Source organism: Micropterus salmoides, unplaced genomic scaffold, assembly GCF_014851395.1.
Source record: "Micropterus salmoides isolate LMB-PRFRI ecotype aquatic unplaced genomic scaffold, ASM1485139v1 Ms_hic_scaffold_1, whole genome shotgun sequence".
NCBI classification, from domain to species: Eukaryota; Metazoa; Chordata; class Actinopteri; order Centrarchiformes; family Centrarchidae; genus Micropterus; species Micropterus salmoides.
The window spans coordinates 3,298,533-3,442,711 of NW_024040040.1; the positions used below are offsets into that span (position 1 = coordinate 3,298,533).

Sequence of the window (144,179 nt, forward strand, 5' to 3'; positions counted from 1 at the left end):
GTCGTCATCCTAAAAATGTTTTTTCTTTAAACAAATCCCTTTTGTGTGGTTCTCGGCTAACGTAGCTTAAGCTAGCTTGAACTGCTTTTTCTGAGTAATATTTATCTAAATCTTCTTGTTTTAGACAAAAACAAAATAAATTGGTATAGAAACACCAACGTGAAAAGGATTTAGCGCCCTCTGGTGGTCGAATCAAAACCGTGACAATTTTCAGTTTTTCACTTTTACATTTCTACAAAGTAAAACTTTTGTCATCAGAATAATTTAAGAGTGGATTTAATCACATAATAAATAACTGAACCCTGCTGACTGCGCGACACGCCAGCTGTAAAAACCACTTTAAACCATGGCGAACAGCGAGAGAGAGATTGGACTGTGGATGCGTCAGAGACAAAACAGTGTAACAGGTGAATAATCAGAGCTGGAGCGCCGTTTGTCACTGAAACGAGAAGACAACGCTGGCGGCACACACACACACAGAGGCTGGAATTACCTGTAAACATACCAGAGAGACAGTAAACGCATCGCAAAACACACCACATGGACAGTGAATGCATCACGCACTTTAAGTGCTTAACTAAGTTTCCAGTGGTGAAGAGAGGCTGGACCACGAGGGTAACAACCCAAAAAACTGGACTGAACTGGACCGACACGCTGACCCTGGGTGACCCCCCCCCCCCACACACACACGCACGCCCTCCTGCTGCTGACCTTTGACCTTTAATTCACACACACACACACGTGACTCATTCCTCCACACACTCACTAATGAATGTTGTTTAAGTGATCTACCCGTGTGTGTGTGTGTTAATTATTCTGGGTCTAACCTTGTCAGCCACTAATTGGCGCGCAGACACACACACACACAGCTGATGGTGGTGTGTGTGTGTGTGCAGACAGCGTGTTACCACAGTGCCCCCTGCTGGTCTCAGTCAGTTTATCATGTTTCTTGACTTGAATGTAAATGTAGCAGAAACTGTAAAGGTACAAATCAACTCCAGTTTTCTCCTTTTACGTATTTTATTTAAAATAATCTTATTATCTTCATTTTAAGACATCGATTATTAGAACAACAACAAAATCAACTAATCATCAGTTGCAGTCTTGTACAAAATGGGTAAAAAGAGGCTCCTGAATCTAACAGTTGAGGTTGTGGATTCGACTGAAGCCCACAACAAGGATGCTGACTGTTTTGAAGCTGATGTTTAAAGGAAAGAGGTAAAAGCACCAAGAAAGACTGTTTCTCTGTCTGCTCCAGTGCCTCAGGCTGGTCGAGGGCCGCTTGGCAGCTCTGAGGTTCTGGGTTCATTTCTCACTTGATGCTCTCCGTTTAAAAAGCTGATGTTGAAACCAAACATTCACGAGCTCTTTTAACACAGCTGAAGAAATAAAAAGACAAGCGTTTAGTCGAAGGCCTCTGTCCAACACACACAGTTAAAATCTGCATGGAGCAGCACTGAAAGGACTCCAGCACGTTTTATTATATAAAGTACATATGATTTAACATTTAAGTAAAAGAGAGGTACAAATAGTCTAAAAGATACAAAACATTCACGCATCATCATGAATAAGCACTCGTCTTAAAGCTGTACACAACACACACAGAGCACAAAACCACTTTTCACTCGTGCAGAGGACTAAAATAAATGTGTGCCTGCAGAACCTGCTGCCCTCAATACAGGTAGAGCAAAATAAACTCCACCAGAGGTAGTGAACCCTGGTGATCTCATGAAGTTTGAGGTCCATCCCCCAGAGGAAAGAGTGAAAAGCTAACAACATAATGTTAAACTCGGTGGCTCAGGGTGCTGACTGACTCCACAGGTGTTCTGAGGCTGTGGGTTCGATCCTCGCTCAAACCTTTAGAGTCATTTTGGAGTCAGATGTCAAAGGAAGAAGTGAAAAGCTGTAAGAAAGAAAGAGTCAGTGTCTCAGATCAAACAGCTCAGAGTGTTAGAAGGCTGCTCTGAGGTTGTGGGTTCGATCCTCATGTGAGTATTTTGAAAGCTGATGTTTAAAGGAAAGAATTAAAAGTGTGAAGAAAGATTGTTCATCTGTCTGGTCCAGTGGCTCAAACTGGTAGAGAACTGTTTGGTAGTTTTGGTGGTTGTGGGTTCAATCCTTATGAAGCTCAGTGACTTTTGAAGACCAGCCCCCAGAAGAACGACTGAGAAACCAACATGACGTTAGCGTCAGTGTCTCAGATCAAACAGCTCGCAGTGTTAGAAGGCTGCTCAGAAGCTCTGAGGTTGTGGGTTCGATCCTTAAATAACTTTATGAATTTTGAGGTCCGACCCTGAAAGGAAAGACTGAAGAGCTGACAACATGTTAGTGTCAGAGTCTCTGGCCCCGTGGCTCAGAGTGTTAGAAACCTCTACAGGTGTTAGAGGATGTGGGTTCGATCCTCACTCCTTTCAGAGACTTTTGAAGTTGGTGGTCCAAAGGAAGAAGTGAAAAGCTGTAAGAAAGAAAGAGTCAGTGTCTCAGATCAAACAGCTCAGAGTGTTAGAAGGCTGCTCAGAAGCTTTTGAAGTCCAACAGCCAAAGTGAGAAGATAAAAGCGCCCGGAGAAAAGGTTCAGATGTGAAGGGGACTCGGTGGCGGCGTGGGGTTCGATGGCGACCGCGAGGCGCAGGCGGCGCAGCGGTGGTTCGAATCCCGCGTGCGGCCGGGTACCCGGAGCCGGTCCCGCGGCGTCGGGTTCGGGAGGGGGCCGTGTCCCCTCCCGGTGTTCTGGAGAGGTAGAAGCTGGGGGTTATGGAGCGGGAAACAGGAAGTGGCTGAAGTTTTCCTGAAAGGTGGAAGATGACCGACAGCACAAGGTCTTTATTGGTCCAGAACAGGTGCTGCTGGGACTCGTGGTGTCAGCTGTCCTCCAGGTGCAGCAGCTGGAAGCGAGTCTTCAGGGCGTGTCCCCAACAGCCTGGAAGAGACAGAAGAAGAAATGAGTCCACAGGTTTGTGACAAGTGAACAGTTTGAAAATCCATCAGTGAGTGAAGCTGCAGACAAGAAACAATAATCCATTCAACAAACAGAGTGTTTCCATGGAGATGATGATGTGAAGCAGCGGTGGAAGAAGGACTCTGAACATTTCCCTAAGCAAAAGCAGCAGCGGCACAGTGTAAAAGTACTGTGTTCGAGTCCCAGTAACAGTATAAAGCATCCTTTATATAGCGCTGGCTATCTGAAGCTAACATGATCCATCAACATGTGATAGTTACTGTGTGTTTGTGTTAATAATGTGCAGAGTGAGTAAAAAGTGCAGCATTTGGCCTGAAATGTAGTGGAGTCCAGGTCTAATGAGGTCCAGGTCAGATGTAATGTCAGTAATATCAGTGTGAGCAGTGGATCAGTAGAATCTGAAGCTGATACAGTAGCAAGTGTATTTAGTGTTAGTTCATTTAGTGTGAGCATGTGAAGAAGAAGAAGAAGAAGAAGAAGAAGAATGTGCTGACCTGGTCTGAGGGAAAGGCTGCTGCGGGACTGTAGAAGGAAATCTGTAGAGTGAGGACATGAAATATATTCAGATGGGACATGACGAGGTGTCAAATATCTATAAATATATACGTGATGAAATCCATTCAGAGATATTTAATATTCACAATATTACTCCTCCTATCAAAGACTTGCATCGGCTTCACATCATGTTATATAATGACACATTATCCAGCGTTACATCATGTGCTGAGAGGTTCCTCACTTGGACAGCAGGTTCCTGAGGAGCTCCAGAACTCGGGCCTCCAGGAAACCTTTCTTCTGTGTGACGGGGTCGTAGGTGAACTTCTGCTTCTTCAGGTGCTGACAAGGGGAGAGAGGAGGAGGATGAAGAGCCCCGGTGTTTACTTTTCTGTTGTTGTGTTTGTTTGCTCACCTGCCGTTTGGCTTCTAGCTCAGCTGTGATTCTGGCTGAGCTGTGTGTCCCGGACGCTGCGTCTCAGGATGGCGGAGACGGCCGGTCAGACTGAGAGTCTCCGCACAGGAGGAGCAGGACAGATCCAGCCTGTGCTGCACAGTCCTGCTGCCCCCTGCTGGGCGTCAGAGGCAGCACAGCAGGTTCCACGCTGGAGGGAACATGGATTCAAAAATACATCAATATAAACATCTGAACAAACAATAATGATATTTATTTACAACTTCTTCTGATTATTAAAGTTGTTTCAGTAATACGGGTTCTGATTGGTCAAGGAAGCGTTAAGATAAACAGATTAGAAACAAACCTCCAAGTTAGGTTGTTAACGTGACCTTTACCCCCCAGCAGAACTGAAGGAACCAGGATGAAGCGTGATGTCTGCTGAGGAGTTGGGATTAAAAATAAAAACCCGACGCTTCAAAAGGTTCTTCTGTAAACCTGCAGTCCAACTCAGTCCATCGAGTTCTTTGAGCGGACGATGATTCTGCCGGGACGCCAACGTGTGGCGGTTCAGGTTCAGGCTGAAATGTTTTGTAAAACCTGCTGAGTCTCACTCTTCTTTCTTGCTTCCTGTAGATCATCATAAAGCTCAGCTTGGGAACAACTGACCGTTTAACATTTACATAGATACAGATTCCCATCAGGGACAGAACACGTTCACTCCTGTGTGGAGAGAAAGAAGCAGCTCGTGCAAACACTGAAGAGACAGTTAAAAAACTACTACTATCTACTACTACACTGTGGTGGTACTACTACTTCTACACTGTGGTGGTACTTCTTCTACTACACTGTGCTGGTACTTCTTCTACACTGTGGTGGTACTACTACTACTACACTGTGGTGGTACTACTACTACTACACTGTGGTGGTACTACTACTTCTACACTGTGGTGGTACTTCTACTACACTGTGGTGGTACTACTACTACACTGTGGTGGTACTTCTACTACACTGTGCTGGTACTTCTACACTGTGGTATTGATACTACTCTGTGGTGGTGGTACTACTACTCTGTGGTGGTGGTACTACTACTACTACACTGTGGTGGTACTACTACTACTCTGTGGTGGTGGTACTACTACTACTACTCTGTGGTGGTGGTACTACTACTACTACTCTGTGGTGGTGGTACTACTACTACTACTACACTGTGGTGGTACTACTACTACTACACTGTGGTGGTACTACTACTACTACACTGTGGTGGTACTACTACTACTACACTGTGGTGGTACTACTACTACTACACTGGTGGTGGTACTACTACTACTCTGTGGTGGTGGTACTACTACTACTACTCTGTGGTGGTGGTACTACTACTACTACACTGTGGTGGTACTACTACTACTACTACACTGTGGTGGTACTACTACTACTACACTGTGGTGGTGGTACTACTACACTGTGGTGGTGGTACTACTACACTGTGGTGGTGGTACTACTACACTGTGGTGGTGGTACTACTACTACTACTACACTGTGGTGGTACTACTACTACTACTCTGTGGTGGTACTACTACTACTCTGTGGTGGTGGTACTACTACTACTACACTGTGGTGGTACTACTACACTGTGGTGGTACTACTACTACTACTCTGTGGTGGTACTACTACTACTCTGTGGTGGTGGTACTACTACACTGTGGTGGTACTACTACACTGTGGTGGTACTACTACTACTACTACTACTCTGTGGTGGTACTACTACTACTACACTGTGGTGGTGGTACTACTACTACTACACTGTGGTGGTGGTACTACTACTACTACACTGTGATGGTACTACTACTACTACTACACTGTGATGGTACTACTACTACTACTACACTGTGATGGTACTACTACTACTACTACACTGTGATGGTACTACTACTACTACACTGTGATGGTACTACTACTACTACTACACTGTGGTGGTGGTACTACTACTACTACACTGTGGTGGTGGTACTACTACTACTACACTGTGGTGGTGGTACTACTACTACTACACTGTGGTGGTGGTACTACTACACTGTGGTGGTGGTACTACTACTACTACACTGTGGTGGTACTACTACTACTACACTGTGGTGGTACTACTACTACTACTACACTGTGATGGTACTACTACTACTACTACACTGTGATGGTACTACTACTACTACTACACTGTGGTGGTGGTACTACTACTACTACACTGTGGTGGTGGTACTACTACTACTACACTGTGGTGGTGGTACTACTACTACTACACTGTGGTGGTGGTACTACTACTACTACTACTTCTACTACACTGTGCTGGTACTTCTACTACACTGTGCTGGTACTTCTACTACACTGTGCTGGTACTACTACATTGTGGTGGTACTTCTACTACACTGTGCTGGTACTTCTACTACACTGTGCTGGTACTTCTACTACACTGTGCTGGTACTTCTACTACACTGTGCTGGTACTACTACATTGTGGTGGTACTTCTACTACACTGTGGTGGTACTTCTACTACACTGTGGTGGTACTTCTACTACACTGTGCTGGTACTTCTACTACACTGTGCTGGTACTTCTACACTTGACTCAAAATGTTCCAGGGTCTCAGACCAGATCTGGTCTCTGGTCGTGGTGAATCAGGGACAAATGGGCCCAGAACTGCAGTCTGAGCACCTGTAAAATAAATAAGTAAATAAAATTCACACACAGTAAACAGAGTCACCGTGTTCGCTGCTTCACTAAACAAACCACGGGAACAACAACAAGTGTTTATTTAAAGCAGGACGAACGTAACTTCATAAATTAGACGACACATCGATAATTTGATGGAGCCGACAGAAGCAGCACACGAACTCTCTGGGTGAAGCTTCTGTCGGCTGCTGCTGAGTAACTGATCTAATAACAGAGCAGCGTCCCAGCCAGAAGCCAAGAGATTCCATTAACAGAAGATCAATGACGCACTCTTGTCATCCTGTGAAGACTAAAACCTGGTCTCAACCTGCCCCCTTTATACGTGGGGTCCAGCATTTTGGTACCCACAAATCCCAGTTTATGACCTCTCCGCAGGTCGGGCCACCAAACAGAAAACATTTGCATTGGTATGAAAAATACACATCTGAAGAACTTCTACACTTTTTTTCATGAGTTAAATTTAGATTATCCAGTTTTAAAAGTTCTGAAATACGCGCGCAGCAGCAAATTAACCCTTTCATGCAGTTATTTTAACTCCGCTTCAGGACAAGGTCACGTTTCTGTTTTATAAAGTAGCTCGTACTCATCATGCAACAGTAACGTCTGAATCTGTTCTACTTTTCCAAAGGTGTTATAATAAAACAGACATTTAAACAAACACATGATGCAGAAGAATAAGTATTATACTCCGTACTGTACAGATAATGTCATACTGGGGTGTTGATGCGGTTGTGATTGCGTTTCCACATACATGTAACTACAGTTATAAATACCACAGTCTCTCCTCTTAAATGTGTGTTTTATTGTTAGTTTTCAACAATTGAGCTTAAATACATGCAGAATTTTGTGAAAAGTGTAAATGGATTTCAGTAATAAAACGGACGCCTGCACTCTGAGAAAGAACCAAAACACCAGAATACTCATCAAAAACCTTTAATTGCCAAGCTGGACATGAAATAGAAAAATGTGTAGCTCTGTAACGTTACATTATTATTTTCACAGAAATGTCTTCGACCATGAAGCTGCTGTTCTCTGCTGCTCCAGCCTCAGGTGACCTTCAATTAAAGACAGTTTGATATGTTCTCCGGTGTTTGTTTGTGGGACAAAATGAGAAAGTGTATCTTTAATTATTTTTACATCAAGGTAACCGGAGGCCCGCAGCTCGTCACGGTGGATTCACCGATCGCGTCTGACCCATTTTAACGTCTTCATCAGATCATCCCGTCCCCGCTGGGCAACGTTTTCAACACATCAATTATTTTCCACTAGGATCAGATTGTCCAGAAACTGTTAAAGTGCTTCATGTGTCTGTTTTCAGTAGTTTAGCACCAGATTAAACTAAAACCCAAAAATATTCAGTAACATCGTCTGCCGAAAATTAACTCGCTGGCCAAAATGAAGCTGTGAACATGTGAGGCAGGATTACCAGATATTAAACATTCCTGAATGTACAGCATGAAGCGGGGGGACGAGGACGGACAAAAAGACAACAGGCGGACGAACCCTGAAAACAAAGTGCAGACAGTCCCAAGAAAAACAGACACCCACAGTGAACCTGCTGAGTCGGACAGACGCCTGCAGACAACAGCAGCTTTCCGGTGTCCAACCCCGACGTCCCGCAGTCCCTTTGTGATGGACATAAATGCTCTTTAATGAACCGCGCCGGTGTTTCTGCGCGTTTTGAGCTCATTAACTTTACAAATCATCAGCGTTTCCTTCCATGAAAACCAACCCGGGAGTCCTGAAATCTGCTGCCCATTAAAGTTTAATGGACTTCGGGTTAAAGTTGTTAATGTGTGGCGGTGCAGTTGGCTCGTTCGAGGACGGAGGTCAGAAAGCCAAACAAAAAGGAGGACAAAGTGACTTTTATCTTTTCTAGCATTTAAAAAGTTGGGGGACCCAAAAGAGACGTGTTGAAACGGTCAGGATCGAGATAGTCGGAGTTTTAGTCCCTCAGGGATCTCACTCGGGTCCCCTTTTGTTTCAGTAGTTTTCACAATTTCAAGACCAGGTCCTCCCCGAACACAGAGTAAGACCAACCATGAGTTTTAAAAAGGTCTCTGTTGGGCAGCAAGTTTCAAGTCTCTCAGATTTGCTTCAAACTGAAACGTGTCTCCGAATTCTCGAAAGCTGCGGGCATCAAACGTCCGGTCAGATTCACCGTGTTGAAAACATATTTATGCCCGATGCTCGTTTATATTTCGACAGTTCCTCACAGTAAGTAAACAGACTTGTAGTTAATGAGCTAAAACGCGTTTAAACCGCCTGCACAGACGTTTACAATAGTGTCTATAAGTTAGTTCCCGCAGCCGATCTCCTCCTTGTAGCGGGTCGTGAGCGTGTTGGCCTTGCAGGTCAGTTTGGACAGGACGGCGTGGAGTCCTTTCAGGTGGAAATGAAACTGTTTCTCCAGGTCGTCCTCCTCTGCCGCCGCCGCCTCGACCACGACCGCCTTCTCCTTCCGCCGCTCCTCGCCCTGCAGGACGCCCCACTCGATGTCGTTGCGGATGGACTTGAGGAGCACGTACGAGCTGTACATGTCGCCGACCTGCTGCAAGTAGGCGCCGCCGTTGGTGCCGTTAGCGCCGCTCACCGCCTTCAAGTCCTCTGCGTCGTCCAGCGGGACGTCCCGCAGCAGGCTGGGCACCATCACCGTCTGGTCCATGTTGTTGACGGCGCCGATGAAGCGGTTCATGGCGTTGAAGAGCGAGTTCTTCTGCTTGTAGGATTCAGAAATCTGCATCATGCTGACAAACCTGAAGTGAAGCCCCTTTTCTCCGCCTGCCACAGTCCAGGGCCAAACTTAGCCCGCTAATGCTCTTTAGAGGATTACTATGAGGCTACAGCCAGATCCAGGTCTTAACCAGCTCCCAAAGCTGGACCAGGTTACGCAGGTACACTCACCACGTCTGCCAGTGTTAAAGAGACCGCAGGTTTACCCCGAGTGTCCCCGCTGAGGATGGAGGGCGTCTCCCGCTGCAGGACGCCGGCCGACTGTTTCACCCCTGAGGTCAGATAACGGGCGAGAACCTGAAACACAACCACAGAAGAAGACAGAGAGGGTGCTGGGTGATTTTAAATACAGAGCAGAAGACAGTGAAGCAAACAGGAAGTGCAGCTTTCTATCCGCCAACACAGAGTCCAGATCCCCCATCAGAGTCCTGACGTATCAACGACCCATTAAAAAAAACAAAAATCAGGAAGTCCCTTTCTGCTAGCATCAGCTGGCTAAATGCAGCTAACGCCACGAGCTAACGCTGCGTCACCGGGACAGAAACATTTAGTTAAGTGTTAAAAGAGGCGACAGTGATTCATTCTTCCATAGGAATGAACGACATCTGCCGCGACATCCATTATCGGACACGTGCACGTCTCCTTCCACCTGCGTGCAGCCTGAAAACCGGAGACGTGTTCAGCGTTTTCTGCGGAAGTAATGTTGGCTAAATGTAAACGTGCCGGTTTATAAGCTTGGCACACGTGTTCACACTCTCGGTGACTCCTGTCCGGTCTGTGCGCGGACAGGTAGGTTAAAAAAAACAAACGGAGAAGTTTGTCGAGGAAAAAAAAAAACCTAAACTAGAAAACAAAGAATCCAGACCGCGTCCGATAATGGAACTCGTCTTGTATCAACGCACTTACAATTTAACGGGATCAGAAAACGGGAGGCCGCCGGTAGCTGCGAGCCTCCGCATCTGTTCAGACGTTACCGACGAGGGTCAGCTTGTCAAACTCTCCCGGTTTACCGGGAATTAAACGACAGAACAGCTAAGTTACCGGACAGCCCCCTGCCCTCGTAGACGGCTTTTCCGGGTACCGTTACCTCCCCTGGGGCATCAGATTAACCGGAAATACCTCCGCGGTGCAGCCGCCCGGTGATCTTACCGTGTGGCGGCTCGTTCCTCGGCGGTGTCGGCGTATGAGTCGCTGCTTTCGGCCCGGTAATCTGTCCGGGATGGAGCTCCGGACGGTCAGCGGCGCTCGCTTCGTAGCATCAGCGGAGGAGGAGCAGCAGGGCGGGAGGGGCGGAGATTATCAGGAAGGGCCGCACACAGCCAATCACAGGCGGGCAAGGCCGGGTGACGTCAGGGTGGAACGTTGGAAAAATGTAAACACAAGAGTCTGACGTAAATATTAATTAGCATATTTATTAAAACGTTATTTTCATATCAACAGTAGATTAATAATTTATTTACTTATTTATGGATACTTTATTTTCTTTTATATTTTAATTCATACATTTGTTTTCATATCAACAACAAATTAACTTTTGTATTTATTTATTTATACGCTGTTATTTTCCTCTTTTTCTGAAACGCCATCTCCTGTTATTGTTTGTATTTTGTGTCAAGTGAAATTAATGGTCGTATTTTATACAATCTTTAGTTATTATTCAGTTTTCTGTGTATTTTCTGGCTGTCATTAGTTTTGTAATAAAGTAATTTCATCTTCTAAGATTCAATAAATAAAGGTCACATTTGCTGAGGATAATAAAACAGATGTTTTACTATAAAGTTTAACTAAAGATATGTCTGCGGGGAAATACGTTTTATTAATAGTAGTTGTAGCATTTAATTATTAGATTTCAATGACCCTCTGTCCTCAACAAGTCAACAAATCTAAGTGACTTTTGTAAACAAGACAGAATAAAACATTTTTTTATTTTACAATTGTTTATACATGATACTTACAAACATAAAATATCATTGTTAACACGTGTTTTTTTATTGTTTCAAGTGTTTTTATACTCAAAATTAGAATCAGAAGTTCCAACTTGTCATAATAACCCCTAAGAAAATAAATAGACAGTTGAACGCTGCATGTTCTTTGAGATGTTTCTGTCTTTGTGTTTATTTCCTGTTTTATTTCTCAGCACATGATGTTTCACAGTTTGAACTCACAGCTTCACTCCAAACAGATCGATTTTCTGAAGACGGCTGATTGACTGATGTTTTATTAAAGTGTCTCGTCACTGTGAGCTGCTGCTGCCACGGTACAAAACACTGACAAATATAAATAAAATACTGTTCGTAGTAACAGCCAGCTGAGTCCCATACACATTTATTTAGGAGTGTCTGCCAGATAAACCCAAAATAAACTACAGCACAGTGAACAATCTCACCTCGAGGTGCTTTACTTCAATCACATGACTTTGAACCATTAAACATTTCCATTGCAACTGAAGACATAAACATAATCCCATCAACAAAATAAAAAAAAAAATACAGGAAACTTTTACATTTATTTCATATTATTATTATTATTATTTAATGGTGTCATTTGTCTTGATGTGAACCTCGACAGATTTTCACAATCGGCTTCATGAAAGTGTGAAAGACAAAAAACTTTCAGGGATTCAGGTTTTTTCACAGACACAGAGAAAAAAACTATAATAAATACAAGACGAATGTCAACCGGTTCATTCAAGATGTGACTGCGTTTCCAGGTTCCCATGGTAACGTGCTTCACGGTCCCTTTTCTGTAAAAGAAAGAAAAAGAGACAAGAAAAGAGACAAGAAAAGAGAAAACGGAGGTGACGAACCGGAGAAAGGAGAAAAGTGTGTGTGTGTGTTTTTGTTTTACCATGTTCGACCAGGACTCACTATACTTGTGGGGTCCGATCAGCTTTGTGGGGGCCAAAATCCTGGACCCCACAAGTTTAAAGGGCAGTTTGAGGGTTAAGACTTGGTTTGAAGGTTCAGATTAGAACTAGGGTAAGGGTTAGGCATGTAGTTATGAAGATTAAGGTTAGGGTACAGGTCAATGAGATGTCCCCACGGAGATAGTAAGGCAAACATTTTATTTGTAATGCATTTAATATTTAAACAAATCCCAAAGTGCTACAGGTTAAAAATAAAAACACATCAGACAGCACAGAAAGAAAAAGAAAACGCTCTCCTAAAAAGTTTTAAGGCTGCGTTTAACAGCATCCACAGTCTGCGGCGCCCTCAGGTGGCCAGACTGAAAGCCTGATCTCCCATTGGGTGAGGATGTTACCTGTCACACCATCTCGTACTGGTTGGCGTTGATGAAGCGAGACAAACAGCAGGCCAGAGACATCCCTATCAACTGAGACAGAGACAGACTTCATTCATCATCTTATTTTTCATTTCATTTTTAAATCTGTTTTAACGTATAAAAATCATGATGCACTCTGATTCAAAGCTGCCTCTGAACATGTCAGAATATAAAACATGAAATTCCTTGTTTCTTTTTCCTTTAATAAAATCAACATCTTACACAAAGTACTCTATTACAAACAGCACAAATATGATTAATATCTAAAAGTATTAAAATGGAGTACAAATACACAGAGTATCATGTTTGATCTGTTAGTCAACTCACACCAAACCTAATGCAGTTTTGGAGACGTTTAGGACAAACTGTCAGCTTTGTCTGAACTCTGCTGTATGTTTTCATCTTCTTTGACCAAAATGTTCCTGAAACAGGAACCTGAGGAACTTAACGTCCCTTTCTTGTCTGTCCTGTTTGTGTTTCCACCACATGAAGATCAGGAATATCAGACCACTGACAGATTTCTCTCCCTTTATCCTTGAAACACCTGACTCAGTTAGAAAGAGAGCAGACGGGGATGAAAACAAAAATGCGACTTTATTTCCTAACTGAATACAAAATACAGATATCGTGCACGGCTGAATGCTGAGACCTGCTGTAGTTCATATTCAGTATATTGTTGTTGAGAGGCGTGAAGAGGTGAGTTCAAGGTCAATGCCACAAAATAATAGCCTTTAAAGTTATTTAAATATTAAAGATTGTAAAAGATTAAAGACAGGAAAATATTTTTCCAACACAAAGTGCAACTGTAAAGTTCAGTCTCATATTCACACATTTCATTCTGGACCACGACTGGTCATAGATCCTGCAGGTAAAGTACGTCCAGCTGTAACGCTGTGATTTAATTAACCTCTTATTTCTTCTTCTTCTCTCTCTCTGTATCAGGCCCGTTATGGGTAATGAGGGTGTTCGCCATGATAAGGAGCAGCGCTGTCGGGGCTAATGAGGTGTGTTAGCTGAAGGAAACCACACACACATTTTCCATCCTCACCTCTTGGTCTGAAATCAAAACTGCTTCTTTGGAAAATAATGGAAATTCTGTCTAAATCTAACTTTCTCAAAATGGGTCTTTTATTTATTGTGTTTTTCGTTGTTGTAAAATTACTATTATTAGAAAAAAATAATTTTCAGGCCTGTCTGACTGCTGCCCCCTGAAGGACAAAACCAGAAACTGCAGCTACTGCACAGTTTCAAACATTTTTTTGAGGGACTTTATTTAAGTATTTTCTTCTCACGCTACTTTGTATTTCTACTCCACTACATATCAAAGGGATTTTTTCCTTTACTACATGACAGCCTATAAGTTACCTGTTACTCTACAAATTAAGATTTTTACACACAAAACATTTGTTATAAATTAAAGTACCCAACAATTTATACAAGTACAGCTGAAATGATTACTTGATTAATCGGTTGATGAAGGAAAATTAATGGGCAACTACTCTGATTGTTGAAATCACTTTTATCAGTAAAAAATACTGCTCTAAATTCAGTGCTGTTCAGGTTTCATCTTTACGCAGTGGTACAACTATAATACACTGTGGTATTCTGAAGTATTTACTCTGTAGTTCATTCAGACTTTGTGTTGTACCTGAGAGAAGGCGATGCCAAAAGTAACTCCAGCGATGATTCCCATGTTGCTCTCTATGAAGGACGTCACCAACTCGTAACAACCCTGCAGACACATGTCATTCGGTTTTTCTTTCCTTATTTGTGCATTTATTAATTAATCAGTTTAACTTGTGCATTTATTGTCTTGTGGCATTGATTTATCTGCTCTTCATTGTGTGAGCACAGAGGCACAGTCTGCAATGACTTGAATCTTAGAAGCAACTTTATTATGAAATATAATCACTACTGAATATTAAATTGAAATTTACAGAAGGTAAAACTGTGCAAACACTTTCAAAAATGTTTTAAAGCTCACAAATTCAGACACCAAGGATCGATTAGACTTGTCCTATCAATTTATGGTCTTCCAGTCACATGATCCGAGAAAGAAAAGTGAATTTGTGTGTGTTTCCGACCTGTTTGTGGACTTTGTTTGCAGCCAGAGTGGCGTTCTTCAGGTCTGCTATGCTGCAGTCAGAGAAAGTAACGCAGCAACTGGAAGGAATCCCACTGACCGGAAAATACACACTGCTGAACCAGCTGGTGTAGTTATAAACTCCACAGCAGTGTAACTACAAACATAGAGAGAAAAAAGATCATCTGAAGGTGTTCATTTAACATTTAGAGATAATATTCTGTCTTTTATTGCATTTGAACGAAGGTGTGCTCATACTGGGTGTTTTGTAGCATCACACACATAAACCACTGTATCATCAGCATATAACCGGATCTCTACAAAAGGACCTCCCCAAGATCATTAATATAAAGAAACATAAAGAGAAGTGGTGCCCAGTGGACTGTTGGCTATATTTCTTTATTTGATTTATGGTTTAGATTTTATATAATAATAATAAACCTTTCAAAACAAAGGTACAAACTACTTTACAAAACACTCAACAATATGAGCTAACCACAACTACTTCATAAGGTGATAATGTGTAAAAGGTGGCATTTACATATTGTTTTTCTGCCCCCAAATGGGAAAAAAAAGAACAATTCAAGTTCCACGTACTTTTAGTTGCCTAAACAAAGCAGAACCTTATAAAACACTCATATGAAGAAGTTATATATACGTTTTGTAACACATGGGTTGTTTTTAAAGTCTCTAACTGTGTAACTTATTTTACTAAGTAAAAGGTGTGATAATCTATGAAAAAATTAACCGAACAATGTAGAGGACTAAGAATAGAACCCTGAGGAACCCCACGAGTAATTGCTGACTCCAAAGAGATGATCATATTGCTCTGTGTCCGCTGGAAGTAGGCAGCTGTTTGCTAACATGTTGGCATCAACTACTTTCCCATGTGATAATATGTCAGATGCTGTGTTTTCAGCTTGTTTCAACTTTAAGTTTAAAAGTTAAGTAAATACGTTATTATGTCAAGGGAGAGAGGTGAAGAGACACTGACTCTACGTTGAACACCGTCCACAGCCAGACTCCTGTCATCTCGCCCATCGTATTTCATCACTGCGTCGCTGTACGAAGTGAAGAATGTCCCTTTAATCTAAACACACACACAGTACGTCGTCAGTGTGAACAGCATTATCATTTAATTTTGTGTTTCATCTGAAATATGCATTTTTGTGTTTTTGACCTCATGCCGAAAGACGAATCCAGAGATTCCAGCGATAAGTTCAGTCATGAAGACCACAGACAGGAACACAGCGTACTGAGGAGAGGTCAGCGGTCACAGGTCAGGTTAAAGAAATCATAGTGAGGTCATACAGCAGTTATTTGTATGTCAGAGGTACTTTATACTTCTAATCCACTACGTCTCAGAGGGAAATATTGTACTTTTTACTTCCCTACATTAATCTGACAGCTTTATTTATTTTTTTTTTTTTACATAAAACACACTAGTTTATAAAATATGATGTTTTGTTATAAATGAAACTCCCCAACTGTTTATCCAAGTACAGCTGAGACAATTGGTCAATGAATCAATCAGTCAAACCAATGGTTGAAGTGAACTGTGATGTTTGTAACGTTGAATGTTGTGAAGGTGTCTCTTTGGGTAACTGTGACGGCAGAATCTTTCCAAACCAAACAATCAGTGGATTGATGGAGGAAATATTCAGCAGATTGATCCAGAATGAAAATAATCACAAGCTGCAGTCTGAAACTAAAACAGTTCAGAATGAGCTCCAGCTCAACAACTACAACATTTTACTGCTTTAGTATTTTAAGTACATGTTCCTAATTATACTTTCACTGATGTAACATTTTCAATGCAGTACTTTTACTTGTGACAGATTATTTTCACAGTGTAATATTAGTACTTTTAGCAGTAAAGGATCTGAATACTTCCTCCACCGCTGCTGTTAATCTTAAGAAGAACATAACAGAGACAGACCAGTTTTAACATCCAGGGGCGCCCCCTGCAGGTGGCGAAGCAGCCGAACAGTCCAAACAGCACGATGGCGACTCCGGTGCCGGTGAGGACGTACGGAGCGTTGGAGGGGCCACTGGAGATCAACAACATGTAGGGGCCCAACATGAACTTCCACCATAACCCCACTGACAGCAGGACGACACCTGTCACCTGAGGAGGGGGGGAGGGGCTCTAGTCAGACTGTCAACCAATGAGGAAGCACTTGTCCTTCACCTTTACTTTTGTCTTTGAGATTACGGATAAACAGATATTTATAGTATACATTAAATCGCTTATACTACATACAGTATGAAAAGTACATTTACTAAAGATTTGCACTACTACTCGCACTTTACTTGAGTTTCCTCATTTTATTCGACTCCACTACATTAATTCGAAAGCTTCAGTTACTTAACAAAAAAATATTTTATATACATAATTTATAATCAGTGTGAAAGATGAATCCACCCCACAGTAAATGTAGCAAGTAGGTAAAATGAGGTACAATTTTAAAATACTACATGTTTGAGTTGTATGTATTTGCACAAGTTAAACGTAAACAAAGGACATAAAACTCACAACAATCAGGGTATCAAACAATCATTCACTGCTTTCACACAGACTGCAGACGCTGGCAGGGACACGTACAGTATCTAGTACAAGTACCTCAAACTTAAGTAAATGTACTTAGTCTGAGTTTAACTCCTGGCAGGAGCTGCACAGTCAAACAGAATGCATGAGTAATGTTTGGATGAATATGAATATTATCGAATGACAGTAATAAAATCAGCAGCAGATGGGCTGAATGAGTGTGTGTGTGTGTGTGTGTGTGTGTGTGTGTGTGTGTGTGTGTGTGTGTGTGTGTGTTCGTGTGTGCGTGTGTGTGTGTGTGTTGAGCAGTGACTCAGCATCACATGACTCCGTAACGAGCTCTGGCAGTAAAGTGACAAAGTGACAAACAGACGGGAAGAAGAGCCGAGTCAGAGCAACGTCCTCACAACACTCCACATGTAATTTAATACACACAGTACTGTATGTACAGCTGCAAGTGTAGTTGTAGTAGAAGAAGTACCCAGAGTACAGGTTGTCTCGTTACTTAGAGTGGATGTAAATTTATGTTAATCCACAGGTATCCGTACAGTAGAAAATACCTTCATTAAAGACTATTACCCGTGAAACAAACCGAGGCCCCATCCACACTACTTCATTTTAGTTTAAAAACGAATATGATCTCCGTCCACAGCTGCGTTTTAGCTGTGTAACACACTTTTTGGTATTTCCTGTAAACTCTGTCTAGAAGGACATTTTGGGAGATGACTGTGACTTTCCTTTATTTAGGAAATGCAGATTAATTAATGGCTGAGTTTTGTCTTTATCTGGACTCTGTGTCCAGTTGATGTGGTTTATGAGGACGTCTGTTCAGGTTTGGTACATCAAACCATCTGAGGGATGAAAGAGGAGAAAAGAGGAGGATGCTGGAGGGAGATAAATGAAGGAGGCGTTTGATTTTGACTCCTGGTCGCACCTGCTGCGCCTGTATGAGCAAACAGACGGCGTGAGGCTGTGATGTTGAAACGCTCGACGTCTGCCAGCGTTCAGGAGCAGATAAGAGCGCCCACAGTCGGCTGGAGTCACGTTTCTTTGGTTTGATTTAGGATAAAAGACGTTTGTGTTTGTGCAGCAGATGACAGATTGGGCCTGTGAGGCTCAAACATTAGATCAGGATTCACTTCAACAACAAATACACTCAAAATAAATAAAGCCTTCATAATCCACTTTGTTGCAGCAACAACAGAAAAGATATTTAACTTAAACAGTCTGAGATCCTCAGAGACATTCAAGGGGAGAATACTGATTTTATGTACATCAAATGTAAATTACAAGTTGCTTTTATTATCAAAAGTTAGAAACAATTCCTAAAAAAGCTTATAAAAAAGTGAAATCGATGAATCAAACCGAAGGCATTTTGATACGGTGAAAATATAATTCAAAACTGAAACTAGAATAATTAAATATAGAAACTAAAGAAAGTACGGATAACAGTTTGAGATAATTTCAAGTAAATTATAAAGGATTTAAGCAAAAAACATAAAACCTAACAGGTCCGACTGCCAAAACAAACAGCTCTGAAACATATCAGCTGTTGCCAAACGAACACAGAGACAGATTTTAATCCGTCTGCAGCTGAAAGAAACGGAGGCATGAAAACACAAACAGACACGAGACGGACTTCAGTACTTTAGTCCGTCTGTTCTGTGTCAAGAAAAGCAGTTTTCTGTGCCACAAAGGCAACAACCAGGACCAGAAAAAATCTGGGTCTCGAGAATTGCTAGAAAACTAACCAGGGATAGACAGCAACCATGAACAGGCAAGATCCAGAACTATGCAACAACCAGGGACAGAAAACAGACAAGAACCGGGACGAGAATACGACCAGGGCTAGAAAAGACGGCAACAAGGACTTGACAGCCATCAGGACTAGGAACGTGTCCAGAAAGCAACCAGGGCTGTTCAAAAACTAGAGCTAAAACAAAATCAGGGCAAGTAAACCAGGACTCAGGACTATGTTACATTGAGGACTAGGCCAAAACCTGGGCTAGACAATAATCAGGACTGGGTAATAAGCAGAAAACAGGTTAATATAAGGACTAGGCAACAACCTGGTCTAGGTAACTGCAAAGGCTTCGCAACAATCAGAGCTGGACAACTAATCAGGACCAGAAAATGACTTAACAACCGAGGCAACAACTGAGACTGAGCAACGGCAAGATCCAGAACCAGCCCCAGTTCTGCAACAACCAGGAACAATGTGCATCAGCTGTGACCAGACTTGTTATTACTGACAGAATCTGCTCTCCATCGGAGTCGGACAGACTGGCAGCTCCTCTTGTTGTATTTTCAGATCTTCATTATCGTCTGCGTGTCACAGCTCCGGCCTCCTCCTCATTCCTCACGGTCCAGATAATTACTGAACCTCCTCCTCTGGCCTCCAGCTGACCTCTGACCCCAGCATGCAGACACATTGTATCCTGTCCTGATGTCTCACGCTGTGTACTTTGATTAAAAACTAAAGCTTTCCCTCTTTGTTGCAGAAGAAAACTTTGGATCTCCAGAATATCAACTTCAAATGTGTTGAAAAATGTCAGTTTGTACAAATCCAATGTCACATTTTTACATAAATTAAATTAAAAAAGAACATTTTAGGAGCCGAAAGATGTTTTAAAAATGGTCTTAACCTCTAAAACAAGGATGAAAATCACTACAGTTCCAAATAAAAACAGAATTTACCATCAGAAAATACAAATTGCTGATTAGAAAATGTGTTATAAACAGCGACTCGTGTGATTAAAATGTATTTTCTCACCCAGAAGATCAAAGAGTAGAGCAGCAGCAGCGTCTTCAGACAGAAGATCACCGGTTTAGTTTCCATCCTCCTGGGAGCCATAATCCAACTGACACTGGAGGACCAACACCAGGACTCTCTCTCTCTCTCTCTCTCTCTCCCCTTTATCTCCGGGTCTCTCTCTCCCTCAGTCAAATCCAGCACAATTCAGTAAATCTTGTTGGCATGAAATGAAACATCTGTTACAAAGTCGGTGAACAAAGGAAACCAAAGATTTCACAGAAAGGAATAATAGTGGCACAGAAATTGGCCAAATATTGCAGGAAAATTGTGTAAATATTGCACAAAAAAGGCACAGAAATATCACAAAAGTAGAACAATCATGCTCATATTTGGTGCCGACAATCAGCAGCAACCTGCAGACTCAGCTCTCCACCACTTTTGCAGGGCTCGCCTTTAAATGCTGACAAATGTTGTTCCATCAAGACTTACCAGCCAGTTCAGCAGTAGGTACCAATTTATTTAGAATATCGAGAGAAACCCTTAAATATCACGCCTGTTATCCCCCATGAAAGGTCTGAATGTAAGTGACCCTGAGACATTTCAACTGTTTGAATGAGACGTGCAGGACGTCGTGTGGTTGGTGGTTTGGAGGTGACGGTCACAAACATGTGACCCTCATTCTTCACACTCTGACCACACAATTAACAAGGAGGTGATCCTCAGGGAGCCCGACCTGCGGTGACACCTCCCTGTGAAGGTCCATCAGCCATGACTCGGCTGCACAGAGCTACAAATCGATCCATGAGCTCAGGTCTTTTTACCCGCTCAACGTTTTAATGTGTCCTCAGCTGTAATCTGTGTTTGAGCTAATGTTAGCGTGCTAAACCAGGATGGTGAACATTAGCATGTTAGCTCAATGTTTTGCTGTGCTGCCTCACAAAGCTGCTAGCATGACTGTCTCTAATTGCTAGCAATGCTACAGTGACATCGTGTTTACATAATTAGTAGCTTTTGATTGGACAGTGCTTCCGCTACTTAAAGGTAACCAGGAAAGACTTTCCTGTAGTAACAACTAGCTGACAGCAGGAAGAACTTTGATGGATTTACAAACAGCTGCGTTTGAGTTTTTGAGGGTGTTTCTCAGGCAGAAAAAAGACCAGATGAAGATGCTTTTAAAAAGTATATTTAATTCATACAGAGCTTTGAGTTCTATGTACCATAACAGTGAAATCATCATAATTTATCATGTAAATCTAACGCACATCAGATTTCATTGTGATGTGTTTATAAACGAGGGTCACCAGACGTCCCTGGTTTCAGTGGCCCGTCCCCGCCTGGAGCTGTGCCCGCAAATGTCCCCGTTTTTAACTGTGCGTTAATAAAGACTGTATACGGTGTTAGCAGACCTGAAATCAGATTTTACATGGTCAGAAAGACTGGACAGCAGAGCATAGTTCAGGTGTGCTGAAAAGTGATTGCCGGCCGAGGGAGCGCGCTCAGTCTCTTTATAGCTGCAGCTGCTTTTATCTGGATCAAACAGACATAATGAGCAAATTAACATCACTTTATGTCCGTGGTCACAATTGTGTGTTAGTGTAACCAGATCTGACATTTATATGATTATAGTCAATAGAAGCCTGTTGTTGCAGATGGATTACGTGTTTGGCAGGCGTGTGTCTAATATGCTTGTTTATATTTGGAAAACAGACTGTAGCCTATAATTAACATGACTTACTGCTGAGTTATATAAAAAATAAAAACATGATCTCTTTTGCAATCATTCTTATGACTCTACATTATATAACTTGCTGTGTACCAACCAATCCAGCCCTTTTTACCTGTTGAAATACCTTTAAATGGCCAAAACAACACATAACATGCAGTATTCTGCTTGCCAGAAAGTGACTGCAGCCTCTACTCATTGACTGAAAGGTAGATTCTGCCTCAAAATTACTTGATTTCATTCAGAAGAACAAAATTGCCCCCCTTTTTTATTTCTATAATGTTATATATTTTAATCACATACTGACCACCAAACCAAAAATGTCCCTGATTTTCATTTCAGAAATCTGGTCACCTTAATATAAACTGAAGTTCAGAGCAAACAATTATTACAGATCTGATGATTAACGCTCGCAGAAATGAGCCAAAACAATGAAATATGATTCTTGTAACAATTTTTTTTACAGTGTAAGATTTAAATCATGTGCTGTATGGAAAATCATCTGCTGCTTATTAGCTTCAGTTAGCATGAAACAGCTAACTGCATGCTTTTTATTCAAGTGTTATTAGGCTAACATCGCTTTACCAACAATGCATCATTAACTGCCACTGAAGGTCCTGATCCGGCAGGGAGGAATCACTTAGTGAAATGTTGGTGTAGAAAATGTCTCGTTATGTTTCTGCAGTTTTAAAATATTCTCCTGTGACCATCAGCGGTAGTTTTCTCTCTCTCACTGGTTGGATGTCCTAGACTTGTACAGACCAGGGGGTGAAGGTGCCAGGTTCTGCAGGAGGACACTGCAACAGAAAAACAGTCGGCACGATGAAATTTATTGAAGGCGATACAGTATTTTGTTTCCATGGTTTGGCCTCTTGGTTCCAGTAAATACAGTCTTATATCAGACAACAGTTTTCTTCCATCTTCATGTCATCAGTTTGTGTTTTGTTGCTTTCCTTTATCAACATGATAATTGTTGTACCGACGTACCAACGTTTCAATTTCAAATACATTTCGCTATGCATTTTTCAAGGTCCATTAATCACTGAGGTGTTAATGTCAAAGGACCAAGGTTTGATTTTTCATTAGTTTTTATTTAGTTTTGACTTTTTGTTTTCAATTTCAGTTTAGTTTTAATTAAATTATTAATTTTTAACGTGAAATTGCTAGTTTAGTTTTTATTTTCTGAAAATGCTGAAAATTTTAGTTTTAATTTTTATTAGTTTTAGTCTTTGTCGCTGCAGGATGCCGAGCTCAGTTCAGTTTAGTTTTTATTTTCTAAAAAAGTTCAGTTCAGTTTAGTTTTTTCACAAAACATTAAAATAAAAGTACAACCAGAAATATTTGTGAAAAGGGACACCATTATTCAGCTATCTGAAGCTTGTACATAGGGGCCCAAACACTAAGCAAATATATATTTGAAGTACTAACACATTGTCTAAATAAATACTACGAATAAATTAAGCACATGCTACATCGACGGTATCATTTCTAACAGACATACAGAAAAGAGCAAACTACCCTAATGCTGCTAAATTCATTACATGAGTCTCTCGCTCCGTCATTCTTGGTTAAATAGGTGAAATACAATAAATGGAGGTGAGGGACAGCTTAAAAACTGGAAGATAGTGTAGGCCCGCCTTGGAGCCACAAACAACAGGTCCCAGCACCCTGAAGGCAAGTATGGCTGGAAAGCAGTTATATCAAAAATCTAAACCTTTATTATTTATATATATATTATATTACGTTTTTATTTTTATTTCAGTTAACGACAATGTTTCTTCACATCTAGTTTTTGTTACCTCGTTCGTCTTCGTTAACAATGATAACCTCTGATAAAAAATCTGGAGTTCTCGAGCTTTCGACCATCTGAATCTAAATGAAAAGAGGGTTTAGTTCTGTGGATGTGTGTTCTTGCCCGTGCACGATCCTGAGCAGCGTCTCTAAACTCAATGAAAACTAAAACCAACACAAACACAAACAGATTTTTGAACACGCTTTAGTACCAGTTTGGTGAATCGGTCGCTGCAAGCGTTGCGGATCCTCTCTGCGGAGGCGGGGCTGTCCAGCCTGAAGGGGCCGCTGATGCCCGACTCTGCCCGGGCCGCGGCGATGGCATCTTTGATGGCGTAGAAAACAGATGCCGCCAGGAAGAGAGGAGGCTCGCCCACAGCCTGCAGAGAACAAAGTAAACATTCTCTGTAGCAATCCAAGCTATCGTGCTTAAAATGTTCCAGCAGCGGCTGGAAGGAGTTACCTTGGAGGCGAAGATGGCCTTGTCATGTGGTGCGTCGCGGAGCAGCGAGACCGTTAGCTGGTTGGGAATATCACCGAAGGCTGGGATCTTATAAGAACCAGGACCCCGAGTGAGGAGGACGCCCCGTGGTGAATAATGAAGCTCCTCCAGGGTGAAGAGACCCAGACCCTGCATGAACGCCCCCTCCACCTGAAGACAGATAGAGAGGACATTCAGACCTGAGGGGGGCGCCGCAGGAGCAGGCCTGTGTTAAATGACGACCTTCATTTGGATGAGTCGACCAAAGGTTGCTGATGGATTGACCTACCTGTCCGATGTCGATGGCTGGGTTGAGGCTGTGACCGACGTCCATCACTATGGTGGTACTCAGGTTCTACAGCACAAGCATAATAAAAATATATAAAACAGAACAACTAAACTAAAATGACACCTTCAGAATCAGACAAGCTTTTTCATGGACTGCACAACAGATTCGGTAAACATTTAACATTTTGTTCAAACATTACTGAGGATTTAACCTCGCTGCTGTAGCTGCTAGCAGTTCATGTTTGCTTTGTACCCGCTGATGTACAGACAACAATCTCTGGATTAATACAAGAAATGATCACACAGAATGGGTTTGTTGCTTTTTAAAAATGGTTTTCTATTGGCAGTCAGCATTTTCAAAGGAGTGCTCTGAGCATGAAGTTGGAAAAAATTTAACTCTGAGCAGAACAACACCCAACGTCTTTTGCAATCTAATGAATGGAGAAACGGGCCTCAGTCGTGGTGCTTATATTTCCAGTTGCTTGGACTGTTTGGAGACAAACTGTCCCCGACTCATCCTAAAATACGCCTTGAACCGAGCCTCATTAAGACGAAGCCCCTGGACCAGCTGGTGGTGCTACCAGCGGTGTCTCCCCCCGCGTGTTTCACCCTCATTGCCCATTTTATTAAGCCGATGTTTTTAGCAACAAAAGACACAGACTTTCTGCTAATATGACAATGTCAAGGGCGTCACTTTGTGTTGAAAAGCAGTGGGGACGTAAGTGCTCAGACTAGGGGCGTGATGATACAATTGGATCACGAGACGTGACGATGCACGAGAACAAGACGAGAAGATTTTTAACACTATTTGAATAGGCAATGGTGAAATTATTGGATATGGGTTCCTTCCCCAGAAAATTTGAGCATTAAAGATTTAATTTCCTGCATTCTGGAGACGTTTTCTGCCCCAATGCGTGGTGGAAATGTCTTTTTCTATGTAAAAGGAAACAAACAGCTTTGGTGGTGACATATTTATAACAGAATATAATGCAGAAACCAGCTGCTTGTTTATTTTAGCTAGAGATTTTTTTTAGACCTTTGTTCATCAAATCTTTATCAAAGCATTTTCATTTGTTAGTTAATATTTCTTGGTGCTATTTTTCAGAACATTTTTAACAAATGCTTCCAAAATGTGGTGGGGACGTGTCCCCAGCGTCCCCAGTGAAAAAGGATGACAGTTATTACTTAGCAGCAAAGAACACAGATCACTGGTGCTATAATCTTTGATTAGGCTGACAGCTGATTTGGTGGTTGGCTGGCAACTAAAAAAAATGTTTTTAAATTGACCCTTCGCTAAGCCACGCCCCCCTAAGTTACTGCTGCTAGGTCCGACAAACTGAAGGACCTTTATCACGCCGCTGCCCCTGTCTGTTACTGCACTCCCCGGAGAAACATTGTCTGATTTCGGGAAAAAAGCGATCTCAGAAAGAAGCAGACAGTTTTACAGTTGCAAAGTGCATTTGCTTTTATTCAGGCTGTCAAACAGACTGAAACTGACTCAAACAGACTGAAACTGACTCAAACAGACTGAAACTGACCTAAACTCACTCAAACGGACTCAAACGGACTCAATCGGACTCAAACGGACTCAAACAGACTCAAACGGACTCAAACCTCTCTGGGTAGCGATTGTAACTATTACAAGATGTCTCTGGAACAGCGTTTGACCAGATCTTAGAAAAATACAGCCAAAAAAAGCTAGAAAATGACTCTTTTTGCATTAGAGTGAATGGTGTGCAGCCATGAAAGTGTCGGACCTCAGTTAGAGAGTCATATACTGCTCTGTGATTGGCCAGCTGTGTATTCGCTTAGCGAAGTGTCAATTCAACCAAAAGGGCATCTCGCGTTTTTAAACCTGTGAAGCGCTTTCTGTCTTTTCTTATAAATGCTTGTCTTTGTCCATGAACTTCAGGTTTCTGTGTATTCAGGTATGAGTGAGAATGATGTAAGTGTCTCGATCAGGTTCAAACCAGCAACAGAGGAAGATCTAAAGTTTCTCAAAAGCAGACATTGAAAGGTCTGCAGTGGTACCAGTTACCTACCTAAGATGGTCAGCATGGAAGTGTTTAACAAAGATGTGACATTACTTTAAGCTGTTATTATTACTAAGTGCAGAGTAAACAACATGGGGCCTAATATTGATCCTTGGGGGACTCTTCTATCAACAGATTGGGGGCTTCATCTGAAATCAACAGCAACAGTTTCTCTTTCTCTAAAACAACATTTCATTCTCCATTCTCTGTTTTAGTTTCCTTTCTGGCTGAACTTTACTTCCTAAAGAACACACCTTGTGAGCTCCAGTCAGACAGTCGATCTCCACCTCTGAACAGGCAACTCCGTAGGTGAAGTAGTTGAACGCTCGGCCCGAGTTTGTGTCAAAGTCATAACCGAGATCTGGAGTCCTGACAAGAAACAGGAAACAGTGAATTTTACTTATTAACAGATTTACTGAACCAGCGACTCAGTCTGTGAACTCACTTGTAAAAGCCGTTCGCACTGAGGTTGACTCTGTCGAAATACGCTGCTTTCACCTGAAACACAGAACATTCACAGCTGGAAAGTCAAGAAAAACATAAAATGTTTAAAAGTCATAATTTTGCCAAAGTAAATGAAAATCATTGCTGAGTCTCGAAACTGACATTAAGGCACTCACAACCATGAAATACTACGTTATAAGTAAAGTCATTTCAACTTTGTCATTATTTAAGCATACTTATGGAAAACAAAGTCAAAACACATAAATAAATGAGTCGTAACTTAGTAAGTGAAGCATAGTGAAACTGATTTATCTACTTTGTATCTGTTTGAAAAAACTACCGGAACAAAATATTCTTAATGCTTTTGCTCACCCAGTCCTCCCATGATCCTTTGGGGTTCTTGGTCTTGTACGGTTCCAGGCGTTTCACGAGGATCTGGCAGGCGTTCTGTATGGCGGCTCCATTGAGGTCTGAGGAGGCGGAGGCGGCGGTGGGACTGGTGTTGGGGACTGTGTTGGTACTGGTCTCTGAGATGTGGATCTTTGAACAGGGGATACCCAGAACCCTGCTGGCAACCTGGACTCACAGACACAGTTTGTTAACACTTAGTTAGCTTAAGTGCAACATCCGGGACCCCCAAGGGCCCATGTGAGGCTCTTTACGTTTTATGCCTTGAGCTTGTATGGAAGTTCAGGTCTTGTGGATATTTATTTTGTGTTTAAATATTTCGTCAGTCAAATCCAAACAATGATCACGGCCAATCAGCAGCCACCACAGCTCAACATTAAAGTCAATGCTCAAGTGTCTGAAGCTGCAGTTCTTCCAAGAGCCACTAGACGGTGCTATTTATTCTGAAGTGAACTGAAACCAACAACTACATGAAAGAAATGTAATCAACCAAAGAAAGATGAAAATTATTAAGCCTACGGTCTGAGATGTGAAGCCAACGCGAAAGTCCCATAAACCTGCATTTTACTGAACGGCCAGCAGGGGGCGACTCTTCTGGTTTCAAAAAGAAGTCCGGCTCCATTAGAAAGAAAATGTTTCTACTTCTCAGCTGATTTATTCCCTCAGTAAACACTTTCCTGATGCGTTTATGCTCTCAGTCGCTAGTTTCAAGTCTTCATTTTGTAAATTATGGTCCCATTTAGATGAAAATAGACCAGGAAGCAGGGTGGGATTTAGGAGGCTTTAGGGTGGGATTATCTGTGATTGACCATGTTACCATGGCGACCTGTCAATCAGGCTAGAGTGACTCGCACCCTCTGCGCTCGTTGAAAAAGCTTACTAGGAGTCGGCTGTTCACTTTCTCTGGTGAGCACGTTTAGGTTTAAGACAATATTATCAGCCCTGTCAAAGTTAACATGAGTTACAGATGCACCTAGCTAAGCAAGCTTGCTAGCTCCGCATGGGGCCATTAGCTCCACTGTCTCGTCCAAATATGGTCACGTCCGATGCCACTGGTTGCAAAAACTCAACATGGCGGCGCCCTATCTGCCAAACTCGAGGCTTAAAAACGCAGTCCACAAACCAACGGGTAACGTCACCATGACTACGTCCACTTCTTTTATACAGTATATGGCTCAGGTACCTGGACCATCTTGGTGTGGAGTCCCTGTCCCATCTCTGTCCCACCATGGGTCAACAGCACCGAGCCGTCTGTGTAGATATGAACCAGAGCTCCAGCCTGCAAACACAGAGACCTGGACTAACACAAACCCATGACGTCACACAAACCTGAAATGTTACTTAAACCTTTCAGCTGTCAGAACAGACCTGGTTGAGGAAGGTGGCAGTGAAGCTGATGCCAAACTTGGTGGGGATGATGGCAAGGCCTCGTTTGGTCCAGCGGTTCTGTCTGACGGTACAAAAAGAAAACATAGAGTTGATTTCAGTTTGACTGGTTTGTTTTTGCAGAACTCAGCAGGCTCAAAAAACGTCTTTTGGACAATTTTTACTTGCTGACAAGTTAAACGACAGATATTTTTTACCTGTCATTGAGCTAAACATGGTCTCAGAAACTTGGACTGTGTTTACCTTTTGTAGAGCTCAGTCACAGCTGAGAACTGTCAGAGCTTGTTTTGACCGTATTTATTATTTATTACTGTCGTAGAGCTCAGCCGACGTTAAGAAAAGCCATTTGTCAGATTAATACTTCCCTCAGATCGATTGTTTTACCATTTTTACTTGATGTAAAACTCAGAAACTTTGGTCTGGCTGATTTTACCTGCTGTGTAGCTCGACAGTGACAAAGAAGTTTGACAGTTTTTTTCATAAACCAAGATTTTGGAAACTTTAGTCGGACAGTTTTTACCTTTATAGCACTGACAGATGCTTCCTTTTAACGTGTTGTAATGCTCAACAGTGTCCAGCTGTTTTTACCTGTTGTAGAGCTCGATGGCGGCTCGGCGTTCCCGGTATCCAGATCGTGACAAGCACTCGTCCCAGCAGCGGTCCACGGTGAACTGCTCCAGGATCTGATTGAAGGGCGTCGACTCACCTTCCACATACAGGTTCAACCGCCGCACCTGAAGGAGAAGGAGTCACTGATTGGACACTGCCCATCCACTGGAATTCAGCTGTTTATCTCATCATCTCTGACTTCCACCTACGTACCTCCTCAGCTGGTCGGCCCAGACTCTGAGCCACGTCGGTGATCCAGCTCTCAGCGATCATCATGCCTTGCGGCCCTCCGAAGCCCCTGAAGGCCGTGTTGGACGGCAGGTTTGTGCGGCACAGGTAACCACGTCCGCGCACGTTCGCCACGCTGTACGTGTTCTCCATGTGGAACAGAGCGCGTTCCAGGACCTCGACGAAAGCACACAGGTGAGAACATCAGCACATCATCAGCAAAGTGGCGTAGCGCTCGGTTGTTCGTGATGGTACTCACTGACAGAGAGAGGTCCTTGGAGTTTCCAGTGTTACTGTAGTACGACACGTCCAGAGCCACGACCTTTCCGCTGTTTAGGAAACCCACCTGGAGCAGGACAAGACGAAGAAATGATTGGACAAAACATGGAAGACTCAAGAGTGAAGCTACACCAAACTAGGCCGACAGAGGTTTCAAAAAAGTAGCTTTTGGCTACTATTAAGTATAATTCACGCTGAATGTTTCAGAATGCTGCAGCTAGAATCTTAAACTAGACAATATGATCATATCACACCAATTTTGGCTTCCCTCCATCCTTCCTATCCATGTCAGAAATAGACTTTAAGGTGACTTGCAATACTATTAATGGGCTCGGTGCTTCAAACCTGTCTGACCTCATTAAACCTTATATCCCATCTTGTGCTCTCCACGTTCAGGCTACAGGCCTCCCATCTGTCTTCAGAGCTAAAAAGAAGTCAGCTGGCTGCAGGGCCTTTTGACACTTTGACCTTTTCTACTGTCTTTGTTGAGTATATTTGTTGTGTGTCCTGAACTTGGAAAGCATTTTGGTCAACAAGGATTGTTTTTAAATGTGCAATATAAATAAATTTGAACTTGGACTTTGAACTTCTAAGGACAGAGGGTGTTGTATACTGTACATATCGTAAAGCCCCTTGGGGCAAATTTGTGCAACTAGGCTATATGAATAAAACTGACTTTATTTCTCCATATAAAATCAACTATACACAGCTACCCAGAACAATAAACAACAAAAAGTCTACTGCTGTTACTCCAGTTACTGCTGCAGGTGACTTATGCTACTTCTCCAGCAGAGGGCGGCCTCCCACCTTGTATTTTCCATAGAAGGGGTGTCTTCCTCCAGTGATCAGCATGTCCTCGTCTCGGTCCAACATACACCTCACAGGCCTCTTCAACCTGACACAAGCAGGCAGAAATTAAATTTCAAAATAAGAGAATCTAACTAAAGAAGAGTGTTAGACCTACTTGTTTGCTGCTACAGCGACCACAGTGGACAATAAGGTGGTCCGGCTCTCCTTCCCTCCAAAGCCTCCACCCATCCTCTTCACCCGGACCACCACCCTGTTAGCAGGGACGCCCAACGCCTTCGCCACCAGAGACTGACACACACCGAGATACTTTTTCAAACATTCGTATTTTTAAAGAAAACAAGAGTTTTTAGATGGCGAGTATTGTTACCTTTGATTGGGAGTATTGTTACTTGTGTTTGGGAGAATTGTTACTTGTGTTTTGGAGGATTGTTACTTGTGTTTGGGAGGATTGTTACTTGTGTTTGGGAGGATTGTTACTTGTGTTGTTACTTGTGTTTTGGAGTATTGTTACTTGTGTTTTGGAGTATTGTTACTTGTGTTTTGGAGTATTGTTACTTGTGTTTTGAAAGATTGTTACTTGTGTTTTGGAGCATTGTTACTTGTGTTGTTACTTGTGTTTTGGAGTATTGTTACTTGTGTTTTGGAGTATTGTTACTTGTGTTTGGGAGTATTGTTACTTGTGTTTGGGAGAATTGTTACCTGTGTTTTGGAGTATTGTTACTTGTGTTTGGGAGTATTGTTACTTGTGTTTGGGAGAATTGTTACTTGTGTTTTGGAGGATTGTTACTTGTGTTGTTACTTGTGTTTTGGAGTATTGTTACTTGTGTTGTTACTTGTGTTTTGGAGTATTGTTACTTGTGTTTTGGAGTATTGTTACTTGTGTTTTGGAGTATTGTTACTTGTGTTTGGGAGAATTGTTACTTGTGTTTTGGAGGATTGTTACTTGTGTTTTGGAGGATTGTTACTTGTGTTTGGGAGTATTGTTACTTGTGTTTTGGAGTATTTCTACCTGTGTTTTGGAGGATTGTTACTTGTGTTTTGGAGGATTGTTACTTGTGTTTTGGAGCATTGTTACTTGTGTTTTGGAGGATTGTTACTTGTGTTTTGGAGGATTGTTACTTGTGTTTTGGAGGTTTGTTACTTGTGTTTTGGAGCATTGTTACTTGTGTTTTGGAGCATTGTTACTTGTGTTTTGGAGGATTGTTACTTGTGTTTTGGAGCATTTCTACCTGTGTTTTGGAGTATTGTTACTTGTGTTTTGGAGTATTGTTACTTGTGTTTGGGAGCATTGTTACTTGTGTTTGGGAGCATTGTTACTTGTGTTTGGGAGCATTGTTACTTGTGTTTGGGAGCATTGTTACTTGTGTTTTGGAGCATTGTTACTTGTGTTTTGGAGCATTGTTACTTGTGTTTTGGAGTATTTCTACCTGTGTTTTGGAGTATTGTTACTTGTGTTTTGGAGGATTGTTACTTGTGTTTTGGAGCATTGTTACTTGTGTTTTGGAGTATTGTTACTTGTGTTTTGGAGCATTGTTACTTGTGTTTTGGAGTATTTCTACCTGTGTTTTGGAGCATTGTTACTTGTGTTTTGGAGCATTGTTACTTGTGTTTTGGAGCATTGTTACTTGTGTTTTGGAGCATTGTTACTTGTGTTTTGGAGCATTGTTACTTGTGTTTTGGAGTATTTCTACCTGTGTTTTGGAGTATTGTTACTTGTGTTTTGGAGGATTGTTACTTGTGTTTTGGAGCATTGTTACTTGTGTTTTGGAGTATTTCTACCTGTGTTTTGGAGTATTTCTACCTGTGTTTTGGAGCATTGTTACTTGTGTTTTGGAGCATTGTTACTTGTGTTTTGGAGCATTGTTACTTGTGTTTGGGAGGATTGTTACTTGTGTTTTGGAGTATTTCTACCTGTGTTTTGGAGTATTTCTACCTGTGTTTTGGAGCATTGTTACTTGTGTTTGGGAGCATTGTTACTTGTGTTTTGGAGGATTGTTACTTGTGTTTTGGAGGATTGTTACTTGTGTTTTGGAGTATTGTTACTTGTGTTTTGGAGTATTGTTACTTGTGTTTTGGAGTATTGTTACTTGTGTTTGGGAGAATTGTTACTTGTGTTTTGGAGTATTGTTACTTGTGTTTGGGAGTATTGTTACTTGTGTTTTGGAGTATTTCTACCTGTGTTTTGGAGTATTGTTACTTGTGTTTTGGAGGATTGTTACTTGTGTTTTGGAGCATTGTTACTTGTGTTTTGGAGGATTGTTACTTGTGTTTTGGAGGATTGTTACTTGTGTTTTGGAGGATTGTTACTTGTGTTTTGGAGGTTTGTTACTTGTGTTTTGGAGCATTGTTACTTGTGTTTTGGAGCATTGTTACTTGTGTTTTGGAGCATTTCTACCTGTGTTTTGGAGTATTGTTACTTGTGTTTGGGAGCATTGTTACTTGTGTTTGGGAGGATTGTTACTTGTGTTTGGGAGCATTGTTACTTGTGTTTGGGAGCATTGTTACTTGTGTTTGGGAGCATTGTTACTTGTGTTTTGGAGTATTGTTACTTGTGTTTTGGAGGATTGTTACTTGTGTTTTGGAGCATTGTTACTTGTGTTTTGGAGTATTGTTACTTGTGTTTTGGAGCATTGTTACTTGTGTTTTGGAGTATTTCTACCTGTGTTTTGGAGTATTTCTACCTGTTTTGGAGCATTGTTACTTGTGTTTTGGAGCATTGTTACTTGTGTTTTGGAGCATTGTTACTTGTGTTTTGGAGCATTGTTACTTGTGTTTTGGAGTATTTCTACCTGTGTTTTGGAGTATTTCTACCTGTGTTTTGGAGCATTGTTACTTGTGTTTTGGAGCATTGTTACTTGTGTTTTGGAGCATTGTTACTTGTGTTTGGGAGGATTGTTACTTGTGTTTTGGAGCATTGTTACTTGTGTTTTGGAGTATTGTTACCTGTGTTTTGGAGGATTGTTACTTGTGTTTTGGAGGATTGTTACTTGTGTTTGGGAGCATTGTTACTTGTGTTTTGGAGGATTGTTACTTGTGTTTGGGAGCATTGTTACTTGTGTTTTGGAGCATTGTTACTTGTGTTTTGGAGTATTTCTACCTGTGTTTTGGAGTATTTCTACCTGTGTTTTGGAGCATTGTTACTTGTGTTTTGGAGCATTGTTACTTGTGTTTTGGAGCATTGTTACTTGTGTTTGGGAGGATTGTTACTTGTGTTTGGGAGGATTGTTACTTGTGTTTTGGAGCATTGTTACTTGTGTTTTGGAGTATTGTTACCTGTGTTTTGGAGGATTGTTACTTGTGTTTTGGAGGATTGTTACTTGTGTTTGGGAGCATTGTTACTTGTGTTTTGGAGGATTGTTACTTGTGTTTGGGAGCATTGTTACTTGTGTTTTGGAGGATTGTTACTTGTGTTTTGGAGCATTGTTACTTGTGTTTTGGAGCATTGTTACTTGTGTTTTGGAGTATTTCTACCTGTGTTTTGGAGTATTTCTACCTGTGTTTTGGAGTATTTCTACCTGTGTTTTGGAGGATTGTTACTTGTGTTTTGGAGCATTGTTACTTGTGTTTTGGAGCATTGTTACTTGTGTTTTGGAGTATTTCTACCTGTGTTTTGGAGTATTTCTACCTGTGTTTTGGAGTATTTCTACCTGTGTTTTGGAGTATTTCTACCTGTGTTTTGGAGTATTTCTACCTGTGTTTTGGAGGATTGTTACTTGTGTTTGGGAGCATTGTTACTTGTGTTTTGGAGGATTGTTACTTGTGTTTTGGAGCATTGTTACTTGTGTTTTGGAGCATTGTTACTTGTGTTTTGGAGGATTGTTACTTGTGTTTTGGAGCATTGTTACTTGTGTTTTGGAGCATTGTTACTTGTGTTTTGGAGCATTGTTACTTGTGTTTTGGAGCATTGTTACTTGTGTTTTGGAGCATTGTTACTTGTGTTTTGGAGCATTGTTACTTGTGTTTTGGAGTATTTCTACCTGTGTTTTGGAGTATTTCTACCTGTGTTTTGGAGTATTGTTACTTGTGTTTGGGAGCATTGTTACTTGTGTTTTGGAGCATTGTTACTTGTGTTTTGGAGCATTGTTACTTGTGTTTTGGAGCATTGTTACTTGTGTTTTGGAGCATTGTTACTTGTGTTTTGGAGTATTTCTACCTGTGTTTTGGAGTATTTCTACCTGTGTTTTGGAGTATTGTTACTTGTGTTTTGGAGTATTGTTATTTGTGTTTTGGAGCATTGTTACTTGTGTTTTGGAGTATTGTTACTTGTGTTTTGGAGCATTGTTACTTGTGTTTTGGAGTATTTCTACCTGTGTTTTGGAGTATTGTTACTTGTTTTGGAGGATTGTTACTTGTGTTTTGGAGGCAGACTGAGTAGAAACGAAGAGCTCCATCTCTCCATCTTCTCCTCGGGGAACAGCCAGAGTGACGTTTGTCTCCAGGTAAAAATGTTCCTGACCTCCCATGTGCATCTCACCTGTCAGATAATCAATTAATAATTGATCAATAATCAATACCTGATCATCTGGAATCAGGAGGAAGTCAAATAGACTGTCCTACCCTCCAGGATGTGGTGGGCCTGTTGAAACCCCGCCTCCAGGTTTCCATTCTGGATGGTTCTGATTGGCTGATAGAAGGACTGGGCAGCGATGGCTTCCTGTCAATCAAGCCAACAACAGATTTATTTCCAGATGAGAAAGCAGTAAACATACTCACTGCAAGTATTTTATGTTAGCATGTCTTCTTATGCTCAAACATCGACACAGGTGTTGTTCACAGAAGTCCAGGTGCTGCTGGTCTCACCTGGATGGTGACAATCGGCTGCAGCTCTTCATACTCGATCCTGACAGCTTTGACGGCTCTCTGAGCGTGAAGCTGAGTGTCGGCCACCACGGCGCCGATGATGTGACCCACACAGGTCACCTGCAGAGAGGAGGGAAACATCATCAACCCGGTCGTGAACCTGGCAGAGTCACCTGATTGGCCGAACAAACTCACCTGGCGGTCGGCGAGGACGGTCTCGTCGTATTCGATAGGTCCGGTGGAGTTACTACCGGGGATGTCATCAGCAAACACACAGCAGACCACGCCAGGCATACTCTCTGCTGCTGAGGTATCTATAGAGCTGTGACACACACACTGCGTCAGACAGGACAGGTGTGTGTGTGTGTGTGTGTGTGTGTGTGTGTGTGTGTGTGACACAGGTGTGAGTCTTACCGGATGTAAGCGTGTGCTTTGCTGCTGGTGACGAGCGCCAGGTACAGCTCGTTCTCGTACAGCGGCACGTCGTCGCAGTAAACTGCCTCGCCTGTCGCCTGCTGCAGAGCCGACAGGTGCATCATGGGACGACCCACTGTGTCGTCCTGGCTCCGCCCCTCCGGCACCGCCTGGAGGAGACATTTGACGTTAACACCAAAACTGGCAGTCTAACCTGGTTTACTACAAAAAATGTAAAAGTTTAAATTGTTAATTTGAAAAGAAAAATATTTTACTTAAAAAATTATTTTTTAATGTTTTGTTAATAATTACAAATTTTTTAACAATCCAGGGAACACAAAGTAGTCCTCAAAAATATTCAACATGACACTTGGGCTCCATAAGAAGAAGCTTTTCAGCAACATTTAGACCTTTACTTTAGGAAATAAAATGGACAGAAAGTGTTAGATAAACTGTAAACAGTTAACTGAATAAAGAAAATCAATAATACAAATCAGATGTTAAATGTTAAATAAATTATATTTTTTTAAAATCCAAACATTTTTCTTTTACAATTCTGTTGAACAATAACAACATCTCATCGCTCCAAACATCTTGTATAATTTCCAAAAAGTAAGGTGGACTTTATGTTGAGTATTTCATATCTGAAGAACCCTCCAGTAATGTTTTGGCCTTTTTGTTACAGTTAGTAGTTTTAATGTTTTCAACAGTGCAGTTGTGGGTGGCGTGTTGCACCTGGTAGATCTGAACACTGGACGGAGTCACTGGATGATAAATCTCTGCAGCGCTCAGACAGTCTGACGCGACCTCCTCCACATTCACACCCTGAAAAATAAAACATCAAAACGTTCAATACAGTAACGGTAAAAATGCCAGACAAACAAGAGAATTAAATATTATACAGTACAGTACTTGGCTCAACCCGTTCTCACACTCAAGTCGTCACATGTGGATGCACGGTTTGTAACGCCCTGTGGGAAGCCCTGTAGATGTTGATGAACACTAAAGGTAGGTGTAGGATATTTAACAGAAAAGTCAGAGTAAGGAGGTGGCTGGGGTGGATGGAGGGCCAGAAATCGGTCTTTCACCTGGAGACCAGTGTGTTCATTTCCCGTGTGAATCAAAAAGTCAACAGTGAATGTTTTTATTTAAGTTACAGTACGCAGATTACGTGAGTTAAGCAAGTAATGTAACCTTATGTAAGGAAGTAGTTATTTTAACCTAAACCACGATCTTTTCCTAAACCTAATCAAGTACTTTTCATGAATCCGTGTATGGTTCGTTATTTCGTTTCAAAACCGAATCAGACAAAAAAAAAAAAGTTGTTTTTTGTTTTTTCTGTTTAAAACCAAAACGGGAAAAATGTTGATTTTGATATTTAATGAGTCTGATTTGGGTAGCTTTGTGTGTTCCACTTGATAAACCTGCAGCAGATACACTTGGCTGATGGCGGTGCCTGATTAAATGTAATTAAGATGAACTTCAACATCAACATAGTCAGAAAAACAGGACAGTACCGGAGGCTGCAGCTGTGTAATATTGTCTGGCGCTTGATAACGATATTCGGGTATTTTCTTAGATGCTCAGGTAACCAGCTGCTTCAGATCAGCCCAAAACAAAATGCTTCCTTGATGCTGACGTACTTAAGCTAGAAATTGGAGAATTTTGAGGCTCTGCAATATAGTGCTCACATCTACAGTCATATTCGCCACAGTTGAGATGTGATGCGACCTGAAAATAAATAGCCTGATATTAAATTAAATATAAAAAATATGTAGCCTAATGTTGACTTTTTGTTTCACAGGATAAACAAACACAAGTCTAAAAGTTGCTGATCCTCCTTTCACCCCAACCATGTCTTTTCTGTTAAATAGCCATATAGCCTACCTGCCTTTACTGCCATAAACTGATTCTACAGGGCCACTGCGTTGACCCATGACGCTATAGGGAGCCCCGGTTACGAACGATAGGCCTTGACCATGGGTCCATCTGTGATGAGTGAGAACGGGTTGTAGGCATGGTGCAAACTAGGGGGGCGCCAGGAGGAGCTTAGTTCACCTTAATAAGACCTCAGTTATATTATTTTAATTTTTTATTATTATTATTGTAATAATTAAAAGACAAGTTTTCGGTTATGGGTTTAAAACAGAAAAACAAAACAGATGTCTGTTTTTCTGTTTACCGTTTTTCCGATTTGGTTTTGAAACGAAATAATGAAAGAACGAACCGTACACGGATTTTCATGCCTAAAGCTGGGCTTACACTGTACGATTCATCGGGCGTCGTTTGCCGTGCAGCGTACAGGGGGTAGCCAGGAGCGATCAACTGCTCCCGAACGGCCGTCGGACGGTCGGATCAATTTCTGACATAGTCAGAAATTTTGGTCGACCGTCGTCAGGCTCTCGCACAGTTGAAGCAGAACCACAGTGGATTCCCCACGATCAGTGCCTTTTGTTCCTCACAGCGCCTGCATTAAGTGGTGAACGGCGTCAAGTTAATAATCTGTACAGTAAAACGTAGCTAGTTTACCTCCAATTCCGTCTGCAAAATTAACATGCCATGCTGTCCACATCCTCCCAGCCCCCTGGTCGATAAACAGCTCTCTTTTTCAAGCAGCACACAGCTGATCAAGGCAGCATCCTGTTAGAATTATTGCTAACAAACAAACTTCTACATTCAAAGAAATCTTTAATTAATATTGTCAACAGTCAGAACACTGACAGGCTGTTATACACGTACAGTGTGAGCACCCACATCGTGAGCCTTGGCTTTACGTCGCAGACGACTTACTCGCACTGTGTGAGCTGGAATAAAACAACAAGATTTCTAAAGTCGTGCCGTGTCTGCCCTGCTTTAACCTAAACAAATAGTTTTGCATATTTACTTGACACATCGAACAACAACACTAAAGGAGCACCCAGGTCGTTAACAAGCCAAGGGGTCTTGACAAAGCTTCCGTTTGTGAGTTGGGAGGCTCAGAAATGTTAAAATTAGTTTGTGACCTGCTCTCTGAGCTTCTGCAGCACCGTCAGGTAGAACTTGTAGAAGAGGCTGAGGGTCAAAGTTCGACGGTATGTCACCATGCCGCCTGGCGCAGAGGGGTCCAGGGTCATCTCCTCAGCCAATGAGGAGCAAGCCTCCTGCAGAAGCTCCTCCCCCCACCGCCTGGATGACATCAGAGAGTTACATCATTCCTTCCTTTATTCTCATTTTGAAGTCGTTGCATTTGTTACCTTCCCAGCAGTCTGTTCGCCGTCTTCTTCGCCAGCACCGTGGTTGCTGCCATGCCACCGTAGCTCATCCTCAAGTCCTCGACGACGTCAGTCCCAGGAATGAAGGTGACGCTCATCGCAGCGGTGACGATGCTGATGTCATCCTCCCGGCGAGGAGACTGTTTGAAGGCGGAGACGAACTGAGTCTGAAGAGAAAAGACATAAAACCACCAGCGTCTGAATACAGCTCTGTGACACTGATTTCTAGGTGACAGACAATGTTTGCTAGGACACGAATAGAGAGCTCAAGCCCCTCGCTTCTTCTTCTGCCCCGCGGGACCAGACACTTGTTCACGAGTTGTACCCTGAATTACACGCGATGTCAAGAAAGTTTGTCGTAAAGAGGTAAAGTAACATTTAGTTGTGTGTGAAAACCGTTCGATGAACTACATCTCTCATCTCGCACCATATATGTCACCAACATAATGCAGTAAGTCTGTTGTTTCCCACCTGCTGGGAAAGTGAAGCCGGTTAGCGCTGAGTTAGCTAACATCTCCCCTTCAGACTGAGCTGAGCAGGAAACTTCAATTTAATGTTAACTCAGTGACGTTAGCTTCAGTAAAGATAGCTTCAGTAATGTTAGTTTCATTGACCTTAGCTTCTGTAACGTTAGCTTCGGTGACATTTGCTTCAGTAACATTAGCTCCAGTGATGCTAGCTTCAGTAATGTTAGTTTCATTTACATTAGCTTCTGTGACGTTAGATTCAGTGATGATTGCTTCAGTTATTTTTGCTTCAGTAACATTAGCTTTAGTGATGTTAGCTTCAGTAAAGATAGCTACAGAAACGTTAGCTACAGAAACGTTAGCTTCAGTGACATTAGCTTCAGTGACGTTAGCTCAGTGACGTTAGCTCAGTGATGTTAGCTTCAGTGACGTTAGCTTCAGTAACGTTAGCTTCGGTGACATTAGCTCCAGTGATGCTAGCTTCAGTAAAGATAGCTTCAGTAACGTTAGTTTCATTTACGTTAGCTTCAGTGATGTTAGCTTCAGTTATGTTTGCTTCAGTAACATTAGCTTTAGTGATGTTAGCTTCAGTAAAGATAGCTACAGAAACGTTAGCTTCAGTAATGTTAGTTTAATTGACATTAGCTTTAGTAATGTTAGTTTCATTTACGTTAGCTTCAGTGATGTTAGCTTCAGTTATGTTTGCTTCAGTAACATTAGCTTTAGTAATGTTAGCTTCTTTGACATTAGCTTCAGTGATGTTTGCTTCAGTTATGTTTGCTTCAGTAAAGATAGCTTCAGTAACGTTAGCTTAAGTAATGTTAGTTTCATTTATGTTAGCTTCTGTGACGTTAGCTTCAGTGACGTTAGCTTCAGTGATGTTTGCTTCAGTTATGTTTGCTTCAGTAACATTAGCTTTAGTGATGTTAGCTTCAGTAATGTTAGTTTAATTGACGTTAGCCTCAGTAACCTTAGCTTCTGTGACGTTAGCTTCAGTAACGTTAGCTTCAGTAAAGATAGCTTCAGTAATGTTAGTTTCATTGACCTTAGCCTCAGTAACGTTAGCTTCTGTGACGTTAGCTTCAGTAACATTAGCTTCAGTGACGTTAGCTTTAGTGATGTTTGCTTCAGTTATGTTTGCTTCAGTAACATTAGCTTTAGTGATGTTAGCTTCTGTAAAGATAGCTACAGAAACGTTAGCTTCAGTAATGTTAGTTTAATTGACGTTAGCTTTAGTGACATCAGCTTCAGTCATTGAGAGAAACAGCTATGATGTCACATACGCCACTTGTGGGTTTGTGGTCTTTGTAACTACGTATTTTAAGTCTTACACTGTTTTACAACAAACTGCGACTTTTCTTGACTTAAATTATATTTTAAACTGACAAACATTAGGTGTGTAAGTCAGGACATGTTTCCAACAGTATCAAAACATTTGTTGTCTCTCGCCGTTGACTATTGACATATTTTTCTAAAATAAGGTCCCATGGCTGTCCACCGGAAGGGGAGGGGCTTATTCTCTCTATAGAGGTTTGTAGGTAACCAGTAGTAGTTGCTACGTGACAGACAGTAGTGATGCTGGATCTACCTTCTTGCTGTATGGGATCTCTATGGACAGCAGGATCTCCTGCGGTCGCAGAATCGTCTTCCTGTAACCTGTGAAGAAACTGTCGTCCATCCGAACCACACGGCTGCCATCTGTCAGACAGACAGACGGGGTGAAAGGTCAAAGGTCAGCATTACGCATTAGAGTTCATATTTAAGCCCCTTTTGTGTTTGCAAACCTACAGCATCAGAAAACATTACTGACTCGCTGTATTAAAGCACCTGTGACGCATTAGATCTTGTGTTGACTCTGGATGGCGCTGATTTCCACGTGTGTGATGTTAAATGTAATGTTGCTTTTAAGTGCAGTAGAAACAAATGAAAACAAATGAAAACAGAGGTAAGTAAAGTGGAAAGTATGAACTTGTAGGGTGACCATGAACACAGCTCTAACGTATTAACTTTTAACTAGTGCTGGGCAACGATTAAATTTTTTAATCGCGATTAATCTCATGATTTTCTAGCAAAATTGAATAATAAATTCTAAAGTAGTGTATTGCGCACTTTTTACTTTAAACAAATCTTGTGCTTTTTCCCAGCAGTATTTCTTTTACACAGCAGCAATAAAATATTTCTTGTAAATCTTAACTTAAACATTAATGAAATCAAATCAAATATTAAACCAAAGCTGACCCGTGAAACTGTTGTGCTCGTGCTCGCCTCACGCACACGCTCGCCTGCTGCCGAAGTTGTCTTGAACTTTTTGTACGCGATGCGCAGCACGAATTGTTGGAAGAGAGACTGATACTCGCCGTTTGTGAGTTTCCAGAATCTAAATAGTTATCAGGACATCAACAGGAGGGAATTCACATGACAGAGCCGCAAAACTAGATGACGGCCTGTCAGGTAAAACTATGGAGCCTATAATATGAAGTTAAGCTAAATAGGCTACAGCTGTGTAGCGCACAGAAGCCGTTGCCATGGTTACTGTCCATAGAGCGCCTGCCGTTCACTCGCGGAGCGCCGTCTCCCTGTCTGTTCACCTTATTTGCAGGCCGATCAACAACCTCTCCTGTGACCCATGGTTTGACTGTAGGCCTGTGTATTCAGAGCCAGTGAGCGACGGAATTTCAAAATAATTATTTTATAAAAACTGCGTTAACATTCATTAATTAATGTTAACATTAATTAATGAATGTTAATGTGATAAGAATGCATTAACGTGCCCAGCCCTACTTTTAACCTCTTAACAGGTTTTTGTTCCTCTTACACAAGCTGTTACATAAACTCACATAACAAGTTTTTACAGTCAGTTTGGACATATGCAAGAATGTGGATCAAAGGTCGCTTGAACTTCTATGTATGTAAGTATGGCGCAACACCAAGACAATGTATTTACACAGTACAGTATAATGATTTTACATTAAGCATCCAGAAAAATGAGTTTAGTACTATATATGGCACCTTTCAAAATAAACTTCACACAGTGAAGTTATATTAAATAAATAAAAATAATTAAACTAATTAATTAAAGGGATTTAAAGGACTAAACTGATCTACTGTTAATCACACTGTCCTTACATTACGTACGTGTGACCATGGATGTTCATGTGTTCAGTAGTTTTTCTATTAGTGAACTCTGATCTCAACAAAAACACTGGTGGAACAGATTCCTGGAAAATCACAAGAATGAATAACATCTGTGTGTGTGTTTCATGTTCTTATGTCCAGGTGAGGACTTTCACCTGAATACACACTAACAGATGGGAAATATTGAGGTTCACACGGGTTGAGATGCTGTTTGAGGGTTAAGACTTGGTTTTACTGTACTATGTTACAGTTAGGTTAAGGTGTTATGGTGAAGGTGAGGGTAAGGGGCTAGGGACTGTGAATGAGTCCCCACAGAGATAGTGGATAGTGTTACCCTTGTCCATCAGTGTGAGTTTGCAGCCCGCTGCCATAAAAACAGGGTTGAGGTCTGATATGGGGCTGGCTGTCATGACGTTCCCACCAACAGCCTGAAAACACAAAAACACGACATGGTGTCATTAAATAACATGTTGAGATGAGATGTTTCTAATGGACTGAAATATTCTTTAATGTGATTTGCAAACTTGCAAACATTTTACTGGCACAAAATGTCAAAAATCAGCAGCTTTCTAATCAGCCAAATCTGAAATTGTGTGTTTGCTGCTCAACGCTGTTACCTACTGGTTCTGTTTAGCTCCTGGAAAACACTATTCCAGGTTCCTTGAACTAAGCACTTGCTCTGTGCCTTTGTTGGGAAGTCTTAAACTTTCAGAAGTTTACAAATTTACCCAAGTCGTAAAGTAAAAGACTGAAGTTCAAGTCACTTTGCCTGGTCTACCCACAACTTTGGGTATTTCCTGTAAAAGATTCAATCTCCCCTGCAATCTCCCCTGCACCCTGAACTACCCACGGTGCGCTATGCACTTCGTTTGACTCATTCAAAATCACGCTGAGTGCAACATTTTCACTGTAAATATGATTAATACATTTCACAGTAATGAGTGGGGCCGAAACTGCCTTGCTCACCGCTACGTTGCGTATCTGCAGTCCAGCAAACCAGCGCAACTGTTCCAGCACGGCGAGGAAGACTTCGGCCTGATGAGGAGGAAGAGTCTTCACCGCCTTCTTGAGCACCGCCCCCATGTGGCTGAGCGTGCACGCTGCACCAAACACTACACCTAAACACAAATGTTATTGTTTAGTATTTATTATATTGATTATGTCTTTTAGCCATGCTAGCATAGTGTCTTTTAGCCATGCTAGCATAGTGTCTTTTAGCCATGCTAACATTGTGTCTTTTAGCCATGCTAACATTGTGTCTTTTAGCCATGCTAGCATAGTGTCTTTTAGCCATGCTAACATACGGTATTTTAGCCATGCTAGCATAGTGTCTTTTAGCCATGCTAGCATACAGCCTTTTAGCCATGCTAGCATACAGCCTTTTAGCCATGCTAGCATACAGCCTTTTAGCCATGCTAGCGTACAGTCTTTTAGCCATGCTAGCATAGTGTCTTTTAGCCGTGCTAGCATACAGCCTTTTAGCCATGCTAGCGTACAGTCTTTTAGCCATGCTAGCGTACAGTCTTTTAGCCATGCTAGCGTACAGTCTTTTAGCCATGCTAGCCCAGTTTCGGCCAGTCAGTAAGCTTTGAAACTGCAGTTTATATGTCTGGTTTGTTTTAGTATCAGTATCATTACTCACCATCCTGAGTGCGTGTCACTCTGTTCAGTTCGGGGATGAAGGCTGGAGCCAAGATGACCGGGTACACCATGTTCTTAAACTTCACCTCGATACCTAAAAACACAGACCGTGAGTGAGTCAACAAGTTTCTGACTGATTCGATTAATTAATTAAATAATGTATTTGAGAGACAGACGGACCCACTTCAGTGTTTCCCACCACCACTCGGGCGTCTGGATGTTCCCATTTCAGACGCAGAAAATCGTCCAGACTGTCAGGCTGAAGCCACACCGCTCTGTCACCACGGAAACACAGCGAGCCCGGCCCTTGACCTTTGGTGAGAGACTAGATGGAAGGAAGGAAAGATAAAAAGAGGATTCAGAAGGTTTTTGACCATTTTACTAAGCATATTTGTTTACAGTACGCTCACGTCTAAAACAACACACTATATTCTTCTGTACGCTGATGATGTCCTTCCTTTTATGTAAGAGCTGAACTGGTTGACTTTATCTTCTGTTCTTTATAATCTGCTGTACTGCCACCCGATAACGCTGTGTTTTAGTGTGTGTGTTGTTTACCATGAGTTCAGGAGGGAAGATGACCTCCTGTGTGGGATCAAGGGGCTCAAAGTCTGCTGCATTAAACAGGGACTTTGCTTCCTGCAGATAGACATTCAGTTTACAGTCAGAAACACTGAACATGCTGGTCTCAAAACTGTTTGTACAGTAGTTAGTTACACATACATCACTGTGTTCCTCTGAGCTTTTCTCAGCTCCGTTCCCATTGGCCATGCAGCAGCCGTTCTCCCGCCCTCTGCCACCACAGCATCCCCCCTCCTGGAAAATTTCAACACACAGTGTTACTGTCTGGATAACGAGGAAGTCCGGCCTTCTACAAGCAACATCCTGATTGATGGACCAAGTGTTTTCTTTCTTCCCTGAACTATGGAAGTAAAGACAGAACATGAATATTAGCAGCAACTGAACACCTATTGTGAAATCTAATCACTGCATCATTTACTTTGAAAACTACATTTATTAATCTTTGACATTTCCAGAAAGTAATTTCAAGCAGTTGCATAAAGTAAATTTTAAGTTTGACAAATTCATACAGGAGATTCTTGTCACATATATTCAAACTGTAACGGTTTTTTTTTTTAATGCATCTCTTAAAATGAAATGTATATTTCAGAGTTCAAACCACGTAAACCACGGACTGATGGTTTTCAAAGTAAAATATTTCAGTGCTATTTAAATTTCAACATTAAGTAATTCAATTTCATAATATTATTTACCACATTAAAATTTTCTTTGCTTCCATAACCTTGGGAATCCATATTCAGAGGCTGGCTGATGTCGACAGTTACAGGGACAATCCACTTTTATTTGGGGATCTTTTCAACTGAACTGAAGAGACTATTTCAAAAAAATTATTTTAATTAGATTTCTTTGTTTTTCTTTGTACCAGTTAGTAATTTAGTGTGCATGCTGTTTGGGCCAGAACGTTTATTAGCAGAAGGTGTTCCATTTCAAACCAAACTCCAATCAGAAATTATCTAAATTAAACTGTTTGTAGAATTCAGACACATTACTGCCCAAATGCTGGAGAGAAATCTGACTACTTGATGGTGGATTTATTCACAGTGACCAGGTCACTGCAGAGCAGGTAAAGATGTGAGATTTTCTGTGTGCATGGAAACGTTTACAGTGTGTCTGTCTCACCACAGTGAAAGTCTTGTATCCCTCCAGTATGGGCCTGTATCCGGTGCAACGACACAGATTTCCTGAAAAAATATTATTTTCTTAGTGTTGTCAATGTGTTTCCAACATATTTAATACGTTTTTCTTTATGTACTTTTAGGGCACTTTTTGTGTCATTTTTGTCCCTGTTCACTAAACTGAAAGTCAACTACAAATGCTGTAATTCCATATCCAAAGTATGCTAATCAGTCTCTGGCAGTACCGTGGAAGGCCTCCTCCACGTCGGCCATTTTGGGTGTGGGGTTGTTTCTCAGCAGAGCGTACATGGACATGACGATCCCCGGAGTACAGAAACCACACTGAGAGCCGTGAGCCTTTGCTATTCGCTCCTGAAGATGAAAACACATTTATAACAATTCACGTCTGTATTTAACATGTTCACACACATTAAAATAACACCAAGAACCTGACAAGCCTTTCACATCCCAGGGCGTCACATTTGGACGCTTGGTCAAGACCCTTGGCGTCGCATTTAATCGCCTGGGTACCCTTTAGCGTCGGTTTGTAAAAGACGGTCAAGCTAGCAAGAATAAATACGTCCAGTCAGACTTTCATAATAAAACTAGTGGTAACATCGTGAAACATTGCAGTTTGATTAGGTTTAGGAAAAGATTACAGTTCGGGTTAAAATTAGTACGTTACTTGACTTAAATTACTTAAGTTACGTAACATCAATAAAAGGAATCAAAGTTGACTTTTTGTAGGACATGGGAAACAAAACACCAGTCTCCTGGGTGAAAGTCTGTTTTTTGCCCCAGCCATCCACCTCCTTACTGTGACTTTACTGTTAGTGGCACTTTAGGGCTTCCCCCAGTGCGTTGAAGTGCTTAAAGGACGCCATGTGCGTTGGTACAACACATTCTCACTCCCAACTTGTCACATATGGAGGTTTGGTCAACACCTCTTGGTGTTGCTTTGCAACATTTAGAACTTCGCGCTCAAGTAAGCGACAACAAATAAGCCACCTCCGGTTAGACTTTCAAAATAAAAGTACTCCTTAACATTGCGAAACATCGCCATTTTGAAACGGCACGTTGTTAACGTTGTGCACAGACAACTACTTTGTAAGATGATAATCTCTCAGGTGATTTTAATTTCATTTATTTGTTTATTTGACAGGAGGACAGTGCTCCTTAATTAACACTAAAGTCACTGTAAATGAGCCAGAGTTAGCTCAACAGGCTAATTTGCATCTGTTGTCCCTGGCCAGTTATTAAAAGGGCAACCTAAAATTAAATAACATGACATAATAGCAATATCCATCCATCCATCGTCAACCGCTTATCCTGCGTACCAGGAGCCAATCACAGCTGCCATCGGGCCAAAGACGCCCTGGACAGGTCGCCCGTGTTATAGATACAGAGTTGTAGTCAAATATTTACAACACTTATCAATAAGTAACAAACATCGTATTAGACAAAGCATAAGGAGAAAGAAGCTTGTTGGAGAGTTAGTTAATAGTGAATCCAGAACTTTACGCCAAATGTTCTGAGAGTTTACTGTGTTTCACCTGGACAGGATGTAGTTTTCTCGCCACGCTGCCGATGCCTTCCACAGTCGTCACGGCGACAAGGTGCAGGGAGCAGACGGGGGCGAGACAGGCGTTGACGGCGTAGTGACTGGACGGGGTAATTAAAGACTGTTAATCTGTTTACCAGCTGTGGAATCAGTTCGTCATCACAAAGTGCTTCAGAGAGCACGAGACTGCAGCTGAAACACACAACATCCATCCAGCAAGTGTCTTAGCGCGGAGTCACAAACGCACGTGGTTTAAGGATACAGCAGCTGCTGAGTGTGTGGTTGGTATCTGGACAGCATGACGGTACAGGCTCCACAGCCGCCCTCAGCGCAGCCCAGCTTAGTTCCTGTTAAACCCACTGAACACACAAACACAGTGAATTCACTCAGTCATTGACAGCGACGCATGATCTCTTCACCGTCCGCTCAGAAACACTCTCTGACCTCCAGACCGTTAAAGACTAAACTGGCTGTTACGACAGACACTATGTCCTCATTTAAAACAACACTGAGCTGGTGTCATCGTCTCCAGAGGACACCTGGAAGACATTGTCCTCTCCTCACCTAGGAATCAATATCATCTCTTAGTGCCAGCCAATCAGGGAGCAGGAATTTCTGTTTCTGTGCTCAGTGTAGTCCTTGAGGAGGCTTTATGGTAATTAATGCCCTAAATTTGCTCTGAGCCTGAGCTGCTGTCAGAAGCGCCCTGCACTGCTGAGGCTGCCATTTCCACGTCTCACTACCTTCAGACGAACTAACAGATAAAGTCCACGTAGCGGCTCTTCTTCTTTTGTTTTGTCACATGTGTGTTTGCTTGTGTTTCTGTTTTTTAACCCTAATCCGAATCAGATTCCCCCGGCGGAAAAATAAAGATTGAATTCAATTGAATTGAGAGGTCCTGCAAATGTTTTGTAAATATCTTACAGATGTTCAGTTGGTCCTTTAAAAGGTCCGCGGGTCTATGAGAAAGTGCCAGAGGTTTTAAGGAGGCTCAAATAGTTATTGGAGCCCCAGCGGCCCTCCTCAAAAAGCCGCATCTCTAACCTCCTCAAGGACTCGCAGGACAAGAACTGCAACAGAAAACACCTGCCCCTAAAGAAGGGAAAGCCAGCATGCCAAGAGTCTGACATCAAAATAAAGTTAGATGTCTTTACAGCTGTTTACCGTTTCCACAATCTTTATTTTGAGCTGTTATCTCAGAGACGGTCACTGACCTCACAGTTGGCTGTTTTATGTGAACGTTGATCAACCAAACTCAATAATAAACATCAGCTGTAGCTTTTGGTTTGTATCCACCGCTGACCAGAAACTGAGAGCTGGTGTTACTTCTAAAAGAAATAACTTGTCCCTGTACTAATCACTTTTTTATTTAACGTGAACCTGTTTGGCTTTAGTGAGGAAATCTGACTACCAGTCAGTGCCGAAGTGAAAGTCTTGTGGCGTTAATGTGAAGTTGTGAAACGGGAAATGTGGTGGATGTCACAACCAAAATACTAAAGTGATGACTAAATCTCATAAAGTACAAGACAGAAGTTCTGCACATGACACAATATCCCTCTCTATATTTTTATGTGTGTGGGTGTGTCAGCCTACGTTTCCTCCTCAGATACACCAGCAGGGTCATCTCAGGATCTGCGTTTCTCTCAACAATCTGCAGCACAGAAAATAGTAAATATTTTATTAATAACAAGATCCAAGAGAAGTTAATTAGATTATCGCATACTGGAAGCTGGAATAAATCCTGCAGGTGTGAGTGTCCTCAGCGACAGCTACCTTTAATTAATTCATCGTTGTGCGAGTCATAAGTTGGTCTGAAGTCTTTTCTATGAGGCTCCAATTCAGTAACAAAAGAAAAAGACGCCTTGTTTATTTAATCCAGAGACAGAATGAGAGGAAATTATCATCTCTACGTGGACACCTGGACCTAAGGACAGTTTATTTAATCCAGGTTTAAAGTTAATCCTCAACAGAACCTGGCCTGCTAAAGGAACAATACAAGATGATTAATTATATTAAATCTTTACAAACTCACCAAAAAAACATGGACTATATATGAAACTGATCAGATCAGCCGACAGACAAACAAAGAAATGGAAGTTAAACTCAGCCTTTAAATTTACGTTGCTTTGACTAATTCTTACTATAATGTGTGTACTAAAAATAATAAGTTTGTAAAAACATTTTTATGTCAAGACAACGTAACATTTTTGTGTCCAGCATAACACAGCAACACATGTTGTAATTATGTGTTTTTGTTACGTTAAATGAACACAAATCTTTAATTTTATTGAACAGAAAGTAACTACTTGTCATATGAACACAAAAAAATTTAGTACAAATTTTTACAACTATTTTTTCTGTTAATTCAACTTTCAAAATATATTTGCACAAGTTAATTGGCCTTAAACTAATTAGGCTATATCTTTAAATATTTTAGTAAGACTAACTCCAAAATGAAAAATTGTTGACTTAACACAAAAAAATTATGTCAACCTTACAAGGGATGACTTTTTATGTCAAGTGAACATGTGAAGTTTGTGTAGACTTAACATTACAATTTTACTTCAAAAACGGGTTTGGGGTTTACAGTGAGAGATGAAACTGATCCAGATTAATCAGTAATGGTAACAAGTGGAAACCCAAACATTATATCATCTATCTACAGGCAACAAGAAAGCATTCAGAGTATATGTAAAAGTGTTATTTTAATAATAATTATTATTATTACTTTTATGGGCTTCTTTAACATCTTGTCTTTGTCTTTATTGCCTCCAGAAACTTTTGTTCTCCTGCAGACAGGATTTACCAACATGAGGAGTCTCAGTATGAGTCAGGCCGCAACACAACAGCTTCATGGCTGGTTGCCAAAACTGCTGAAGTTCATTAATAAGGAGCATTTCTGTCTGTCAACCCAACCGGTCGAGGCAGTCGGCCCGGTCACTGTTTCCACCTGTGAGCCAGCGGGCCGCTGTCGCCAGTTGAAACTCGCTCATGATGGAAATGTTCATCTCTGTAAATCATTTTACAAAGAAAGAGCAGCCCGCTCTGTGTGTAAAGGGCAAAGACACAACTGCTGTTGACTCTAAGATAAATAACACAAACTGTTTCTGACTGTAAAACGGACACGTGAGAATCGCAGGAACTCCGGTTAACATTTAGATCATTTAAAGTGCACGAGACATATCTTTACCTTCTTCCCGTTTACAAAGAAGACCAGTTCGTCAGACCCGGACCCGGAGCCGGAGCCGGTGTCGGCCGTGGTCCCGCTCAGCTCCCGCATCTTGTCGCCCCTCTGCATGGTGTCCGACCAGCTGATGAATGATCCGGGCTGAGCCCCCTGCGCAGAGAGGCGTGTCCTGCGCGAGGGCGTAGAGCCAGGTAGGCACGGTCGGGACATGTCTCTGCAGACTGTCCGCTAAAGAGCCACAGAACTACACAAACCGGAAGGCGGAATTGGAGTCTGTCAACTGCGACCGAGGAGCGACCAGACATTTGGAGAAGGAAGTCATAATAATACGAGAGAAAACGATGTGACACTCGGAGAATAGAAACATGATCGGCTGCAGTGTCTTTCCTCCGGGTCTCTGCTGTCCCCCTTTCAGAGACACCTTTCCTCTGTCGGACTGTCCCTCTGCTGCAGGAAGCTGCACTTCATCAGAGCTGCTGAAGTTAACTGTGTATATATTCATAAGACTTTATTCCCCACATGTCACCGAGACTCTGAACATGAGCAGAAAACCTGCAGCAGCAGAGGAAACAACACCTGCAGCAGCAGAAGAAACAACATGAGCAGAAAACCTGCAGCAGAGGAAACAACATGAGCAGAAAACCTGCAGCAGAGGAAACAACATGAGCAGAAAACCTGCAGCAGAGGAAACAACATGAGCAGAAAACCTGCAGCAGCAGAGGAAACAACATGAGCAGAAAACCTGCTGCAGAGGAAACAACATGAGCAGAAAACCTGCAGCAGAGGAAACAACATGAGCAGAAAACCTGCCGCAGAGGAAACAACATGGGCAGAAAACCTGCAGCAGCAGAAGAAACAACATGAGCAGAAAACCTGCAGCAGAGGAAACAACATGAGCAGAAAACCTGCAGCAGAGGAAACAACATGAGCAGAAAACCTGCAGCAGAGGAAACAACATTTCTAACTGAGGTGAAACAGGCACCTTTAAAAACCTTACTTTTCCAAACAAAGACTCAGTTTATTAATCTGTTCATGTAAATCTGAAGTTTGCTTTTATCTCGTCCTGAATGAGCTGGTTGGTTGTGCACTTGTCTTTTAGGGGGACTGATCTGCAGGAACAGACGTGACCTTTGACCCCAGATAAAACTCAGGGATCACGCAACTCTTCAGGCTAATTATTCACAGCTGGAGGTCAAAGGTCATCAAATGCACCTCCAGCTGTTCAGTAATATCAACAAGAGGGAGAAGAAAAAGGTAAAGGCAGTATAATATTAACGGTAAATAAATACTATAAAAATGTTACATGTTAATAAAATACTAATAATCTATTAATTTAATTAGAAATGATAAATGTGACAGTAATCATAATTAATATAACTTAAATGTACTAAAACATTTTTATAGTTAAAATAATGATTTAAATGGATGGACAGTAAGTAACAATAATAAAATAAGCAGTGTCTTAGCTTCTGAACAGACACACAGAATTCTTATTATTCTTTTTATTACAGCATCAAATAACCACTGAAAACCAAACACCTGAACAAACACGATGGCGTTTCACCCGTTTCATAATATTGGCTCTCAGATGCTTAAAGCCGGCCTATCCACTAACATGAAGGGGGTTTACGACTGCAGCCGGCCACCAGGGGGCGATCAGCCGTCTTTTTTTACCTTTATTTATGCACACGCACAACAACAAACAACATTTAACTCTTCAGACACACAAACACAAGTAAAATTTGTACACACCGTAGGTTTAAAGGATTTAATTATTTTTAAAAGCAGTGACAACAATTTATAGCATCTATTTCTTTCATCCGATGTTTAAATTCACCAAACGAGATCAGATTTCTTAACTACTGCATCAGTCTGCAGTGTGTTGCAGGAGGACGGAGCAGCGTAACGGCCTTCTTACCGCTACGGTAGACAGCATCCAGCAAAGATAAACATCGCTCAGGCGCATTTCTGTACTGCAGGTCACCGTAATCGAGCTGCAGCAACCAACGAAAAACAAACAGGATCCCAAAGAAAGTTGGAATTAATACAAATATCAATAACAAATATCTACATGTAAACATTAGAAGGTTAAACAGTATAAATATAAAACATATAAACAAACTAGGAAGCTAGCTATGTAGCAGCTAACTAAGCTAACGCTCCCTGGCTAGCTCGATAACTGCGCCTACCGTTTATTTTACAGCAGTCTCGCATTATTTTAGGAATATGTCAAAATAAGCCCAATGATGCACCATTAAACACACAGATTACTGAAGAAAATAGTCATCCATTTCAAGCAGTTCTCACGCCACACCTCGTGTTTCCCAGGCTGAGAAGATAACGCCCACCAGGTCGTCACGCTGAGGCGCAGAGTTAAAAACCAGCCAATTAAAATGCGTTGTTTCCGGGTAAATCCCGTGATCTCGCCGCAAGCACGTTTGATTTCACGGCTGAACGCAGCACCTTTAGGGGCCCCGTCTTTTCTCTTAGCATTGTGATTTTTACGAGTTCTGGATGAGGTCACTTCGAATATATCGTGATGGCCGATGTCGGGAAATCGGCTAAAGGCAAATTCTTGCTAAATTATTACTGACGGAGTCAAAAACTCTCCAACTGGTGTACAAAGTATTCAGATCCTCTACTTGGGCCAAAGTAAAATTCACTACTAATACCTCACTGTAAAAATACTCTCTTACAAGAAAAAGTACTGCACTGACAATGTAACTTGAGTAAAAGTATGTAGCATAAGTAAAATCAGGAAAAAGTACATCATGAGATTATTAATAAGCAGGCGTGTTGAACTATTTTGTATCGGTCTTAAAATGACTTGACAAAAAAGTTGCCAGTTAATTTTTGTGTGTTAACTAAGGTACAATATTTTTGTCACAAGACATCTGATTTTAAAAATCGTGTGTTTTGTGTGTAAAAATGTGACTTTGTAAAGAACCTAAAGCTGTGAGATAAATGCAGTGAAAATAAAAGAGCACAGTTTTTCCCTCTGAGATGTGGCAGCGAAGTCGAAAGTGGCACAAAGAAAATACTCAGGTAAAGTACAAACAGTTGTACACTGAGCCGTTCAGTGGGCCCCTCAGGGGCCACAGCTCTTTTTATTATGATACACTTGAACAGATTTACCAATTGTTTTCTGTTTGTACGGGTCAATTATGAACAATTTAACTGCTAGCAAAGACTTGAGGCCTTGTTTGGGGCCGAGGGGCCGCTGCTGCAGATATTTGAGTCTCTTCTCCTAACAGATTTCTCCTCACTCCAGACTTCTGATCAAACTCGAGAGCTACATTACAACTAAAAACTTATCTTAAGTTCACCGCTGACCTTCGACCACCAAATTTTAATCTTCATGGTTTTGAGTCCAAGTGGACGTTTGTTAGAATTTAGAAGAAGTTCCCTCGAGGCGTTCCTGAGATGCCACGCTCGCGCCAACGGGACAGACGGTTAAAGTCCAGCCACGCTCTGCGGTTAGTAAATATATCTGGTGTTCAACAGTTTTACAGGGGAACAAGCAGAGACTGCATTTTAAATAACTCCGAGTACGTAAGAAACATTTTTGTCCACCCTAAAAGGCGGCCGGGCGCTCAGAGAGGAGACAGAAGTGTAGCCAATGAGAGCAGAGCTGCACCAAACAGAAGATTTCAAGGCTCAAATCTGGACGACAACTGTGAATAAAAACAGCAGATTTTCTGTCTTTTTGTGGTTAATTGGCAGAATCTATTTCCTGTTAGCGTGGGGAAGAGAGTTTTCTCTCCTCGCATGGATTTCTTCACGCACGACTATCGAGTCATCACTTTATCTATGACATTGACCAAAGACACATTTTTAAGGACCGTCAGCAAAACGGGACATTTTAGTTTTTCCTTCAAAGGTCGAGTTAATTTCTGTTTAAGGTGTGAATCGTCAGGAGCCAAACCATGAAACTGTGAGAACATAAAACTACCAGCTGACGACCTGATAGAGTTCATCATTAGTCACACAGTGAGCAGCTGATCTGAAGCGCGAAACGCTTTAAATCACCTGAACATGCTTTAGTCACTCTGTGTGATTTAATCTTCTTAGATTCTGAATGGAGTCTGGTTAGAGATGGACTTTGCTGATAACCTGAAACTAAACATCTTTAAATCATAAAGAAAGTTTCTATTATAATTTTCTAAGTGTATAAATGTTCTAAACTTCTTTCTAAAAATCCTGCAAAAGTTTACTAGAACATTTAAAAATAACATATTTAACCATTTATTGTCCTTTTAATCGTATTTAAATTTCCACTTTGCTAGACGCTTATTTTGGAAACTTTCTCAGAACCAAAGGGAACAAAAAGGGAACATAGAAGTTGATGATGTTTCGTAGTTTACAGATGAATATTATTAATTAATTATGAGTTTCAGGAATGTTTTTAAGATTGTTGAACAATAAAGTTTTCATAATTTTGAAATCAATATTTTAGGGACTGAAAGTTTGACACTAAATAACGCACAGAAACATTTGAACGTAACGCTGTCGTAACCAAACGAGAACGTTCAGGGAGTTTTCTCGGCTGGGGTGCGTTCGTGTGCTGCTGGGAAATCTCAACTTTGAGGACTTCGAAGCTGTTGACAGCTGTTTGAAGTGGACGTAAAAGACAAAGTAAAACAAGCTTTACAGAAACTCAGGAGCGTAAAGGACCATTTCACTTTAATTCATTTCTAATGTTACATTGATTTCATACAGAAAACATTTGTCAGTTTAAACCACGTAAACAAACCACAGCGACAGTAAACATTTATTTCACATGGATTGTCTGAATCCAAACGTAAAAAGTTCTTTAATGTCTCAGAAACAACTGAAATCTGACAAAAGATGAAACAGAAGTTTGGCTGCAGCGCCAGCTGCTCAGGTTCTTGTTTTTAATGTTGTTCTTCTTTAAGTTTCCATCACAGTTTGTACGAGTCGTTCTCAACAGGAAGCCTCCACCGTCTGCTGATGTTTGATTGTGAATCCAGACGAGGTCAAAATGATCTGTAGGGCCGATTCTGTGCTTCGATGGGCGGAGCCTGATTCAACAGTCGAATCTTTGTAGCGGCGTTATGAAAGTAGCGTCATATCATTTTGGCGATGTGGGGGTGCGTCTCATTTTACACAGAACTACCAGTTGGCTCCCAATAAGTTAACGTAGCCTATTATAATATACAATTCAACACATCCAGCTGTAAATAAAATGTGGAAAGAAAGAAGCTTTTAATAAATCTTTTTAAAGAGCGAGAATGAATCCTAACCTTTAAAGAAGGGGGCGTCGGTGCGCTTCAGCGGGTGTGTTGGCAGACGAGGAAGAGACACCATCAGCTTCACCGGTGTTGTGCTGAGTTGTCTGCACCTCGCGGGACGTTCACATCATTTATCACCATTAATGAACAACACAAATATTAAGGCTGCAACTAACGATTATTTTCATTATCGACTAATCTGCCGACTGTTTTCACGATTAATCGACTCATCGTTTAGTCTGTAAAATGTCAAGAAATTACAGTTTTCCAGAGGCCAAAGTGACGTCTTCAAATTGCTTCTTTTGTCCAACTAACAGTCCAAAACCCAAAGACTCTTCATTTACTGTCATAAATGACAAAGAATAGAAGCAAATCCTCAAATTTAAGAGGATTAAACAAGCAATTTCCCACATTTTTGCTTAAAAAATACCTAAAACGATTAATCGATTATATAAATAGTTTAAACAGGTAACTGTTTAAAAACAATATAATATTAGTTAGAGCTGCAACGATTAGTCGATTAATCGAGCGCAAGAAAATGAATCGACAAACTCTCCGTGGTCGATGCATTTGTAGCGTGGGAAAAGACATTTCTGTTGGTTTTTCAGCTGCTCTTCTAGATTTTAAAAAGGTTTTTGTGAATCCAAATGTACATTTATAAAAAAAAGAAAAAAACTTCACAAAAGAGAAACAAAGTCAAAAAATCTTCAGATCGACAGCGAAACCGTCGTCCCCTGAAACAGAACGCGTTGAATTCGATGTCAGAAGAAGACGTTTGGAGCACCGTTAGTTCCTCTCCTGGTTGGCGTCCTGATGTTAACTCACGTCACTGATCCTCCTACGAAGCCTCCACCAGGTGAAAGCCTCCGTTCTCCTCTATCAGCTTCTCTCTCTTCCTGGCCTGAACCAGACTGTAGACCACAGCTCCCAGAGTGTTCCTGTTCAGACCGAAGCCCCGCCCACCGCCACGCTCCATGAAACTGGAAGGTTCCTCGCGACTGCTCATGAAAAACGTTCGAACCTGAACAAAACAAAAACGTTGTTACAGACTTTCAGCGCTGGTTTGTCTTCTTAATATTACCTGCAAGTTATAAAATGTGCTGATGTTTAAAGGCACCTTTGAGTTGTACTGCGTTAAAGCAACTGGGACAATTTACATGTTAAATTGTGTGTAATTCTTTATAGACGGCTGCTGTGACTTTTCTTACTGATAACTGTTAGAATTGATGAATAATTAAGATTTAAACACCATCCTCATCAACGACTACTGTGTTTGTACATATATCAGCCTTTACATACCAAACAACCTCCATCCAAAGTTCTCAGCAGGGATGAAACTGTTACCGGTTTAATGATGAAACTCCTGTTTTAAAGCCGTGTTCTTCCAGACGCAGCATCACATGGTTCTGTTTGTTTTGGGTCAGTGAAGGAAGGCGAGGGAGTTTTCAGCCAATCTCAAGCATGAAGTCTGGTCGTATTTAGTTTTTTATAAGAACCACCCCACTGCTTTAATTCAAGGCGAGTTAACTTTTAGCTCAGTGAAAGATGTGGGGACGTCGGAAAAAAGGAACCTGTCATGGTTTGTTGGTCCTGCAGAAGTCACTCGCTTCCTGTCCACGGGACCTTACTTTAGAAAATGTACGTACGGTGGTCAACGGCGAGAGACATCTTGTTTTTTGATCACATGATGTTTGTCAATTTAAAAGATAATTTTGTCCGTCAAGAAAGTTGCAGTTTGACCTTGTGTGAAAACTGTTAAATGAGCTACATCTCTCGTCTGGACTTAGGCTTTCTATAGAGCTGCAACGATTAACTGACTAGTTGTCAACTGTGAAATTAATCGCCAACTATCTTGATAATCAATCAATCAGCTCTGGCTAAATTCTCTGATTCCAGCTTCTTAAATGTGAATATTTTCTGGTTTCTTTCCTCGTCTACGGCAGTAAACTGAATATCTTTGAGGACGTTCTCTTTGGGAAACATTCACCATTTTCTGACATTTTATAGACCAAAGAACTGAACGATTAATCGAGAAAACCATCCTCAGATTAACTATGAGAATAATGGTTATCTGCAGCCCTGCTCTTGTAAAAACACGACACGTTGCTGTTGCCTCTTCAGACTCTCAGACATGATAACACGTCACGTAGTTCAGTCTCCAACCAACACATGGTGTTCATTCAGTTTGTGACAGTGTTGTAACTCAGTTGTTATGACCCCAGCACCTGTTTACAGAACACTGTCTCACCTTTCCGTGGCGTTCACTGATGCCTTTGATGTAAATGTTCCCTCTGAGCTGCCGTAGGAAGCCTCGCTCCACCAGGATACAGCTGGTGGATTCTGGGACCTAAACCGGGGGGGGGGGGGGGGGTTATAAACATTAAGTATAAACTTACAAACACTCCTGCAGACAGATGTGCTCACCTGGATCCTCCCGCTGACGCCGGTGCTCTCCATCCTGCTCGCCATGTTCACCGCCGTTCCCCAGATGTCGTACTGAGGTTTGGTGGCTCCGATCACACCTGCGATCACCGGGCCGTGAGCGATACCTGCACAGGATGTCAGAGGCCACTTAACACGACATCATTTTATAAGTTCATAAGACAGAAATGTTTTTAAAAAAAGAGTTTCAATATCACGTCTAATACTTACAAAATACTTGAATACTGATTAAAAGTATTACTTTGTTTCCATGTTTTATGTGTATATTTGATGATATTTTAGTAAAAAAGCTAAATGTTTAACTAAACGATGACTTTACGCCGTCCTGCTTCCTGAGTTGAAGCGTTTTTCTGAGCCCTGATGTGACGGCGTGCGTACCGACTCGGAGCTGGAAGCTGTTTCCTGATTGGGCGTTGATGTGTGTGAGTGTTTCCTGCATGGCGAGGGCGAACAGAACCAGCTCGCTGAGGTGATGCCAGCCGTCCTCACACTCCTGAACACAAGCGGCGTGGAGAAGAAGCAGTGAAGGATCATGGGAGAGGAAGCAAAGAAGGACAGAGAAGATGTAAAGACTGAAAATGTCCAGCAGGCAGATCGCCTGCACCTGCACAGGAAGGAAGGAGCTCTCTGACCGTGACGCCAATTTTATGCATTATTTATTATTTTTATGACAAAACTTTGTTTAAAAACACTTGACTGAATGAAAAAGAACAATTTTAATAATTCTCTGAAGAAAACAAAATGCTTTAAATATTTATTATTTAATTTCATATTGATTAAAAAACAACTTTAAATGTAAAAAAATATAATTTATTTCATACTTAATTAATTAAAACCTGAAAACTTTTTTAAATTACTTCCACGAATATTAAGAAACATATTGGAAAACGCATTACACAGCCGACCTGTCTGTCTGGAGAGAGACCAGAAGCTGCCATGTACGAACTGCCGATGGTTTTAATCTTCTCCACCTCATAGAAGTAACATTCATCCAGCAGCTGCACACAGCGAGAGAAAAACTTTATTAGTCTCATTTACTAAAACACAAGTATTCTGTTTGTCAGACTTCTGTGAGATGAATCTGTCTGTCAATAAATGATCTAAAGTCATTTTAGATTTAAAGTAAAGTCGTTATCGCGTAACGTAAACAGTAGATGAGTTTGGTTATCTAGATACAGCAGAAGAAGTAAAATATGAAGTGAAAATAATAATAATAAAATATAATTTTCTCCTTATGAATTTATAAATTTCCTTTTCTTTAGCGTAATCATCGCTGACATCAGTCATGTATCAGAGTCGAACTGATTAACTGATAAGTCGATTGACAAAAACCTCAAAAGGCAACAATTTTGAGAAACGTCATTCTTTGTGTTTTATATCTCGGTAATCTGCCTGTCTGAAGATCAGTACGACTGATATATTACGGACTTATAGGTTGTATATTCAAACCCTTTAGCTTTTGTTCCATTTCAGGTTTTATGCAAGATGTCGGATTTAGTTTTTAGAAGTCAGATTTTGTTTTTCCATGGTTATGGTTCGTTCTTTCATTATTTCATTTGAAAACTAAATCGGAAAAAACAAAACAAAAAAGGTTTTTTTGTTCTATCTTTGGCTGGTGTTGCATCCCTACTGGTTTTCAAACTTACTTTTACACACTGGTCCATGTGTTCCTGCAGCTGGAGGCTCTCTGCAGCGCCGCAAAACTTTCTGATATCTTCCATCTCGCAAAGAAAATAAAGGTCAGGTGGAAACAGAGAAGCTGAACGAAAGTCACCCGAAGCTTTTCATCCATGTATGATTTGTTAATATACAGCTCGCCGATTTAGCTAATAACAGCTCATGTTTACTGTGTAGCATTGGATGTACTGACAACTATCACTGAGTTAATTTGATACTAATGAAATCTTAAAAACCGGATGATTCTCAGGCAACTTCTGTTCCTGTTCCAGTTGCTAGTGAGTTACAAACTGAACACCTCCTGTTTTTCTAACTGAAAACCACCTATGCTGATGTTCAAGCTCATCTTTATTACATTACATCAGGCGCCGGCCTCACCAAGTGTATCTGCTGCAGGTTTATAAAGTGTAACATTCAAAGCTACAATAATCGGATCAAAATCAGAATTTTTCCGTTTTGTTTTTAAAACAGAAAAACAAAAACCGATTGTCTGTTTTTTTTGTTTTCTGTTTATCCGTTTTTCCGTTTTGATTCAAAAAACGACTTTTTGGTTTTTCCCATTTGGTTTTGAAACAAAATAATGAAACGAACGAACCATACACAGATTTTTTCCTCTAGGGTTTTGTCCTCTCAGGGTTTTGGATCGTTGGTCGGCCAAAATGAAACATCTCAATACGTCAACTTGGACTCTGGATTTTTTTACATTTTACAGACAAAATGTTTGTTTTACATTAACTCTGTAAAATGTTAAAGCAAAAAAATAAATATTGTTTTAAGATTGCAGAAAGAAAGCAATGTGTGTGTGCGTGTGTGACCTCATCGAAGTCGGTGATGATGCGGTTGAGGAGGCGGAGACACACGTGCTGATAAACAAGCTCCTTCTGCTCGTAGAAGTCGGAGAAACCCAGCAGAGAAGCGAAGAGGACGCCGACTCGCCCGTACGACTCGGAGTAGAACTCCTGAAAACACACACGTACACACTTAACACCTGGACGTTCACACGACACACCTGGTAACAGGTAGCAGGTACCTCGTTGTAGCGGTCCCTCCCCAGGAAGTGATGGGCGACGTGGGCCGGCAGGATGTTGAGCAGCAGACACTCGTTGTGCTCCCTCAGCTCCTTCATGTCCTCCACTTCCTTCCTCGCCTGGAGACGCCACAGGAAGTCCAGCCGCGCCGTCGCCTCCAGCTACCAACGAAGAAGCAGTTTTACTCAACAGCCATCAGAAGCACTGAGCTGTCAGAACCAGCAGAACCCAGTAGAACTCACCTGTCTGCTGTTGTAGAGCACGGCTACCACAAACATCACCATGAGAACGACACAAACTCCTTTCTTGCACAAGTTATGAGACCTGAGAGACACAGTGGTGTTTGGTCACCAGACAGATTCAATTAAATTTTATAAATGCTACTATAAATTTATCTAACTTGAGAGTGTTCATGCATTATTCTAAGATAGTTGCCCTATTGTTAGCCTTGTAATCACACACATAAGTATATATTTAAAGTGGTTTGTTAACAAGTAAAATCAGATACATGCAAACACTAGAGCTCCCTCTTTTAAGTTAAGTTGACTGAATTAGATTTAGGCCTAGTATATCTAGCTAGCAAAACACTGGCTAAAAATAATTAGGTGGTATCACGTTGGATGGGCCACCGGTTGGTAATATTAGCAGCAGAAATCATTCTGATAACATGATAAGATCATATCATCCTGTAATTCTGCTGAAAATTAATAAATAATAATCCAAGCTCTCATCAGCAAGGAACAAGTAACGCAAGCTAACTGTTGGTGACTCGTTTTTGTAGCTTGCACAACATCAATGAGGAAAACAGCTATAGCATAACGTTGGTTATGCTATAGCTGTTTGTAGGTAACACAACATCAGTTGGGAATAAACATAGCATAACAGACATGATACACAGCACAACCTATAAAGTAAAGACAAGAGCATAGAAAAATAAAGAACATATAAGATTTATATCAAGACAGTAAGACTTACTAAATGATAAAACAATTAAATCAATGGTAACATTAATTAAAACTACAGAGGGAGGGTATTTACAGGTTGCTAATTATCACTAGCAACGTTGATTAAAAACTAACCGGTAGTATAATACTGCACAGCTGCTTGTAGAGAATACAACATTAACTAGGTGGCACAATGTTTCATATGCTAGCTGTTTGTAGCGAGCATATCATCAGCTAATAAATACAATGTAGCATGATGCTTGATATGCTAGCTGTTTGTAGCTAGCATATCATCAGCTAATAAATACAAAGGCAATGTAGCATGATGCTTGATATGCTAGCTGTTTGTAGCGAGCATATCATCAGCTAACAAATACAAAGGCAATGTAGCATGATGCTTGATATGCTAGCTGTTTGTAGCGAGCATATCATCAGCTAACAAATACAAAGGCAATGTAGCATGATGTTTGATATGCTAGCTGTTTGTAGCGAGCATATCATCAGCTAACAAATACAAAGGCAATGTAGCATGATGCTTGATATGCTAGCTGTTTGTAGCGAGCATATCATCAGCTAATAAATACAAAGGCAATGTAGCATGATGCTTGATATGCTAGCTGTTTGTAGCGAGCATATCATCAGCTAATAAATACAAAGGCAATGTAGCATGATGTTTGATATGCTAGCTGTTTGTAGCGAGCATATCATCAGCTAATAAATACAATGTAGCATTATTTTGGATAAGCTAGCAGTTTGACAACATTGGTTAGCACCTGTGTGTCTCTATGAGGTAGGTGTAGAGGGCGGTGGCCAGCAGGAGGACAGCGAGCTTCAACACGCAGCTCAACCTGAGGAACACCGCGCAGGTAGCCATGGCAACCACGCCGCTCAGCACCATGAACTGTACACGCGGAGGTCATGAATCATCACATAATCAAAGTCACGTATCATGAACAAAGAAAATATTGATGTAGCGTTGACATGTTAGCGCTCACCTCTGGATGTGTGCAGATGTTGATGTCGGACCAGGTGGAGGTGGGCGGAGCCAACTTGGAGTCACTGCCGTTGATGTGAGTCTCTGACGAATCACACCATAGCTGGAGGGAAGGAAATAAGTCTTTTAGAAACCTTCAAACATTTCCCAAAGGAAAAGTTGTTGGGCAACATCACAGACAGAGTTGCGTTAAAGCAAATTGTTTTTGTAGCCAGTTAGCCAATCTGAGTGGGCAACATTTACAGTGTGTGTTGTGTCAACGCTGTTACTTCGACAGTTGTCAAGTTTCAAGTTTTGGAGCAGTTTGTGGAAAGTAACATTTTCCAAAAGATGCTTTAACATTTTCACCTTGACCTTCATTGGAAAATACATGTTGCCAGATTGCCGAAAGTGATGATAAACAGGGCAACTCTGAAAAGCAACTTTCCCAGTGAGGTGACTTAAAATGTTTGAGTGCCAAAAGGAACCTCTGGTTGCTGAGAATCTGGGAAACGTTATTGACAATCTGATGGGAAGCTTTCTAATGGAGTTGCTTGTAAAATCTTGACTGGCAACCCATCAATATTTAAACCCAAACGTCGACATTTTCACCTTAACCTCCAGAGAAGAAGCCTAACGACTTTATCAGACTCACGATGTCTGAGGAGGCGACTCCGAAGTTGACGGCGATGGCGGTGAGCGTGAGCAGGGTTCGGGCGCTCTTGGTTTCATGAACCCAGCAACAGAGAGACTGAAGGCGGGTGGGGCAATGCTTAAACTCCTCCCCCAGAGTCAGCAGCAGGAGCAGGAAGTAGACGCTACAGCTGACCACAAACTGAGCCACCATCGAAAACAACCTACGTATTGTAGACACAACAGTTATTAAACACTTATTATACTGTCAGGTAGACAGACAGGTGGGCGGACAGGTAGACAGACAGGTGGGCGGACAGGTGGACAGACAGGTGGGCGGACAGGTGGACAGACAGGTGGGTGGACAGGTAGACAGACAGGTGGGTGGACAGGTAGACAGATAGGTATAAGGTATACAGGTAGACAGACAGGTGGGCGGACAGGTGGACAGACAGGTGGGCGGACAGGTGGACAGACAGGTGGGTGGACAGGTAGACAGACAGGTGGACGTACACAGGCAGGTGGGCGGACAGGTAGACAGACAGGTGGGCGGACAGGTGGGCGGACAGGTAGACAGGTCGGTGGACAGGTGGGCGGACAGGTAGACAGACAGGTAGACAGACAGATGGGCGGACAGGTAGACAGACAGGTGGGCGGACAGGTGGACAGGTGGGTGGACAGGTAGACAGACAGGTGGGCGGACAGGTGGGTGGACAGGTGGGCGGACAGGTGGACAGGTGGGTGGACAGGTAGACAGGTGGGTGGACAGGTAGACAGATAGGTATAAGGTATACAGGTAGACAGACAAGTGGACGTACAGGTAGACAGGTAGACAGGCAGGTGGGCGGACAGGTAGACAGACAGGTGGGCGGACAGGTAGACAGACAGGTGGGCGGACAGGTAGACAGACAGGTAGACAGACAGGTGGGCGGACAGGTAGACAGACAGGTGGGCGGACAGGTGGGCGGACGGGTGGACAGGTGGACGGACAGGTAGACAGGTGGGTGGACAGGTTGACAGATAGATGGGCGGGCAGGTAGACGGACAGGTGGGTGGACAGGTGGGCGGACAGGTAGACAGGTCGGTGGACAGGTGGGCGGACAGGTGGGCGGACAGGTAGACAGACAGGTGGGCGGACAGGTGGACAGGTGGACAGACAGGTGGGCGGACAGGTGGACAGACAGGTGGGCGGACAGGTGGACAGGTAGACAGACAGGTGGGCGGACAGGTGGATGGACAGGTGGACAGGTGGGTGGACAGGTGGGTGGACAGGTAGACAGACAGGTGGGTGGACAGGTGGGCGGACAGGTGTACCGTGGGGCGGGGATCAGTGCCTGGACGGCCATCAGCAGCAGCAGCAGGATGAAAGAACAAACCATGTTGGACTTGAAGAGTTCGTCTCTCATTTGGGAGTACTGAGAGACAAAGAGAGGACGATGAGTCACCAAACTGCTCGCTAAGCATCAAAAACAGCCCCGCCCCCTGCAGGAAGTGAGGTCATTACCTTTCCCTCCATGTGGGAGTCCTTGAACACCTGAGTGAATGTGGTGATGTGCTCCTTCCTCATTCGCTCGCTGCTCCGGACCTTCATGGCCTGACAGATCCTCTTGTTGACCTCCCGTGATCCCGACTGTTGCGCTGCAACCTGATTGGGCAGCTGTGTTAAAGAGCCATTCGTGAAGGTGGCGAGGATCTACGGGACACCACAGGGGACAAGAAAAGGTCAAATTCATTCCTTATTCCACCAGAAAGCTCCTACTTTTCTTTCACATGTCCTCACAAAGTTCATTCCCAGGATGTCTCCGAACGGCAGCTCGGCGCTCCAGGTCGTCATCTCGTCGTAACTCGGACGTCTCGCTCTCGGTGGCTCCACCTCGTCTTGTGGCGCCGGGCGGATCAGGTACGTGTCGATGTTGTGTTTCCGTAGAAACTCGTTACGTTCCTGGCCGTGCCCCGCCTCCGTCTCGTAGATCCCGTCCAGGCAGTCCAGAGTGGCCCGCGAGATATGAATGCGCCTGAGACGAGGAGACGAAGGTATGACCGAAGACGTCCTCAGTGTCGAGAAGCTGTTAGACTTGTTTAAACATTGGAATTAGGCGCCAAATGTTTGTTGGATGTGTCCTGATAATAACAAACTGTAAACTAACATCTGTCAAACATCACAGTTTTAAGCTGAGACTGATTTTCTTTTATCCAATAAATGAACCTTTTAAAGTGAAGTCAAAACACTTTTCTATTAGGGATTTTGTTAAATTAATTTTATAAAAGAGAAGAAAATTTCAGGAAAACAATTTAAATAAATGGAGTAAATGTTTGAAAACTGAAGATTTTAAATCAAGATATTTGCAAACTGAGGATATTTTTGTAAACTGCAGACAATTTTATCAAGTAACTTGTAAAGTTGAAGACTTTTGTAAACATATTTTTGGAAATTATGTGACTTTTGTCAAGTGAAGACAACTGTTTTAAGACCTCTCTGAGGACATTTTGGTAAAGACAGGACATTCTTCCTCTGTGTCCTCACCTCATCATGACCCAGAGGTCAGCTGATGGACTAGCGTTTGCATTATATCAGTAAAAACGTGTGTGTTTCTGACCCCGGCACTCCTGCAGCCTCCAGACTGTTGGCGATGTCGACGTCCCAGCTCCAGATGTCAAACTGCCACTTCTGAACTCCCAGAACTCCACAAAGAACCGAACCGGAGTGGACGCCGATCCTCATGTCCACCTCCTGCTGCAGCTCCCGACGAACATAACTGCAGCAGTGAAACACGTTAGCGTCACGGTGAAGCTTCACGTGATGCAGATGTGTGTGCCTGTGTGTGTTTTTACCGTATGGTGTTGATCATACTGAGGCCCATCTCCACGCAGCAGCGGGCGTGTCCTCCCTGAGGCTCTGGGACTCCAGATACACAATAATAACAGTCACCCAGGATCTTGATACGCAGACACTGATGCTCCTACACACACAAACACACACTGGCATTATTAACAAACATTAACTGAGTGACAGGTGTGTATCTCACGTTTACTTTACTGTTTATAACAATATTAAACTTTATTTATAAGGCACCTTTCATACACACAATGCAGCTCAAAGTGTTTCACAAATAAAAAAATAAAACAGTTAAAAAGTGGAAGGAAAATAAATACATTAACTTACAAATGAAAATAATTTAATTAGCTTTGTTTAGTTTTTTATGTTCTATTAATGTTTGTTAATACAAATAAAAAGAAACTCATGAAAATAAAATGTCAGAAAAACAACAAGACGCTTAAATTTAACGCATCAAATAAAACTTTAAGGAATTTAAAATTTAAAAAAAATTTAAAACAACAACAAAACTAAACCTTGGAAGCTCAAATGGTAAAAAAATGTACAAATCAAACATGTAAATAATGATCAAAGTAATTCAGTGACGTATGTGGTTGTCATGGTGATATGACCTCAGCCAGCCTGTCGAAGCGACCAAAGAGTTCGTTGAGAGTTTTAACGAGTTCCTGAGCAGAAAGGATCATCGACAGAGAAGTGAAGCCGATGATGTCTGCAAACAGGATGCTGCAAAGAGACGGAGAGAAATTTGAAATGTGTGATTAAAATCTAGATTCACAAAATCAGTATTTGATTTTAAAGTCAGAATTTTGATAAAATAGTGTAAAATATTTGCGATTAAAGTCAAAATATAATTAAAAAGTCAAAATTCAGAGAAAATTGTGAGAAGAAAATGAAAATAATGTAATTAAAATCAGGAGTTTAACATTCCTAAATGTTCCTAAATCCCATCGTTTATCATACATACGTACATTTACACAGGACTTCTGTGAATAACTTACAGCAGGTATGTCTCTCTGTGTCTGATGGTCGGTTTGTCTTTCTAGTTAAGTTAGCTAAGTTAACTAGTTGTAGTTAGCCAGCTGTAGTTAGCTAGCATAGTTATTGCAGAAAGTTAGCTAACAGAGGGTCTTCATTTTATTTTTTAGTTTCCTCCTCTTGGTTTAGAGTGCTGTTCATTTTCATTATGGCATCTGTGCGTGTTGGAGGACAGATGACAGAAAACGTGTCATATATACAGTCTGCAACATTAATTTTTTGGTTATATATAAAGAAATATGACTCAGCCAACGCTTGAGGTGTGACTTTTGTTGTTCTCAACATTGCAAGAAAGTGTTTTTTTTTTTGTCCCTGTACTCAGTTAAAAGAACGGTCTGTGTGTATTTTCATATGGAGCCAGTAAATGTTATTTAAAACATTGTTTATTAATAAAATCTGGAGAATTGTAGCTTTGGTTTGCTCTTGAGTTTTTTTTTTACCCGTTTGGTGCATCCACACGTTTTAAAAAGTTCCAATCTTTCTTCATCAATTTATACATATACAGTAGAACTACATCAATAGTTTTATGTAAGAGATGTTTAACCAGTAATGCACTCTGCATCTGTGCACTATATATATGACTGCAACAGCATAACGTGTTAATTTTAATGTCAGCCAAATGAGGCTGTCTGTAAATACCCTGTTCTTCAGGACACAACACGTAAAGGTGAGGACTTCATAACGTGGCCCAGCAGACAGCCTGTGAGCTGTGTGGTATGCTTGGTAATATAGGGACACAACATCTACAGCTAAAGCTGATGAAAATATCATTATTGTCAGTGTGATATAAGCAGTTTGATGTACATACAGTGTTGTGTTTCTTACAGCCTACATAAACAGAAATAACTCGTTAGTTTCAATCTCTACAAAGTTCATAACAAGTCAACTTTACATGCAGAAGATCAAGTAACAGAGTAATAGACCCTCCCTCCCCCCGCGGTAAAGTAAGCGCACCATAAAACGTAGTGGGAGTTCTGTGCGTGACAGAACCATCGACTGTGTGATTGATAACAGCTGATACTCGCACATCAGTTTCTATCCTGGGTAAGTAATAGCTACTCCTGCCAGACAGTAAAGTGTACTAAACTTTAACACAGCATATCGTTAGTGAAAACACTCTCGCTGTCAGTTTTTGGTTGTCATGGTAATTGATTACGTCCGACTATTAACCACACCCCCATTCTCTGTTTGAGAAAGAACGTTAGGAGGGCGGCTTTAACTGGCCTTAACCTAGAACAACAAATCTGTGTGATGTTTAGACTGCAGTGCTAACAGCCTAATATTGGAATCTATTACCATCCATGAGTTGTCCTCTAATCTGTGGAGTTCCTGTAAACATTCTTGTTGGATTCAACCTTGCCAGACTCCCAGAGAACACAGATATCTGCTCGCCTGACGCCTGAGCTGCTCTCTCTACCTTATCAGTCTAACAAGGACAGTTACATGAGGGAAATAACCAGAGCTGTAAGGTCAGTAAACACTTGTAGGGTCAGATAGTGACTCCAAGCTACACCTTCCCCTGTTACATCAATTTAACCCCCTATGAAATATCTCTAATATTAAATATATATGAATGCTAATATTTGTTCTTCTACTATAGCAACATTTTGAATGCAGTTAAACACAGTATTTCTACACTGTGGTATTACTACTAAATAGTACTTCTTCCATCAGCTGCTAGCTCAGAAAAGAGCCGCCTAAATAAACTTAAAGCTGCATTAAAAGGTTTGTGTCACTAAGGGGGAAGACAAACAGTCTGTAAACAACACTGACGTATTATCATTATATAAAGTAGTTGTGGCTAACATGTTAGCAAACAGCTGCCTATTTCCACGTCTGATAGACACGGAGCAACACAATCCTTTCATTAATAAATTACTTGTGGGGTTCCTCAGGGTTCTGTTCTCGGTCCTGTATAGTTTTCATTAATTCAGCAGCTGGTCTCAACCTGTGCTGTCTGCTGGGTTTACCTGACGTCTTTGTAGTGGTGGATGTAGATCTTATGGAACTGCTGAGGCAGCAGATACTCGTCCATGGTGGCCATGTCAGAGATCATCTCCAGAACCAGAAAACGAGGCAGGATTGACATCACCAGACGCTCCTGGAGGACACAAAGTGCGTGATGAACAGGACAACAAACGTTTAGAAGATCCAAGAATCAAACAGCTACCTGTCTGTTGTTCTCTCTCTCCAGTCTGACTCGCCCCTCTATGCAGCGTCTGGTCTCCAGGAAGGCCTGTCTCTGAGTCCGGTCCGACAGGTAGTGAATGAACAGACCGGCGATGTTCATGGCCAGGTACAACAAGGCCTTCGACAACACCTGGACAGGTAAGAAACACACACATCAGATCTGTGACAGGGTTAGCTGAAAGGAAAGGAAAGAAGGAACAAACGTAGGAAAGGAGGATGGATGGTAGACAGACTGGAAGAGAACCTTTCTGATGAAGGTGCGGTCGCCGTAATGACAGCAGAAGTCCAGCAGCAGGTGCAGGGTGGAGGTGGTCGCTCCTGCGATGATGGACCAGAGGAGGGGGAGGAACAGCAGAGTGTAGGTGGAGAACAGGGAGAAGAAGACGTACCAGGAGTGATCGCTCTCCGCCCAGCTGAACACGCCCACCAACACCTGCAGCATCTGGGAGAGCCAGCTCACCACAGACAGGTACCTGAGACACAGACAGACAGGTACCTGAGACACACAGACAGACAGGTACCTGGGACACAGACAGACAGGTACCTGAGACACAGACAGAGACAGACAGGTACCTGAGACACACAGACAGACAGGTACCTGAGACACAGACAGACAGGTACCTGGGACACAGACAGACAGGTACCTGAGACACAGACAGAGACAGACAGGTACCTGCGACACAGACAGACAGGTACCTGCGACACAGACAGACAGGTACCTGCGACACACAGACAGACAGGTACCTGGGACACACAGACAGACAGGTACCTGAGACACAGACAGAGACAGACAGGTACCTGCGACACACAGACAGACAGGTACCCGAGACACACAGACAGACAGGTACCTGACACAGACAGAGACAGACAGGTACCTGAGACACAGAGAGAGACAGACAGGTACCTGAGACACACAGACAGACAGGTACCTGAGACATAGAGAGAGACAGAAAGGAACCTGAGACACAGAGAGAAACAGACAGGAACCTGAGACACAGAGAGACACAGACAGGTACCTGAGACACAGAGAGAGACAGACAGGTACCTGAGACACACAGACAGACACACAGACAGACAGGTACCTGAGACACAGAGAGAGACAGACAGGTACCTGAGACACACAGACAGACACACAGACAGACAGGTACCTGAGACACAGAGAGAGACAGACAGGAACCTGAGACACAGAGAGAAACAGACAGGAACCTGAGTCACAGAGAGAAACAGACAGGTACCTGAGACACAGAGAGAGAGAGACAGGTACCTGAGACACAGAGAGAGACAGGTACCTGAGACACAAACAGACAGGTACCTGAGACACACAGACAGACAGGTACCCAAGACACAGAGAGAGACAGACAGGTACCTGAGACACAAAAAGAGACAGACAGGTACCTGAGACACAAAAAGAGACAGACAGGTACCTGAGACACAAAAGAGACAGGTACCTGTGAGACACAGACAGAGACAGACAGGTACCTGAGACACAGACAGAGACAGACAGGTACCTGCGACACACAGACACACAGGTACCTGCGACACACAGACAGACAGGTACCTGCGACACACAGACAGACAGGTACCTGAGACACACAGACAGACAGGTACCCGAGACACACAGACAGACAGGTACCTGACACAGACAGAGACAGACAGGTACCTGCGACACACAGACAGACAGGTACCTGAGACACAGACAGACAGGTACCTGAGACACAAACAGAGACAGACAGGTACCTGAGACACACAGACAGACAGGTACCTGAGACACACAGACAGACAGGTACCTGGGACACAGACAGAAAGGTACCTGGGACACACAGACAGAAAGGTACCTGGGACACACAGACAGACAGGTACCTGAGACACACAGACAGAGACAGACAGGTACCTGAGACACACAGACAGACAGGTACCTGAGACACAGACAGGTACCTGAGACACAGAGAGAGACAGACAGGTACCTGAGACACAGAGACAGACAGGTACCTGAGACACAAAAAGAGACAGACAGGTACCTGAGACACAAAAAGAGACAGGTACCTGTGAGACACAGACAGAGACAGACAGGTACCTGAGACACAGACAGAGACAGACAGGTACCTGCGACACACAGACACACAGGTACCTGCGACACACAGACAGACAGGTACCTGCGACACAAAAAGAGACAGACAGGTACCTGAGACACAAAAAGAGACAGACAGGTACCTGAGACACAAAAAGAGACAGGTACCTGTGAGACACAGACAGAGACAGACAGGTACCTGAGACACAGACAGAGACAGACAGGTACCTGAGACACAAAAAGAGACAGACAGGTACCTGAGACACAAAAAGAGACAGACAGGTACCTGAGACACAAAAGAGACAGGTACCTGTGAGACACAGACAGAGACAGACAGGTACCTGAGACACAGACAGAGACAGACAGGTACCTGCGACACACAGACACACAGGTACCTGCGACACACAGACAGACAGGTACCTGCGACACACAGACAGACAGGTACCTGAGACACACAGACAGACAGGTACCCGAGACACACAGACAGACAGGTACCTGACACAGACAGAGACAGACAGGTACCTGCGACACACAGACAGACAGGTACCTGAGACACAGACAGACAGGTACCTGAGACACAAACAGAGACAGACAGGTACCTGAGACACACAGACAGACAGGTACCTGAGACACACAGACAGACAGGTACCTGGGACACAGACAGAAAGGTACCTGGGACACACAGACAGAAAGGTACCTGGGACACACAGACAGACAGGTACCTGAGACACACAGACAGAGACAGACAGGTACCTGAGACACACAGACAGACAGGTACCTGAGACACAGACAGGTACCTGAGACACAGAGAGAGACAGACAGGTACCTGAGACACAGAGACAGACAGGTACCTGAGACACAGAGACAGACAGGTACCTGAGACACAGACAGGTACCTGAGACACAGAGAGAGACAGACAGGTACCTGAGACACACAGACAGACAGGAACCTGAGACACAGAGAGAGACAGACAGGAACCTGAGACACAGAGAGACACAGACAGGTACCTGAGACACAGAGAGAGACAGACAGGTACCTGAGTCACACAGACAGACACACAGACAGACAGGTACCTGAGACACAGAGAGAGACAGACAGGTACCTGAGACACACAGACAGACACACAGACAGACAGGTACCTGAGACACAGAGAGAGACAGACAGGAACCTGAGACACAGAGAGAAACAGACAGGAACCTGAGACACAGAGAGAAACAGACAGGAACCTGAGTCACAGAGAGAAACAGACAGGTACCTGAGACACACACAGACAGGTACCTGAGACACAGAGAGAGACAGGTACCTGAGACACAAACAGACAGGTACCTGAGACACACAGACAGACAGGTACCCAAGACACAGAGAGAGACAGACAGGTACCTGAGACACAAAAAGAGACAGACAGGTACCTGAGACACAAAAAGAGACAGACAGGTACCTGAGACACAAAGACAGACAGGTACCCGAGACACAGAGAGACAGGTACCTGAGACACAGAGAGACAGGTACCTGAGACACAGAGAGAGACAGACAGGTACCTGAGACACAGAGAGAGACAGACAGCTACCTGAGACACACAGACAGACAGGTACCTGAGACACAGAGAGACAGACAGGTACCTGAGACACAAAGAGAGACAGACAGGTACTTGAGACACAGAGAGAGACAGACAGGTACCTGAGACACAGAGAGACAATTACCTGAGACACAAAGACAAAAACCTGTGTAACTGTGACACAGAGACAAAAACCTCTTAAAATGTGACTCAAACCTGAAGGTCTGGACGGATTTTAAAACACCCGTTTCATCACTGACTACATTTCCCAGCATACCTCAGGCACTGTGGCGATGATATCACCTCCCTCCTGATGAGCGCCAGCACACAGATCCCCGCCCACAGGACAACCGACAGGCCGGCCAGCCAAACAGAGGCCACGCCCCACCAGCCCGGCGGCCACGCTAGCAGCGAGATGAGGAGTCTGGTCAGGATGTCAATCACGTTGGTGACGACCAGCGAGGTTCTTCTCTGACCGGACGAGAACTGCTGGTAGACCTGCTCCAAGTCCGGAGACCTGAATAAGCGAAAGTAAGCAGAGGACGGGCTCGTGGAAGCAGACCCAGAACACCTGGTGGGTTTCTAACTCTCGCCTGCCCCTCACAACACTCACTTTATTGTGTGTTACAGTTTGAGTGTCTTTACTTGAATGTGTGTTGCAGTGCGGGAATGAAGACTCCTCGCACTGACGACCCCCACGACACAAAGAAGTCGGCGTCTCCGAGCGAGTCGTTTTTTGTCTGTGTTGCCGCGGTGATCCTCGGCGTCGACGGGTGGATACGAGCGGCTGACGAGCGCCGCTTCTGCCAGAGCGCTCCGCGAGACGCCTTAGAGCGGATCTGCCTGCAAGGCGACACAGAGGGAAAAAAGCTCACTCAAAAAAGTTGACTCATATTTCTTTTCAGATTTAAATTATCATAAATTGATAGCAAGCCAACTGTCTTTCTACCGGTTGATGACATCACTGTGTCTACCTGATGATGACGTCACTACCTGTTGATGTCGGCGATGTAGGCGTCTGTGACGGTGATGCGGTGTCTGCCTCTCTCCAGGCCTCCGGCGAGCCTGAGCGAGTACAGGTTGTGCTGGTCGATGATGTTTCTAACGGCGTTTTGCCACATCAGGTGTTTCCTCGTCAGGCTTGTGGCGGGGCTTATGTTCGTGCTGAAGGTGATGTCACTGGTGTGCCGCGCCATCTCGCAGTCGCCGTTCTCCATCACGCCACGGTTACCGTCCATGGTTATGAAGACCGCCTCGTCTGCAAACTGATTGGTAGCGGAAGGGAAGTGAAAATGAACAGATTTACGTAAACAAGACTTTACGTTATTTTAAAAAGCCACAGCTGTGTATTAAATGGATGAGATGACAGCGCCCCAGAAGTGAAGCCAAAACATCTGGATCGCCCCCTGCTGGCTGGCTGTAGTCATAAACCCCGCCCTCTCCATGTTAGCGGATGACCCAAACTGGTTTCTTTGTTCTTATCACATTCATGTTTGGTCAAGTGTTAACTTTTCCAGTAAGTTTGGTTTTAATTATTTACAGTTGCAAGAAAAAGTTTGTGAACCCTTTGGAATTACTTGGATTTCTGCATAAATTGGTTATAAATGTTTTTTCTTTCATGTTTTTCTTCAACACATCGTGCAACAATCACAGTGCAGGTTGGGAAAAGCCCTAGGCTAATGACTTCTCCTAAAGCTAATTGGAGTTAGCTAACCTGGAATCCAATCAATATGACGAGATTGGAGGTGTTGGTTAGAGCTGCCCTCTAAAAAACACGCACCAATTTTGATTTAGCTATCCTCATTAAGTATTTCCTGATGTGAACCATGCCTCGAACAAAAGAGCTCTCAGAAGACCTAAGATTGAGAATTGTTTACTTGCATGAAGCCGGATGTTCATCAGTCCACAGTAAGACAAATCATCTATAAATGGAGAAAGTTCAGCACTATTGTTGCTCTCCTTGCCAAGATGACTGCACAGTGCAGAATACTCAATGAGGTTAAGAAGAATCCTAGAGTGTCAGCGGAAGCCTTACAGAGATCTGTGGAACATGCTAACATCCCGGTGGACGACTTTACAATACGTAAAACACTAAACGAGAATGGAGTTCATGGATGGACACTGCTGTCCAAAAAAACACTGCTGCCTGTCTGAAGTTTGCAAAAGAGCGCCAGGATGTTCCATAGCACTACTAGCAAAATATTCTGTGGACAGATGAAACCAAAGTTGAGTTGTTTGGAAGGAACAAATAACCCTATGTGTGGAGGAAAAAGGCACAGCACACAAACATCAAAACCTCATCCCAACTGTGAGGTATGGTGGAGGGGGCATCATGGTTTGGAAGGGCTGCGATCATCCACGAAAAAAATTAATTCCAAAGTATATAAAGAAAGTTTACTTCAGCAGAAGAAAACACACCTTCTTTGAGTGTGTTCAGGACAATGTACAAACTTTTGTGTTTTAAAATGTAAAAATGTAAAAAGGTTTAAGACATTAAAAAAACAAAACATGTAAAAGTTTCTTTTGTGGATTTTTTACTGCAGTAATCCAGGTAATTCCAAAGGGTAAACATACTTTTATTTGCGACAGTATTTGTTGCTTAAAAAAGGAGGTTTCATATCATGATTGACAGCTAAGCCCTGCTCGCGATTGAGTCACCCGGGTGTATGGGCGGGACCTCGATACCGTGACTTTGGGTCATCAGAGCAATATGGCAGTGCTCGTATTCCGGATACTTTCCATCTTTATGCACAGTCTGTGGTCTGTGGACAGTTTGTTTTGATGACTAGTGGTTGGATAAAGTTCTTGTCGTGCTGTAAACATTTTATACGTTCAGTTGATCAGATCATCTGTCAAAATACTTAATGGCCTCTCAGTGGGACAGGTGGCCTGAACACATGGTGTTGGCCCGGGTCAGAGACAGGTTTCAGGGCTAATCCAATCAGGTTAGCGGCCTGCTGGCTGCTAATTGATACCTGAGAACAGCAGAACAGGAAGTATAATGACAAATAAACACCTTGTACCTCACTGTAGCTAGTGCCATTAATTGGTTGAAAACTGTCTCTAGCTAGCTTTTATGTTTTCAGTTTACTTGTTTTACATATGTATATATTTATATGATATCATGCTAACAGACTGAAGCTAAAACCAACAGTCATGACATCCTGCTAACAAGTCATGACATCATGCTAACAGACTGAGGCTAAAGCCAACAGTCATGACATCATGCTAACAGATCATATCGTCATGCTAACAGGTCATGATGTCATGCAAACAGGTCATGATGTTATTCTAACAGACTGAAGCTAAAATGCTCACAGATTGAGGTTAAAGCTAACAAGTCATGACATCATGCTAACAGACTGAGGCTAAAGCCAACAGTCATGACGTCATGCTAACAGGTCATGACGTCATGCTAACAGACTGAGGCTAAAGCCAACTGTCATGACATCATTCTAACAGACTGAAGCTAAAGTTAACAGGTCACAACATCATGCTAACAGACTGAGGCTAAAGCCAGGTGTCATGACATAATGCTAACAGACCGAGGCTAAATCCAACTGTCATGACATCATGTTAACAGACTGAGGCTAAAGCCAACAAGTCATGACATGATGCTAACAGGTCATGACATCATGCTAACAGACAGAGGCTAAAGCCAACAGTCATAACATCATGCTAACAGGTCATGACATGATGCTAACAGACTGAAGCTACAGCTAACAGGTCATGAGATAGCAGGTTATGACATCATGCTAACAGACTGAAGCTAAAGCCAACAAGTCATGACATCATGCTAACAGGTCATGACATTATGCTAACAGACTGAAGCTAAAGCCAACAGGTCATGACATCATGCTAACAGACTGAAGCTAAAGCCAACAGGTCATGACATCATGCTAACAGGTCATGACATCATGCTAACAGACTGAAGCTAAAGCCAACAGGTTATGACATGATGCTAACAGGTCATGACATCATGCTAACAGACTGAAGCTAAAGCCAACAGGTCATGACTTGATGCTAACAGGTCATGACATCATGCTAACAGACTGAAGCTAAAGCCAACAGGTCATGATATCATGCAAACAGAGACTGAGGCTTAAGTGACAGAATAATACACTTAGCTAATGGCATGCTAACTCTGCAACTAACAGGATTACTTACTGTAGACCGTAAGCCAATCAGCTGGACATGAAAACATTAGCATCTTTTCTCTTGTGTCTTGGTTTTTGACACCTCCCTCCAAACTGTGCAGATGTTTCTGATTTTACACTTTACATGTTCTTTGGTAAATATTTGTGTCTGGTTTAGATATGTGTGTGTTTTGAACCTACTTGCTGCAGAGTTTATTGTCCAGATGAAGAAGAGTGTAACACCAGCCTCATGCCTCGCTCACTCCTCCTTTCTTTGTTTCTTCTCTCCTCATGGACTATTTCTCCTTCTGTTAATATTCTTTTGGTTTCTCTTGTCTTTCCTTAGTATTTGTCCTTCAGTCCATTTCTTCTCTTACTTGGATGCTTTGTTCACACGTCCATTTTGTCTTCAGGCTTTTCATCTTTTATTTCTTGTTTCAATTTAAAATTCTTTTGCTTTCACACAGCTGAAAATGAATTTGTCTTTACAGTGAAAACTTAAAAATGGATCCTTTAAGTTAGCAAAATTATTGACAGTCAATGACCACTTTCAGTTGTTTTATGGTCATCATATATTTATATTCGAAATAAAAGTTTATACTGAAATAAGAACAGATTCCAGTATTCATCTTATAGAAGTTGTGTTTTTTGTCTTTTTCTTGGCACATTGAGGAAAACTGCAAAAATAGCAAAGATTAGAACAATGAGGAAACCATGAATCTTCACATGTTGAATTTACCTCCAGGCAACAGAATCAACCCAAAGAAGAGGCCAAAGGAAGTCGAACATCACAGCGGCTGGTTTCAGCTCGTCAATGCAGTTTTTCCAAATACAAAAATATCTGAAAATAAGAAGAAAAAGACGGCAAACAAACGAGAAACAGCTGACATATACAACAGACAGTATTAGATGGAGGCGTGCGTTACTCCCATCAGGAATCCCTGAAACAAACGGCGGCTCACTAATAGGACAGATTAAGTGTGCGCATGTTCAGGTGCATGATGGGATTGGCAGAACTCCAACCAGGTCACACAGTGTGTGCCTGTCAGTAGTTTAAAGTTACGTGTTTATCATCCAAACACACAAGGAAAAATCTCTGAACTGAAGAAAAACTGGTTATTTTTAAAACTCACAGACCTGCTTCTTCAACTCACGATGTCAAACTACTTACATAAGTACAAGTATTAATGACAAGAAGAAACAAAAGAATCACTCAAAAGGGTCAGATAAAGAACACAAAACTGTATTAAACAAAAGATGAGCGGTAAAAAACAACCAACAATCAATGATATCCTACATATTTCAGGGTGTTCAAGGAATTGCAGGGTTCAAACATACAAAACGTCCTCGCTTTCTAAAAAAAAATGTCCTACATCAAATATCTTCACTTTAAGGCCTAAACTCAAACTGGTCCACATAAAGACGTACATATGAGAGCTCACACACACACACGGACAGGCAGGAATGATATTTGTCTTTTTATTATTTAAAAAGTAAAACGTGCACACTTACAAGAACCACAGTGAGATTGTAACAAGCATTCTCACAAACAATCACACACTCACTTCACACTCCAGAGGTCAACAGAAAATAATTTACTTAAAGTGCGTTGACGTGACAAACTACGACTGTGTCCTCACTAACGGGGGTAAAATTTGAAATGTTCTCCCTTTTCAGAAACTTCCTTTTCGTCTTGTGACTTTAAGGAGGGTCTGACGAGTAAGGAAACACATCATCAACACATCAGATGATTAAAGTGTGAGACACGTTTTCAGCTCCAAGTGTGACGGAAGTCCCAGTGACAAGGTACAGAGGTCAAACTGTGACAAAATAATGTGTTACTAACGTTAAAACAGTCATACATTCCTCAAACACACAGTCTCTTTATCTGTCTTTGTGTTAAATGTCTTCAAAACAGTCTTTAAACTCTTCCTCGTACAAAATAAAGTATGTAGTTATAATACAGAACAAGTTGTTATGTAAACAGACAAAAGTAATTTAAATAACGTGTTTGATACATGTGACTGGCGGACGCTTCATATCAAAAACACTGCTTGTTCCACTTGTCAATTTATTGTGATTTTTAGCTTTTGTATTTAATTTTTTATATTTAAAAATTAATTTTGGGTATTTTTATTTATTGTTTTTCATAAATTCATGGTCAATATATTTTTCGCAGCATTTAAAATTACCTTTTGCAAGTTAAAGTTAATTTATGTTCAACAACAATTGATTAAAATAAATTGTTGTGTACAATTTTTTCTTATGGTTTAAATGTCAACCATTTTAGATTTTCCAAATTAACTGCTTTTATTAATCATTTATTGAATTTTTTTATTTTTTAAATGTAAATGTGTATTTTCTTCATATTAATTTAAAATGTAAAATTCAAAATTATATATGTGAAATTCTAGTCTTACACAACAATTTCTTTTTGTTGCTTTTATTGGTTTCCATTTCATATTTTGACTTTATTTGATTATTTTAAACTAAACTAAATTAAATCTGCATGTTTTTTTAGTTTAGAATTAATAAATCATCCGAATATTAATTTAATGATGTGTAAATATCAAGATGAAGCAACAAGGATAATGTGAAATGTGGAAAAAAACTAGCACAACACTGCCAGGTTTGAGTATGTATTGATTATTTGAACAATGCAGAGCGTAACTTTAAATTAATCAATACAAAATTCTAAAAATACTCACTCAAATTTTACATTTAAAACTTTAAATCACATTATAGCGACAAATGGAAGCTCAGCCTTTTTGAGTACACGAATGTAAAAATATAAAACTATGATAATATGATAACTATTATGTTCGTGCTGTCTTTCAGCTCTTTACAGTATGAAACCCTACAGTTCTATTGTTGTCGTACACAGACAGACACGGTAAACAGTCGTTAAACGGACTCGTGTCTTTCTTTGAGTTCAGCATCCCTTCATCATGTAAACGTTGTTCAGGTGAAAGAACTGAAACCATCACGGAAGACAAAACGCTGTTTAACAAAAGGTGGAGGGACAAAAGTGCACAAACAGGGCTGCCAACTGTATCACGATTGTTTCCCGATAACCGTGCCAGAAAATATTGCGGTTTCACAGTATTATTAAGTTATTGTTATTTTGAGTTGCAATTACCCTTTTGTGGTTGAACGAATGCTTTATTATAATTTCACAAAATATTGTGTTCTGACAAAACATTTTTTTTTTTTTTTTTTTTTAAATGGAAATATGTGTAAAAAGTCTCTCTTTTGAAATTAAATAAAAAGATCTGTATGGGCAGGTGAGATTCTCCGTCTGTAGATTAGCTAATGTACATGGTATGATAATCGTCAGTGAAACCACTGCAACCCTATTGGAGGGCAGTTTTAGGGAACATAATACAAATTTTTGAGAGAAAGAACATTTGATGGCACAAATTATCAATTTGAGGGAAAAAATTAAATGTTTAATGGAATAAATTGAGAGTTTGAGAGCTCAAACAAGTTAATTAAGGAAAAAGAAAACCAGTAACGTAAGAGTTAGTGACTTCAGGTCGATTTACAATCAGAAATAGGAATTTGAGGGAACAAATTAAAAAGGTAGTGGATCGTGGAGTTTTAGGGCTTAAATTTGTCACTTGACCAAACAAATAATGAATTTCAGAGAACCAATTACAGCAGATTGCCTCTTGGTTTTAGTTTAGTTATGCATTTCTGATGCTGTAGCTGCATCGACCAACCATCACCCAGGGGCTGGTGATCAGCTGAGTTGGCAGGTTTGGCCATGTGGTAAGTATAAAAGTAAGATTATTCTTAATATTACGCATGCATTTAGATTACATCACACTTTTAACTTGTGTTGATTTGGCAACAAGGCTTTGAAAATGGAGATTAGTAATTAGATTTAGAAATTACATTAAATACTTTAAAGTGTTTATAGATTCATTCAGAATTAAAGTCACATTTAATGAAATACAACGACTTTTATCACACTAGTTTGTAACGTTACTGACTGGATTTAAGAATGGAGGTTTGTTCAGCTCGTTGTTCATTTTTATTAACGTGATATACTTGTTCAGCGCTGACCTTTGACCTGATGCTCTGCTGCAGTACGAATTAATGACGTTAACTCGTCCATAACTCGCACACAAACACACTTTTAACTGAAAACCACACATCAACGTACAGAAAACGACGAGGGCCATGTGAATTGGAGTTTTTCCCCCTTATACTTTGATTATAATTTTGACTTTAATCTAAAAAGTCTGACTTTAATTTCCTAACTATACTGTCACAATTACAACTTCTTTTGGCTTTTGACAATTTGATCATCATTTCTTCCTATTATTGATTTTATGTTCTCTGAATTCTATTAATTCTTATCTTTATCTCACAATGTGAGTTTAATTTTGACTTCAAACCAAAAGTTCTGACTTTGATCAAAACTTGTCCTAAGAATAAATTTGAACATTTTTCCTCAGAATTTTTTGAATTTAAACATAAAAGATCTGATTTGAATAAATAAATCTAAGTTTAGCCTTAGATTTACAACTTCTTTTAAAATTTAAACATTTGTTCCTCACAATAATCATAACAAATGTTAAAATTCTGACTTTAATCTCAGAACAAAATTTTTCCTCCGTGTGGCCCTAATCACCTTCCATACTTTCTCTCACATTAACACACACACACACACACACACACACACACACACACACACAGCGGTTTATAGATAAAACGTAGTAAATAAGTTAAAACTGGTCATGAACCAGGCGTTGGGTTGGCATACAGCACTGTGGCGAGCAACATGGCACACAAGACCTTTACGTTAAATAAATATTCCAATAAATAAACACTGTTCATGTGATTCTTCAGTCCGTGTCTGAGTGAGGTCCAAACTCTCTGCGAGCTTTCAGGAGTGTGTGTTTGTGTTATTTAATGTTCTTCAGCAGTGAAGTGCGGGCGTTCACCACGGCCTTAAAGGCGTCTTCGCTGCCGGGTGCAACGCATTTGTCCGGGTGCAGCAGGACTGCCAACTTCCTGTACGCCTTGTTCACCTCCTCCCTGGAAATGAGCAGGCAGGAAACAACATTAGACGAGTCAACAGCTTTTAAAACATTACTGATAATTAAAGTCAATAACAACACCCAGCCCGACCTTTGACCTCGGGGCCGTTCACTCACCGCGTGGCACCAGGTTTGACGCCCAGCATATCCCAGGAGTCCTTGCTGTTTCGGATGCGTCGGATGGTGTCCGCCTGCTCTTTGGTGAAGCCGACGCTGACCTCAGACACCGGGCGCTTCCCGCCGTTCTCACACATGTCGGTGATGGACGAGAAGAACGCCTGAGAGACGACACGAACACACGGTACTGAAAACGTTCTCCAAGTCTTCTTAAAGACTGAAGTTTGCCGTTTGTGTACCTGAAACATCTCGTTGATGCCCTCTCCGCTCTGCGCCGACGTTTCGAAGTAATGAAAACCTCTGGACTCAGCCCACAGACGCCCCTCCCCCTCGTCCACCACCCGCCGCTTTGTCAGGTCCACCTGCACAGACGGACATTTTAAGGCCGTTTTCAAACCTGCGTCCACTGATGAAGTGGTCTTGGTCGGGTCCCAAACTAATTCTGGAGCAGCTGCTGTAGCCTGCAGCTAGCCGGAGAAAGACTGTATGTCTAATCTGGACTAGCTTCTTGATAGTTCTTCTTCTATTCTCTCACCCACCTCGCAGACACACACTCCCACCTATTTATCTATTTATCTGTCTATCTGTCTGTCTGTCTGACTGTCTGTCTGTCTATCAGGGCTGGGCAATATGGCCAAAAAGTCATATCCCAGTACTGTTTCGGTATAAAATATATATCAGTATTTTCTGCTAAGCGGGCTCGGGGGTTTCAGCCGGCATGTTTTAAAAACTTTTCAACATTAGAATGTAGAATGTAACTGGACTTTTCCTCTCGTGATTCCGTTCACAGCAGCAGCTGAGCTGCATGTTGAGGAGGCGTTTTGACGTCGTAGCCTATCAAAACAAAACCAACGTGGTAGCTAACGAATAACATCTGACTGGTGTGTTCACTGTCGCTTTACCTGGTCGCTCTTCTAAAATATATATATATATATATATATATATATATATATAAATATAAATAGTGTTGCGACTTGTAACGTGGTCACTGTGTTTCTCTGATAAATGCTACAGCGTGTGGTCTAACCTGAGCGGCCGACACGCTCTGTCGGCTCTCGTTCTAATCAGTGTGGTCCTTCTTACTTCTAATAAACCAAACAATGGCTGTTACTACTTCTTCTTCTTCATTTTACGTATTCAACGTAGCGACATAACGCGCTCTGTAGCGCTGTTTGTCCGTGTAGAAACATGGCGATACACTTGTGTTGAAAAGTGGGGGGGACATCGGGGCTCAGATTACGGCTGTGACGAGACACTTTGTTCGCGAGATACGTGATATTAGGTCCACGAGACGAGAAAGATCCTAAAACAGTGTTTTAAAGATGTCCTCAATGCTGAGACATACGAGCGGGGGGGTCTGGGAAATTTTGATCTTTAAACACTTCATTTCCTGCATTCTGGTGAAAGTTTCTGCACCAATTTATGGTGGAAATATTTTTATTTATGTAAAAGGAAACACAGGATTCAAGATGACATGTTAAAATATATAAATATAACAGAATCTAAGTCAGTGCTGCTCTCAGATCTGTTTGTCCTGTAACATCGTCCCTGCTGAGGCCTGATTCAGTCTTCACTCCTCTCTTGTCATGTTCACAGAAAAGTCTCATTCTAAGCTAATAAAAACGGTTCATTACGTCAGGTCTTTACACACCACTGAAAACATAGTTATGGATCTTTTTTTGCATTTCTGTCAACAGATCCTCAGAAAATGACACACTGGACCTTTAAAACATGTGTTCTGTAACCGGTGATTAGCCTGAGAGCACGACGCTAAACAGCGTCCAGAGGTTTTACTGCGAGGCTGAAGCAGATGATAATATATGAATATCCCCAAAGTCTGAGACACGTCTAACCGGTGAGAGCAGAGAACGTCGTGGCCTTCGCTAATGTTTATTATTTAGCTTTGAAACCTCTCAGGCTGACATCAGACCCGATCCCGGTGATGTCATCATGTGATCGCCTGCAGCGCCACATACTGCTCGAGCTTCACAGTAACATAAGCACTTTCACCTGACCTCCGACCTGCCGACCGCCTCAGAGCTAGTTGTTGTTGTTGTGTATCGGTCTGACCTTGTTGGCGCAGACGATGAACACAATGCTGTCCATGTTGGCCTGAGAGCCCATTTCCTGTTTCATCTCGCCGAGCCAGCTGTCGAGGGCGTCGAAACTCTCCCTGAGGCCGACGTCATAAACCAGCAGCACCCCCTGACTGTCCTTATAGAACTCATTACGCACCTGAGGGACAGAAACAACAGCAAGAAGAAGAAGAAGGATGATGAGGAGGAGGAGGAGGAGGAGACCATCGCCGTTCCTGGTTCAACAGCTCCACCTGCTGGCACGTTTCCCACATTACGACTCATTAAACTCAATCAAACAAGTTCAAGTATTTTAAAAGTATAAATAAGAAAATAAAGTTTTTGTGACTCACTTCGTAGAAGAAAGGATGACCGGCCATGTCGAAGATGTTCACTTTGATTTCTCTATCGCGAACCTGCACTCTGACGACACAAGCGTTACTCGTATTACTGCATACTCCACTGCAGTAAAAGTACTAATACCACTCTGTGAAAATACTCCACTGCGAGTAAAGGTCCTGCATTCAAACCTTCCTTCAGGAAAGTATGTGAGTATTATCAGCAACATGTACTTACAGTATGACAGTAAAACTACTCATAAATGTTTAAGCTCATTTTAACTCCTTTACATCCTGTTGGGTAGTTTAATCTGCAGCAATGCATCATGGTCTGTAAGATCATCATGTGTTTGTACTACTTGAGAAATTATGGGAAGTTATTTTGGAGAAAATGTGTTGTACATATTGTATATCATAGCCTAAGAAACAGAAGACATTTCGCCCAGTTACATGCAGAGCACATAAAACATAAGTATGCAGCGTATAAACTTACTTGGTGACGCCATAGTCGATGCCAATAGTGGCCAAATACTTGGGAACAAACCTCTTCTCACAGTAGCGTTTGATAATGCAGCTCTGAAAAGGATAATATATTTATAATGAGGTGCTACATCTTTCATGCCAGACTCCCTTCAGAAATCGAGCAATTTAAAGGTGGATTGATGAATTATTTAACTGTACCCTTCAGCTTAACCCGTAAGATGTATGAAAACTTAGGGCGCCTTGTTAATCAAGTTCCACCTCAATGTGTAAAAGCAGAATTCATTATTATATTAGAAATACTAGATTCTTCAGGCAAAGTCGGTAAACAAACAAAGTATGAAAGCTACATTGCTTTAATGCATCATCACAAATGACTTAAACCATCATTGGACAGTTTTATAACCAGTACATATTATATATATATAATTATACACCAAGCAGACATTATTTCATTAGAATATCTTAATTTATATGTGGTGCACTTGTTTCGACGCCTTTCCTGCTCAATAGAGATCACAGGACAAACTGTTAATAATAAAACTAATTATTTAATATTAACACGTAAAATTCACGCCGAGTTTTAGAAAACATAGCCGTACTTTAAAAATTATCTTAACTGATGTTACACCGTTTATTAATTAATAGCAATAAGCAGGAAAGTGGTAAAGTAACAGATTTTTATAGGGAGTCTGGTGTTTGGATAAACAAGATAAATCAGACTGAACAGCATCATAATCCCGATACCAAGAACACAGGAAACGTTAATTATTTACGCTAACACCAGCTTTTAAAACTGTTTTAAATAAATATTTCGTCAGCTAGCTGTACAAACAAGTTGCTTTTAAAGGTTTATCGCTGCTGGGATCAGCTGAACTCCAATGCGCCTGAATTCAGCCTGGGTTTGGTCTAAAATAAACTGTGGTCACTCACCTTTCCGACCTCGGCATTTCCGAGGCTGATCACTTTCACACGCAGTGATTTCTTATTGTCTCTTCGCTTCGGCGCGTTTGTTTCCATCTGGATTTATTTTAAAAGGACGTTTCTGCGGTGAAACTGCTGACAGCTAGCTGCTACTGTTGTTGTTGTTGTTGTTGCTGTTGTTGGGAGCGATGCTAACACCTAGCCGTTAGCTGGCTAATAATTAGCACGGCCCTTAAACTGAACTATTAGCGGATTAATGAATCACTCTGCATTGTTTTACTTTAGCATTAGTGCTAATATTTAGGTTGAGCTGCCATCGCAACACACAGCAGAGACACAACTCGCCTGCTAACCTCATAGCCTAAAAATGCTAACCAGAGATTTTTGGCGTCAAGTTAGCCGCTACACAGCTAAAATACGACTTCCGCTAATGCTTTTCAAAATAAAACGAATGATCTTATGCACACAATAAAACTGTCTCTTAAAAGACCTTTAATCTACTTAATTTAACCCTGAAAAAGGTAAAAGTTTATCTCCTTAATTTCAAAATCCAATAATTTACAAATTAAATAAATTCTAACGGCTACATGACTTTCAATTTATTGATGGATTAATTGTAAAGATTTGACAAATGTAGTAAATATTTAAGGTATAAAAATGGAGATATTTTAAAAGGTAGAATGTGTAAGATTTGGCCAGAAGATATAAAACTAACTACAGAATGTAAAGAACCAACATCACCAGCTCTGGTGTTGGAGGAAATGATGCGGTCAGAACAACCTGGAGCTTAACACGCTCAAAACTGTGGAGATGACTGTGGACTTGAGGATGAGCCCCCCCACTCTGCCCCCCATCACCATACTCAACAGCCCTGTGTCTGCTGTGGAATCCTTCAGGTTTCTGGGATCCACTATTTCCCAGGACCTGAAGTGGGAGCCCAACACTGACACCATCATCAAGAAGGCCCAGCAGAGGATGTACTTCCTGCGTCAGCTCAGGAAGCTCAACCTGCCTGAGGAGCTGCTGATCCAGTTCTACACAGCCGTCATCCAGTCTGTCCTCTGCACCTCCATCACTGTCTGGTTTGGATCTGCCACCAAAAAGGACAGGAGCAGACTACAACGGACAGTCAGGACTGCAGAAAAGACCATCGGTGCCAACCTGCCCTCCATTCAGGACTTATACATTTCCAGAGTCAGGAAACGGGCAGGAAACATCACTGCAGATCCATCTCACCCCGGACACAACCTGTTCCAGCTCCTCCCCTCCGGTAGGCGCTACAGAGCACTGTACGCCAAAACCAACAGACTCAGGAACAGTTTCTTCCCACAAACCATCACTCTGATGAACAGCTGACCCTGACTCACAGTGTCAGGAACTATTTCTGTGCAATAACCCAGTCACTCTAATCAGCACCTGTTTACTGGCAAACACTTATTATTTATTTATTCATTATTCTCTATTTCAGTGCTGTTCATACTGTTATATTCTCATATTTTATACACTGTATACCAAATCCACCAACCTCGTCATTACTCCTGCACAAAGTACTTATTTATTCCTGCATCCTTTGCACTCTGCTCACTGCACTATTTGTCAATATATCTATATTGATTTTGTGCAGCAAACCTTTAGTTCAAGTTTCAAAGGCGTTTTTCTGTTCTTGTCCACCAGGTGGTAGAAGCTGCATTTGTAAAATGTCTTACTTCAGATGCTTTAATTTGGATTTATTAAGACATTAATATACATTGTCATATCAGAAACAAATGACCATGACCATAAGAGCAAAATATTCGTGACAACAAATGATCAGATTCATTACAGCACAAATTCTCAGGAATATACTTTCATAATAACCATCTACCATGTAAAAGGGGAAAAAAAGGACAAAAGCAATGCCATCAAAACAAAGCAATTAACAGCAATAAGAACATTAAAAAACAGTACTTTTTAAAGGAGAAAATGGAAATTAAAAGCTTGAATAGACTGGACGGTTCTTATTGTCTAATGTACGGAGGCCCAAAGAGTCCACTTTTAAATAAATGAACACGATGAAACTACTCTGAATAAATACAGATAAAATATATAATTTAACCTTGACATTGTGAAATAATCCAATACATTTTAAAACTGATTGTTTTTGATTGATTGAATGTCTTTCATGTAGCTCATTTTTATTTTATAAATTCAAATCGCGTCAGTGACGTGATTGGTAGTCCACTAAAGCTAATCACACAACTGCTCTTTTAATTTTGATTTACAGATAAACATTGCGATGAAAAATGATTTAAAAAAATTATTAATTGGAGAAAAGGACGTTTTGAGATGAAAACAGCTGGAATTAATTAAAAATTAGCTGCAGTGATATTATTTCATTTTGAAAAGAAGCAGGATTAAGAATTTAAGAATAAGATAAGAAAATTTGTGAATTTATTCATATTATTGTTTATTTAATGATGCCTTTCTTATTTTAATATTCAACTCTTTAAGGCTCCACACTGATGCAGCTTTAAGTCTCTCCAGATTTGGCTAAAGCTCAATTAGAAACTGAAGACAAATGCAAATAAACAGCTGCTTTATCTGTAGACTGAGTTGCCTCGGTGTCTTTCTAGTTGACGTCTTGCTATTTACAACACAAAAGTGAAAATATCTCTTTAAATGTCAAAGTTTGTTACTTTGAGCTGAGCTTTTTAAGCATTTTGGGTCCATTTTAATTTGGAAAATCTTGTTTTTACGTGTTTGACAGGCAAAATAACGAATACTGAGTTTGTGTATTCATACCAGGACCAAAAGATAATATAAACATACTCCTATTTGTTACTTACTAATAAAACCTCTTATTTGGCTTTTAACATGCATGAGATCAAGGAATGAACAGAAAATAAATGAATTGTTCAAATAATTCAGTATATAATTAAAATATATTCAGAAGTAGCCTCTTCATGACGCATTCACGTCATAAATCATGTTCTCAATCCTACAGGAAACAACATCAGCTGCTGTCAGTAACTGGACCTGGTATTAGTTGGTGCCCGTTTATCCTACTCTGTACGGGAGAAATAAATGCCACACTGAGTACAAGTGAAGTAAGTTCTGTCATAAAAACATGAACACTTTAACCTGAGTTCATGACTCGGCTTTTAAATATGGCGGCCGATTAACAAGCGTGTCCCACGAAGCCGACACACGTGCAACTTCGGACATCGTGGTCATTCGTGAGTTTTGGCGTGCTGGAACGAGGCTTCGATTGAACTATCTTCCCTTCCTGAAGCTATGAACTCACCATCACATCCAACTTTTTAAGACTGTCACCATTTATTTAACCAATTCTTTTGTTTCCTTTATTGAATCTTGGGGCAACTTTTAACTGCATTTGTGCCAATAACTTGTTTTGTTTATGTAATTTTATCAATTTGAATGGATTGAATGTACCTTTTTATGCATTACTTCACCTCGTGTAAAGTGATGGATCAATGCGGTCAGATATTCACAAAGAAAAAAACAAACCGTTCAGATAGAGTTATGATGTCGTGTTCTGACTAAATAAAAGACCTTCCACCTGAGAAATAAAGAAACGAAATGAGAAATAAAGAAACGAAATGACAAATCTACTAACGAATAAAAGATGGACGTCATTAAAAAAAAGACCATCAGCCAAAGTAATTTGTCCAAAATATAAGTTTGTGTGTTTTTCTGCTGAGGCTGACAGGAAGTGAAATGGTGGAGGTGAAAAGTTTTCTGGGTCGCGACGGCTGGACGGCGTTAGCGAGGAGGAAGCGGCTTCATCTGCAGGTCGTCGTAGGTATCTTTAGTAGCCGTGCTCAGATCCTGAAGAGATAGAGAAAAGTTTGTTCATTCGAGGAAATACGCCAGATGGAAAGTGTGTCTTGATGGTTTAACTGATAAAACATTTTTCTTTCCACTCACCTGGTAAACCTGCTCGTTCTTTCTGTGACGCTGAAGAAACAAACAACAAATATGTCAACAGCAAATCTCTGACATTAAATCATTCAATAAATGATAGAAAACTCTAATTAAATAAGATTCAATTTAATAATTAGAGCTTGTAAAAGTGTTGGTAAAAGTATTCAAAATAGTTCTGCTCACCTCTCTTTTAACAGGAAGCTCCTTATATTCTCCATCAGTGTTACGTTTGTTCAAGCCCTGAATATATAAAAACTCACATGTTACAATCCAGTACATTTTTATTTACGTAGCACATTTAAAAACCAGGGTTACAAACTGCTGCACAGGGAGTATAAAACATCTAAAAACAATATATAATATTATTAACAGGACATTATCTATGAAATCTTAATTAACAATCATTTTATACGTTGATAAAACGACTAACTTCTGTTTTAAAACAAACAAAACAAGAGTGTGAGAGTTTGTTACCGTGTAGGTGTCATCCCTGCGGTTCTATGACACATAAAGAAACAGAACAGGTAGATTGTTGAACATATTCGGTTCTGTTGAATAAAGTGTTTCTTGTTTTTTTTACTAGTAATGTTTCAGGGTTCTTTCATGATAAACAGGGTTCTTTCAGTGTCTTTCCCAGTTTTAGCTTCAGGATTTTCACTGTTCTTTTGTGGGTCTTTTTAGGTTCTTGGTTCTTTCTGCATCATCAGTTTGTTGTTGAGTTGTGGGGTTCCCCATGTTCTTAAGCATTATATAAAAGTTCTTGTGGTTCTTTTTTGGACTGTGTGTGGTTCTCTAAGGATTTGTTAGAAACATTTCTTAAGAGTTATTTCATAATGTCATGGTTCTTCAAGGTTCTTTCAAGTTTCCTGAATGAATCTCGATGAACCATGAAAAACACAAAGAACCTTGAGAGAACTGTGAAAGAACCCTAAAGTTACACAATAATAGTGGCTGCTGCAAGATAGTGATCCATGTCATAAAACAGCGTCCTGTTCTCTAGAAGCAACACCGTAAACGTTCTCCATGGAGAACCACACACTGCTACGGGGAACTTTCTGAAATACAGTCCAAGCAGAACAGCAGATATTATATATCGGTGAGACTCACTCTTCCTCTCTCGGGGTCTCCTCTGTGGTTCAGCGGGGCGTAACCTGCAGTGTCCTGACCAACCAGATCCTGAACACAACACAAATGCCATCAAACAGCAACATCAAGATGAAGGTTTATCTTCTTTATACTCGAGATTTTGCTCCTGTGTGTGTCTGTTAATGCACATTTTTATCTCTCTGAAAAGCTGAAACAGGAAACGGACAGTTTCTCGTTCCACATTATAAAATAAATATACTTCAGCAGAAGCAGCTGTTCATAAGTTCAAACACGTCCTCTATGCAGAACGATATTAAAACAGGTTTTACTTAAAGATGAGTTGTTACTAAATATACAGCCACTAACTTCCAGGTGTAACTGATAAACGTTAGCGTGCTAATGTCTGAGCAAAAGAGGTCATTTAGAGCACGGTCGACATCTCTGACCAGAAACTTAATGAATGCTGTTTGAACACTACTAATTAAACTAGTACATTTACAAAGATTTATCTTTTAGCCTCTTAAAAGAGTAGTTTCTGGAAGTTATGCTAGCTCCTGGTAGTACAGTGACTTCCTGTCTGCAAGGTCGATTGCTCTTGACTTGACGGCGCTACAAATGTTTCCTAGCAAAAGATTTCTAAAGTCTACTCACTGAGACTTTTGTGAAGTTTTAATGATGCAACCTGATTTAGTGAATCACCAGTTTAATGTAGTTAGAGTTTACTGAGGAAGGACAGCTGCATATGGAAATTGTCCTCTCTCCCCGACTCGTCACATATGGACGCATGGTCAAGAGTCATAGTTCAGCGCACTGGGGGGGGCCCTGTAGCGTCCGTTTGTGACGGTAAAGGCAGGTATATGATATTTAACAGAGAAGACTGAATAAGGAGGTCAATGGGGGCCAGAACCCGGGACTTTGAACCAGGAGACCGGGTTTGTGTCCCAATCAACATTAAAGATTTTTATTTAAGTTACGCAAGTGATGCAAGTTATTTTATTTTATTTTTAGTTATTTTAACCCAAACCAGGATCTTTTTTTCACCTCAACCAAGTAGTTTTTGTGCCTAAACCGAACCAAACTGCAAAGTTTCACAACTTTAATAACGTTTTATTTTGAAAGTGTAACCGGTCGTTTTATATTTGTTGTGGCTAAGCGTTGCTAACTTGACAGCGGAGCCCTTGACATCTAAACATGACGCTAAAAGGGCTACCCAGGGCGTTTAAAAGCGACGCCAAAGGGCCTTAACCGAGCGTCAATATGTGACGAGTCTGCAGTGAGAATTTCTTGTCATATGACCACAATTTCCATAAAATTCCGAGCAAACGTGTTGAACAGGAGAGAAGAACAGATAATATTTGTTGACTCACGCTGTAGATGCTATCCTCCGTCGCCTTCCCTTTGGGTCTGAAGAACTAAAACATTTAAGTGAAACAAACTTTAGTGACAACTGGTGGTGAACATGAGAAAAACAGGTTCTGACAGTTTGAGCTGTGATGAAAGACGCAGGTTTCGTTGTACTTTTTACACTCAGCAGTAAACCTGGTGAATTAAAATGAGCAACATGTCGTAGGTGACCGACCTTCTCCCTGATGAACATGCCGGTGATGATGAGGCCGTACAGACCCAGGAAGCCGTCCAGGAGGTAACACATCCGAGGGTCGTACGGCGACAAGGCCTCTGTGGAGGTCAAAGGTCACACACATGTACAACGACTTGTTATTAGGCAGCAATGTAATAATCAGTACAAACTCAGATTGATCAAACACAGTGATCAGTAGGGGTGGGGAAAAAATCGATACAGCATAGTATCGTGATATTTGCCATGGCAACTGTATCGATACACGGACGCCAAGTATCGATATTTTATTATATAAATAGCAGATGGGAGTTTTAACTTTTTGGTACTAGAATAATAAAATCTATTGCTTTTTTAGTCCACTAGGAAACTTAACAGGACCATATAGAGGACTGAAAAAGTTAAAGATAAACAGATGTTGACAAAGTTTGACTTTAGGGACCTAATTGGAAGTTGGAAAAAGGTAATAAATTGCAATATATCTCAATATATTTAAAATCAGAACATAAATATTGTGATAATATCGTATCGTGGGGCCTCTGGTGATTCCCACCCCTAGTGATTAGAGGCACAAGCTGGAGCAAGAGGAGAGTACAAACCTTTATTCACTCTCTGTGGTGCGTTCGAGTGCAAACACAGACAAAAACATTGTGTCCCAAAAAAAACAAAGCTAAATAATTATTCCTAATTACAAATCAGTGACTTACAAGGGTCGACAAGTCGACTCCCAAGATGCATTTCACTGACATACACAGAGCTTCTGATTCTGCATCTGGAGCATCAATTTACTTTCAGATTTGTGGTAAATTTTGGATGAATTCAGCAACTAGGATGACACGTTTGCTTTGCAACAGCAGCCGAGGATCATGGGTATTTTTAGTTTTTAAAGCTGTTGTGGAAAGAGGAAAATAACATGATATATTTTAGTTCTTTGTTCTTGTTGTAAAAAACTGACATTTAAAAACTAAAATACACCATTTTACAGTAAGAACGAGACCACAGGAGCTGCTCACATGCAGCTTGGATCGCTGACGTGTTGATTGACAGCGAGACGGACCAATCGGCTCGTGTGCAAGCGTCACTGAAACGGTGGGCGGGATGCCAGCTGGCACTGAGAGGGTTAATACAGTTGTTTTTCTGCTGTGTGTGAAGAAGCTCAGTGGTTTCCTCCATCACTCTGACAGGTGTGTGTGGTTCAGTGTGGGTGTGTGTACAAATGACTGTGTGTGTGTGTGTGCGCTTGTAAAACTGAAACAGAGCATCACCGCTTCACAAAACCTCATTAAACATTCAAACAGGTCAGATTCACTCGTCTGTCCGACATGGATTCCCTTCAGTTTAAAGGTTCAGTCAGTATTCGCTGATACTATGTTTTAAATTTGTTTTAGTTTCTAATGTTTTCATGTCTTTACTTGACAAAAGGGTGTGTGGGAAGAGAAATGAGATGCTGTCAGATGTTTATCTGACTCCTACAGGGAAATTTAGTTCAGAGGTTTATTTAATTTAATTTCTGCAGTACAAACTGTTGAATGTTTCGAGAACGAGACACTTTCTCTCCAGATTTTTAGTTTAAAATGTGAAATAACCTCGCTGAATTTTTGTTTTACTTCTTTATAATAAAACATTATATTACTAATGTCAGGATGCAACAACAGGTTAACAGACTTTATTAACGGAGCCGTGCGACACTCATAATAATATGTTTTAATGCTCAACACGAGGGTTAACAACAAAACAGCATATGTTGCGTTAATGAGTTCAGTAAAACAACCCTTGACCACTGTAGTTTATTCTGACTGACGCCCACATTCATCGTCCTGCAGACCCAAAACAACCCATGAACACTAGAGCACCACAAGGAGATTCATCCGCAGCTGAAAAGTGTCCCTTAAAATAGCTGATTTAGGAAATAACTTGGCCATTAAACATCAAATTATATATCTGTGACGTGAAGGACTTTGTCTGCAGGTATTACTCCAAGCTGCACATAGAGCCCTAACAACCTCAACAAGGTAACTTTAAATTTGTTTTTGAACAAATTTGTGATGTGCAACCAAGAAATGTACTGAGCAGAACATTTTACAGTGTAAAAACAACCAACAGAATATTGACACTGTCCCTACACTATCTTCTTCTCCTCATTCATCAGCGCACATATCTGGAAAATTAGATCATATTGGCTGATTTATCTACAGCAACTGAAGCTGTCACGTAAAGTTAGTGAAGTTAAAGTAGATAGATGTAATATAAGTATGGTATCTGAATAAATGTGTGTTTTCTAGTTAGAAGGCAACAGAAAGCTTTACATTTGTGTTAAAATAGCATATAAACATCATTTATAATGGATTCAGTGAGGTCTGCCCTAATAATATACAGTGAATCAAACTGACTCAAATGTTCAGTTATTAAAGCTGATAGGAGGGAGGAGGCCGGGGTCACAGGAAGACGTGCGAAAGCTCATGATGGAAACTTATGATGAGACGAGGAGGGCCTCAAACCACAGAGATAAATTTACATTAGCGTAACTCCTCTCTCACTTTAGGTTTAAAGTGAACTAAAGAGTATTTCTTGTAGAGTTTATTCATGTTTCTAGCGCTACGATGCTTATTTGATTCGTCCATCGACAGAAAATTATCTGCATTTTGTCAATCAACCTTGTTACGTAAAAGCTATAATGATTATTATAAGATGCGGTGGTTTCCAAAACAAAGTTACAAAGCCCTTTACGAAAAGTAAAACAGAACGAAATACCAAACAATAATACAAGATGATAGTTTTGGATTTTGAAAATCATGTAACACTACATGCAGGTGGCTTTGTGTTGTCTTTGAGTTGTTCTTTAGTTTAAAGTTTTACCTGAGCAAACACATATGTGGAGCTGCAACTCGTCAATCAACAGAAAATTAATTCTATTAATCTATTTCAATAATCATCGTCATTTTTAAAGAAAAGACTCGGACAAAGCGAGACAGCTGAACGCATCACTTTGGACTCCGGGAAACTTGGATGGACATTTTTCGCGGTTTACTAAGAAAATACCCTGAAGATTGATGTACTGATAATGAAAATGTTTGTAGTTTGTGAGAAGTATCAGGAGAACATCTTGACATTTCTCTCCATCAAACCTAAACCCTCGGGCCAGCTCAGAGTTAATTTGTTACCGAGTAAATTATAACAACAGATAACAAGTTTCTCAGCTCCAGGAGAGCTTCGTGTCCATCTGAGTGCTTCAGCGTTCACGCTCAACATTATCTATGTGTGAAATAAACCCGCTAACCACTTGTCACGCCTCTTATCACAAGCATCAGCTTCCCTGCTCTGACGTCGCCATGGCAACACACATGATACACTGCTATATGGGGGGGGGGGGGGGGGGGTGATATAAATACAGAAAGATAAGTGCAAAGATAGGTTGGATAGAAGCTGAACAGGAAGTCAGCGCTACAGCAGCTTTGTATGTGTGTGTGTGTGTGTGTGTGTGTGTGTGTGTGTGTGTTTGTGTGTGTGTTTGTGTGTGTGTTTGTGGTTAGGGTGTATTTGTGGTCATGATGGACTTGTGATCTGATGAACGTGGCAGGACAAGTGACAAGTGACATATACATGCCATCAGCTCAGTTTCACACCCACTTGCAGTTCTATTCAAAACGTGCTTTAGGAAAGTTCAAATTTAAGCGGTACTTAAAGTTGCTGCAAGCCAACTTTAATTTTGAGATTCTTCTTGCAAAATCAAAAACTGAAGTAATTCCAGTCGTCAGATTAATGTAGCAGAAGTAAATATATATATATCAGAAGTTTGAGTAAAGATCATTTTTGCACATCAGCAGTCGTCGTTGTAGTACTTGTAGAAGTATAACTAAGAATTAGGGGTCGTTCTAGCAGAGATAGAAGTAAAGTTAGTTTTATTAATAATAATAAAATCACTCAACTGAAAAAAAGCAGCTCAAAGCGCAGAAAGAACTTTCCATTTTCAAACAAAAAGAGGTAGCAGTCAGTCTTACAAAGGTGTAAAGTACATTTCCACAAGTACTATACTACTTTATATATATTGAGATTTTGTCTTGTTTTAAATTAAGTCTACATTTCAAGCTGTAAATGTTACAGGTGAATATAGAGTTACAGGTAAAAGATGTGCACCTCCACACCTACACGCCCATGTACATCAGGGGCTATTATACTGTAGTAGTGCTAGTAGTACTAACAGTAGTGTAGAACTTCTTTCTTACAAGACATGCAGTTTGAGATGCTCCAGTTTAATAAAAAAAAAAGATCAGAGGGTTTAAACGATGGTCAAAATGTTCAAATTAAAAGAGACGTAGCAGCAGTAGTACTTTTCCAGTACATTTACTCAAACACTGTAGTAGTAGTAGTAAAGTCTGCATCCAGTGATTAAAGCTGTCAGATTAATGTATATATATATGTAATACATATATCCACACCTGTAAACAAGAGAGCTCCTGTTCTTTCAGAATATAAATAAAGGTAGTAGAATACATAGATAAAAACATCTAAAAAGAGAAAGCAGCAGTTTTTGTAGTTTGTTTACTTGTTTGTTTATTTCTCCTGTAATTTCCTGTTACCTTTTATAGTCACATCAGTCAGTGCGCACAGTGTTGCCTTCACCTGATTGCCAGAACGTGATAAAATTTTGTCTGAAAAAATGCATTTGCATAAATTTATACCAAAAGGATGCTGCGGGGTTGTACTTCAATGAAGTATTTCCACATTGTGTTACTTCATAATAAATGTGAGAAGGCAATATTGTATTTTTTACTGCATTATATTTATCTGACAGTTTGCAGTTGTATGTTAATTCATCAGTTGGTACAATCCTGTAATTTCATATATAATAATATATCACTCTGAAAAATGAGTACTTTTACGTCTGATAGTTAGAGTACATTTTTCCGATATACCTTTACTTGAGTTAAATTTGTTTAACTGATGTTAAAATTTCAGATGCCGGACTTTTAACAGTATATTTAAATTGTAGTATTCCTACTTTTATTTAAGTAAAGGATCTGAGTACTTTGCACACAGCTGTTCTTGTAATAGTAACGACTGTAGAGTTAACAGCGGTAATATTAATCACAGTAATTGTTCAGTGTTTCTGCAGCTGTAATTTTCACCGTCCCTTCAGTGCCGTTACATCGACCCAGCACAAGACAGTGATGAAATACTCTGAAGAAAGTGTATCTGTATATATACAGTCTGGTTTGTGGTATATTGTGCTGTGTTTCTGCAAATGTGACTGTTACACACACTGATGCTCTGCACAAATGAAGTTCCTAACAGATAAATAAAGTTCTTTGAATGGAATTCAATTGAAACATATGTACGTTTATACTAACAGCTCATCTTTCCACAAGCTGACGAGTGACTAACGATACTCAAAGGTAATAAAAACTCTTTCTCTTGAGCACTTTCTTCATGTGTGGTGGATTTATTTAGTAAATCAGATACAATATCGTGACACTTTGTCAACACACACTTTCTGCAGCAAAAATCACTATTAAATCCACTTGATATGTTCCTGTCATGTACAGAACACACATTCATAAACACTTGCATATGAATACGTATTGTGTTACACTGATTTTAAAAGCCGAACCAATGATGACCGACCATTTAATAACACCTGTTGTTATCTTTCCCTACATAACAATGTTTATCCGTTGTTGTAAGAAGTTATATTAATGTTAATAAATGGTTTATAAAACACTATAATGTAGTTGTAAGCAGATTTAAAGTGCAGTGTTTGTCAACATTCTAATTCAATTCAATTCTTTTAAGACATTAAGATAATTAAGACTTATCTTATATTATTACAGTTGTAATCATTGATTTTCTGTTTATACAGCAGCCTCCACTTCTGTTTGTCCAGTTGCAGTTGTTTACAAATATATTAACAAACACCTAGATCTGATTACAGCCACATTACACTCTGTTATAAACCAGTTATTATGTCTTTATTACATAAAATCGTGAATAGGGGGAAGTATTGCCAGACAAACACATAAATAAATGATAAAAAATGTATCTATCAAATATTTTACATTGAAAAAAAAGATGATTGGTAGTAAAAGAACTATCAGCAGTAAACTTGGTCATTATTGTAGTAAGACAAGTAATCATATTCACATTGTACTACACTTATAACATAAGTAAAGTAGAGTAGGAAGTAAAATATTTAAAAGTAAAACACCTAAGAGGCCGAACAAGGCTTTCCGGCAGACTATGATGGTCATATTTTTTTGAAATACTCTGGAGAGTTTGTTTAACAGGTGGTGAAATACAAACAATGTTCTCTCTAGAAACTTTCGAGAGGACCTTGCCAGAGACGTCCGCTAGTCAAGCCTCTGGCCGTGCACAGGATCCACCATCTAACTCGCCAATTTAAAAATCATGTAACACCATACGCAGACGATACTGTGTTGTTTTAGAGGAATCGTGCACAGTCTGAATTATTATGTTACCTTCTCCAGCCTTAAGGTAAATAATACTAAATCTAAATCATGAAAAAATTACTCCTCACGCTGTTTCAGAGTTCCCCCACAAGGCTTTACATGTTTGGAAAATACAGTTTTACCCTCTATAAAAGAGACCAATAATCTCAACGCATTTATAGCTTCCATATTCGACTCCACTAAAAAAATCTTCTTTTTCCATTTCCCTTATTGGATGCACTAAGAGCTCAATGTTAATTAAACGATTAGTGGACTGTCAGATACTGTATTTGGTTATTGATTAACCCCTTAAGTAATTTTTTAGGTGAAGAGGCAAAACGTTTGCCAATTCCAGCTGCTGTTTTTCGTATCAGTTAGTTAATTTAAATGTTGGAGGATTTGGACAAAACAAGACTTTTGAAGATGATAAAATTTCCTTTTTCAGCTGAAGATACTTATGTTATACTTTCATATATATATATATATATATATATATATATATATATATATACATACATATACACACACACATATATATGTATGTCTGTGTGTGCACGTGTTATGTTACACTGTGTATGTCTGGTGTTTCTATCACCTCCTAAAAGAAAAAGACATGAATGAAGTACAAACTGGAGAACTAGTGGAAATGCACTTGGTTAGTTTCCACTGAAACTGTATAAAAATCATAATTTGATCTACTGGAAGCTAAACTGACTCAGTCTAACCAGAGCTTTCAGCTGTAAACACACATCACTCTTTTCAGTAATTCACTGAGACATTAACGGAAATCACATGTTTTCATAATTATCATAATCATTCATGACTCATTCAATTAGTTTGTTTCCATTCACAAAACCAAGAACATTTTTCCATCACAACCATAAGATGCTTCTAATAACTCACTGAACTCAAAACACAAAATTACAGCTGCAGTGATCAATTAATGGTTTAGATCATTTCAAATAGCCAGTTTCAGCCTCTCAGAGGTAACACTTTCCTGGTTTTCTTTGTCTTATATGATCGTAAAACCCCAACATTTACAGTTTCAGTGACTGTCCAACCACCAAAATCCAGATGGGAGAAGTGTTAAAATGTTTATTTATTAATGAGCACTCACAGTTATTTCATTTTACTAGCAGTATATGCAGACTTTTTCCTCTCAGCTAACATAGACGCGTCCCTGCTGTATTCCTGGAGGACGCCTGCAGGAAGCCTCCTAATCTACGGCATTAAAATTAATACATTTTTACCATAGACAAAATAATTATCAAATAAATTTGGCTAAACACTAGAACTGATAATCAAAGATCATGCAGTAAAGGACAGAGGGAAAAGAGAAATAACACTATTTATTGAGATTAAAGGTTAATTGTTGTTGAATTGTCATTTTATTTCATAACATTGTTCATTGAAAAATATCAAACTCTCATGCTTTTATTAAAGAAGACTCGAGGTGATAATGGGGTAGTTGGTTTTAATGGTATCATTATTATGGAAAGTTGTTATTTGCTAGGTGATGTAAATATATATAATCATAAAATAATAAAAAGTTTTTTTGGCGGAGTATCTATGTTCATGACTTTATCCACCCCCTCTAATGAAAAGGTGACTTCTCTTGATATGTTTTTAGTTGACGTCTCGGTTCAGCTGTAACATTAGTCGTTCGTTTCTTCAGAATCTGTTTACATTAATACAGATTTTCCAAACATGACTGAAACAAAACGGCTGCAATTTAACAAAATTAAAGTATACAGTTACTGTAACCTCCAACCATCAAACAGCAGACAGATGGAAAAGCTAGTTTTACTCTGACTGAGTGTTTCATGTGTTGATGGATGATAATATGTGTGTGTCTTTAATATTTACATTGATTCATTCAGAAATATCTCCTTCGGATCAACGTGTATCTGAATGTTCCACTGGCTTGTTTGCTGTGTAATCAAAGCAGCGGGCTGGAAACTGTTGATACAGGTTAGGTGGAAACAGAAAATGAATGGTTTTATGAGGGTAAGCACTTTATTAGATAATTCTGTGTTTGATGCCTGGTGTAAAATGCGAAGCTTCAAAAGCTCAGAGAGAAGCGACAGTTTCCTGAATGAAACTACAAAAATAAAACAGGTTGAGGTCCTTAAGAAGAATTTAGCCTGTTGCGCAACTATAAACCAAAAGGCTGCAGTTGATATAAGACAGCAGCATGTTGTGATGTATTTAGTGCTGGAATTAGGTGGGTATCTATTTGGATTTAACACCTTTTCACTTCCCAGAATGCCTTTCAACAACCCCCAGACCAAAAGGGTGTGGCCTAATTACTGTCAATCAAAAGTGGCTGCAAAGCGAGCTGAACCTCCATCCTTCTTAAATAACAGCTTCTGTTGCTAAATACAGTTTTGCAGACAGTTTATTATATTTGCGTTGATCATTTTGTGTTAAGAAGAGACATTTGAACGCCACATCAGTTCAAGATAAAAACAACTTCTACAGCTAAAGCTCTTGTCACATATCAGTCTTTGTTTCGTCCTGAGGCTCTTTCACTACCTGAAACTCAGATTTATTCTCTCTTCCCTCTTTCAGAGTGAGCAAACAACACGCTGTTACATGAAGCTGTGAATTCGTGAACTTTACAATCACTGTTCAAAACAGCCACACAAGGAAAGATTGCATTTCTACTGAACAGCAGTTTGGGCTAAAATATGCTTTTTAAGCTGAAGCTGGACAACAGAGACGACCGTGTGCACGTTAGGTGATAAACAGCCGAGCTACTGACCTTCACTCAGTCCTTCCTGAGTCCTCAGTAACAACTAACTTTAAACTAGTGATTCACTACAACAGGTTGCACAATTAAAACTTAAGAAGCGTCTCAGCAAGGAAAGACTTTAGCAATGTGTGAATATGCAACACAATCTCATCTCAGGTGGCAAAGTGTCGATATTTGACACAGAAGACGCAGTTTTAATGTGTGGTATTTATGTAGATTGGTTTTTCTGTTTAGAAAAAATACTGTGTTTTGGGTTGAAATAAGTACATTACATGACGGCGGATAGGTTACATTGCAGTTAGGGTCTGCTATGCAAACAGGAAGTGACGGTAGCATCACAAGCTAGCATAACTGCTAAAACCTACAGTTTCAGAGGTTAAATGATAAATATTTGTATTATTGTATTGTATTAGTTTGATTACTTTCCGCACACTTGTCTGTGTTTCATAGTTAGTAGTTTTAACACAGTTTATAATGAGAGGGAAATATGTGTTGATGCTAAGCTGGGTGCAGCACTTTTACTTGCAGTAAAGGATGTGAGTCCTTCCTCCAACACTGGATTAGTGTCTTCCTGTGGGCTTATTATATTTAAACAGTTACACAACCAGTCCCCACTTACAGAGATAACCATCAGAGATGTATCTTTGAGTTGCAGTCAGCTAGAAAACTCTTATCTGGCAACAAAACTTGACAGATATCGTCTCGTCTCTGCTGAACACGGACGATTATGACACAGTTTATCTGATGAGCAAAAAGAGACAGTTTGAAAGAAGTAATTTCATGTCAAGACCCTGAAAAAAAATGTAAAATTGTGTTTGGATGTCAGTTTGTTTGAGTTCCTGAACACCTGATTGAAACCAGGACACCTCACCGCTCTCTCTACAGCATGTGTTCAATTCTTTCACCTCTGTTTTCTGTTTTACTTCTCTTTTCCTGCCACTGAGCTACAGTCTGTTTTCACCTCATCGTTTCTCTCTTCCCTTCCATCTTTTATCAAAGATGGCTGCCGGGTTGAGAAACACAGCAAACCAAACTCTGTTAGTTTCACAACAGATTTCCCTAAAAACTTGCGAAACTATGCAGAAAACGTTAAATCTCCCTCATCTCTACTGTCTGTGCAATCTGTCTGTACAGTTGGTTTTCTGTAAGGTGCGCTTTTGTGTGCTGAGGACCGAAACCGTCGTCTCAAAAAGCGCAGAGCGTTTTCTGTCACCGCAGCAGCCTCGGTCACATGACCACCACAGCGCTCTGAAGCTCAGTTTGGGAAAGACGGTTCAGCTTTAAGATTCGCAGCTCAGAAAACCACAGAGCTGCTTCCTGAACTGAGGGGGTTCACTCTTTGTGGTCAATTAATTTTCTTCACTAAACTACAAAACTGAGCTGAGCCACTATTACACCTCTCACATCACGTTAATAATACAGTTTGCATCAGCACTTACTTCACATAAGAAAGGTTGGATAGGCTGTAAATCTCTGACATGCAGAGACAATACAGCTACATATTCCTCAAATAATCTCAGAAATGTAACTGAAATAATGGCAATCCCCCCATAAATGCGTTCAATTAGAATAAAAAAACAAACTTTTTGTGATTTATTTTGCATAGATCTTCAGCAAACTCTTTAATTTTGGATTTAGGACACTGAAACCTGCCTTTCTATCTACCTCAGCCTGAAGATGAAAGTCTTATATCTCAGATTACAGCTGTATTAAGAAGATAGCAACCTTTCTCAGTCAGGTTCAATGTGGCGTCATCAGTCGTGCATCATTTTAATGTTTAATGTAAAGTTGTTTTTTAATCCTGTAAACCAGACAGGCGTCAAAAATCCCTTAATTACAAGAGCAGACACGACTTAATTGTTTGAGACTCCCTGCCTGATACGAACTTTATGTTGTTAATACTTTGCAGATGTAAAAAAGACACAGCAGTTACTAAGGAAGAACAGAAGCCACATGTGTGAAGCAACATGTCTGAAATAAGCACCACTGCATAACCTCATTCTGTCACTGAATCTTAAATCATTTCCCTAATTTAGAATTTAGAGGTGTTTTCAGAGGACGTTTCTTAGACACGTGCACGCAGCGTCAGAAGTCTGGAGTTTGTTTAAATCTAATCATTTCTTCCATTAAGAACATTATAGATTTGCTGACGAGACATTACTGGTTGACTCTGTTTCCATGATCTATTATTACCCGCCATCAATATTACTTTACATCTTTAACATGCTGAGAGACGGCAGCTTTAAACAACGTAGCAGCACTTCATCGCTTTATTTTGTCAATGAATGTAAAAATAAAACTCTTATTTCTCAGTATAATGGTGCATTGAGAGGATCACGGCATCGATCGGACGTTCCTCCGTGATGTCCATCAGTCGGGGGTCATTATATATTTTGGATTTAATGTCGATTTTGAACATAATAACCCATTAACAACTTAGTAATCGAAACACGATGGACAAAATCCTTCTTATTGTTTGAATTTGTGGCATTTTTAATGAAGAATTGGTCTCCGTCAACTGTTATTACCCAGTATTGCTGTTGCTTAATGTACCGTCTGAAACATCTTGAGAGACCGTTACTAAGGTACAACACACACTTAATTTAGAAGAAGTATAAACAAAGAAGAAACTTGACGCGTGGGAAGAGATTTCTGCTGTTTCTGCTCATCTCGCACTGTAAAACTGTAAAACTTCATATTTCTCTACACTTTCAGCTCGACGCTCTTCATTTTGGTCTTAATTTGCTTTGTTTTCTTTTGTTATTAGGACATCGAGAGATATCAGAGCTGCTGTGGTGAAATCAGAGAGTCGACAGATGGTAAAATAATGTTCATTCGTGTTTTCAGTTTAAAAGATTACCACGCTAACACTCTCCAAACTCTAAATACATCTAAACTGTTTTGTGATTCAGCTTCAGTTCCCTTTGCCTCAGTCATAAACCATCACTCAGTGATGTGCAGCGCTGGAGGAGTTTCTAAGATGGAGGCGATCTTGCATTTCGCTCTGCTGACGTACCTCCATTTTATTTTAATGAAATAATAAAGAAGTGTTTACTTTTACTTCTATTTTCACCCACTTTTCAGTCTTGATGGGTTTTAAATGTTTTTCACTGTTTGTCAGCAGCAGCTGGCATTTTCCTCAAACTAAACTGGTCTGAAGTGCTATTTAATTATTCAAACAACTCTAAACTCAAGAAGTTTCAACTGGCGCTCAAACTGATATTTAACGCTTAAATCTTCAGGTCATTTAAACTGGTCTCTTGATGGTTTGAACTGGTCTTTTGACAGTCTACACTGGTATTTAACACTCTAATATTCAGATGCTTTAAACTGGTCTTCTGATGGTCTCACTAGTATTTAACGCTCTAGACTTTATATGGTTTAAACTGGTCACTTCACGTTTGAACTAGTAATCTTCAGTTGGTTTGGGTTACAGCTGAAGCTCAAGCTGATACTGAATCATAAATACTGGTTGAGCGTTTGACCAGTTTAAGATATAAAATGTTTGGAGCACATGGTTTCTTTACTGGTACGCCACCATCAGTGACCTCATATCACCTATACCACCATTTTAGCTGATTTGGCCTTTTCACAAGCTCCTGATTGGCTGCTACAAGTTTCATTAACAAAAGTTACCAGTCACACAATGGAATATAAAAAATACAAGAAACATGAGAGGTTCTGGAAATGTTTTGAATTTAGTATAAATTTTAAACCAATGTCTGTATTAATTGTACCATTTGACTATATTTTGTTAACATGACAGTACAGAAACTGAATGAGGTTGTGTTTCCGTCTGCAGGTCCAGCTAAGAGACGCAACTAGCGTTCAAGTTCAGCATCAGGTTTATATTTTAATCCATCTTTAAAAACTACTGCTGAAATTACTTTTAGTCAGAACCACCGTACAAAAACAGACAAAAACGGACTAAAAACATAAAACATCTAAAGGGTCAAAGAATCAGATATAATAAAATACTAACTTTCGTACTTCAACCACACTCGTTAGCTTGGGTGCTAACCTGCCGAGTTAACAACGACACAGTGCTGATGAGCTGAGCAGCTGCTACAGTTAGCCTAACTGGCTAATATGCTATAGATATTTTCTAAACGTGAAATGAATTTGACGGATCAAAGAAATCCTGTTTACACATGGATGGACACAAACTAAGTTTGATTCTGTTGAGATGTTCACAAACATCCAGCAAGTCCTCCAACATGGTCGCCAGAGAGACGCCTCTTTCCTTCTTGTTTGCAACGGGGTTTTTTTATGGCATGTTCTTCAATTGTTTGTAATTTTAAACTGTTGAAACTGTGATGTCCTCACAGGAAGTCATAAATTGCTGGTGGGTCAGCTTTTGGTCCACAAAAACCACCAAATATCTACGTCACTATATTTCATGATTTCTTTTACGTTTTGAAACCAGTTTAACGTTTACGAGCTCCTTTGTGAATTGAGAAAATGTTATGAAATCCTTTCAAAACCAACTGGATTGTGATAAAAATGCATCCTTACAAAGTTTACAACATACTTTTCCTCTTTGTGCCTATTAAATCAACATATAAAAAAGAAAGGTTTTCATTGAACACTCATATTCGAGTTGGATTTGTCGACTGGTGAATTGTTTCTTGTCCTGTTTGTCTTAAAAAAGTGCAAAATGCCAAAAACAAAAGGTTAAATTAAGTTTTAGTGAATCTGCTTTAATTTTGACAGACAATACATCTGTGAATCTTTCTGTCGTGAGATTTCAAAGTGAAAAACTGATGAATCTGATGAGTCTCACCTGCCGGGGGAAACACAGAGGCGAGGACCAGCAGTCCAGAAATCCACGTCTGGAGCTCCATCCCAAACTGGTTTCCCCAAAATTAAGCTTTTCTTCAAACTGGTTTCAGTCACCGGCAACAAACTGAGACGACTGAACCAAACTTGTGTCTTCCTCTCTCGTCTTTAAGTGTAACAGGAAGTGGTGAGGAGCTGCTGCGCCAGGTGACACATTCTCTACGTATATGAATCTTTCTCCCACACATGAACAAACTCTTTCAACATGGAAAAAGAAATTCAGTTCCTCATGTCTGTTTATCTTTTTTTTTTTTGAGTTGCAGTTTTTGATGTTTCAGCAGAGAATAAATCTTAGAAATCTTAATCTGTACCCGATGTTGGGGGAGGAAGGTTCGCTTTCTCTAAACCCAACCTGGGGATCAGTATCCCTCCAAGAAGTCGCAAGATAAACCTGAAGGGCTTTAAAAATGATTTATGGCATCAGAAAGATGATTGAACAGAGTTTTGGTACAAAACATTGTATATTTGTCTAAATCTTCTGTAATCTTTGCTTGTTCTGGAGAGAGTCATGGAAATATTCTGAATTTCAGTCTGACTGTATTAATTGCGCCATTTGAGTAATTTGGCCTGACAGCACAGTTGGAAGAGTATGTAGTGAAGTAAAGAGTTGTATCCAAAAACATGAGGTCCATAAGTTGCACTTTGGTGATGTTCACCAGCGTTGATTTACACTTTTTCCTCGTCTTTCAAAGGCAGCTTAGTAAAGAACTCTGGGACTTTGTCATCGATTTACTCCTCCACACCAGAAAACTAGTGACGTGCGATACCACTGAATTCCTATACGATACTAATACTTTTTACATATTTTATTTCTAGTTTAATGTGACCTCCCTCTCCAGTTTCAGAGAGAAATAAGGAGTAGGCTGTAGCCTTACCAATTCAAAATAACAGATGCATAATGACAAGACATCAAACTACTGTCATATTCTTTAATTAGAATAAAAATCTCCTGCTCAGAACTGCTGCTTCATAACATCATCATATTATTTTGACTTAATCTCAGATGTTTAGCGAAGTTTGCGGTGTTGCCAAAGTATTTCACTGTCTTTGCACACACATCACACAGAGCAACATTACCTTCACAGCTAAATATAGCCAGACGTGACTGTTTCTACAATCGGCCAGAGTCAGTGTTCAGTCGGGGAAATGTAAAGAGCTGCAGCGGCTCACTTCAAAGAAGCTCTGTCACAGAGCCGTAGCACAAGCGTGACTTTGACAGGCAGAAAGAGAAGTAGTTCCAATCAACTGAGTATAATTAGACCATCCTGGTGACAGTAAGATACTTATGATAAAACACACACTCACTCCAAATGGCTGAGTTTAGATTTCAATCCTTTTATCTGAGTATCAATCCTAGAGCAGGTGTCAGATATATTGATGCACACATCACTAAACTACTTCTTCATCAAGCATAATAAAACTCATACATCTCCCTTAAAAATTACAGACACTCCAGTAACTACTTAAAACAGTTGAAAAACTAGATTGTGATGTCGAATGTAGCACAATACAAAAGTACTGGCAGGATTACTGGTGTTTAAAAGCGCAACATTTTAAACTTACAAATATTCATCATGAACACAAAGCTGGGAAATATCTGAAAATATATTTTTTTTCCCCTCAGACTTTGGACGGCAAACCAAAAGAGACAAACCTTTATCTTGTATGTGCTGGATGTTTATGTACCGTAAAACTTCAATTAATAGCCCGGGCTTTTATTATCTTCAATCACTGAACTCACCCAGCCTATATCTGACACAGGCCTTTAATTCCATCTCTCTTGTTTACCATGCCAGAAAATCTGAATGAATTATACTTTGGTGCTCATTGTTTCTGCAAAATGACAAATGATTTGTGGAGAATTTATTGATCGAACAATATTGACAAAAGTTTAAACATTTGTTTTTGAATGAACGATCTAAGCAGCTTAGATTTAGCTCAAGCAGGTGACCCAGTGGACTTTGAGAGGTTTAATACATCCAAAGAACTTCTATGAAAACCAGAGCAGGTGTCCAATTGAAAGCAGAGTTTATCTGTCAAAACGTGAAGCCACAGCAGGCCAGTAAAATTGACAGGTGTCTAACTGGGTTAATTACGACATTATCAACATGGCTTAAAAAGAGGTTTCAGTAGATCTATGTCAAAAAACATTTTTAGCAATTCAGTTCAATTTTATTTGTATTGCGCCAAATCACAACAACAGTTATCTCACAGCGCTTTTCATAAAAAGAGCAGGTCTAGACCGTACTCTATGATGCTATTTACAGAAGCCCAACAGTTCCCACCAAGAGCAGCACTAGGAGACAGAGGCAAGGAAAAACTTCCTTTAAGAGGCAGAAACCTCGAGCAGAACCATGACTCAGGGTGGGCGGCCATCTGCCTCCACCGGTTGGGGGTGAAGGAGAGAGAGAGGGAGAGAGGGGAGAGAGGGGAGAGGGGAGAGCAAGAGAGAGAGAGAGAGAGAGGGGAGAGCGAGAGAGAGAGAGAGAGAGAGAGAGAGAGAGGGGAGGGAGGCAGCCTACACAATGTACACACAGAGGTACAGACAGTAAAGGTAATAAGGTAGCACAAACTTTATTTAAAAACCTGGATTATGGACAACAACATTAAATTTCTTACCTCACTGTCTACTTATTAGAAGGAGTTGGAACAGTGAGATGTGATTGAAGGTAGTAAGTGCAAACTTCTGTTTAACAAGGTTTAAAGGTTCAAACGCTCACATTCACAACAATTATGAGTCCTTAAACATTCAACAACTACAGCTCCTATAAGGTTTTAAGAGCCTGCTGAGAGCTAAGGCTCATGGGAGATGTAGACATTAAAAGATGACAACCTGTAATTGCACACAGTCAAACTTTTGGGTTTCTCTTACAGTAAAAGTTGTTTTGTAGAAATAGCTCTCAGCTCCTGTCAATAATAAATGAAATCAAAAAAAAAAATTAAGTTAATTCATTCATGGCATCTGTAGATCATTTTATCTGTAATAGTTATCAAAACACTTTCCACATCTGAATCTGTATTTCTGTTCACTCCCTTCGTCTATGACAAAGTTATAAAATGTAGCTTACTGCAGGTGCTTCCTATCGCAAATCCGAATCCAAATCACGCACTGTAAAATCTTAGTTTTACTGAATGGAGTTTGGTGTGTTGAGCTGCATGGAGCCACAAAACCTAACCAAGTAAGAAAAGGAGAAATACTTGCAATTTAAAGTGTGTTTCCTATTAAATCAAATACATAAAATGGTAAAGAGCAACATTTTTTAACTTTAAGATCGCTTCAGTTTTGATGACTTTAATGTAACTTTTAAAGTACATTAAAGAGAGAAGTTTAAATGTTCTTAGAAAAGTTTTATATTCTTATTTAAAGCTTTCATGTCTCTGCAGTGAAATTATGAAAAAAATGGAATGGTATTTTTTAATCCTCTTCTGTTTTTATGTGTTTGATTAGAAACTCAGCGGCTCCCTCTAGTGGCCAAACGCCAACATTGCAGCTGGCTTCTTATGACAAAACGACACACCTGATAATATTTCACACACGTGATGTAATTTCACACCCCTATGGACACATAAATAATCACACATCTACATCTTCTAACTCTGATTTGAACAACAAAAACCTAAGATTCACTGCCAAAATTGGAATTGGATGAACTGAGAAACTAAAAACAAGTCAAAAACATTGATAAACATATTGATTGATGAGGAAGAATCACTGCGCTAATGATCATTTTGTTCAATACTGTGATCAGCGTTATTTGTGTTGATTGGAAGGAAAAAACAAGAGATCATAAGTATATTTCATTTTAGAGAATTTAAACTCCAGCAATCATACTGATATATATTCATCTGTCAATCATTTTATGATAAAATTGTCGCCAAATTACACAAGTATTAATTGAAGACTTTTAATTTTAATTTTCTTTGTTAGTTTTGAGAAAATGTGCATCTACTAAAACTAAACTTGAATGTTTCAAAGCCTTTGATACTGATTTAGAAGACATTTGTCTCTGTGTTTAATTTGCGCAAACTGAAATATTAGAAGTAAATAATTTAAAGAAACATCTGGCCAATTAGTTTTTCAACTTTGAAACTACAAATTAACAACTTGAAACTAAACACATAAACAGCAGCTCCTGAGTATTTCATGTTGTCTTGTAGAAAGAGATCAGGTTTCAAACCTGCAGCAGATCTTGCAGGTCGACCCTGCAGTACCATCAACCAGAGAGAAACACAACCAGTGAACACAAACTCTCAAAGACGGATCACTATAAAAGTAAGAAGCTGTCTCATAATTATGACATATACCTATTATTTTTAAAAAACATATTTGTCTTGCACTTTTGACTTCACATTTCACAGTCTTTGAGTTACTATCAGATCATGTTGACTTAAAATATGATCACAGTTCTGACTATCTCATAATTTAGAATCTGAATTTCAAAACTTGGACTTTTTTTCTCATAATTTAGATTTAAAATATTTTACCTTAAATTACATTTTTACTTGGTTTGCTAAGTTTGACTCAGAATGATATTTTGACTTATATATTTTGAGTCTCAGTTTTACTTATCACATTTTTGACTTAACATTTTATAACTAATAAGGTTTCACACATTTCAGTGGACGACATAAAAACACAAACAACACACAAAAATCCGAGCTAAAGTTTCAAAATAAAAGCCAGAGAGATGTCTACCTCTAATTTCAAAGTAAAACCAGTAGTAAGAATTCAAAGAGATGGTTCTTGTGAAATGTAGGAAAAATATTATTTTTTGTTTAGTTTTAATAAACTTTTTCGCACTTACTGTAGAACACGACATTCGTTCATTACAACAGAGAACATGTCTGATACAAATACTCATAAAACTAAAGAATTTAAATTAGGAATCAAAATAATCAAATATGCGAGAGAAGGAATTACTTAGACTACAATACAGTTCTAGGAAATCGTGCAGTTTTAGTCAATTCTTACTATTACTGCATCTCAAGGTTCAGATTGACAGTTCATCAACTTTAAAAATAGAGCTCTACATTTGTGTAAATAATATTTTGCCAGATATTCTGCCTTTTTGTATTTCTTTTTGTATAGAAATACCAACATTTTTGATCTTTTGCATTTATGTAAACAGTAAGTAGGAAAAACAGGTGATTAAAAACAAAAAAAGAGCCCAACATTATTTAGAAGGTACAAGGTTGTTTATTAGTGATTAAACAAGCTTATCAAGGCTGCATAATGAAAGAAAAAATGTAGTTCCTTCAGGCTACACACAACATATAATTAAGTGTAGGCGCTATATAAAAAATATGGTGACAGCTGGTTATTTATATACAGATATACAGATACGTATTCACCACGAACATTCCACAGTGCTTTTTTTGAATTTGCATCTGGGGTGAATGTAAACAGCAGCCACCAGATGATAATATGAAAGTTTCATCTTCACAATAAACACTGACATTTGGGACTCCATCTTGACTGCTTGTGCACCGAGCATCATTGAGTCCACCTCCTGTCATCTAGGCAGAGTCTTGCGCTGACAGCTCAGAACACGGACCACCTGCCGAGTGCTTTATCCAGGATGTTGATGGACCAGGTCTTTGTAACGATGTGGGCATAACAGTCTCTGAATTCTTTTGTCTTGTCAATATGAGTCCCATTTCTTCTTTAGGAGCAGAATTAAGTCCAAGCTGGGCCAGCATGGCTCCTTTCCTGGCTCTCTTTCCTCTCCTCTGAGCAATCACTGCAAACGTCATGGCCCCTGGTCCGGTTGTTTGGGACGGAGGGAACGTGGTCTGCTGCTCTTTAATCCGAAAACCCTGTCTTCATTTTTCGTTTTCTATAGTGTTTTTCTTAGTACTTTTAACCGGTATAAACAGATAAAAAGCGCACAGATTAGCCGAATAGGAAGGCGTTCAGATTCATTGGTTCACGTGGCCCAATTGGCTTTCCACTCTGCTACTGCATGCTAGCCAAGTTGAGAAAAAACATTTCTTTATAGACTCTTGCCACTCCATAAGCATCAAGTTTTGCTGATGAGAGTATCATTCATTGCAATGGACGCTCTGTAAAAGGTGTTATTTGGAGATTGAAATGGTGTTCACACCTGGTTGTCGGTCAGAACACAATCCTAAAAAGAGAGTTCAATCTTCCTTCATATCAGTTAAAAAAGATTCACTGTATTACAGCTATTACTATCAAATGCATGTATCTTAATTTTAGTTACTCACCAAATAGATAGTAACATTAACAGAGTAAATTATATACTGCTCAATACAAGTTTCACCAGTCTCATTCTGCTCTAAAACAACTTTGCCTTAGACGAACATAATTGTATCATCGTCACAATACACACTGTGGACATCTGCCATTGCTTTGTCACAAGCTACGTGGCTATCCAAAATATACTGTAGATACATTCTTCATAAATGGCATAGACAGGATTACTTAATCTATTTTCATGATTCAACAGAAATGGAATGCTTTGATACAAGATTTTTTTTTAAGTGAAGTTGAGATATAAGTAATAAGTATAATTAATTATCCCTGTGGAACAAGGTAATGTCATGTGACTTAACATGTGATATAACATTTTTACCATTTCCATCACTACTCATGGCATCAAACCTCCTTTAAGTCAAAGACACTTAAGGAACAGGTCTTTCAAACTTTGGATAAAGTTTGTCAGAACCGCCGGTACAGTAAGTCAGTACTAGCAGACAGGTTCTTCGTTTGACTTTGAGCCTTTTTTTACCCAAATATCCCCAAAGATTGTAATCCCGTACAGACTTAAATGATCTGTTCTCTAACAGGAGGAGACTCTCCCCCCTGCAGAGAACATAGAGACAGGGAGAAGGAACCAGGTCCAGGCCAGAACCCAAAGCCAGGATAAAGAGGTTCAGTGAATGTGGTGTTGAAGGTGTGGAGGTGGATCAGTGTGTCAGAGGAGACTCTGTAGAAGGACAAAGTGCCAGCAGGACAGTCCACATACACTGCTACTCTGTTAGAGACCGAGGAGGAGGAGGGGATGGATGTTCCTGTGTTATTGTACCAGAAATAGTAACCATCATCAGAGCAGCTCAGACTCCAGGAATGATCATTCCTTCCAAACCAGCAGTCATAACTGTTTCCTCTCCTTCTGATTCTTCTGTAACTCACTGATATATAAACTCTTCCGCTCCACTCGACCTCCCAGTAACAGCGACCAGTCAGACCATCTCTACACAGCAGCTGAGAATAGTGGTCAAACCTGTCTGGATGATCAGGATATGGCTGATCCTCCTCCTCATGTGTTGCCTTCCTGTTGTTGTAAGACAGTTTGATCTTTCTGTGTACTGTGTTTGTGTCGAGTGTGAGTTCACAAGAATCTGATGGAGAGAACGAGACACAATACAGCTGCAGTTATTGATCTATCATCTGTTCTTTGATTGACACTTTGATGATATCAGACATTTGAATGACGCTACATCCACACTACTGTGTTTATGTTTAAAACAGACTTTAATGAAATGAAAACAATCTTTATCCACACCAGCGTTTTAGAGTTGATCTCCATCTATATTGAATTGACGCACATCTAGTGGCCTTTCATGTACACTGGGCATGAGCATGCTGGTTTAAAGATGAAGCTGTCTATTCCACAGTTGCAGAAGATTTAGCAAAAGAAGAAAGTACTACTATAGACAAAAATGATGTTTTTGCATGGACCAACAACAAGGTGGAACTGTTACTGAAAGTAATACTAGAGTCCAAAATGACAACATGCACAGTACAAGTGTAAAAATCTGTACAGCCTAGATGCAAATGTAACAAAAGTTCTGCATTTTAAAATGAATCTGTAGTAGTGTGGATGTAGCCTGAGTGGTGTCACAGTGTGAAAAGCACACTTACACTTCCTCAGACCTGGCTTCAGCCATCTGACTCCATGAGGCTCCAACCTGAAAGGAGGAGGAGGTCAGAGCAGCACATCCTCTTACAGCATCATACAAGGACATTTTATTCCTCTCATACACATTTACACAATATGTGCATATGGCCTGCTTCTCCCTGCATCCCCTAAACCTCTTCACCTCTGCCACTTTCCTCATACACTGAGAGTGACCCACAGGATGTTGGATTGTGTGAAACAGGAGGACAACATCTGATAATAACCACACAAACCTCTTTTTGCATCATCTCGTTTCCATTAAGAGACTCTCTTCAAAAGCAGTCTTTGTTCCAGACCTCTGACACACAGTGGTATATGAAGTACAAATCCTGTACTTGAGTAAAATTACAGACAGCCTTGCTTAATATAACAAAAGATGTGTTATTTTTCTCTTTTAAACCAATAACTTGCAAAACAGTCTTCAAAACCAACATGAAAATGAATAGTGATAAGATCATGAATCGTGATCCTGCCTGAAATAAATTGTGATATAATGTTTATTTATTGCTAAATATCACTCCACTGAAAGCGGGTGTGCTCAATTAAAATTACTAATAGACTCAACAGGAAAATATGCTTAAAATAATATAAGTAAAAGTACTCATTGAAGAAAGAACAATGTCCTGTGACTGTCATACTATTGTACACCTAGCAGCCACTTTATTAGTTATACCTGTTCAATTTCTTGTTAACACAAATAGCTAATCAGCCAATCACATGGCATACCTCGATAAACCTTATCCATCTTTAGTAGTACTGGTTAATCAGGAAGTTACACCTGTTGTCACAAAGTCACTTCTGAAGTTACCTAGATAATCCAGTCACCTCGTTTAGTAGTTTCACTACTGCCACTGATGTGTGTCATCTGTGCTTAATAAACCTACCTGGCTAGTGTGTGTTGTTCTGTGTCAGTATTTAAGCCCTATGTTTTATTTAGTCTTTGTCTTGTCCTCAACATTTCAACATACCTTTTCTGGATTATTCTACCCTGTTTAGATTTACATTTTGTTTGGGACTCCTTGCCTTTGTTTGGACTTTTACTTATACGCATGTAAGCTTGACTATTTCTGTTTGTTTTGGGATTAAACATCAAAAACCTCATACAGGTTTCTAGTGTCTGCATTTGGGCTCTACTACCTGTTTCTGCCCTAATCAAGAGATTTTCTCCTTAAAAACTCCTACACAAATATCTCCTTTTATATATTTAGCCAGTTCTTTCAAGCAAAGCAAAAAAGCTTCCTAAATTTGTGATTGTTTATATAACAATAACACTCATATCCATAATTAACCAAAAAGATATCACCTATCAGACTGACTGTCTGTGGCTACAGCAGGCCTCTTCATACCTGAGAGTGTCCAGTCTCCATAGTGGATCCTCCCATCCAGCAGACAGCAGCTTCACTCCCGGGTCTCCTGGATGATTGTAGCTCAGGTCCAGCTCTCTCAGATGGGAGGGTTGGAGCTCAGAGCTGAGGCCAGAGAAGCACAACCTTCCTCTGTGACTAGACAGTCAGACAACCTGAAAACACGCACGGCAGATCATGTGAGGCTCCTGCTGTGTCAGATAAAGGAGGAAACTGTCTCCAAATAAATAATACAATGACCTAATCAGTGAGTCAACAGTAACCATGTCACGTTTATTTAGGTTGTCTGTGTTTTATCTGTGTATTAGGGATTGTTAGACCCCAGACCAGGCAACATTTTTCCAGTCTTCAACTGTCCAATTTTGGTGAGCTCTTGCAAATTGTAGCCTCTTTTTCCTATTTGTAGTGGAGATGAGGGGTACCCGGTGGGGTCTTCTGCTGTTGTAGCCCATCCGCCCCAAGGTTGTGCGCGTTGTGGCTTCACAAATGCTTTGCCGCATACCTCGGTTGTAACGAGTGGTTATTTCAGTCAAAGCTGCTCTTCTATCAGCTTGAATCAGTCGGCCCATTCTCCTCTGACCTCTAGCATCAACGATGCATTTTCGCCCACAGGACTGCCGCATACTGGATGTTTTTCCCTTTTCACACCATTCTTTGTAAACCCTAGAAATGGTTGTGCGTGAAAATCCCAGTAACTGAGCAGGTTGTGAAATACTCAGACCGGCCCGTCTGGCACCAACAACCATGCCAAGCTCAAAATTGCTTAAATCACCTTTCTTTCCCATTCTGACATTCAGTTTGGAGTTCAGGAGATTGTCTTGACCAGGACCACACCCCTAAATGCATTGAAGCAACTGCCATGTGATTGGTTGATTAGATAATTGCATTAATGAGAAATTGAACAGGTGTTCCTAATAATCCTTTAGGTGAGTGTATGTCATTCATTTGATCTAGCTCAGACAGATGCGCTTTTATTTTGAAGTAACATCAAGATAACAACACGGTGCAGGATGAGAGAAATTAGCAGACAGAGAGCAATGGACTTCACATGACAGGATTCACAGCTTGGATTAATTTTATGAAAAGCTGTTTTAATTCTTTTGATGGGTGGACCCTTACAGGCTAAAGGAAGATAAATAATCAAGGAACGGACACATTCGGGATTAACGAGTGCTTCAATGGTAAAGGCAGTCATTGCTTTTTTTCCCTTTTCTTGTACCATGCAGGTTACACCAGTAAATCTATAAGAATTAGACTCCGGGCTCGTTATTTCCATTAAATGAACTGATCTAGTGAATTGTAGAGAATCTAACGATGTGTAGCATGTCCATACTGATATATTGATAATATGTTTAAACATTAATATTTGTATTAACAATCTGAGCAGCATAGAAGCAGCTAAAGCAGGCAATCCTGTGGTTTAAGAGGTTTTATAAATCCAAAGAACTTCCATGTAAACCAGACCAGGCGTTAAATTGAGGCAGGCATTTATTGGTCAAAATGTGTTCCCACACCAGGACAGTAAACGGGATAGGCGGCTATTTGGGACTCGGCTATTAGTTGAACTTTTACGTTATACTCATTCACATCTCAAATTAGCAGTTTTCTGTTTGTTTGTTTTTTGTTTTTTTGTTGAATCAGCAATCTGCTCGTTCTAAGCAGTCAGGTTTGGATGGGTACTGCACTGGTGGGTTAATGAATCCTAACCTGAGAGTTTCCAGTGTACAGTTTAGACTTTTCAGTCCATCAGACAGCAGCTTCACTCCTGAATCCTGCAGGTTGTTGTTACTCAGGTCCAGCTCTCTCAGACAAGAGGACTGGGAGCTGAGAACTGAGGACAGAGCTTCACAGCTTCTCTCTGAGAGGTTACAGAGACTCAGTCTGAGGAAGAAGACATAGTTGAATTAAAGCAGGAAATCAAGACTGAATCAGGAGTAACCAGTAACAAGTTACTTTTTTCCTCCATTTGAAGTATAGAGTTTTTATTGATGAATAAATATCACTTACAGAGCTTTCTTTGAAGCTTTGACCACTGGCAGCAGCCTCAGAAGAGCCTCCTCTGAAGCAGAGTATTTCTTCAGGTCAAACACGTCCAGATCTTTTTCTGATGACAGTAAGATGAAGACCAGAGCTGACCACAGAGCAGGAGAGAGTTTATCTGTGGAGAGACTTTCTGAACTCAGGGACTTTTGGATCTGATCAACTAGAGAATGATCCTTCAGTTCATTCAGACAGTGGAACAGATTGATGCTTCTCTCTGCAGAGGGAGTCTCTTCAATCTTCTTCTTGATGTACTTGACTGTTACCTGTTTGGTTTTTGAGCTACTTCCTGTCTGTGTCAGCAGGCCTCGTAGGAGAGTCTGATTGGTCTGCAGTGAAAGACCCAGGAGGAAGCGGAGGAACAAGTCCAGGTGTCCATTTGGACTCTGTAAGGCCTGGTCCACAGCACTGTGGTAGAACTGTGTCACTGCAGATTCATCTTTTCTTGTTTCAGACTTCTGGGAGGTTGATTGTTCTTCTGCCAGCAGATTGACACCAGAGTTGATGAAGGTCAGATGGACATGAAGAGCAGCCAGAAACTCCTGAACGCTCAGATGGACGAAGCAGAACACCTTGTCCTGGTACAGCCCTCTCTCCTCTTTAAAGATCTGTGTGAACACTCCTGAGTACATTGAGGCTGCTCTGATATCGATGCCACACTCTGTCAGGTCTGATTCATAGAAGATCAGGTTGCCTTTCTGCAGCTGCTCAAAAGCCAGTTTTCCCAGAGACTCAATCATCTTCCTGCTCTCTGGACTCCAGTGTGGATCTGTCTCAGCTCCTCCATCATACTTAATGTTCTTCACTTTGGACTGAACCACCAGGAAATGGATGTACATCTCAGTCAGGGTCTTGGGCAGCTCTCCTCCCTCTCTGGTCTTCAACACCTCCTCCAGAACTGTAGCAGTGATCCAGCAGAAGACTGGGATGTGGCACATGATGTGGAGGCTTCGTGATGTCTTGATGTGGGAGATGATCCTGCTGGCCTGCTCCTCATCTCTGAATCTCTTCCTGAAGTACTCCTCCTTCTGTGGGTCAGTGAACCCTCTGATCTCTGTCACAATGTCAACACACCCAGCAGGGATCTGATTGGCTGCTGCAGGTCGTGTGGTTATCCAGAGGCGAGCAGAGGGAAGCAGGTTCCCCCTGATGAGGTTTGTCAGCAGCACATCCACTGAGGTGGACTCTGTAACATCAGTCAGGACCTCATTGTTGTGGAAGTCCAGAGGAAGTCGACACTCATCCAGACCGTCAAAGATGAACAAAACCTGGAACTCTTCAAAGCTGCAGATTCCTGCTTCTTTGGTTTCAGTAAAGAAGAGATGAACAAGTTCCACCAAGCTGTACTTTTTCTCTTTCATCACATTCAGCTCTCTGAAAGTGAATGGAAATGTGAACTGTATGTCCTGGTTGGCTTCGTCTTCAGCCCAGTCCAGAGTGAACTTCTGTGTTAAGACTGTTTTCCCAATGCCAGCCACTCCCTTTGTCATCACTGTTCTGATTGGTTCATCTCTTCCAGGTGAGGCTTTAAAGATGTCTTCTTGTCTGATGGTTGTTTCTGGTCTGTCTGGTTTCCTGGATGCTGTTTCAATCTGTCTGACCTCATGTTCATCATTGACCTCTGCAGTCCCTCCCTCTGTGATGTAGAGCTCTGTGTAGATCTGGTTCAGAAGGGTTGGGTTTCCTGCTTTAGCAATCCCCTCAAACACACACTGGAACTTCTTCTTCAGCTTAGATTTAAGTTTACGCTGACAATCTACAACAGAAGGTCCTGGATGAAGCAACAAATAAGATTAATTAATATATCATGAAGTCAGTATTTCACAATGTCATTCCTCTAACGACTACATATAGAAACATGTTTCCCTCCATCTGGTGAAATGACAGTAAATGTCCCGTTTATCCAGCAGGTGAAATCTTTAGAGAAATCCTCTTACTGCTCTGCAGACGCTCAGCCAGCTCATCCTGCTTCATTCTCCTCAGGAAGTGCAGTGTGATCTTCAGAAATGCCTCTCTGCTGCTCCTCCTCTGCTCTTCCTCCTCACCCTCCAACACCTCCTCATCCTCCTTCTGACTCTCCAAGCATTCTGGGCAATCTGAACTCAGACCCTTCTGAATCTTCTTCAGCTCGTTCTTCACAAAAGTGACAATGTTCTCCTCCAGCAGCTGGAACAGAATATTATATGAAGGACACAATCAAAGTCAAATCATGGAACCAAACATCAGATCCATGTTGGACAGACTGACAATCCACTGGTCTAAAAAGTGCAGCGTGGAGATTATTGTGAACAGAATAGATGGAAAAGTAGTTGTTGTACATGTACAGACCATAAATATGGAGTCCAGATGTGTTTGAGCTGCTGGGCAGACTGACCACTGGGAACCTCTGAGCTCTGCTGGTCGACTCTGTGGAGGAATCATGAAGAGTTAGCTCACATTATGTCTGTCCACACAGAGACAGACACAAGGTCATTCATTTCAGTTAATTGTTGATTGCAACATTGAATCAGATGGTTTCCTCTCACATCAAAGCATCGGTGGTCTTACTGATCCGGCTGTGAATCAAATGTCCAGTCTGCATTTCTGAACTTTCACTTTACTGTTTTGGTTCACCAGCTTGTCTGGTTTAGTCTCTCCAGCTGTTGTTGACCTCTATAATACTTTTAACAGCAAAACACAGCTAACTGGATGCTACCTGTCCAGTGCAAATTGGTATGATTAAAAATATAGTTGTAGCAGTTTGAGTGAGAGAAATGTTACGATAAAACAAAGAAATCCACAGAATTCAGGATCAAACCAAAGCTACGTGTCATCAATGCTTATGCAGGACAACAGGGATAGGACCGAAACACAGACAATAAAGGCAGACTAATGATTGATTTTATAGGCAACTTCGCATTCGGATTAAGCAAAGAGGAAATACTTGTGATTTTAGCACACAATCACCATACTGTCAACCACATTGGGACTTTAGAGTCTTGGCCATGGATGGTATTCAGATTTTGCCACCTTCATCTAGGATTTTTTTTTCTCAGATTATTAACCCCCACCCTGGCTCCGTATTTTTTGGCCACATAATATATTAAATCATTGGCGTAAATTTCATCTCACAGTTTGTGGGGGACAATAAACATAAAATGTCACGAGAGCAATTTTTGAGGGGGACACAAATAATACAGCCAAAATTGTAATTGTAGGCCTATAGGATACATGTACACAGAGAGAAGTCTTATTACTTTTTTTTCTGGCCAACAACACAAAGTAATAGTTGTTTAAGTGTGACTTAAGTTCATAGGTTCACCACGCAGCCATATTATCCTAAATAACTTGCGTCCTCTAGGCTACATAGTAATTTTTTTTTTTCCTGGCATAGAGGATGTCTTTATATATATATATATATATATATATATATATATATAATTAGTGAAAACTCAGCTGAAAGGGGAAAAACAAGATCTGAGCCATCAACACATACGCCCTGCCAGTCATCAGATACCCCGCTGGTATAATAAACTGGCCAAAGGAGGAGATGGAGGCTACTGATATAAAGACGAGAAAGCTCCTCACAATGCATGGAGGGTTTCACCCCAAATTCAGCACCCTGAGACTGTACACCAAGCGTAGCGAGGGAGGCCGAGGGCTAGTGAGTGTCAAGACCACTGTCCAGGATGAAATGACAAAGAGTACATCAGGAGAAGGGCTTAGTGAATACCTCAGGCAGCAGAAACCGAGGTGAGGAAGGAAGATGAAGAACCTTCATGGAGGGAAAGCCACTGCACGGCATGTACCACAGACAAATAGAAGAAGTGGTTCTGAGAATTCCTACCAGTGGCTGGAAAAGGCTGGACTGAAGGACAGCACAGAAGCACTAATCATGGCGGCACAAGAACAGGCACTCAGTACAAGATCAATAGAGGCTGGGGTCTACCACACCAGGCAGGACCCCTGGTGCAGACTGTGCAAGGATGCCCCTGAGACAGCACAGCACATAACAGCAGGGTGTAAGATGCAGGCAGGAAGTGCGTACATGGAACGCCATAACCAGGTAGCTGTCATAGTGCACAGGAACATCTGCCATGAGTATGGGCTGGAAGTCCCAAGGTCAAAATGGAAGACACCTCCTAAGGTAGTTGAGAATGACCAAGCTAAGATCCTGTGGGACTTCAAGATCCAGACTGACAAACTGGTGATGTCTAACCAACCAGACATCGTGTTGATCGACAGACAGCAGAAGATGGCAGTAGTGATAGATGTGGCAATCCCAAACGACAACAACATCAAGAAGAAGTCTATGAAGATTCTCAGTCATCCAGGTCATAGTTATCCAACGAAGGTTAAAATGAAGGGCAACTGGACTTGGTTGAAGCTACTGGAAGACGTTTCGTCCCTTATCCAAAGGACTTCTTCAGTTCTGACTGACTGGCAGGGAAACTCAGCTATTTAACCTCAGTGGGGTCGTTATCTCGGGTCATCGATACCGCTGGTTCGTTAGTGTTCCTTGTTGCTGTGACGACAGTCGTTACAGTCGTTGAGACTACCTGTGGCCAAGACTGAACGACCATCGTTGGTATCTTCACCTGAGGCCAATAGGTTACGTTTGTTGAGTTTCCTGGGAAGTGATGAAAGGACAGCATTGTAAGTGGGGGATAAGTGGTGGCGTAGACCCCCTCCCCTGTTCAATGACGGCTTCTCAACCCTGGTGTAGATGGCTTCCTTGACACCTCTTTCAAACCATCCATCTTCTCTGTCTAAAATGTGCACCTGGTGGTCCTCAAACGAGTGTCCTCTGTCCTTCAGATGTAAGTAGACTGCAGAGTCTTGACCTGAGGAGTTGGCCCTTCTGTGTTGAGCCATGCGTTTGTGTAGTGGTTGTTTAGTCTCCCCAATATAGAGGTCTGTGCATTCCTCACTGCATTGGACCGCATACACTAGATTGCTTTTCTTGTGTTTGGGTGTGCGGTCTTTGGGGTGTACCAGCATCTGTCTTAGTGTGTTCTTGGGTTTAAAAAACACAGGGATGTTATGTTTGTTAAAAATCCTCCTGAGTTTCTCTGATACTCCAGACACGTATGGAATCACAATGTTGTTGCGTTTGACCTTCTTTTCCTCCCCTGTAGTTTTGTTCTTCTTGGATTTTGTGGCTGTCTTCACAAAGGCCCATTTAGGGTATCCACAGGCTGTAAGTGCCCCCTTCAGGTGGTTCTGTTCCTTCTCTCTGGCTTGGCGCTTGTTGGTATGTTTTCCGCTCTGTGGTGCAGTGTTCTCATGACCCCTAGCTTGTGCTCCAGTGGGTGGTGTGAATCGAAGAGTAGGTATTGGTCTGTGTGTGTGGGTTTTCTGTAAACACCAATCTGCAGGCTCCTGTCCTCTTCAATGTGTACAGCGCAGTCCAGGAAGGCCAAACTGTTGTTGTGAACATCTTCTCGTGTGAACCTGATGTTACTGTCCACAGAGTTGATGTGTTCTGTGAAGGCTTGCACTTCCTGGCTTTTGATTTTGACCCAGGTGTCATCCACATGCCAGTCAGTCAGAACTGAAGAAGTCCTTTGGATAAGGGACGAAACGTCTTCCAGTAGCTTCAACCAAGTCCAGTTGCCCTTCATTTTAACCTTCGTTGGATATCAAGAAGAAGGAACACGAGAAGCTTGAGAAATACCAAGGGCTGAAAGAGGAGCTAGAAAAGATGTGGAAAGTAGAGCAACAGTGTTGCCAGTGGTGATCGGAGCACTCGGCTGTGACCCCCAACCTGGGAGAGTGGCTACAGCAGATTCCAGGTAAAACATCAGAGGTCTCTGTCCAGAAAAGTGCAGTCCTAGGAACAGCTAAGATACTGCACAGAACCCTCAAACTCCCAGGCCTCTGGTAGAGGACCCGAGCTTGAGGATGACACATACCAGAACACACAATTTTTCTGAACTCACATAAACTACACATAAACACAATCCCATGTTTCTGTTTAAGACTGTGGATCAGCTGATAAAACCAACCCCTCCTTGTGCTTCAGCTGGAAGTAATGATGACTGTGAATTGTTTTTATCTTATTTTACCAATAAGGTGGTGTCAATCAGAGCCTCTATTACCTCGCGGCCTCTTACTCAGAGGTTCCTCACCAGCAACAAGAGAGTTTTAACCAGTTTTATCCCATCGACTTGTCTGAGCTTTTAAAAACAGTATCACAAATGAGAGTGTCCTCCAGCCCACTTGATGTAATACCTACAAAGTTTTTACTGAAAGTAATGGATTCTGTTGGGCCCCATTTGATCTCTGTTTTCAACAGCTCCCTATCTACTGGTTGTGTCCCTGATTATTTTAAAACGGCTTGCGTGAACCCACTTTTAAAGAAACCTGGTTTAGATCCCTCCCTCCCACATAATTTTAGACCAATTTCAAAACTGCCTTTTATTGCAAAGATTCTAGAAAGAATTGTGTCCAAACAGCTGCTCACTGTACTGGAAAATAACAAAATATTTGAAAAGTTTCAGTCTGGTTTTAGGAAGTACCACAGCACTGAGACTGCCCTGCTTAAAGTCACCAATGACCTTTTAATGTCTGCTGATGAAGGCATGTGCTCAGTCCTGGTACTCCTGGACCTTAGCGCTGCTTTTGACACCATTGATCACAACATCATGTTAGACAGACTGAGGCACTGGGTGGGGATCTCTGGTACTGGCCTAGAATGGTTTTCATCCTACCTGTCAAATAGGAAGTTTTGCGTGTCTGTAAACAACTCCTCATTCTGTCCGGTTAAATATGGTGTGCCTCAGGGGTCGGTCTTATGACCCATTTTGTTTTACTTGTATCTGCTTCCCCTTGGACATATTATCCATAAACATGGCATTTCTTTTCATATTTATGCTGATGACACACAAATATACTTGCCCGTCAGATCCACAGACCCTGGAATGCTGAGCTCACTTAACAACTGCCTTTGTGAAATTAAAAAATGGATGTCAAATAATCCTCCAGCTGAACTCAGACAAAGCAGAAATATGACCACATTACTCTATTTTAGCTTCATTACACTGGCTCCCAGTATGTTTTAGAATTGACTTTAAAATTCTATTGATCACTTTTAAAGCTCTTCATGGCCTCTCGCCTTGTTATATTTCTGAACTTTTAGTCCCATACACACCAGCACGTACCTTGAGATCCTCGGGCAGAGGTCTGTTGTCTATTCCAGAGTCTCGACTGAAAACTAAAGGGGACAGAGCGTTTGCTGTCAGGGCCCCGAGGCTCTGGAACAGCCTGCCCGAGGAAATCAGGTCGGCTGAGTCAGTGAACTCAGTGCTGATTTTAATCAACTCAGAAGTCCCTTCTTAAAACATACTTTTATATGAGAGCCTTTCCCGATCTTATTTGACTTTATTATATCCCTTTTATTTTATTCTATTTTACTAATTTTATATTTATCTTAAACGTGTATTTTAGTCTTTTCAATGTTTTCATGCTTTTATCTTGTATTGTTTTTGTATTATTGTCTTTTGGGTATTCTTGTCTTTACACTTGTTAAAGCACTTTGTAACTTGTTTTTGAAAAGTGCTCTACAAATAAAGATTATTATTATTACCACCCCGCAAGGGGTGTGAGGGGGATTTTTTTATTTTTAAATATATATATTTATATTATTAGATATTTAATGGAAGCAAGCCAACTGATCTGCCACTTAACATCATAATAAGCAAAACCCAACACAACGGTAGCCTAATATCGGTTCACACACAGGTATATTGCTGTGGTAAGAGATGCACAGATGACATTTTTCCGATTTTCTTTCTTTCTAGGATCTGTTACTGACAGCGTACACAAACATTTTTGTAACTGTTTATTGGAAAAATCTAGGATTCCCATCAGTCCCAGTATAAATGTTGGCTGTTCTCACTGGTTTAAATTGTACGGTCATAATGAAACACTGATTATAAAATAACATTTTCACTGGAAGGAGCTGAAAATAAATTGCACACCACTTTAATTCTACTTAATTTTCCAATTTACTGTAGTTTGATTAAACAAAAATAATCTGCTCACCTTGGTTTTCCCCATCAGACACACAAGCACCTGTCTCTCTCTGTCTGCTCTGACTTTATCTGTCAGCAGTTTTATTTAAAATAGCTAATTTTAGCCTGTGTGTGTGTGTGTGTGTGTGTGTGTGTGTGTGTGTGTGTGTGACTTGAGGTTACTGTCTGTGCACACATGTGACACATGCCGTGCAGTGTGTTTGTAATGTTCAATGTGAAGTTTGCCGACCTGCCGAGAATTGCATGCACCTCCAAATACTGCTTTTAAACACTATAATATTCTTTGTGGGGTTCATCAATGGTGATAAAATATTCGAAGTACATATTTTATGAACATTTAGAGCGTTTAATATTTTAATACACTTAGTAGCAGTACCATTCCTTGAGATTTTGTAAATATATGTGGTGATAACGTTTGATCAAGGAGCACAGCAAAGTGTCTGAAAAGGACCTAAAGAGGTGGATGCATAATCCAGCAGAACAGATTTTGTAGGCTACTACCTGCCGAGATTTGCATCCATTTCTTTTCTCAGCAGTGTAAGCAATTCTCGGCAGGCAGGCAGAATTCGGCATAACATCGGCAGAAAACTGGATATTTGACACAGCTCGGTCATGGGTCGGTGCCGAGTAGGCAGTGAAAATAAACGGCCTATTTCAGTCCCCAGTCCAATAAACTGTTAAACAAGCTGCCAAATAAGCTCGGTAATGTTAGGTAGTAACAGAGTGGGCTCATGGAAAAATAATCGGTTATCATAACTTTTTGTCATGATTAATTTATGAATGACTCAGCATCATCTGTATTAAAGACAAAGCCATGCAGCCTGCTTAACATTACTTGAGCTCCATAACTACTGACGGATTTGAACTGGTTTTCTGCCACCGGGCTCCTGTGAAGGGAAGCAGACAGAGGACCAAACCACCGTGAGGCAAGAGAGGGGGACTCAAAATGTTTCTAAACTTAAAAAGCACTTCAATTGCCCTGTTTGCGTTTGTATTGTTTTACTATTTACACAGTTGTCTTAAGCATATATCATTATATTATTTGATGGTTTTGTTTTCCACGTATGTATCAAATCTAAAAATGGATAATTCTGTTAACACATTCAGATGGTCTACATCTCAGAAATTGGCCCCTGAATTTAATAAAGATTTCCTCTCTAAATCACTGAGGCTGTGGGGCTGTATAAATGTATAAGTTCAACCTACTCAGAGTTAACTCAGGGTTATCAAGCAAACTCAGGGTAACAAACTCTGACCAACTACACTGGAGTTAAACAGAACTATGACGGTGGATAAGATGTTGGTTAGTTGAGTTGGTGTTAATTGGAGTTGGTTTGCGTTCGCATAAAAGGGGCGTGTTCGGCTGTGCAGGCAGAGTTTTCTCAAACTGCGCATGCTCCATATTTTCCCCTGAAATGTGTAGCTTGATGGTGTCAGGATATGAGCAGTTTAAAGGCACGTTAACGGCTAAATCTAACACCGTGGCGGCCAACAAAGCCAAGGAGGCTTGTTATACCAAGCCTGCATGGAAGTAGCCATGTAGTAGTATTTTATTATCCAAAACTGGCTTCACTGCTCTCCATTCAAATCAGCGGGGTGGCTTTGTCCAGTAATATACTGTTTATGGTGGTGACTTGTGTGGACTGTGGAATGGTTTTAAGAGGTTTTTTATGCAGCAGTTGTTTAAACTCCAAATGTGTGGTCGATTTCTCAAGACAGAGCTGATTTAAAAATTGTCTACGACGTTTTCGGAGATGTGAGGTCATGCCTGCTAAGGGGTCCAATCTTCATCAAGTCCGCAGCTGTTCCAATTGCTGAATGACTGACTGCGTGCTCCCGTTCCTGGAAGTTTGTACTCCTGAGCCGAACTTGCCAAGTCAGAGCTTTAAAGTACAGAAGTCCGGACTTGGTATTGAGAAACAGCCAGTGTTCTTATAGTAGGCTGATTCTCTATTATGTATTTTATGGACTATTCTTTTATGTGTAATATGATTAAGATGTAAAGTTACACTGCTTATTATGTTCATTGCAATGGAAGAATTGAGCCAAAAAAGTCTATTCTATGAGAGAATCTTCACTTTGCAAGGCAGCAACATACCACACACACCTCTGCCGTGTATTATGCATGCAGTGAAAAGTTATATTTGACTCTGCCATAGGATTTAGCAGTGAGGAAATGAGTTTAGCCCGCAATCACTATATTATCATGCACCTTACAGACTTGGCCGTGGATTAGGCATCTTCAAAAGAAAACACCAGAGTTAATAATTAATTATGTGAAAACATTGAGGATAATTCAGTTATAGCCTACAGATGGGCTACATCTCAGAAACTGTCCGGTTATTTAATTAAAATCTCCTCTCTAAAATCACAGAGGCTGCAGGGCTAGCTGAACGTAATGCTGCTGAAGAATAATTTCATTTTAGCTGCAGTGGAACAAGTCATGATGAAATCTAAAAATATTTAATGAAGCGGTGGTAATAATATCCAACCTCTCAACATTAACACTGAGTACAGATGTGGTGTTTAGTCCAAGTGCAGGGTAACCTCGAGTTAACCACGAACAAAACCTGCTCGGAGCAGTTTAGAGATGCAGTGTAAATCACCATGGCAACAGACCTCGGGTAACACCTATGCACCTTTCGTAGTACGGGTTAATCAGAAGTTACACCCGATGTCACAAAGTTACTCCTGAAGTTACCTGGATAAGCCAGTTACCTCGCTTTGTAGTACAGGCCACAGGCAATACAAAAGATAACACAGGAGAAGGGCCAGTGTGCACAGGAGGAACAATTACAGCCACCACCAACTCTTTCAGTGGACATATGGGCATGTCAGTGTTGTTTAGGGACAGACTGGAAAACATGTGGACCTGTCCTTTAATCCTAATCTGGCTCTAACCTTCATCATCATTCTAGGAGAACATGGACATTAGAAGGACAACTGGTCAGACTGGATTTAATGAGGACAAACATCAGCAGTGAGCAACATGAGGAGGGAGACATGAACATTTAGCTCTGATTGGCCAACACTGTTTAATACTGACTGATACTTACTGTCTGTCAGACACATGTCCTCTCTTAAAATCAACGAAATCATCCATTGACCGGTCACTCTTGAAGGACATGCAGCTGGGCTCAGGTCCAGGTCCAGGTCCAGGTCCAGCAGAGTCTGGTCCCTGCTGCTGCTCTGGGCTTCAACACAACACACACAGAGCTTTGAGAGTGAATAATGATGGTGGAGTGATTTGAGTCCTGGACAGTTAGAGATCCTCATCTCACCTCTGAGCTTTGGTCTGGCTGTCATGTTCCCCACACAGAGTGCTTTTAGAGGGAGGGACTCCCTCCTCTCTGTCCTCACACTGACTCATGCTGCTCAACTCACATCCACTTTCACCTGGAGAGGAAACACAAATCATTCATCTGCACATCAACTCAAATCCTCCTTTCCATCATTCTCCTGGAAAAAGATCAGCTGCTCCTCCACTGATTGGCTGCTAGTTTCTGTTTCATATCAGTGGCAGCTGAATGCAGTCAGACAGCAGCGTGAGGCAGAGGAAGCTGCCATCAGCTGCTGGACTTCTACTATCAGTCCACTAGATGGAGGCATGAAGCTGCAGCACACACACCATGCAACTTTACATTCACTCACACAAAGATATGAAACATGAAGCAAACTCTAAAAAAGCGCTACAGGAACTGTATGAGGTCATCAGGAGTCACATGATATAACAACCAGATGGTGTTTTTATTGGAGCTGGTGATTTTAATCAAACAGACCTCCAAACTATTTCATATAAACTCCACCAACATGTCCACACCCTCACCAGGAGAAGTAATACCCTGGATGATGTTTATAACATTTCTTATAACAGCATAGATGTTTGGAGAGTCATTCAGACCACCACAGTATAATTTCATATCACATGTATGGAAGTATGGTGTGAGAGGAAAACCAGAAGAATCAGAATCAGCTTTATTGCCAGGTATGTGTACACATACGAGGAATTTGACTCTGGATTGTACATTGCTCATCTTTGACTAAGTCTTTGCATGTCTGGACAAAGACTGTAGTGGACTATTCTCCAGGCCATGTTTGGTGTGGAGTTGCATTGTGACCTCGTCACATGGAGTTATATATGACCAACTGTAAAAAGGGTTGGTTTAGCTTTGTTCAGTGCAGATCCTGGGGTGCACTTCTGTTATCCTCTTGGTCTGACAACACAAGTGAATAAACAGCCTGATCTAAAACTGCACTTGTGGTCTGATTGAGAATTCAAAAGAGACAAGAATGTTCCTCTTCAGGTTTGACAGGAAATGTTGTGTTTGACTTTACGCTGGTGGAGACGACGGTTTGAAAAGAACAATGCAGTTTGTTTTCTGACAGTTGAAGAAAGGAAATAAACAGCCGTTCATCAGACTGTTTGATTCCAGTAAATCAATAATCCAACAACATGCAGAGAGTTCTCACATGAGTTCTCCAAACTCTCTAATGAAATAAGAAGTGAACAAGTACTACAAACATTAGACAGCAAGAAACAAACCCTGAAGGGACTAAAGACAAACTTGGTGTAAACTATCAAACAAAGCAACTTACAGTTTCTTCAAAGCGATGTGATGAAGAACACTCTTGAAATCAGCAGAGAAAAGATGAGCTGTTTCCTGGAATGGAAAGAAGGGCTGGAACAGGAGAACATTTTCACAATCAGTTGAGCTGGAGGATCCAAGAAAACTCTCCTAAACAGTGGTGCTGACGTAACCATGTGTGTGCTGGTGTTGATGGGACTGAGGGCATGACAAACTGACATTAGAGCATTAAAGAGTTTTGCTGTATCATCTGTTCTGCAACAAGAAATTCCTTTATCCTTGACCATTTTTTGAATAGTGTCCCGACCCCCCTGTATGTTTTCTTTTTTCCTTTGCGTGAGTGAGGGATGCGTAGTGTGTTTCTGTTCTGTGTTTTTTTGTGTCTCTCTCTAGTGTCTCTCCTACAGCCGGACTTTGCGTTACCACTGGCAAACCCTCACCAGTGAAAGTACATCACTGTCTCCGTCCCCTGACTCCCAGTCTTTTCTCTAATAAAACTCTCCTGTTTTTGGGTCCTACAGAAAGCCTGACAGAGTGGCTATAGTCCAGTCAGAAGTTTTAGATGGAGGCTGGTTGTTGTTGAAGAGTCTTTTGATAAGGGTTGATGGAAACTTTGAAAGAGCTCGTCTTAATTCTGTTCTCATAGGAAGGCCTGATGTGGCATGATTGAGGTGTGGCCCTGCTCCTGAAACTCTGCTCAGATAGCGCCATTAAATGGAAATGGTAAATGTTAATCAGGATGCTCGTGTAATGTCAGATTAATTCATTCATTCAGAAAACCACAGATGTAAAGACCTTAAGTTCATTCTCTGCTAGCTTTTGTTCCACAAGTTTTTAGTTCTTGAAATTGTTTTTAGCAATGCTAGCAACAAGGCTCATGACACCAAACAACACTGAAAAATAAGATCATGAAGCCACAATTTTAACTTTTTTAGATGTAAAGAAAGCGACAACACGAGTCAGCTCTGCACTGAACAGAAGGGCTTCCTGTTTCCTGTCTGTGCAGTGGATGAAATATGAACCAGACCAAGAGTCAACAACCACGCTAGCATTAGCTCATAGCAGTGATGCACAAATATTCGGTTTTCACTGGCTTGCCCTGCCCAGCCTCTCTCTGTACCACATGTGATTATCAGTATACTGTAGGGGAGGGGTAGAGCAAGGGGAGACTGTCCCATCAGTCTGTGACATCGATCTATCGTACGGATAAAACAATAAGCGAAACAATACTTCCAGAGCTCCAGAGCCCAAAACATTGTGTTTGAGGCAGCCCTACTAAACACAACGTACAGCAGAGGCTGATGGTAATGTCATAGTCTTGCAAGTATTTGGTCAAAAACCAAACCTGACAATACAAACCAGGGAAAACATTATGATCTTTGCTTCCTAGAGGGTCTAACATCACAACCCGAATGTTCCTAAATTTGTCTCAGGGAAAAGAAACAGCTCGTGTGTTTTGCACAGAGAATAAAAAGGAAATCATAAATATGGTCCTAGAAAACTACGCCATAACATTACAGCAAATACAAAGAAAAATAATAGAAAACAATGACATATTTCAAAATATTGATAGGGTAAGCTTATCAACACTGGACCGTGCGCAGAAATCATCTCAGGATGAAGCAGGTCTACAGGGTGCCATTTGAACGCAATTCAGAGTCAAAGAATTGCGATATAATTATGTGAAAGTGAGTCCCACAATTGATGCATACTCTCAACACTGAATACAGTAAATTATACATATTTCATTGTAATCACAATGATTGTGCTTCACAATAGTGACCACTCCATGTCTATTTCTGATATTGTCATGTGTGTTTCAGAGAGTCCTTGAGCTAGAGGTGGCTGCAGTGGAGCACCAGTTCATCTTCATTGATGAGGTTGGGTTCAAGCTCACAAAAGACCAAAGAGGGGAAGAATGTCATCGGCCAGCGTGCCATTGTTGAAGTCCCTGGCCAGCGCGGAGTGAACATCACAATGTGTGCAGCGATTATCCATCACCATGCTGCCCTTGGCCCCTACAACACCGCCCATCTGATCACATTCCTGGACACCCTACACAACACACTCATCAGATCAGGTAGACGGCCCAGAGCAGCTCAGGTACGTTGTCATTTGGGACAACGTAAGTTTCCACAGGGCTGCTCTGGTTCGAACTGGTTCACTGCCCACCCACGCTTTTTAGTTGTTTATCTCCCTCCATATTCTCCATTCCTCGATCCTATTGAGGGATTTTTTCTGCCTGGAGATGGAAAGTGTATGACCAAATCCACAAAGGCGTATACCTCTTCTCCAAGCTATGGAGGATGCATGTGGAGATATAGCAGCTGATGCTTTTCATGGCTGGAATCGCCATGCTAGGCGATATTTCCCCCGCTGCTTGGCCAGGGAAAACATTGCTTGTGATGTGGATGAGGTGCTGTGGCCAGACCGCAACAGAAGAGAGGATGCAGCATAGTTTGTTTTTAGGTTTACTGTAACTGTGTACAGTGAATTCTTCTGTTGTTTTGTATGTGCAACTTTGTGTTGGTTGGGAATGGGATGTACACTGTGTACACTGTTTTTGTGGGACAAATAAAATATATTTGTTACCGTGTATGTGTGTGTTCTGAGTATAAAAACAATATTCTCAAATATTTTACAACTTGTACACACATGTATGTACTGTTTGTAGTAAGTGTAACACTGAACAAAAAAAAATGCCTAAGTCATTATGATGAATGGAGTGTTTTCCATTCATCATAGTGTTTTACATTGAGCACATCAGTGTTCAGCTGGTTCTTATGAATGTCTATTCATATGATGGTTTGTGTGTCATTTGAAAACAAAATACCTTTTTGAGAAGAAATAACATTGTTTTGAATGTAAAGTTTCATTTTGCAGGAGAATTGTGTGTGTTTTTTTATTTGTGTGTAGAGTTCTGAGAATATGAAGCATTCTATCAGAAAATGTGTGTAAACAATCGAGAAAAACTGTAAAATCTAAGTTGTTTCCTGCTGCTGATTCAGATTGAATTACAAATGAAATCCTTTTGGCCAAAAAGTCACAGATCATAGAATAATTACTGAACAAATTCATGAATATTCAGATCTACAAACAATAAATAAGAGACTTTCTTCATTAAAGGTGTGCCATGTTACCTGTCAGGTTGTCACGTCTCAAGTCTCCTATTTGGTCTTAGTTATGTTAACAGGCTGTGTTAATTGTACGTCTGAACCACCAAAGACCCACAAACAACTTCTCATTCAACTCTTCTTTCAGTAGAAATATTCAGAAATTACTCTTGGAACTACTGATGCTTTACATGGATTAACAGTGCTTTGTTATTGGACAGAGTTGCTGCGTCTTCTCATTGTTCAGGAAAAATAAGAGTAGGAAGCATCCTACCCAGCTACTCCACTTCTAACCAAAAAATAGCCTCATAGAGCTGATGGGAGTTTTTTTTTTCACTTTAAAGTTCTGTGTTTTATTTTGAAGGCCAAACACTCAAGAAGGAAGTCTTGATGTTTTATAGTTTTTTTTATAGACAAAATAGCATTCAAAACTCTCTTAGGGGAAGAATATATATATATATCTCCCAATAAGTACAATCCAATCACTGTGTGTGTAAATGAAAGCAGGAGTCCTACGAACAACACATTTCTACTCTACAGCAGCTGGCAGCAGAGACCTGAAAACTGGTTTTCCTGCATTCCACCACTAATGACAAGGTTTGTTGGCACCACTTCAGTTTCGACTTTAGTTGTTGTTTTTACAGTGACAGCGACTCAAAGGAAACAAGCAAACATTCAAAATGGCTCCTCTCCTGCTGAGCTACTCTTTAATATTCTGAACAGAAAACTCAGAGACTAAATCTCTCAACTCTCTACTAAAAACATTTTAAATTCTTGCAAGAGAATGCTGCATTAACAACTTTGAGATTTACTGTCTTTTGTCTTTGAAATGTAAACATTTCTTATTACGTACATAGAATTATTAAATTTACTTCCAAAATAAGTGTCAGATTTCCCATCTAAGGTCTTTTTTTTCTCTCAAAACTCTGAACACAAATCCACAAATTCCCCAAACATCCTATTTTCAGGTCAAAATGAAGCTTTACACTCAAAACCATTCAATCTTACTGAAAAAACAAACTTTGCCCTCAGACATGACACACAAGCCCTCAGAAACACACACACTACACAGTCTGACACATTGGTGAGATCAATTCAAAACAATACTACAGAAACCTTTTCACATGAGGAACACAACAAAAGAAATAACCAATGTAAACATGTGACCATTTTTTATTCCTCAGTGTACTGAACAGTTCAACCTACCAAACAACTAATTATTGTGCCCCAGCGTCCTGTCGTCTGGGACAGGCCAGAGATTCTCATCCTCCACCTCCCTCAACCCCTCCTCCTGCTCCCTATACCTCTGCCTTCCTCCTGCTCTGCCTCTACCACTTCCTCATCTTCCTCCTATCCCATCTCCTCCTCCAACTCCTACTGTTCCTCCTCCTCCTCCTCCTCCTCTATCGTGTCCTACACCTCTTCCTTCAGATTTCTCTGGATCCATTGTTCTAAAACTGAATGAACTGACTCTGGACCTTCTTTCTTTCTATTGAAGCTTCTGATTGGTGTGTTATCAATTTGGACTGTGTGTTACCACCTGGGTTTGCTGTAAGCTAACTGAGCTCAACCTGTGCTGATTGAGTGAAATGAAGGGATTTGTGTGTAGAATTTAGAGAAATGGGTGTGCTTTTTGAAAAAAAGTTATGGTTTTGAAATTTCAGTTCAAAAGCCTAGTTATAGTGTTTAAGCAATGGAGAAAAAACTGTAAACCAAAAAACAAAGCTTTTTGAAAAGAAGACAAACTGCTTAGCTGAGTTTATCTTGAGTGAACCACAGAAATGCTTCAAATTAATATTAAGAAATATTGACGGCCCCCGCGGCCCTTCACAATAGATGCATGGAATCCTGACTGCATGAACACAAGGACGGCAAATACTGCCAGAAAAGCTAAACAGAAGAAATTTCACCCAGTGTGAGACGGGAGTTGTTGATGAGAGGTTGAAGCAGTGTTTGTGCACCAGAGGAAAGTGGACGCCATCTTGATAAGTCCTATAAACACTATAGGAGACACCATTGACTAAATGAATGAGGTTGGCAAAGAAACAAAAGTGTTTAACGTCACATAAGCTGCGTAACAAGTTGTTCTTATTATTGTGGCTAAATTTCACTGCCTGTCCTAAAGCCACTCCTCTTTATATGGACAGTGAGACAATCACAGAGGAAAAAATGAGCCAAACTAATTTAAATCTTCAAAGAGCCTGGATTGCCATTACAAAAAACAACATGAGACTCACTCAGCTTGTTCCTGTGGATGTCCGTCAGATCAGCAGCTTGATGGCGTCTCGTCCAAGTCCGTCTGTAAAAACAGAGACCTGCTCATTAATATCACGGTTACTCCGCCAATAATCAGCCCTGTAAACTGAAGCTGCTGTCTCTCCATCAGAACTGGTTTTATCAAAGTATGCAGTCTGACTGGTCTGCACATTATGCCACTGGTGCTGGAAAGCAGCCTGCATCACTCTTTCACAACCCGGCAGAAAATCTTTCACTTTTCATTTACAGCTTATTAAACTTGGCTGCTATTTGTTTTACATGTCAGACGGTGAATTCATTAAACAAAATGTCGCCTGTGAAACTGATCTTGGCTTTTACGCAGCAGCTGTTATTTATTCAGGAAACATACTTTTTGAGAAGCACAGGGAGAAAGTAAGAATGGGTGGATTAAACACAGGTTTCTCTCTAATATGTAGACTTACTCTACTTAGTTCAATAGGCTGGTCCTGAGTGATCTTATCAATACCATCATGTAGATAAGAGTTGAATATTTGTGTTAAACAAAAATAAGTAAACTATAGATGATCAACATGCAGAGCAAAGTGCATTCCCTACCTGATGCACAGCGATGAACCAATTATTATTCCAAAGAGAGACTTAAGCAGCATAAACTTGTGAAGATCTCTGGCCTGCACACATTGAACAATATTAAAACACAAAGAACTGTACTGTTAACTTTTACTTTTCTTGGTGGTATTTCTACTTCAGTAAAGGATATGGGGTTTTATACCCCACCATAGTCAGTTCTTAAGAAAGAGATACAGGGCTTTGCTCACTTTTATTTTGAAAATCAGCAAAGAAGTGGCACAAAGTCAGGTGTAGGCTAGCATGTTAACTTTTTCTGTTGCCTACCACATCCGAAAGAATAAGATACAATCTGAGTTAGTTAACCACCAGAGGCTGTGGGCTCTTCTCATGTCCCTATTTTGTACCTCCTCGACCCTCTGTCTTCCTTCCCGTGACCCGAAAATCGTTCTCAGTGCACCATCTGGAAGGACGGCTCAATTCCTAAAATGCACCTGAAGGAGCGAGGATGTTTGCCAGAGCTATACTCGAGCCAGGGATGGTACTGGCACTGAAATTCAGCCCGGGAGGGAGAGGCCTTTTATACGTGCACACTTTTCGGTGGGCGGGCATAAATATTTTTTTGCAGCTCATTTCCCCATCAATGAGCTGCAGAGGAGATTCCTGTGCTTCTCATTCAGGGGAATCCATTTAACACATTCCCTGATGACTATAACCTTTGAAATAGCCGTCGGGGAATGTGCCATTGGATTCCTCGGAATCTCTTCATAACAACTTTGCTGAAGAGGATAATACAAACTCACAAAAGAAGAAAAAAATGTTGTTGAGAGCCAGAGTCAAACACACAGATGTGCCCTACCAACTGAGCTAACCAGTAACACAGACATTTACTCTGAAATTATCTTAAAGAAACGCACCCCTGTATTCAGCTATGGTTTGTTATCTCGACATCAAAACATAATTTTCCCGTTATAATGGGAAAATGGAGTAAAAAAAAAAATTAATGTATGGCCTCTTAGAGCTTCCGTAACAGTGAGAAGAATGATCAAATTATTAAAATGCAGTAATTATTTTGGTAAAAACATTCTGTCCATATTTCAATGTAAACAAGTATCTACAGCTGAACTGGACATTGATGTCTGAACACAGATTTTGGCCCCAAATAAAAATCTTAACTCAAGGTCCACACTGGATGGATTAGGAACAGTTAGATGTGTTTAAAAGTGAGTAAGTCGACCTTGAGTAAAGATTTGTTGATGTCAGACTTCTGTTTCAAAGGTTTCATCACATTAACAACAAGTATGAGTTCTCAAGAACTACAGCTGACACGAGGTTTCAACAGCCTGCTGATGGCTGAGACTCATGGGAGATGTAGTCATTAAAAGAACTTTTGTTTTCTTGTTGTAAAAGATGTTTTATAGAAATAGTTAGAAGCTTCGCCCAATAATAAACCTATTGAATCTAATTTTTAAAAAAGATTCAAAGAGTTAATTTAATTATGGCATCTATAGATCAACATTTTCTCATAATACCATTAATCTTAGCTGTTTCCACATCTCAATATTTCTGTTCACTCTCTTCGTCCATGATAAAGTTATAAAGTGCAGCTTGTTGCTGTTGCCTTCTAGTGCTAATCTTAATCCAATCACACACCTTAAATCTTAGTTGTAGTGAATGGAGTTTGATGTGTTGAGCTGCACGGAGCCACAAAACCTAACCAAAGCCAGAAACGGAGAAATACTTTCAATTGAAAGTGCATTTTCTGTTACATCAAATATATATAAAATGGTAAAGAGGAATATTAAAAATTAAAAAATTAAGATGACTTAAATTATGAAAACAATTTTTGTATTTTTGACTCTGCATCTGTTTTTATGTGTTTGATTTAGTTATGAAACTCAGCAGCTCCCTCTAGTGGCCAAACTCCAACACTGCAGCTGGCTTCTCATGACAAAACGACTCACCTGATAATATTTCACAAACCTGTGCACACATCACACAGCTACTTCTAACTCTGATCAACAACAAGAACCTAAGATTCACTGTCAAAATTGGAATTGTATGAATTGAGAAACTAAAAACAAGCCAAAAACACTGATAAACATATTGACTGATGAGGAAGAATCACTGCGCTAATGATCATTTTGTTCAATACTGTGATCAGGATTATTTGTGTTGATTGGAAGGAAAAAACAAGAGATCATAAATATATTTCATTTTAGAGAATTTAAACTCCAGCAATCATACTAATATATATTCATCTGTCAATCATTTACATATGTCGCCCAGTTACATAAGTATTAATTGAAGATTAATTAGAGGTTGAGAAAATGTGCATCTACTAAAACTAAATTTGAATGTTTCAAAGCCTATAGATATTTGTCTCCATATTTAATTTGCGCAAACTCAAATATTAGAAGTAAACAAAGAAATTAAAGACATCTGCCAATTAGTTTTTAAACTTTGAAACTAGAAACTGACAATTTGAAACTAAATGTTATAACAGCTCTGTACATGTAGAAAGAGTAGAATTTAAACCTGCAGCACATCTCAAATTTCGCAGGTCGACCTATTATTTTTGAATACATTTGAAGATTGTTTCCGAGTTATGTACTTTTGAATTCACATTTCATGACTTAAAAAAACACCTTCTGTAACTCACAATCACATCATGTTGACTGCAAATATGATCATGTTTCTAAATTTTCTTTAGAAATATTGATTTAGTTTTTTTTTTTTTTTACTTTATCACAGTTGACTGACTATCCCATATTATAGAATCTACATGTGAAAACTTCGACTTATTCTTCTCAAGTTGAATTTCTATCGTAAATTCTATTTTTACTTCTATTTTCCTAAATTTTACTCAAAGTAGATATTTTGACTTTGACTGATACATTGAGTTTCAAAATTCTGACTAGAATTTTTCTAATGTTTTACTTATTGTCCCTTTTTTTTACTTTTAATTTTATTAAATTTTATTAAAGAAATTAAAACAGTTTTAGCATCCTGATCTGATCAGCTGACTGAAAAAGCATCACATTATGCTTTTTAGGATTTTTTATATGAACAACTTCCAACAGGCTTTTACAAAACATGACATGCGTTCATTACAACATGACTGATACAAACACTGGTAAAATGCAAGAATTAAAATATAAAACTTTCTGTTGCTGGCCTCTGTCTGGTGCACACAATGATGATGCAGTGAATAGTGAATATTCTCTCTGACCAATCAGCAGCCTGCTGTGTTTTAGTATCCCTCAGCTTGCTTGAAACCTCAACAGGTGATACGAAAAAAAAGTACCTGGTAGCAGATACAGGTCCAACATTTCTACAATGGAAAACCAAACAAAGGCGAGTCGAGCTGGTACCGTGCAGTGGAAATGGGGCTTCAGTCAGAACTAGCAGACAGGCTCTTCATTTGACATCTACATATAAAGATTGTGATCCTGTACAGACTCAACTGATCTGTTACCCAACAGGTGCAGACTCTCCCTCCTGCAGAGAACACAGAGACACTGAGTCACCAGGCCACAAGAACCTGAACCCAAATCCAGGATAAAGAGGTTCGGTGAATGTGGTGTTGAAGGTGTGGAGGTGGATCAGTGTGTCAGAGGAGACTCTGAAGAAGGACAGAGAGCCAGCAGGACAGTCCACATACACTGCTACTCTACCAGAGGAGGAGGAGGAGGAGGAGGAGGAGGAGGGGCAGGTGATGGATGTTCCTGTGTTATTGTACCAGATATAGTAACCATCATCAGTAACAGCGACTGGTCAGACCATCTCTACACAGCAGCTGAGAATAGTAGTCAAACCTGTCTGGATGATCAGGATACGACTGATCCTCCTCCACACATGTCGCCTTCCTGTTGTTGTCAGACAGTTTGATCTTTCTGTGTACTGTGTTTGTGTCGACTGTGAGTTCACAGGAATCTGATGGAGAGAATACAGCTGCAGTTATTGATCTATCATCTGTTTATTGATTGACACTTTGATGATGACAGAGCTTTGAATGACGCTACATTCACACTGCTAAGTTTTAGTTTAAAACAGACTTTAAAAAATAAAACAATCTCTGTTCATACCAGCATGTGCACAGCCTATAGGTGCAAATGTAGCAAAAGGTCTGTATTTTAAAATGTATAAGTGTAGTAGTAGTGTGGATGTAGCCTGAGTAAAATCAGTCTGAAGATGGTTGAATGTGTGCTGTTTTGTTTTTTAAGAATCACATGAAAAACAAACTTACACTTCCTCAGACCTGGTTTCAACCATCGGACTCCACCAGGATCTACCCTGAAAGGAGGAGGGGTGGGGGAGGAGGAGGGGTCAGTACATCCTCTTTCAGCATCATACATGGACATTACATTCCTCTCATACACATGTACACAATATCTGCAATGTTAGAGAACATTTTGAAGTGATAAACTAGTGAGAAAGGACTGAACCGTTTGCCACACTGTGTCACGGTTTGGCTTTTCCACGCCCTCAGTCCTTGTTTCTCCTCTGTTTTCCCTTTTCCCTGTGTACACTGTGTATTGTATGTAATTCACCATAACAGAAGTAAGATACCTCTCATGTCTCATACCCACCCAATTACTTAAAATAAAGGCAACAGAACATTTGACTGTAGAATGGTTTGCAAACAATTATTCAAAATTTGGTTCATTATCAACAGTTATGCATCAAAATAGGAGTGAAGTGAAGGTTTGTTTTTATTTTATTTTTTATCTTCTAATCTTTGTATATTAAGGTTGCTTTTTTCTTATTTTCTGTTCTGTAAAGTGTCTTTGAGGACTGTGTAAAGCACTATATAAACATAATGTATTATCCATCCATCGTCAACCGCTTATCCTGCGTACAGGGTCGCTGGAGCCAATCCCAGCTGACAGGGTCACATAGACGAACAACCACTCACACCTAAGGACAATTTAGGGTCACCAATTAACCTAGACTGCATGTCTTTGGACGGTGGGAGAAAGCCGGAGCACCTGGAGAGAACCCACATGCAAACTCCACACAGAAAGGCCGGGGCAACCGGGGTTTGAACCCACGACCTTCTTGCTGCGAGGCGACAATGCTAACCACCGTGCTGGAGGAGAGTGAAACATGTTTTGCAGTGAAAAAGTAGCTGCCTGCTCGTGGATGTCAGTCGGCCGACTCCTCCAGATATTTGGCGTGCTAGATATCTGGCTGGAGTCGGCGACGTGTCTGAAATGTGTCCGGGAGCCGTTTTGATGAGTCATTGAGTAGTTCACACATAAAGCTACACGCTGCAACATTATCCTCACTTTGATCACGTTACAAGACCAGTAACAGCTCCATGGGTTGCAGTTATTGATGACAGTTTGAGATATATGCATATTAGCAAGTTATGGCATAAGAGAGAAAAGGCTTATTAGCCAATGGTAACTTACATGGTGATAAACCTCCTTTATTCGTCATGGTTGGTGATTGATTTTTTTTTTTTTTTATTGTAGAAAACACTTAATGGCTTATTTCAACAACCCAAAACATAAAACGGTGTTGAAACAGTATCAGATTACAAAAAAGCCAAAAGAAAACAAACCAAAAGAAAGATGATAATTGTGAGTCTTATTAAAGTATCATAATGTTTGTCTGTATTGCAGGATCTTGCTAAATGTGGTTTATGGATTTTATCGTTTGAGTTTGAGAACGTGCGCCGCTTTAAATGTTGCCGCCGCAAGGAATTGTTGGACGGCATTCTCTCCTTTCCTTTCGTAAAGGATGGTCAGGTGTACCCTATGCTAAATGAGATATGAAAGGAAGCATTGAGGCTCCTTTCCTTAGCTTTTAGAGAATTCAACCAGCTCTTATTATGGCTGCCACTGAAACACTTCCGGTTCACTTCACTCAGTGAGGAACCTTCTTGAGCCCAATCTCAATGACCCCCCTAAGCCCTGAACCCTCACAGACTTTACTGATGTCACTTGGAAAGTGATTGAGTTTAAGAGGCTGCAAGGGCTCAAAATGCTGTAAACAGGAACGGGACAGCCCTTTGCCACTTTATCACGTTACCCTGACGACGCTGAAACACATTGCACACTTTATTTTATGTTTTTGGCTTACTTTTAAGTCCTGCAGGCTCTCGCCCTCCAGAGTGGAGCACAGGTATTGTCAATCATCAATACACTATTATTGGTCAAATAGCATCATTAAGCAAAAATTAAAATAAGTCTTAAGTTATGAAAACTTAACAATTCTGACATCAGCGTAGGTGTTGATCAGTTTTCTTCTTCTCCAATAACGCCGATTTGCCGTGATATTTCTCTTGCTTCCGGGCTTCCCACGGTAACCCTCGTGTTTCACGTCATACCGCTATGAACTGTGGGCAATTCCCTCAGCCAAAGTCTGCAGAAATGCAGACTTACGAAAAGGGTCTAAAAAGGGCTCAAAATATCCGCGAGAGACCCTCGCGTACTTGACGATTTTTGACAGTGGGACAGCCCTAAAGGCCCATTTATACTCCTGCGTAGGGTCTACGTGTGTACCTACGCCGTAGGCTACGCACATAGCCATGCATTTATACTTGTGCGTAGGTGTGTCCGTCATTCTGCAATTACACCCCCAAATGCTAGTCGGCAGTAGCACTACAGCGTCCACTGTGTTGACTTTGCTGGCCGAGCAGGCTAACTTCCGGTTTAGCGCTCCGCTAATGTAAATGGATATAAAATTGTAAACGTGCGGCTGGTGTAGCCTTTTCAATTGTTACTGACAGAATCACATTCTGATAGTGAAACGAGTCATTTCGCTTGGGTTGCGACGGTCAAATATATTGACACATATGAGCGGGGTTCTTCCTGTCGGCTCGGAGGCATTGCGAGGCTACCCACCCGAACAATCACAGAGCTTACGGTCCGCGTCGACTCGACGTGTAGTTACATTTTTGAGGAGGTGCACGTCAGGTGACGGCGTAGCCTCTGCGCACCCTACACCATCACCTACGCAGTTGATTTGACGCAGAAGTATAAATTGCCCTATTTTCGAAACGCCGTTTTATTTTGAAAGCGTAACCGGACATTGCATATTTATTGTTGCTAGCTTTACCGGACGTTACATATTTGTAATTGCTAAGCGTTGCTAACTTGACCGCGGAGCCTAACACATCTAAAAATTATGCTAAAGGGGTAACCAGGGCGTTAAAAAGCGATGCCACGTTGAACTCCCTTTGTAGTACAGGCCAAAGAAGTGGAGCACAACATTGGCCTCTACTACAGAAGGAGTTCAACCTACTCAGAGTTAACTCAGGGTTATCAAGCAAACTCTGTGTTGACAAATTCTGACCGCCTACAATGGATTTACACTGTTCTACAATGGTGAATAAGATGTTGGTT

The 144,179-nt window shown here is 40.8% G+C and overlaps 6 protein-coding genes, 2 long non-coding RNA genes and 1 pseudogene across 13 annotated transcripts; 1 reads left to right on the forward strand and 8 right to left on the reverse strand.

The window, feature by feature from the left end:
- Positions 1-2,552: 2,552 nt before the first annotated feature.
- LOC119917005 lies at positions 2,553-4,695 on the reverse strand. Of its 2 annotated transcripts, XR_005447210.1 has the most exons (4): positions 3,870-4,695; positions 3,699-3,796; positions 3,454-3,495; positions 2,553-2,920 (listed from the first exon to the last, which is right to left on the reverse strand). It is a non-coding gene; the product is annotated as an uncharacterized LOC119917005 (long non-coding RNA). The 2 variants fall into 2 exon arrangements; XR_005447203.1 differs by having other exon boundaries at positions 3,699-4,659.
- Positions 4,696-7,488: 2,793 nt separating this feature from the next.
- Positions 7,489-9,356, reverse strand: LOC119914311 (mid1-interacting protein 1-B-like). The gene has a single exon (XM_038733576.1). It carries the CDS (start codon positions 9,315-9,317, stop codon positions 8,868-8,870), a length of 450 nt encoding a protein of 149 aa, XP_038589504.1. The 5' UTR covers positions 9,318-9,356; the 3' UTR covers positions 7,489-8,867.
- Positions 9,357-10,693: 1,337 nt separating this feature from the next.
- LOC119911537 (tetraspanin-7-like) lies at positions 10,694-21,783 on the reverse strand. Of its 2 annotated transcripts, none has more exons than XM_038730557.1 (9): positions 20,462-21,783; positions 19,991-20,185; positions 16,609-16,797; positions 15,850-15,924; positions 15,664-15,759; positions 14,671-14,826; positions 14,235-14,318; positions 12,566-12,637; positions 10,694-12,047 (listed from the first exon to the last, which is right to left on the reverse strand). In XM_038730557.1, the coding sequence occupies exons 2-8, from the start codon at positions 20,069-20,071 to the stop codon at positions 12,569-12,571; spliced, it is 750 nt and encodes a 249-aa protein (XP_038586485.1). In that variant the 5' UTR covers positions 20,072-20,185; positions 20,462-21,783; the 3' UTR covers positions 10,694-12,047; positions 12,566-12,568. The 2 variants fall into 2 exon arrangements, with proteins under 2 accessions (XP_038586485.1, XP_038586403.1); XM_038730475.1 differs by having other exon boundaries at positions 19,991-20,208.
- A 415-nt stretch (positions 21,784-22,198) lies between these two features.
- On the reverse strand, positions 22,199-51,147 carry xdh (xanthine dehydrogenase). Its single transcript, XM_038724352.1, has 35 exons — positions 50,609-51,147; positions 49,012-49,069; positions 47,681-47,777; positions 47,411-47,519; positions 46,103-46,229; positions 45,862-45,923; positions 44,884-44,976; positions 44,719-44,799; positions 44,341-44,485; positions 44,162-44,254; positions 43,486-43,637; positions 42,854-42,947; positions 40,973-41,082; positions 38,900-39,084; positions 38,669-38,831; positions 36,402-36,491; positions 35,667-35,836; positions 35,448-35,574; positions 35,253-35,372; positions 35,010-35,106; positions 34,802-34,926; positions 30,607-30,740; positions 30,450-30,537; positions 29,623-29,709; positions 29,349-29,540; positions 29,115-29,260; positions 28,509-28,590; positions 28,324-28,419; positions 27,105-27,308; positions 26,734-26,786; positions 26,543-26,657; positions 24,257-24,322; positions 23,950-24,138; positions 23,699-23,866; positions 22,199-22,492 (listed from the first exon to the last, which is right to left on the reverse strand). Exons 1-35 carry the CDS (start codon positions 50,813-50,815, stop codon positions 22,442-22,444), a joined length of 4,176 nt encoding a protein of 1,391 aa, XP_038580280.1. The 5' UTR covers positions 50,816-51,147; the 3' UTR covers positions 22,199-22,441.
- A 144-nt stretch (positions 51,148-51,291) lies between these two features.
- On the forward strand, positions 51,292-76,971 carry LOC119917124. Of its 4 annotated transcripts, none has more exons than XR_005447234.1 (6): positions 51,292-51,574; positions 51,705-51,859; positions 69,620-69,753; positions 69,873-70,084; positions 73,511-73,812; positions 73,901-76,971. It is a non-coding gene; the product is annotated as an uncharacterized LOC119917124 (long non-coding RNA). The 4 variants fall into 4 exon arrangements; XR_005447239.1 differs by having other exon boundaries at positions 69,894-70,084; XR_005447232.1 differs by having other exon boundaries at positions 51,705-51,882; positions 69,620-70,084.
- On the reverse strand, positions 55,272-74,501 carry LOC119915897 (adenylate cyclase type 8-like). Its single transcript, XM_038735726.1, has 23 exons — positions 74,232-74,501; positions 73,884-74,081; positions 73,516-73,755; positions 69,860-70,088; positions 69,596-69,745; positions 69,396-69,526; positions 67,002-67,113; positions 66,387-66,514; positions 66,152-66,310; positions 65,335-65,569; positions 65,059-65,247; positions 64,869-64,969; positions 63,577-63,778; positions 62,944-63,045; positions 62,722-62,849; positions 61,247-61,328; positions 61,007-61,165; positions 60,792-60,935; positions 59,205-59,297; positions 58,678-58,792; positions 58,282-58,406; positions 58,106-58,204; positions 55,272-56,878 (listed from the first exon to the last, which is right to left on the reverse strand). The coding sequence occupies exons 1-23, from the start codon at positions 74,474-74,476 to the stop codon at positions 56,696-56,698; spliced, it is 3,549 nt and encodes a 1,182-aa protein (XP_038591654.1). The 5' UTR covers positions 74,477-74,501; the 3' UTR covers positions 55,272-56,695.
- A 1,868-nt stretch (positions 76,972-78,839) lies between the features above and the next one.
- On the reverse strand, positions 78,840-86,773 carry dnajc27 (DnaJ (Hsp40) homolog, subfamily C, member 27). Its single transcript, XM_038730161.1, has 7 exons — positions 86,366-86,773; positions 85,446-85,528; positions 84,968-85,037; positions 84,610-84,774; positions 82,779-82,901; positions 82,540-82,700; positions 78,840-82,420 (listed from the first exon to the last, which is right to left on the reverse strand). The coding sequence occupies exons 1-7, from the start codon at positions 86,450-86,452 to the stop codon at positions 82,288-82,290; spliced, it is 822 nt and encodes a 273-aa protein (XP_038586089.1). The 5' UTR covers positions 86,453-86,773; the 3' UTR covers positions 78,840-82,287.
- Positions 86,774-88,062: 1,289 nt separating this feature from the next.
- On the reverse strand, positions 88,063-107,091 carry LOC119914246 (T-cell surface glycoprotein CD3 zeta chain-like). The gene is made up of 8 exons (XM_038733455.1): positions 106,924-107,091; positions 92,946-93,043; positions 92,734-92,778; positions 91,388-91,456; positions 90,755-90,778; positions 90,464-90,520; positions 90,284-90,313; positions 88,063-90,184 (listed from the first exon to the last, which is right to left on the reverse strand). Exons 1-8 carry the CDS (start codon positions 106,982-106,984, stop codon positions 90,119-90,121), a joined length of 450 nt encoding a protein of 149 aa, XP_038589383.1. The 5' UTR covers positions 106,985-107,091; the 3' UTR covers positions 88,063-90,118.
- A 5,071-nt stretch (positions 107,092-112,162) lies between these two features.
- Positions 112,163-144,179, reverse strand: part of LOC119888687 — a 35,023-nt pseudogene continuing 3,006 nt past the window's right edge.

Bases quoted from the DNA above. Each gene is read 5' to 3' on its own strand.
- LOC119914311 (XM_038733576.1), bottom strand. From the start codon at position 9,317: ATGATGCAGATTTCTGAATCCTACAAGCAGAAGAACTCGCTCTTCAAC.
- LOC119911537 (XM_038730557.1), bottom strand. From the start codon at position 20,071: ATGGCTCCCAGGAGGATGGAAACTAAACCGGTGATCTTCTGTCTGAAG. The intron at 14,827-15,663 runs GTCAGTGTCTCT...CTATGTTTGTAG, and splicing joins TGGACGGTGTTCAACGTAGA to TTACACTGCTGTGGAGTTTA. The intron at 12,638-14,234 runs GTACAACACAAA...TCTCTGTCTCAG, and splicing joins TTGGCATCGCCTTCTCTCAG to TTGATAGGGATGTCTCTGGC.
- xdh (XM_038724352.1), bottom strand. From the start codon at position 50,815: ATGTCCCGACCGTGCCTACCTGGCTCTACGCCCTCGCGCAGGACACGC. The intron at 47,520-47,680 runs GTATCCTTAAAC...TACCCCGTCCAG, and splicing joins CCACACACTCAGCAGCTGCT to TCACTACGCCGTCAACGCCT. The intron at 29,710-30,449 runs GTGGGAGGCCGC...GTCCTGCTCCAG, and splicing joins CCTTCTATGGAAAATACAAG to GTGGGTTTCCTAAACAGCGG.
- LOC119915897 (XM_038735726.1), bottom strand. From the start codon at position 74,476: ATGGACGGTAACCGTGGCGTGATGGAGAACGGCGACTGCGAGATGGCG. The intron at 64,970-65,058 runs GTAATGACCTCA...TTTGTCTCTCAG, and splicing joins ACTCCCACATGGAGGGAAAG to TACTCCCAAATGAGAGACGA. The intron at 56,879-58,105 runs GTGAGACAGTGT...TGTTTTGTTCAG, and splicing joins TCAGTGAACGCCACGGAAAG to GTTCGAACGTTTTTCATGAG.
- dnajc27 (XM_038730161.1), bottom strand. From the start codon at position 86,452: ATGGAAACAAACGCGCCGAAGCGAAGAGACAATAAGAAATCACTGCGT. The intron at 85,529-86,365 runs GTGAGTGACCAC...TATCCTTTTCAG, and splicing joins GAAATGCCGAGGTCGGAAAG to AGCTGCATTATCAAACGCTA. The intron at 84,775-84,967 runs GTGAGTCACAAA...TCTGTCCCTCAG, and splicing joins GTCATCCTTTCTTCTACGAA to GTGCGTAATGAGTTCTATAA.
- LOC119914246 (XM_038733455.1), bottom strand. From the start codon at position 106,984: ATGGAGCTCCAGACGTGGATTTCTGGACTGCTGGTCCTCGCCTCTGTG. The intron at 90,521-90,754 runs GTAACAAACTCT...TTATATATTCAG, and splicing joins GCAGGGATGACACCTACACG to GGCTTGAACAAACGTAACAC. The intron at 90,185-90,283 runs GTGAGTGGAAAG...CTATCTCTTCAG, and splicing joins AGAACGAGCAGGTTTACCAG to GATCTGAGCACGGCTACTAA.